We start from the raw sequence: 144,179 nt of genomic DNA, 5'->3' as shown, positions 1-144,179 counted from the left end.
TTTATCCTTATTTTTTTTCCTCAAAGGAGAAACATAGGATTTGTGATTTACAGATCATTAACTGTTAACAGCTGAACGCGTGAGCTGCTGCAGTACAGTTTATATCTAAGTATTTTCAGTCAGACTTTCACACTGAGCTCTGCTTTTGGAGTCAACACGTGCGTTGTAGTGATAAAATCTATCTCTGGAAACGTTTCACAGCTCTTCTTCAGCAGCACATGGAAGATGTTTTCTCACCTTGTTGCACTCAGAATAGACTCGCTGCTCTCACCTGCTGAAATAACCTCAGACTGAGTTTAAAGCCACCATGTTGGCACTTTTTTAAATGTGTTTCAGCAGCTGTTGTTTCATCCCAGCTTCTACTTGAAGATGGTAAACTTTTAATTTGATGGTATTTCTGGGGAAACCATGCTGAATAGGGAAGTTGGTGAAAACTATAATGTTTGAGTAGCATGCTGACATTTGCTAATTATTCATTGACAAAATGAAAATCGGATTGTAGATAAATCTGGAAACAACACATTTCTTCTCTTTGTATGAGGTTAATGTTTTTCTTCTTCATGGTTCATGATGAATACATGTAGCCCAATAAACTAAATTAGCTAAAACACACAGAATAGTCCTACAGTTAATGAGTCAGTGTGCCATAAACTCACAATGACATTGCTAAAATGCTGCTGTTTAGCAGGTATAATGTTTACCATGTTCACCATTCTAGTTCAGTGTGTTGTCATGGTAACATTTGCTAATTAGCAGTAAACACAAAGTACAGCTGATAAGATAAGATGAACCTTTATTAATCCCCAGGGGGAAATTCAGGTGTCAAAGCAGCAAAGCGCAGATACAGAGGTACAGGTGTATGCAAAGATTATAAAGCAATAAATAGAAATACAGAATATACATAGTAAATGAACATAGTGAATGGACATAGCGTGTACCGTCCGTCAATAAAATAATGTAGTGTACAATAAATAGATGTAATATGTGCATTCTATAAAATGGTATATGGGATGTAGTTTAAAGAAAGTTTAAAGTGCACCAGTGGTTAGGAGAGGTGGCTGCATATAGTGCGTGTTTTAAGTTTAAGGTAGTGCAGGCTGATGGGAATGACGTTAGTTTTGCAGGTATTTGGTCATAAACCAAAGTAATGGACAACTTTAATTTTTAACCTAATAATGGTGTTAGATGAAAAGTTAAATGACAATGAAGTTATTATAATTCATCCTGAGGGGATATGAAGGTCTCAAACAATTTTTTCCAAAAAGTCAGAGGATCACCAACGTCGGTACAATTCATCCTCTGGAGATATGAATCTTACATTTTTTTTTAATTTCAGTTTATTTAATAAGTTATTTCAGTATGGACTAAAGTGGTCCTCCAATAGAGTGAACAGACCAACATTGCCATCCCTAAAAATGTAATCCACCATGTAGGGAGGATGTACTTTTCAGGTTGCACCGTCATTAACATTTATTTTAACATTGTCATTTTGAGCATTTAAGCACTCTGATGTTAGTATTAGCAGCAGCTTTATTTAGCAATTGGTGCCAGTTTAGTTTATTACATTTATTCATCAGGGACCATAACAAGAAAACATTAATCTCATACAAAGAGAAGAGATATACCAGATTTAAGCTACAAGGTAATTTCCATATGTCACTGGATAATCAGCAAATGTGAGCTATACACTAAATTAAGATGGTAACATTATAAACATTGCCATTCAGGTTAACTGGCGTTACCATTTAGCGAGCATGTCTGTCTGGGGTTTATTCTGAAATGGACGTATACTTCTAAAACGTTATCTCAGCACAGTGTTTACGCCTGCAGCTTCAAATGAAATTTCTCCTTGTTTTTATTACTCCTCTTTTATTGCCTTTTTTTCCCTTTTTCCATTGTTCTCCTCCTCTTCACCAGTTCCCTCATCTTTTCTTATGTTCAGTTCTCAATGTCTGTCTCTTTACTTTCATATTACCATCCCTCGCCCGGGCTGCAGGCTTATCTCTGCTTTTAGGACTGACAGGATCACAGTCGTCCTCTATCTCTGCAGCACAGACCTGCTGCTTTAACACAACATGCTGCTGCTGAAACAAGTGGTGGAAAGTAACCGAGTACATTTACTCAAATTCTGTGCTTAAGTACAATTTCAAGGTACTTGTGCTTTACTTGAGCATTTTCACTTTATATAACTTCTACTCCACTACATGTCAGATGCAAATATTGTACTTTTTACTTCACTACATTTATCTGTCAGCTATTTTTTCATCCCCTTCCTGTCCAGTGAAAACCAGGTGTCTCCAGATGTGCTGATGTTGAATATTTGTGATAAACTGAAGGATGAAGTGTTCCTTCAATCCTCCTCCTTCTGAAGCTACATTAAACTCTTTAAAAAGCCTCTTGGATCAGCTGGAAAATGCATCATCACAAAGCTGAAAACGGGCTGTTTTACTGACTTTTTAGAGATTCGTGGTTCTCACAGGACAGCATATGATGATCTTATAGACCATGATGCATTGCTGTAGATTAAACTAGCCAACAGGATATGAAGGAGTTAAAATGCAACATACACATTAATGCAGCAGTTATATTAATCCAGAAACATTCGGTGGAATAGTAAAACACTGACAGGGAACATTTTATTGCACATTGAATGCTTTTTACTTTAACTATTTTAAGTATATTTTGCTGATAATACTTAGATACTTTTACTTAAGTTTGAATGCAGGACTTTTACTTGAAGTGGAGTATTTTCACAGTGTGGTATTAGCACTTTTACTTAAGCAAAGGATCTGAATACTTCTTCCACCACTGAAGGAAACTGACAAACATTAAGATCTTTATTTAACTAGGAAGTGCAACATGCAAATAAGATGTAGTTTTCTGCTGTGAGCCGTGTTTTGATGCGTAATATAGAAAAAACATCAGCAGAACATAGAGAACAGGAAGAACATGCCATGTCTGGAGAACATTCAGTTCACGCTGTTGATCAAATTCTGCATCATGTTTGTAAGCTCACATAGATCATCATGATTTATGGCCTCGTGCTGTGTCGGCAGTAAAAATCGTTTTAACAGCACAACTCCAGAGTCAGTTTGCCAACATGTTATTATCAGTGGTGGAAGAAGTATTCAGATATTTTACTTGAGGAAACGTAGTACCACAGTGTAGAAATCCTCAAAAAAGTCCTGCATTCAAAATCGTAACAGAGTATTTTTACACTGTAGTATTACAACTGTTACTTAAGTCAAAGATCTGAGTCTTTCTTCCACCTCTGAACATCAGTCACAGAAACCAAGCAGATGAACATTCATTGTATTTACTCTTCCGTCTGCCTTCTTGCTGGTGGTGAATATGTAAACACGGTGGTGGGAGAAACACTGAGATCAGTGAGTGCAGCTGTAATTGCTATGCTGAACATGCAGTGATGCTCAGCTGCACTTAGCTGTTTTTCGCCCCTTTGGGTCCTTTATATCCGAGCAGACTTGAGTTTATTTTGTTGAACTGACACTGGAAGGACTAATTTCATCTTTCTCTTTCGTGTCTGTATATAAAAACACTGAGGTGTTATGTAATTCAGCTTCCAGTGAGGTTTTGGAGGCAGACGCTGCTCATTACAGCCGAGCTAGAAACATGCCCCTGTGGCTTTACAGCTTCGTGGGCCGTTGTGAGTTTATTAGAGCATAATTATGTGACCGACATACAGCAAACCTTGATCTAAAGCCCAAAATTATCAGAGTTTTAGTCTGTTTTCATTCTGTTTCAAATGAAGATGCTGAAGCAAGAATGTACATTTCTGAGTTTTGGCTTTAAATCTGCAGTTTGATCAATTAAAATTAGATGTTGGTATCGACTATAATGAGGAAAATGTGCTTAGATTATTGAAAGTAAAAGTACTCGATACAGAAAAATGTCCCTTGTAACTGTTATACTATTATTTATTATATCAATAGATTATTATTATTATTCATGCATTAATGTAAAAGCAGGATTTTACTCTACTACTGGTTGAGGTGGGGCTCATTTTGAACTATGCTGTTCGGTTATGAAATTGGCTACCATATTATGACTTTTTATGACCTTTTTTTATCACATAATATACAATGAATGTTTATGACATTATTTATAACATGCCAAACTATGACTTTTTAATGACATTTTTTATGATATACACTATGACTTTTTTATTTTTTCGACATAATATACTATGACTTTTATTTTCAACATATTGCAGTAAGTCTTTCTTAATTTTTTTTCGACATACTATACTATGACTTTTAAAAAAAATGTCAACATACTATACTGTGACCTTTTTAGACTAACTATACTATGACGTTTTTTATTTTTCGACTTATTATACTATGACATTGTCTTAATTTTTTTTCGACATACTATACTATGACTTTTAAAAAAAAATGTCAACATACTCTACTTTGAATTTTTTCGACATACTATACAATGACTTTTTAAAAATGTTTCGTCTTACTATACTTTGACTTTTTACTTTTTTTCGACATACTATAATATGAGTTGTTTTTTTTAAATACTCAACTATGACTTTTTTGCATTTTTTTCCAACATATTGTAGTATGCTTTTCTTCATTTTTTTACGACAATACAATGATTTTTTAAAATTTTTTCGACATAATATACTATGATTTTTTTTAGACAAACTATACTATGACTTTCTTAAAAAAAAAATGACATACTATAGTATGACTTTTTTTTTTTTCGACTAACTATACTATGACTTTTTTTTAAAACAAATTCAAAATACTGTACTATGACTTTTTTTATTTTTTCAACATTGTATACTATGACTTTGTTTATTTTTTTCATCATACTATGACTTTTTTTCAACATACTATACTATAACTTTTTTTCACTATAGTCATAGTATAGTATATTGGAAAAAAATGCAAAACAATCAGTCTTATTAATTGAAAAAAGTCATAGTATAGTATGTCGGAAAAATAAGTCATAGTATAATATATCGAAAAAAATCATAATATAGTATTTTGAAAAAAAGTCTATACAAATGCATAGTTTAGTGTGTGAAAAAAAAGTCATCCTAATGGATGTCGAAAAAAATGCATAGTATAGTCTGTTGAAAAAATTAAAAAAGTCAAAGCATAGTATTTCGAGAAAATTAAATAAGTCATAGTATAGTATGTCGAAAAAAGGTCATAGTACAGTATGTTGACATTTTTTTTTAAAAGGTCATAGTTTAGGGTGTCGAAAAAAAGTCATAGTACATTATGTCGAAAAAAAGTAAAAAAAGGTCATAGTATAATATGTCAAAAAAAAACATAGAATAGTATGTCAATTTAAAAAAAAAAAGTCAAAGTATGTCAAAGAAAAAGTCATATTACAGGATGTCGAAGAAAATTCATGATAAAGTATTTTGAAAAAAAGTCATAGTATAGTTTGTAAAAAAAAAAGTCATAGCATAGTATGTCAGAGAAGTCATAGTATAGTATGTTTAAAAAAAGTCATAGTATAGTATGTCAAAAAAGTCATAGTATAGTGTGTTTAAAAAGTCATAGTACAGTATGTCAAAAAAATAAAAAAGTGATAGTGTAGTATGTTGAAAAAGTGATAGTATAATATGTCGAAAAAAAAGTCAGTGTCGAAAAATAAAAAGTCATAGTACAGTATGTTGAGGAAAAAAGTCATAGTACAGCCGAATTTTTTTTTTAAAAAAAGTCTTAGTGAAGGATGTACAAAAAAAATGCAAAAAAGTTATAGTATAGTATGTCGAAAAAATAAATAAAAAGTCATAGTATAGAATGTCGAAAAAAAGTCATAGTACAATATGTCAAAGAAACTTCATAGAATAGTATGTTGAAAAAATTTGAAGTCATAGCATAGTATTTCGAAAAAAAGTCATAGTATAGTATGTCGAAAAAAATAAGTCATAGTTTATGTAAAAAAAATGTCAGTATTGTATGTTGACAAAAGTAATAAAAAAAAAGGTCATAGCTTAGTATGTCAAAGTAATGAAAGATGTCATCGTATAGTATGTCGAAAAGATTCTTGAAAAAGTCATAGTACAGTATGTCAAAAGTCTTGTACGTCATAGTATAGGAAGTCGAAAAATGTCATGCAATAAGTCATATAATAGTGTCATAACAGTTGTAAAAAAAGTGATTTAAAAAAAAAAAGTTATTGTATATGCAATCTAAGCGGCAGCTAGCTGTAGCTTCATATTAACGGTTAAGACATGAGTAATATCAAATCTTCCAGAAATGTCAAACTATTCCTTTATTTTAAAAAAGAACAGGGTCCACTTTTAATTCTCGAGATGTTTATTCCAACAAATGTTCACCACAGTAACAACTTCATGCAATACTTCTGAAAAACACAAAAGAGATTTCTGAAACATTTTAATCCTGAAATGTTTAAAACATTCGTCCATCTTGTCTCACATTTTCAGGGTTTAACTACCTTATTAAACAGCAAAACACTGGAATAAAAAGTTGAGGGCAGGTAGTATCCCCAAATACTTAATTTATTTAATTTAATTTTATTATCAATCAGCATATTCATTGTTAATATTTACCTGGATCCTGCCTACTTCTCAGAAAAAGGTCCAAATATATCACTTGTTAGATACAGTATGTTACCTGCTCAATGAAAGGTACAATTTGCATTTTCTTTATCAACCATGCAAATTGAAAAATGTAGATTATTCACAATACTTTTGTATTTGTTTCTGCCATTTGTCATGTTACCAAATAGGTGATTATTGTGTGATTTTTACTTAAAGGAAATGGGCTGCAGCCGTATTCAGGGTAAGAAGATACCCAATTAACAGTTGATTGTGAGGTGAGTTTTCAGCCGCTCATATTGTTGGTTGCTACTGTACAAGTGGGTTTAGGCATCACAGGCGAGAAAAAACAGTCTTTACATTTTTATGGGAGATCACAACAACATGATGAATATATAAAGAAAAATTAAAGTTTGTGAAAGCCACCTGCTTCTATTCAAATTTCTCTGATAAAACAAATCATAAATATATGCATCTGATATAAATAAATAATTTAACGCCAAATAACAAAAAGAATATACTAAGAAGAAACACTTTACGGAAACATATCTACCAAACATGAAAATGGTACACTACAATAAACACACAATAGTACCATCAACAAATCATCTTGAACGCCGATCACATCTTTTTCCTCAGATTATTTTTTGCAGCGACTGGATCATTCCAGACATCTGAACATATTGCTTGTGGATTATTCATGTTTATGTTTGATTTTTCTTCACAGGTCGTCCAGTGAGTTCATTTCAGTATCTGAAGTATAAACCACACACACAGGAGGTTTGTGATCTTCTCGCTGCTCATTTCCTCAGAGCTCGTCTTCATCGGAAATGAGTAAATCCGCAGTGAAGCTACAACGTATATCAGACTGTTGATCCTGACGCTAAGCACCAGTCGCCACACTTTTCTCCTTCTTCCTCTGGGAAATCTTCATCTTCAGCTCACGCCGGCCTCACGTGTGTGAGCAGGCAGCCTGAAACGCAGCGTCAGCCACCTCTACACGCATATCTCGATGGGGGTCGCCACCAGCATGCGTCCTCTTTCGTTGTTTTCTCTGTTGACCCGCTCGTAGCTGCCGGTGGAGGACGGCGAGCTGTTTGTTGACATGGAGGAGTAGTGGGTGTCCATCATGATGCCCCCCTTCGCCACCACGCAAGCAGGCGACAAGCTCTGCTGCTTCAGTCTGTCCACTAATACGTCCTCTTCAGATGAAGACGAGCTGATGTCCAGAGGAGGCGCGCTGCTCGCCAAACTGCTGCTGTTCCCGTTCTCCGTGTCCAACATCCAGCACTGGTTGAAGTAGCTGAAGACTTCTTTGACGGAGCAGCGGCGCTCCTGCTCGATGGAGAGGAGCCTACGGAACATTCGCAGAGCCTCGTCGGTGAAGCGGCGCCACTGTGACGGCACCGTGCCCGTACGGCGACGCTGCCAGCGCACAAACTCCTCATAAAAGGCGTCGTTAGGCATGGCCTTCTCCCAGGGGAAGTTTCCCGTCAGCATGCAGAAGAGCAGCACGCCAAACGCCCACACATCCGTGCTGTAGTCCACGCAGAAGCCCTCGTGCCGCGAGGTGTCGCACAGCTCTGGCGCCGTATATGGGATTGTGCCGCTCACACGCTTCACCGGAGAGCCGGAGCGCCGCGTCATGCCAAAGTCTGACAGCTTGACTTTCCGGCACTCTTTGTCAAAAATAAGGATGTTCTCGGGTTTGATGTCTCTGTGGACCAGCTTTTTACAGTGCAGGTAGTCCAGGGCGATGGCCACCTGGTGGACGCAGCGCTTGGCCACCGTCTCTGGTAGTCCAACCTGAACAGAGAAGAAGCACTCATCAGTTCAAGAGTAAGTCCAACACTGCACTATTTTGTCTTAAATTCTAATTAGATTTTGTTGGATTAATGATTTTTTTGTATATATATATATATATATGTATATGTATATATATATGTATATGTATTTGTTTGAAGATAAGATACAGTAGCATAAAAATAACAAAAACTGATCAGTCATAGAGATAATGGATTTTGTCTTTCATTATTGTTGTCTTGTCTTTCTTCCATCATGCTCCACGTTTTGCTGCATGTATTGTTATAATATTGCATTACATACAAAGTCACAGTATAGTATGTTACAAAAAGTCATAAAAAGTCATAGTATGTATGTTTTAAAAAGTCATAGTATGTTATAGAAAGTCATAAAAAGTCATAGTATAGTATGTCATAAAAAGTCAGTCACCTAAATGTTTCCTCACCTGTGGAGGGATGATGTCGAACAGATCTCCTGCCAGAGCGTACTCCTGAGCGAAGATGTAGTACTCGTCCGTTTCGAAGGCGATGCCGTACATGTTGATGATGAAGGGGCAGGGCGACAGGTAAAGGGAGATGCTGTACTCTCTCAGGAAGCTCTTCAGCTTGGTGGTCTTCTTCCTCAGAAACTTCAGGGCCATTTTTGTGCCTGAAAAAAAAAAAAGGACAGAAATGTTACATAACTTCATAAATCACATTCCTCACTTCTTGTTCTTTTTCCAGCATATTAAAACTGTTTGGGGGATTTATTTTACGGTCGCCCAGTTGCGTGACTGAAACTTAATTAAAATGATCAAAATTTGATGAATAATTAAAATCTCAAATGTCACTGAATTGTGATTTTTTTCCCTCCAAGAGCTTTGTACTGGGAGTATTTCAAATCCTCTGCCAGACTAATTATGTTCCCACAGTGTGACCAGGATGTTAAGCTGCTTTCAGATCCTTTACTAATACCATAAGTACTAATACTACATTGTAAAAAATACTCCATTACAAATAGAAGTCCTGCATTCAAAACCTACATACTATGTATGTAAAAGTATCAGGCCTGTCAAAGTTAACCCAATAATAACGCATTAACGCAAATTCGTTTTAGCGCCACTAATTTCTTTTAGGCATTAACGCAATTTGGGATTTTTAGGTTCTACAAAAGCTGGAGTGAAGATACTGGCATCATATGAAACTAAAATTTGCATAAAGCAGTATATTTGCCCACCCCCATGTTGATAGGAGTGTTAAATACTTGACAAATCTCCCTTTAAGGTACATTTTGAACAGATAAAATTAAATATTTGAATTGATTGACAGCCCTAAAAAGTAAGTATTATCAGCTAAAGGTACTTAAAGTAAAAGTATTGATGTTGCAGTAAAATGTTCCCGGTCAGTGTTTTACTATTGTATCTGATGTTTCTGGATTAATAATTAATATTAATGCTGCATTAATGTGTATTTTGCATTTTAACTCCTTTATATTCTGTTGGCTTGTTTAATCTACAGCAATGCATCATGGTCTATAAGATCATCATGTTTGTAGCGTCGCTGTCCTGTGAGAACCACGTATCTGTCAGAAAAACAGCCCAGTTTTCAGCTTTGTGACGACGCATTTTCTAGCTGATCCAAGAGGCTTTTTAAAGAGTATAGTTAGCTGGAAAAGGAGGAGGATTTTCTCAACACATAAAGGAACACTTCATCCTTCAGTTTATCACAAGCATTCAACATCAACACATCTGGAGATACCTGGTTTTCACTGGACAGGACAGGGATGAAAAACTGTAATCTGAAAAGTAACTAAAGCTGTTAGATAAATGTAGTGGAGTCAAAAGAACAATGTCTCCCTCTGAGATGTAGTGGAGTAGAGGTATAAAGTTACATAAAATGGAAAAACTCAAGTAAAGTACACATTAAATCTGTAGTTGAGTAAATGTACTTAGTTACAATCCACCACTGCTTTCATGTCAGCTGCAAACATGTCAAACATAAGATTGGAAAGCCTGTTTTACTTGATATAATAATGTAAAGGATGCACAGAAACCCATTTAGTCGTCTGGAGGGAACACAGGAATGTAATTTGCGAGGTTCAGAGGCTCAGCTCACCTCGGCAGACACTTTACTGCAACAAGAGGAGCAGCGAGGGGAGAGAAATTACCAGAGCTAATCTGAAATACCCCAGACAATATAAACCTGGAGAGCTGCCACGTCTGCCTCTCTCTGCACCAACAGTCAGTGTGTCAGCGGAGATGAGAGGGGACACTTCTCCAATACCACCGGATCAGCTCTGCAAAGTGCTTTGTGCAGTTTTACAGAGTGCAGACACTTTAGGAAAGGTCAAGAGACACTACATTTTGGCAAAGAAAAACTGACAGGGACATTTTCAAAGGGGTCCCTTGACCTTTGACCTGAATAAATCCTCTTTACAGACATGCCCACTTTATGATAATCACATGCAGTTTGGGGCAAGTCATAGTCAAGTCAGCACACTGACACACTGACAGCTGTTGTTGCCTGTTGGGCTGCAGTTTGCCATGTTATGATTTGAGCATATGTTTTATGCTAAATGCAGTACCTGTGAGGGTTTCTGGACAATATTTCTCATTGTTTTGTGTTGTTAATTGATTTCAAATAATACATATATACATACATTTGCATAAAGCAAGCATATTTACCCACTCCCATGTTGATAAGAGCATTAAATACTTGACAAATCTCCTTTTAAGGTACATTTTGAACAGATCAAAAATGTGCGATTAGTTTGCGATTGATCACGATTAACTATGGACAATCATGTGATTAAATCGCGATTAAATATTTTAATAGATTGACCGCCCTGAAATAAATATTCATAGTGCAACTAAAGCTTCTTATTATTCTTTGTCTTACTTCTATCATGCCGTTTCCATACTACTTTGGAGGAATATACTGTATAATATAGCTTTAGCCTGTATTTGTTTACCTTTTGCACCGTTAAAAGTGTGCCGAATTATCTATTAGTAGTTCATGTTTGCAGTGTACCACTGGATGTACAGACAACCATCACTGGATTACTTTGATACTTTAGAAACTTTAAAACCTGCTGATTCCCAGGCAACTTCTGAAGCTATGACGACCGTCTTATTTCTACGATTTGGCGGACGATTTGGCGGACGTTTATTCACAATGGACATCAGAGATAATATCCTCGGAAAGTGTAAGTCTCACTGAATCTAAACTTGTACTTTATGTATTTCCATTTTAGGCTTCTTTAGACTTCAAAAGGGAAATATTGTACTTTTTACACCACTACACATATTTTAAAGCTTTAGGTACTTTTCAGATTTAGATTATTAAATTGTCAATTATTCTGATAATTGTTGAAGTAATTTTCCATGCATAAATGACATTTTATGGTTCTTGCTCCTCAAATATTTTCCTTTCAATTTTCCAAGATAATTTTGAGGTTTTTGTCGAGGTTTTTCTGCATCTTGTACTTTTAATATTTTAAGTACCACTAGTAAATACTTGTACTTGTAACAGAGTATTTTTGCAGTGTGGTTTTAGTACTTTTACTTTGGTAAGGATATAGATACTTCCACACTGACACTTTCTGCACAGATATTATATTAAATACTACAGCACACAGAACAACACATTACAGGAAACTATACAAAATATTATTTTATATTGTATTTTAATGAAATGTTACTGTAGCTTCAGCTCTGCAGCTGTAATATGAAGGAAAATATCTACAAAATGAAATACTGGATTGGATATTTTTGGCAAATACTGATTATTAAAAGATTCCATCAAAAACACCATCAGGACTACTACTTCTAACTGAGATCTGTCACTGATTTACACTTGAGTTTCGTTCTTCACTAAAATGTATTTGCGCACAATTATGATTCAAAAGGTCAGAAACGACGTCGCCTTCAGCCCATTTGATCTCATAGTTAACAAGACATTTATAGTGAGCAGAATCATCAGGTCGATCAAAGCTAACCTGGTTCTCTGATGGTTCTGAGAGAAGATGTCGGTGATAAAGCAGCAGATAATGAAACTACAAGTGGGTTTTATGCATTCATTATGCATGCTTCTACTGCGCACTTTACAGGCTGGAAAAGGTCAGAATTCATCTCAGTGGCAGACTGCAGCCACTCTAAAATGGGCTCCGTTCTCCATAAAAGAGACGATTAAGAAGCGTGTGGCAGATGGTCAACATTTTGGGCTTTTACTGTGAAAAGGTTGAACAGATTTTCTATTAGTTAAGTAGTGAATTTAGGCTGTCTGGACTCTGAATAAAGAGGTGGCCTACATTACCTGGAATTAGGTTTTCAAAAGTAAAAAGTTCAGAGACGAATAAGAGAGCTTTACCTGAGTGAAAACAGGATTCTTTTTTTATTCTCTCAGTGTTTGTTGCTGCTGCAATACCAAAGTAAGTAAGTAAGTAAAATGACCCCGTCTTATCACTCTGGATCACAAAGTAAGGCCACAAAAGAGAATAACATCCCATTTCCTCAAACGGCAGCTCCTTCTGAACAAATACATTTCTCTTCTCCTCACAAGAGGAGATGAATTCAAACGGTCTCCCGTTCCATCCAAAAGAAAGATGGACGCATTAAATGTTCGATCTTTTGGTTTCCTTTTGGAATAAAGCATCAAACACCAGGTCAGGTCGGTGAACATTAACTGTGTGCCGTTACCATGATCTGAACGGAAAACAGCAGGAGGCAAATTAGTGCCGTACTTGAGATTTCAGTTTTAAAGCTAGAGTGAAGATACTGGTATCATATGAAACTATAAAAACCTAAAGAATCCATTGGTACCAACCATGTCATACTAGTTTGTCGCAAAGGAGGCTAATTAACGCTCCAAACTTAAACTAAATTTGGCGAGGAAAAACTGCTATGGCCATTTTCAAAGGGGTCCTTTGACGTCTGACCTCAAAATATGTGATGAAAATGGGTTCTATGGGTACCTACGAGTCTCCCCTTTACAGACATGCCCACTTTATGATGACCACATGCAGGTTTGAGCAAAAACCATGCAATTTTTTTAATGCAGTATAAATGTTTTAACTCACCTATTCTAAAAATTGTTTATTTCTGGTGTGTTCTTTATATTGTGACAGTTTTCCTAAAATTTGATTTTAAAAAATCGCAGCATTTCACCTTGCTTACAGTATTGCAATATATTGAATTGTTACCCCTGTATCATGATACGTATCGTATCGGCAGATTCTTGCCAATACACAGCCCTAGTTACTACTGACTTTGCAGATTCAGATTATTAAGACAAAATATAGTTCAACTAATAAACCATGATGTATTATTATAGATTAAACTACCCAGCAGTGTATACAGTAGTTAAAATAAGCTGCAACATGAAAGTGATGAACACATTAATGCATCAATATGATGCCAATACTTCTGTACTTTTACTCAAGTACAAATTTTGAATGCAGGACTTTTACTTGTAACAGAGTGTTTCTGCACTGTAGTATTGTTACTTTTATAGAAGTAAAAGATCAGAGTACTTCTTCCATCACTGGCTAATTTAAGTCCTCCCAACCATTAATTAATTAGTTCATTCATTCATTCATTCTTATCCCCTATTCTGTCACTATCCACTACCTCTGAGAAAATGAGGGTCACATACAGTAATTATTCGTCGATGTTTCGATGAATTCTGGGTGACCGTTAGATGATACATCGAGGCACGTCTAAAAGCTTAGCAGGGGTTCGAATGCATTTTGTATGTGTTCAAGGTTAAAATAGGGTGTCAAGTTGCTCTTTAAACACCAAGTATTGCAACATGTGGAGAAATCCAAAGCTTGGCGGACTCGCCTGCTCAAACACACAGCAGTTACCTCTGATTTTGTGGATGACCAGGTCCACTTTCCCGTAGGTGCCCTTCCCCAGCTCACAGACGACCTCGTAGTATTTGTTGATGTCCAGTTTTTCAAGGTTCTGAGAAGCAATCAGCTGGAGTTCCTCCAGGATGTCGATGGAGGCGCGGGAGCCGTGCGGCGAGGAGTTCATTGTTGTGGAGGGACGGGCCGGAGCCGAGGGTCTGGTCTGGATATGGATGTTCCTGTAGGAACGGGAGGAGCAGGAAGGAAAAGAAAGGTTCACTATGTGACCAGTATCCACCCATGTTGACCCCGCACTGTAAACAGAGCACAGCTACTGTATTGTATGGACACATACAGTATATGAACAGCATGCTTTGTGTTCAGGCCAAATGAACTGTTATCATACAACCTTTGTATCGTCACTTTGTGCTCATGAGAAAGTTATTTTTGTAAAGATCTCAAGGAGAGAGACCACCAGAGACTGATGTTTAAAACAGAAATGTCAATTTATGTCACATTTTTATCAATTAATTAATTGCTACATTTATTTTTAATATTATTTTTGCTTCATTTAATGACATATTTATTTATTTATTTTTTATTTTGGCAGGTTCCGTCCTCAAAACTCCTCGCCCAGAGACACTAAACGGCCCTCACAGAAGATATAAATGTAAGTCAATGATATAACCCCTCATCACAGTGTTTATTTGTCTTTCAAGCAACGCATGCTGTCATACACTGAACTCTGAAGCCGGTAAATAGAATAAATCAAAGAGCGAACAAGACAAACTGGATCTGAGAGGAGAAAAGTTTTGCTATTGGTGGAGCTGATCCTCTGCAGCTGATTAATGATCCTCCTGCATTAATGAACGTCTAATTCGAATCCGACGTGCTTCTACTCTGTCACGCCTGCTGGCTTCCGATCTCAGTAAATCTGTCTCACCTTCCTCCTTCTGCTACCACAAGAAGCCAAGCAACACTCGTCTGCTGTATCCTCCATCACTCATCACCCACAGCGGGCCAAGATATCCCAATGACTGGAGAGACTTTGCAGCCCTGATGGCGCAGCACAATTGTACCATCTCTCATTAACAGGGATGAGAAAGTGTTGAAGGAGACAGGATGCTAGTCTCATCCTGTGCATCAAGTCCATCTGTGTTCCCGTCTACAGTGTGAGTGTGCATAATGTGTGCACAAAATTCAAGTAAAACGTGTGAAAACAATAAAACCAAACACAAAAAAATACAGTATGTTCCACTAGAAAGAGTTGCAGTGACAGTAAAACTGTGTTTTGTGTTATTCACTGGCGGAAGAAGGACTCAGGTCTTTTAATTAAATAAAAGAAGTAATACCAGAAGAGGAGCCGCTCCCTATGTAGATATAAACGGCTCTTTCTACGTTAACGAAAACACAATGATTCTTATTTTTGGGTGATTATACACTAAAGAAAACATACTTAATAATATTATATTCATTTCAACCAATAGGTCCCCCTAAATGCTAGACACTGTTTCTTTAAGTAAATGGACACAAGTATTAGCATCAAAACATACTCATACCAAATTAAGTTAATTTCATTATGCGGAATGGTCCATTTCAGAATAGATAGATAGATAGATGGAGAAGTAAAAAGTACAATATTTGTGTAGCATCCCTGCCTGACAGTCTAACTCTCCAACTGATGGCTCACAATTATGGAGGACAGAACCTGCCATAATCAAAAATAATATATAATAAATTTAGCCATTAATTGATTCATTAAATGTGACATAACATATTTGTTTTAATTTACTTCTTAATTTATCTTTGTATTCACACCCGTATTTATTTACTTTACTAATTTACTTTATTACTCTTGTTTAATTTTCACTTTTCTTTATTTATGAATCTATTTTTATTAATTTTTCAAATGTATTTCGTTATTTTTGCATTCATCATTCATTTCATATTTATTTTTAAATGTATGTATTTATTTTTCTTTATTTCCGTACGATATGACAATTTGACAGCCCCCTCTTTTGCATAATGAGGCAGAAATAAATAAGTTTGGGGGAATAAATAAGGGGTGACATGCAAAGGGAAAATCATGCAGAAATAAATACATAAATACATAAATACGTAAGTGAATACAAATGTTTATAAATAAATAATAAATCGATGCAAAAATAGATAAATACTAAATGCAAAAAAATAAATACAAAAATAAATAAATAAATCAGAAAATTAACAAAAATAAATATATACATAAATAAAAGGGAAAATTAAACAGAAGAGTAAATAAATAAGGGAGTTAATACAAAGATAAATAAATAGAGAAGCAAATTCAAAACAAATATCAATTTATATCACATTTTATCAATCAATTAATGGCTACATTTATTTTTAATATTATTTTTGCTATATTTAACGATATATTTATTGATCAAGTCATATATTCATTAACTAATGTATTTACTTTTGACTTAATCATATATTTGTATTTAATTAAATACATAAAAATAAATAAATAAATATAAATAAATAAATTAAAAATAATTTAATTAATATATTATTTATTTATTTGTAATAATGTATAGCTCCAAACTGAACACGAAATGAAGAAAAACAAACCAAACAAAAAATATTACCATTTTTAAGTTTACAAAATAACAAACTGTGATAGGGTGCTACAGACAAGCATATTTAACCTATAATGAAATTATGAATCCCCTTTTAAACTAAATCACACATGACAACAAAAACAGTCAGTGAAAATTACCCATAATGCAGCTCCAACCACCTCACACTTACAGTAACCATAGTAACGTTAGCATCTCATGCTACAAAGGAAAGCTAATTGCTTGTTAGCACGAGCGCTAGCTAAATTACGGCAGTTTGAGCCAAAATGGCGTCTTTGCGCTCTTACACTCTCTAACTAAAGCAAAAACTACGAAATGACATCATAAAGTCACTTTCTATCAACTACAGTAGGAAGAGAAGTATTGACAAACCTTGTTCCATTACCATCCAGGTGCTAAACAAACAAAAAGGTGTAATAATACGCTGCTTCTGTCGGAAGACACACCTGACGGTTTACCGATTACCGTCTGTTTCCTCTAACCGGCATCACCCTATCAAAATAAAAGCACCCAGTTTAACAATGTAACCGGAAACACCTAGGAAATGAACAAACATGAAAACAACACACTATACAGATACTGTTTACTAGACCAGGGGTCAGCAACCTTTAATATCAAGAGACATTTTAGCCAAGAAAAAATAATAATAAATCTGTCTGGAGCCGCAAAATATTTAATCATTGTGATGAAGGTAACACAGTTTATAGTCTAAATATATAGTATATAAGTCTAAAGCAGTGAGGGCCCAAGTGCAAATGTACTACGGAGTATTAGGGTCACATTGAGGGAAAAAACATCTGAGATTTCACGAATAAAGTCATAATATTACGGGAAAAAAGTCGTAATATTACGAGAATAAAGTCATAACTTTAAGGAAAAATATTATGACTTTATTACGAAAATAAAGTCATAATATTACAAGAAAAAAAGTTGGAATATTACGAGAATAAAGTCATAATATTACGAGAAAAAAAGTCGTAATGTTACGAGAAGAGTCATGACTTTACGAGAAAAAAAGTCTTAATATGAGAAGAAAGTCATAACTTTAGATCATTATTCATTGATCCTACTTGTCAACTTCATACCAATTTTTACTATTTAAACTGAGATTACAGATTATGTGCAATGATCATTTTAGTGGAACTGCTCTAACAAACAGACAGCTGTCTCAGTCACAGTGTTATAAGTAAGAGCTTGCAAAAAAAAAAAAGGACAAACAGGTTTTATTCTAATATCTTTCAATTCTGATGCGTACCTAATTAATGTGCTACGACACGCGCTTTGATGCGGACTGAATGAATGAGGAAATAAAGCAGCGTGTCTGGCTCTGTAAAACGAAAGAGACAGAGAGAAACTCAAGGTTTGTTTGAAGAAAACCTGCCAGCGAGCAGGTTCGGTTCACAGACTTCTAACTTAAACCTCATCTCAGGCTTAACTAACTCAGAGTTTTTACTAATCCCGCTTTCTGAAACAGGGCTCAGTTGTATTTCTGACAAAGCTGCTCTGCTGTAGCATTACACCACACTTGCTGTTACCATTTAAACCACAGGTGCCACCACATCAACCCGTTACTGAAATCTTAAGGTTTACAACACATTGCTTAAACTGTCCTCACATGTGTCGAAAATTGGATCGTCTTGCAGTGACAACGGAGGGTGAAAATGGCTCCGGATACAAACAGTATATGTGCTGAGCATAAAAGTACGACAAGCAGATAAAAATGGAGAGTCAGCTGAACCCAAAGGAGCCAACTCTGTCCGTCGCCGGTCCACTCAGCATCAGTCTGACAAGGTCAATAAAACAAACACACAGTGGACGAGGCAGCCAGAGTGTGTTTGGAGCTGCACACAGAAAAAAAACTACCTGAACACACAAATTCATTCTCTGGTTCTGTTTTTAGATTCTAATTAAAATTCAAGCTCTTTTCTACATAATGACTTTGTTGTCCAGTTTATCTGCACCACAGTTATGGTGTCAAAGTGGCCACATTATCAACACAATATGAAAATGGGTTTTGTGTCCGCAGGCATAAAGAGTTGCTTTGACAAAAGCGCCGGGCATCACCTCTGCATTCAGCACTTTCAAATATTAACAGGTCCAAGAGGAGCCACTTTATAGCTGGTTTCTTTGTTCATGTATCACACATCATCGTTTACCAGTACTCGCAGGAAATAAAGGAGCAGATTGGTTTAAACTGATTTTCTCACAGATTTACTGTTCCTACGCATTCAAGTTGTACAGACTGTAAACAAGGACACTTGTGCTACAGCTTAGAACAGTGGTTCCCAACCTGGGGTCATGTGAGATGGATAGACATTTTGGAAAATACACTTATTTCTTTTCTATTTCTTTCTTGCGAAGAGTTAGATGAGAAGATTTACATCTTGAGACAGGCATTTGTTGGCATTTGTTCGCATTTTCTTTTGCAGATTTTCAGGAAATTCATCTACATTTGGATGGAAACTTGACTTATGAGAAGAACAAGTATGAATTATCTAAATCTTTACCTCTTTTTGAATGATCAATATCAACACAATTCAATTTTGAGTTTCTTGAAAATATTAAACCTAACAGTAATGAATGAGTCCGTCATCAAGTATATTTGATGTACTGTACTGCACTACATATGCACTCACATACCCATACATACACTGGTTATATCTGACCTATAGTGTATTCATATTTATACTACTGCTGCTGTATTACTGTTTATTCTGTAAATTGCTCTGCACTTTACTGCTTTTTGCACTTCTGGTTAGATGCTAAACTACATTTCATTGTCTCAGTACTGGTAAAATGACAATAAATTTGAATTTAATCTAATGCTGCTCAAATTTAGCGATATGATTCATTTTAACCACTTTATTCTGAATATTTTCTGAGCGCTGCATCATCTGAGAGGGACATCATGTTTACTTGCTGCCTTGTTTTATTATTAGCTACACTTAACCATAACAACCTTGACATGTATGCGTGCAGAATGCACAGTTTCACGCTCAATTTCTTTCTCTCAACCATATAACATCCTGAGCGTAAGCATACGCTCATATGTGCTCTCACACTGCCGTCATATCAAAGAGCCTGCAGATGAAAGAAGTCACAACCAGCACTAATTAGGAGCATCTTCTGTTCGTGGAAGCTCTCGGCAGCCCCGGCGCTCCTTCTCAGGGTAACGGTGCCACGGCGGCTCCCCAGAGGGCCTCAAGGAACGCCAAGCTCTGTTTGTCTCCTGGACGAAGGGGGAATGAGACCGCCTTGCTGTCTTTCTTCTCAGGGAAATGCTCGTCTGTAATCAAAGCTGAACTCAGCCTGCTTTGTGTCAGTGCTGCTTTTCTCTGCATCTGTACCTCCCGGCTAATGTTACCAGCCTATTGCACCAAATAGGAGGGGAGGTGAACGGCTCGGTCTCACACCTGATGGAGGAACAGGCTGCAGGATGGCACAGAGGTGAAAAGCTCACAGCGTTAAAGACCTTTTATTCATCTTCCTGCACCAACAGCTGCAATTTGTCATGCCTGATTTGTGTCGCCTTGTAGACTAAATGCTTCCCATGGATTGTCGAAACACCTGATGTTCTTCAACGATTTCTCTACTGTAAAATGACCCACTTAGTAGTATCTTGGTCAAAATTTACTTTACTTTACTAAAGGGATCAGAATAAAGTGTTTATTTGTTTAGTTATGTGTTTATATATATTAAAAAAAAATAGACATTACTACAATTAAATGTCCAACTTATGCATCTTGGTCACAATTAAATTAGGACTGTCAAAGTTAAAGCTAATTCGATAACGCTTAACGATAATAACGCGTTAGCTGACAGCTGTTGTTGCCTGTTGGGCTTGAGTTTGCCATGTTATGATTTGAGCATATTTTTTATGCTAAATGCAGTACCTATGAGGGTTTCTGGACAATATTTGTCATTGTTTTGTGCTGTTAACTGATTTCCAATAATAAATATTCACATACATTTGAATAAAGCAGCATATTTGTCCTCTCCATGTTGATAAGAGTATTAAATACTTGACAAATCTCCCTTTAAGGTACATTTTTAACAGATAAAACAAATTTATGATTCATTTGCGATAAAATATTTTAATCGATTGACATCCCTAAAACAAATATAGGTTGAATAAAAAAACAGGCAAAGTTGTAGCCCACAGCGTAACTCACTGAGTCTATGGCAACATTATACTTTTAGCTTACTCCCTCATAACATTATGGGAGCAGTTCCAAAAGTATGAATTAAGACAAAGAATAATAACAATCAAAGTGTAAAAAAACATAAATTAATGTGATCTTTCTTTATGTTAAACTATAAATATATTTGTTTACATTGATTTGGCTCATAATGTCCCATCGACATGGTTCTTATATTCCTGTAACACTGACTCTATCCCTTCATATACAGATATTTACCCTGTGTTGAACACCTTTGGACATACGGACAAAAACTCAAACAATGTATGTATAGTACAACTCACTTCCAAAGTGATAGCATTTGTGAGTAGACCAACTGTAAATAAAGAGAGAGGGAAAAGCTTAGACATTACACCGTAGGCAAGAACTGTATGCGTGACTGACTCTGGTCTAATTTTCAAGTCACAGAAAATGAACATAACTAAAAAGGTCAGTAGGTTTCTTTTTTCCCCATCGACACAGAAGCTTGTGCAAGCTTTTATTTCAAGCAAACTTCAACTGCTGCAATGCAATGCTCTCAAGTCTCCCCAAAAAGTCAGTAAATCAATGCCCGCTTGTACAGAACGATACTGCAGGAGTTTTAACTGGAACAGAAAAAGGAGATCACATTGCTCCTGTTCTAAAGACCTTGAACTGACATCCAGTTAGTATCAGGATAGATTTTAAAATCATAGTTCTTGTTTATAAATCTATTCATGACCCTGGACGATGTGGTCCGTCAAATCCAAAGACTCTCTGCGCCTCACTGGACCAAAAACACAACCGAACACCAACAGAAGAGCCTTCTGCATGTTCACAGCATCCAAAACATCAACAGAGACCTGATCATTTACGACTACATATTATTATTACTACATAATTGTACGCAAAACCTGAAAAAAGTGTTGAGTATTGGTCTTTCTTTTATGGTACACACACATTAAGCGCTGCAGAAAAACTGCCCCTGCCACCTCATTTGTGTTCATGCCAACATCGACTTGTAAAACATCAGCACCTAATTAATCATTTGTAATGTATAATCAATATGTCAGCCAGCTAAAAAATACTTAAGGAACAAATGCTACCATCTTCAGTTATATTTGGCTCCCTATAAATGTCTGTTACACCTCTAGAGGGTTCAAGGAAGAAGAGAAAACAACACCTGGTAAATTATACTGTATTTCAGAAGTAATTTGGTCTTTGGTCCAGACTGAAATATCTCAACAACTACTGGATGGATTGCCATGAAGGTTTGGACGGACATTCATGATCCCCAGAGGATGAATCTCACTGACTTTGGTGATCCTCTGACTTTACCTCTAATGCCACCATGAGGTTATATTTGTGGTTTTGAGCATAGACTGTATATAAGAAGTGGGCGTAGTCACCATGACGTCACCCATTGGGTTGTTGACTGCTGTTTTGAAGCTTTGAGTTCGGGATCTTGGTTTTCATGAACTGAAAACACACTGTGAAAGGGTTAAAGTTCTAAGACGAAAACATGGACAAGTCCCAGACCGGACAACGCCATGGTAGTGACCTGTCAATCACAAGGTAGCCACGCCCTAAAGCATCCCCTGCATAATTTACTAAATGAACATCATGCTGTATTGAAGAAGACGTGAAACTAGCAATTGAGACCATAAACTCATGTTTACAATGTTTACAGAGGTAATAAATCAAGTGAGAAGTAGGCTCATTTTCTCATAGACTTCTATACAATCAGACTTCTTTTTGCAACCAGAGGAGTCGCCCCCTGCTGGGTGTTAGAAAGAATGCAAGTTTAAGGCACTTCAGCATTGGCTTCACTTTTCAGACACGGAGGTTGTCCACTTGTTTCAAGTGAAATATCTCGTCAACTGTTGGATGGATTGCCATGAAATTTGGCACAAGCGTTCTTGTTCCCCTCAGGATGAATTGTAATAACTTTAATGATGCCTTTAAATTTTTATCTAGCGCCACCATTAGGTCAAAATCTCACATTGTCCAATACTTTGGTTTATGACATTCCCAATGGACTAAACTAAGATGATTAACATGGTAAACATAATACCTTTTTAGTATCAGCATGTTAGCATTGTCATTATTAGCATGTAGAGATTTAGTAGATTTGTTTTTCTTTTCTGTAATTCATGAGAAACAGCAAAAATGCTCAACAAAGACTTGTAAGATTGAGGAATTCTTAATCCACACCTGAATTTCCACAAAAAATAGTCTTTATCTCATGACATTACTTTCATCCACTGATTAAATACATCAACAAAAGGCAAACTAAACTAGGAACACAAACCTCCTTAGTGGAAGTAATAATCATGTCCAACAATCAGCATCCATTTTTCTTTGGCCAAAACCATTTACCCATGCCTGAACTATTTTATGAGATTGATGTACAAATTTCACCCACAATCTGTCAGAGTTAACTGAAGCTAACAATCGAGAGAGCCCACTTTGGTACAATGGACTAATTAAATCCTCCACCATAATAGGATGGACTGCATCAGCTTCAATTAGTTAGAAAAATAACGAAGCAGTTTGATTTCTGATCTAAAGGATAAACTGCTCTTCATTGTATTAAATGAAGAAAGTGGGACTCACATTCTTTCAGTATCTTAAATGAAATCCTAAAACTGTCCTGCAGGTTTAGCAACAGAAAAGCTTTCCTTTCAAAATCAATTTATAATGAATGTTGACCCCAGTATAATATCAGAGGCAATTGTGGGTCACTGATTCAACATAATTGGAGTTTGAGTTTTGCCAGTCTGGCATGTTTTTCCATTACCTGTTGACCTGCTGGGCCAGTGGAGCTTTCTATTGTGCGTTTCCACTCTGGTGTTTTTTATGCTCTAGAAATAAATTGAGATGGCCGAACTGTTACGTACATACAACGAAGACTATAGTTTGCACAATCAAACCTGAAGGTCTTGATATTTTACAGGCTTCCCCTCCTGTCCCAGTCTCTGTGGACCATTTGGTCTCATCCTTTTGTCATTCTTACCTCTTCAAGTCAGAGCCAGTGAACTAACGTGTGTAAAATTGTATTCCCTTGAATCTGCCCGTTAAGATAACAAAACCAGGGAGATTACTTCTGCACCATGAGCAGCTCTTTCCTCCAGAAATGTTTGCAGAGATTAAAACCGTCACAGCCACAGCTTTGGCCTTCACATTCCCAGTCCCAGTCCCAGTCCCAGTGTGGTGGCCGGCCTGCAGCTCGGCCATCCGGCGTGGCCCGGCGGTCGGCGCCCACAGTGCTCATGGAGCTGTGGAGCACATCAAAGCAGCGAGGCTCCAACCGGCTCGGCCTACAGCAGCTGTGAACACTGGGGCTTTGTGCCTGCACGCTCGGCGGCACATCACTGGGCGCTCTCCTTTAATGCCAACCCATTTCTGCTGCTGTGAACCCCACGCTACAGTAGGTAACGCTACCCCCTTTGTCTGCTTTAATCTCTGCCTCTCTTTCTTCTTCTTCTCTGAATTTCTTTCTCCGCACTGAATGTGTGATCGTCTGTCTGCTGGGTGACTGAGTGAACACATGCATCAACGTGCAAAGAAAACCAGACACACAATCTCAGTGTCAGCTGGAGGGCTGCAACTAGGGCGACCCGACGTTACGAAAAATTCAGGACAGTCCCGAATTACGAGCAGTTGTTCCAAATCCCGAATCCTGTCATGTTTGTTACGAAAATTAGACTAAACCAGAGTTTTGATTAGTTATAGCCTAATAAAACATTAAATACTGATTGTTGTGAAACATTATTTTGGTGTTGCCCACAGACGAGCCCAGTTATGTCCGTAGCCAATGAGAATTATGGCCGTGCACAGTAGAGCCGCAAATTGATAAACAACTACGCACAGCGGCGACGCATAGCTATGAATAGGGCTGTGTATTGGCAAGAATCTGGCGATACGATACGTATCATGACATACGTGTTACGTTTCAATATATTGCGAAAACTGTAAGCAAGGTAATATATTGCAATTTTTAAAATCTAATTTTAGGAAAACTGTCATAGAGAATTGCGTCTCTGCTCTTTGCAGATGATGTGGTTCTGTTGAATTCATTGAACTGTGACATTCAGCACGCACTGGAGCAGTTTGCAGCCGAGTGTGAAGCAGTCAGGTTGAGAGTCAGTACCTCCAAGTCTGAGGCCATGGTTCTCTGCCGGAAAACTGAGCTGAGTCGGAAGGCGAAGCTCTCGATTTACCAGTCCATCTAGGTTCCAACCTTCACCTATGGTCATGAGCTTTGGGTAGTGACCAAAAGAATGAGATTGCGGATACAAGCGGCCAAAATGAGTTTCTTTGGTAGGGTGGCTGGGCACAGCCTTAGAGATAGGGTAAGGAGCTCAGACATCCGGAAGGAGCTCGGAGTAGAGCCGCTGCTCCTTGGCGTCGAAAGTGGCCAGCTGAGGTGGTTTGGGCATCTGATCAGGATGCCTCCTGGTCGCCTCCCATTGGAGGTTTTCCGGGCACGGACAAAAGGTAAGAGGCTCCGGGGTAGACCCAGAACATGCTGGAGAGATTATATATCTCGTCTGGCCTGGGAACGCTGGTAAATGTCTCTCGAAATACTCGTAATTTTTGAAGCAATGGGTCCCTGATTTCAGACCAGTAGTAGAGAAAACTAAGTACTGTAGACCAAGTAGAGTAAAGCAGCTTCTAATTTCCAGTCTGCAAACATCTGAAACGACAACCGTCACTGGCACGTTGATTAGCTGCAGCTAGCTAATGAAAACGTCATCTCCAGCTGATTCGTGGCTGCATAGCCTACACAACATCACGCTGCCAAAGCTGCATGTCCCTGCAGGTAAATAGGGCTGCAACATTTTTTTTTCGAACATTATTAATTAACCATATAGTCTGTGAAATGTTAAAAAATTGTGATTAAAAAAAAACTTCCCAGAGTCTAATGTGACGTCTTCAAGCGTCTTCTTTTGTTTAAACAGATATAAAATTTTCTGGGGCTGTCCCCTCTTAAGACAATTACTAATCGTTTCGTTTTGGTCTTTGATAGTTTATTAGTAATTTTGTATGCTTTTTTTATGCTGAATGACTTATTTCCAAGAAACGTACGAGAACATCTCTGGTAAACACAAGATTTAAAGTGTTGCTTTTGTGTGAGTATTTGTAGAGAAACTCAGTTTTACAGATCTGACCATTAAATCAAAATATATACAAAATCGTACGAATGTTAGTCGACTAAATATTTCTTTGGTCGTGGACAGCCCTGCAGTTTTCAGTGATTTACGACAATGAAAACCAGCATCTCATTTGAGGAGCAGGAACCAGAGAATTTGGGACAATTTGTTTTCTCTTTGTACTTGGAAAATGCCTAAAACGATTAATCAAGTATCAAAATAGATGCAGGTTATTTTTATGCCAATCAACTAATCGATTAATCTACTAATCATTTCAGATATGAGAGCCCTGATGTCTAATCTCTGCAGCCCAATTTGAGAGTCCAGATGGCTTTTTGATGATTTCCCCCATAATAAACAGAAACAAAAAAATGTTTTTAATTACAAATCAAGGTTTTAAGCATCCACAGTGTCTCATCCCTCACAAGACTCATGCAGAGCTCATGTAAGTATCATTGTTTACTGTCTGGGAGTCATAAAAACCTGCCACAAACTGCAGCACAAAGACACCAAGAGCAGACACAAAGCATTATAATCAATACAACGTGGACCCAGGTATAGTGCAGGAATGTGTGCATGTGAGCATATTTCAAGAAATCATGAAAAAAAATGTAAAAACAGGCCTGTGTGATCAATAATCACAGATCCATCCAGTGATGTACAGATGTGCAGCTGCATGGGACACAATAGATAACAGACAGCGGCTCCATTGTTCTGCTCAGTCTCTGTTTGGTCACATGGTGTGTCTAACTTTTGTATTATAAAGAATTTAAAATATGATTTATAATTTAAAAAGCAGCAGTTTAAATGAGAATAATTAACAAAGCCAGCTTGTAAACACATTATAATGCAGTGTAATGCTTTATGCAACAGAGCAACACACACAGACATGAGATGAGACAATCTGAGCTGGGAATGATTAAAGAAAACACATTTAAAGACACAAAACGAGCATTTTTAATTGGCAGTTAATTGCTTTAAACCTGGTCATCGGATCTGATCTTACCTTTCAAGATGTGCAGCATGCAACCTGTCAGTCCATCCAGACACCTGACTGTGTAGATAAAAGAGGAATCCTCGAGTTGTTTGTTTTTTTCTTCTTCTTGGTGTTTGAATGAAGCAGGAAGCTCCGGTTGTCTGCACCGCTGCTGTCTCTCTCTCTCTCTCTCTGTCTCTCTGTCTCTCTGTCTCTCTTCTCTCTCTCTCTCCCTGTCTCTATTGTCTTAGCTCTCCTGCAGACAGGCCCCGCCCACCGCCGCTAACTGGCCAATCAGAGCGCAGAGCGGCGGTGCGCTCCTCTGCGACGATGCTGCATTCAGGCGAAGTAGGAATTTACAGAGTGAACTATTTTTTTTTTCTTTTTTTTTCTTCACATATATAAAACTGCACAAATCCAGTCAATGAAAAAACAAACAAGAAATGTGTCAGGAGAGGTCAAGAAGCCACAGGCTTATACAAAGGACCTCCCCCCACCAACCCAAGGAGAAAAAAAAAAACGATAACAAAAAAGGAAGAAAGATCTAAACATAATTTTAAATAATAATTTTAAAAATACAACAAAAGTTAAACAACAACAAGAAGAAGTACACAAAATGTGCAGAAAAACCTAACCAAACAGTGGAAAACAATCCAATAAAAACAATGAAATACATACAAAAAAACAGTAGAGAAGAAAAGAAAATATATCTAAACATATCAAAAGACAATTAGACATTAGAACTACAACCGGTGACAACTGTGGTGTTGTGATCGGCCCACCAGTTAGGTTGGTTTTTAGGCATGGTTAAAAATGTCTGAAGGTTTAGATTAGATAAAATAAGATACTACATTTATCCTGTACATTTCAAGAAATATTTTTATTTGATTCATATTTATACCATTCTTGCATTTATATTTAAAGCTGAAGTAAGATAAGATAATATATAATTTTATTGTCCCCGTGGGGAAATTTTTCCTGGACTCCGTCCAACTGCAGTTACAAACACTAAATTAAAACAACATCAATGTAGGAATTTACAGACTATGGCAAATGGCTGTGAAAGGACTTGGTTGTTTTCTTCCTGTCTGTGAAATCTTGCAGATGCCATTAGGAGCACCGGAGGACACCGGAGGACACCGGAGGACACCGGAGGACACCGAAGGACACCGGAGGACAGAGGCACATGATTTTTATCAGATTACCTGTCTCATATTATTACCTGTTTCTGTTATTTAACCTCCTTCGCTCCTCCCACTACAACCTAAAAATTGCAAATAACGTTAATGCGTTAAAGAAATTAGTAGCGTTAAAACAAATTTGTGTTAAGTTTAGGCTATACGTTTATTTCTGTGAGAACATGTGGGATAATATATCAAATAAATATTAGATGCAGTGATTTCTGCCACACCATGGTGTTTACTGGTTTCTTGCAAAATATAGTAGTTTGCACAACCCAACAGTGGACTGCAGATATGTCCTTTAAAATTATGTTTAGAAAATGAATCCAGAAGTGTTTAGATATTATTTTTCTTTTTCCTTGCAGCCAAATTTCTTTTTTTCTTCTTACATTTCATTTATTAACTCCCTTAAACCAAACATGTACTCTGTTCTCCAAGATACAATCATTACAATCATAAATCCAAAAGTAATATTTTTAAGTGAGGGGAAAGAATGAATTAATAAATAATATATTAAGGAAAAAAAAAAAGTAAAATAAAAATAAAAGCAAGGAGTAGCAACCAAACACACAGCCAAAATAATACAAATACAAATAATAATAATAATAATAATATAAATAATAATAATAATAATAATAATAATAATAATAATAATAATAATAATAATAATAATAATAAATAAATAAAAAATAATAATACTGGTAAGTAAGTAAGTGAGTGGAAAATAAATCGAAATTTGATTAAATAATAATAATCGTGATCATAAAAAAAGGGAATGTATAGTATCATAAGAAAACAGCAGAAAATAAAGCAAAACATGATCGGTACATGGGTCATCCTAGTGGAAAATAAAAAAAAAACAAAAAAAAAACATGGTAAATACATGGGCCTTTAAAATTTATTCTAGTTTTATAGCTTAAAAAAATAGGAAAAGTCATATTTTCCCCCCATAATTCCCACATCCACGAATGCAGCACGAGGACAGTCAGAAAGCAAAGCACAACATGTTCTGGATGAAATGTGAAGCTGTGGAGTTGCTCACATTGAAATCAGTGGTTTATAATGACCGTCTGTCTGCAGGGAATGAAAAGGTGTGAGTGACATCAGACACTCGATCCTCTCATGTGGTGAATAAAATGTGGTGAAAGCTGATTCTAAAAGACTGAAGTGTGCTTTTTTTTTTTAAAGGCGCTGCTGTTTGGTGTATTGATTTATGTCTGTGATGGGAAGCCTAATGATCATGAGGATTAAATAGTAGTTTATCAGGTGGAAGGCTTCAGGCTGTGATGTTAGTTTAAAATGCAAGATGATGAAGGATTGTAAATAAAGGACATTGTTGTGATTATTGTTTATTTCTATCCATTCAAAGCAGTGATAAATCTAAGGGGTCAATTCAATATGTTTATACACTATATATTTGATACTGGAATTTTTTATTTCTGTTTAAGTTTTGATCAAATTTATTGCTGCATTAAAAAGGTTTACACTTGATTTGTTGTTAAGTTCATCTTTTTGAGAGTTTCGTGACAATCCAAGCCGTTATAAGAGCTCCAACTGTGAGTCACGTTGTCTATAGGGAGAATGAACGGGGCACCAGAACCACCTCAACCCACTTCACAACTCTTTGGTTGGAGCTGTGGATGCTACAAACCAAACAACAGAATACAGCAGCAGCCACAGAGAACTGGGTTAATCACCTCCACTCAATATCACAGCATCATCTGCAAGTCTAGCTGAGGCGGGCGCACCCACTCAGGCCAGCTGCTGTGAAAACATATTATATTATTCATCCGTACGCTGTGTGCTGCTGTCAGAGCTCGGCCTTCCTCTATGAATCAGAGCGAATGCACGATGTGTTGCGAGGGGACACTAAACTTTAATGCAAGGTTTATGCAAAAGTAGCTGAGAAAAAGACAAGATGCAAGACATAGGAACATTAAACATTGAGCAGAAAAGGGTTTTAAAGGGCGGGTCCATCTGCGTTCTTGGAAATGGAAACGCCCGCTCAGCCGTTATAGCTAAAAGCAGTGCTATAGGTTACCACAGTAAGCTAATCACTATGGTTATATGAATAATATGAACGCTAGCACTAGCTGAATCAACGGAAATAACTGAAGGGGTTAGTTCAGATTTTTTGAAGGTTGTATGTATACTCCCATTTTCTGCGAGGTAAAATTACTGTTTTTGTGAATGTAGTCTGGTGGCTTTGGAGATATAACAGCTTCAGTTCCCCGTCAGAAAGGGCTGTCTGACGGCGAGGTAAAGCAGCTGCAGCTAAACTTATTTTAGCCCTATAATATCAGTTTAAGTGTACGCTATATTTAGAATATTTTCATTTCTTTACTACGCCATCAGAAAGTCCTTTCCGACGGGGAACTGAAGCTGTTATATCGCCGTCTTCAAAACCACCAGACCAGATTCCATTCACAAAAACAGTTGCTGGTCTACCACTGCTTCGATCGGTTAGTTTGTTTGTGTTATTATGTGACTTTCAGATCTGAACTAACGTGGCGTCCACAGCAGTTCACTGCTTAGCTTCTGTGCCGGTACTGTACAGTAAGTATTAATCACTGAAGGAATATAAAGATATATGTATATATGTTGCAGCGTCATCATGCAGAAACCTACGTCAGCTCATGTGGGGTAAAGTTTTTAGAAGGGCTTGAAGGGAAAATAGCATTTTGACGCTAAAACATACATACATAATGATATAAAAACCTAAATAATGATAATAATAATAATGGATCCACACTTTAAAAAGTCTCAAATAAAAGAGATTTAGAAACAGAATAAATTAAGAGTAAATAGGCCAAATGACAGTTTCTAATATGGATGAGGAAAAATATAGTTAAGTCATCCTAAACTACAGTATGAACGATAAAGAGTTTATTCCCCTATAAAAAGCTACCTGAACAAAAACTGAAGTGTGATCGGGTTAAAGGTCAGAGATTTAGCTTCCCGTGTAGCGTGAAGGAAATAATAAATACTCGATAATGAGTCCGGCCGCTCCATGTGAGCGGAGTAAAGAGCAGCAACATCGACCTGCAGTGATTTGATTATTCAGCGAGCATCCTCACCTCACCGTGACAGAGACATGATGTCAGAGGATCATTTTAATTCATGGCGTCCTGAGTCATCGGCTGCGTCACCGGAGCTGATTGTTATTCTGCAGGCGAAAGAATTAAGTCTCAGGAGAGATGAAGAGAAACAGTGAGAAGGGAAAAGACATTGATTTATTCATTTATTTATTTTTTTACTATGAAATCTGAACTAAAGCTGAAGTAGGCGAGATTGGGGCAAATATGATTAAAAAAAGTTATTTTTATAAAACGGTCGCTATATCGGGACAGTATGTACATGAAACAGGTAACCTGACAAAATCATGTGCCTCTGTGTCCTCCGGTGCTCCTAACGGCATCTGCAAGATTTCACTTACCGGAGGAAAACAAGCAGTAAGAGCTGATCTGAGGTCTGCTGTCCATCTGCTGTCTATGAGAGCCGTCTGTCAATCACTTGCGAACTCCGACCAAACGGTCAAACTAGGCAGCGCTGATCAAATATGAATCAATATTATGTTACTGTAATGTCTATTTCTCTCCTCAAATGTTTTCAGAATCATCTTGTAGTGCACGGCTTAGCTGTAAAATGAGAAAGTTTGTGAAATCTGTTGAAGGAACGCTCTCTCTCTCTGAAATGACCTGTGATTGGTCAAAGTCTCCCGTCACGGGCTAGATTTTTTAAAGCCTGAAAACAGAGCCATGAGGAGGAACAGAAGTCTAGTTATCTCTCAGAACACTTGAATTACAATATGCTGAAAGGTTATTGTGGAATTTTTGCCCAATGATGCCAAAAATATACTGCCTACTGCCACTTTAATCCAGAGTTGATTATTTAGTTTTCAGCTCACATTGTAAATGTTCGAAGCAGATAAAGTGGCGTCCTCTCACTGTCTGGGATGAGAGCTCCTTTAAAAATTGACTAGCTGACAACACTTTAAATCAGACTGAAGGAGGCAAATCCCAGAAGGAGAGAAAGAGGAGAGAAAGATGTGACTCTGGCATTTGTGTATTTCTCCAGGGACAGTGTTTCCTCACTTTGTAATTATGTGAGAGTTAATGTGTGAGGGCAGAGACAGAGGACGTAGTCATACAGACTAAACATCACAGCTGTAGTAGGCGAGATTGGAGCAAATATGATTAAAAAAAGTTATTTTTATACACTATATCGTGACAGTAGTACATGAAACAGGTAACCTGAACATTTCACAGACTGTATATATTGTATACTGTATATATATATGATTCTGAAATGGTTCATTCTGCATAACGAGTACTTTAAGTATATTTTGAGTTTGATACTTTTGCAGTTTTACTACAGAAACAGTTTGAATGCAGGACTTTTACATGTAACAGATTATTTCTACACTGCGGTATTTTTGCTCAAATAAAAGATCGGAATATTTCTTCCACCTCTGGATACTTGTCTGTCTCGTATCTACTGTTGTGGTAAACATAAACCATGCGTCCTCCTCAGCTTGAAGGTTGGTGGTGTCAGAGAGTACTCTCGTTGGAGGTCGATGGCTGACAGTGAAACACAAACTGTGCTGGAGGCCAGCGATGATATAGTTTTCCTATAGGAGGTCTATGAGCAGATAATTACTCGGCGGTTGGCTCATTATCATGGCGCCATGTTTGACTGCATCGTTTGATCAATTCTCCTCAGGCAGGAATAATGAGATCCCAGGGTTGAGAGAAAACACTGGGAGGAGGCTACTATACCTGCTACTAAACACACACATATCTGTCAGCAGGCGAAACAAACCTGAGTGCACTGGAGTATGTTTTTCATTTTAAAGTGGAGCATTAATGCCTCACATTTGTCCTCACTCACCCGTTGTTTACCACCAGACAGAAACCAGACAACCAGACAAAATAAACGGAACAGCTGGGACTCCTTCAATCAAGGTTATGGCAGCAATGTCCCAGAATGCCACGCAACGCCATGAATCCCCCCCCTGGGCTGATGTCCAGTGTTTTTAATCTGGCCAGGAGTCAGACGCAGGGAGTCAGTTACTGTCCCGTTTGTTTTGAGCTTCGCTTCAGATAACCAGACTCAATTTCCAGCCTGATAACAATCTCTGTGAGGCTGAAGCGGAGGGAAAGATCAGGTGAAAGATTGCCGGTGTGATTACGTTTAATGTTTGCATAGCGAGAGGAACAACAAGGAGGCCATCTCAAGCTGCAGCGGTGATTCGTCATCTGCCAACATTGTTCATGACTGTCACTAATTCAAACTCCTGATATTGTCCTGGTAATTGGTCTGCTTTTATATACTGTACATAACAGGTTATTCTCATACACCGTTCGTAGCTGTACACTTCTAAAAGTAATGCACTGTAATTCATATATATCCCACGAAATCAATTCATTTGTAATCCACGTAATCATGAACCAAGAGGTTTCAAGAGCGAGAAACACCACGTAGGCAGGAGGTCGGGGTGGATGGCTCGGTCAAAAAACACAAGAGGTCGCTGTTCAAGTCCCGTGTGAAACCAGAAGTCAACGTTGACTTATTTGTCACGCAACTTCTGTACATAAGTTACGCCTCTACCGTAGTTATTGTAACACAAACCACGATTTTCTCTGTGTTTTGTTGCCTAAACCTAACCAAGCACGGCATGGAGGAAGATCCCACTGTAACGTACTGGGTGCTGGGTCACCCCTCGTTGGACCGACAGGCTTCTAGTGACACAAACACACACATGACGTTCGTTCCCATCCAGACCGCAGTGATTTGGTCATTTTAAGAAATCTTGTAAGCCATTATTTTACTGCTTAATTTGTCATTGAACATAACAACGTTCTTGACGCTGATCTTTCTCCGAGCGAGTGTAATACTCCGATATTGCCGATTTTTTCTGTCACTTTTATTTGTAAACAAACCACACATGGGCTAACGGCATGGATGGCTTCTTCTGTAAATCAGCAGCTGGTTACTGTTGTCACAAATAACCAACACAACATTTAGCTGGAGCCAAACTGATGCAACAGATAAACATCGGCCACTGCCATCGGTGAATGTCATCTTATTCACCAATAGGCCGATGGCAGTCAACAAGGCAAATATCGGCTGATAAATCAGTGCGTCCCTAGTTTATTTAATGTGTCTCCGTGACTTCAGACATATTTTTTTTCTATTTCTTCATGAATTTTCAGTACAAAGTAGTGCAAAAACTAACATCGCTAATTCTTTCTGCCCGTCGTCCGCCATGTTTGTTTACACTAAAGTCACGTTTGATCGCGAGAGATTTTGCGAGATTTACGGTTTTGAGAGTCGGAACAAAACTGTTATTTGTTGTTGTTTTCAACCTCTGTTAAGATTTGAGGGCCAGCCTTAAGGTCCTGCAGTATGTCAGTAATGTCAGTAATGTCAGTAAATCCAGAGGGATTTTACGACAAAGCTGATGAGAACTCTCCAACCTGGTCTTTTCTTTCGTCTCTCAGCCTCCTGGGGTCAAATCATCCCTTCTACAAATCCTCCTGCTGTTGTTGCACATGTACAGAGGACAGAAACTAAATCAGGTGAAGGGTGATTGGATCGGCCACACTGAACATCTGCCGGGTGGCATGTGTGCTTTTTTGTCAGCAGAGAAAAAGCATCCGCCCCCACACAAGACCTCAGCACTCCCACAAATGAGAGCTCCACGTGTAGCAGACACAACACCGCGTGGACACGTGCACAGCAGGAAAATAAATTGCACCCTGACATTGCTCTCGCCTGCTTGGTTCACAGCTCTTCCTTGACAACAGCGCTGTAGAGAGAATATTTATTTTCATCCCAGGCTTGCCTCTGTTTGTCTTCGACCAAAACCAGCGGATGGTTTATAATAATCATTAAATTTTAAAAGGACAATAGCATAAATATTCACGCTTGTTCTCGTGTTACAATTTCAAGATGAGAACAGTTAAGATGATTAAAAACGTCTCTTGGCTGCAGTTTAAATCACAAGGACAGCTGGTTATCCGGCATCCTCTGGCTGGAAACAGTAAATTAGAGCAGCATCAGCTTGTAGCAGGGAAGTGATCGATTGAAGTTAATCTGCATCAAGTAATTTGTAACCAAAACATTATGAGCTTTTAGAGAATATAAACCAGTGGTTCTTAAACGTTTTTAATCCATGGCATCATGATTTATATGGACCACTTTGGTGCAGGCTGAAATATCTCAACAACTATTGGATGGATCGCCATGAAAATGTGTGCAGACGTTCATGTTCCCCAGAGGATGAATCCTACTGACTTTGGTGATCCTCTGACTTTTCCTCTAGCGCCACCATGCGATTGACATTTGTAGTTTGGAGTGAAATATTTCAAAAACTATCAGATGGATTATTATGAAATGTTGTAGGGCTGTCAAAGTTAACGTGATAATAACGCTTTAACGCAAATCGGTTTTGATTCCACTAATTTCTTTAACGCTTTAACATAACTTGCTTGTAACTTGGCTGTAGCGGGCTCAGTTTTAAAGCTAGAGTGAAGGTACTGATATCATATGAAACTAGAAAACCATCCATTGGTACCAACCATGTCATAGTAGCTTGTCGTGAAGGAGGTTAAATAACGATTTGTCGGCTTTTCTTTGAGCAATGATGACAATAGATGATTATTTTTCTGTTTTGGTACATTTGACAACGTAATATGAACATGTAGTTAATGTAAACACTACCTTGTTTTGTTATGAGATTAAATAATATCTGAAATGTTCAGTAAAAAACGCACAGAAATTAGAAATATCACATTAATCTCTCTAAAAGCAGCAGAAGTCGTTTCGGTTTGAGACTGTGATGCACATGGCTGATAACTACTGTGTTCCTCATGTCACACATGAGTATAATTCACCGTGTCCAACATGCCGTCTTTGTGTTGCAGAGTGTGTAATTAATGAATGCGTGTGCATGAGACGCGCTCGTGTGATTTTCCTCTTAAAACACAAAGAATCTGTGTGAGGTTTGTTTCCCGTGTGCAGGATATTCAGGATGTTCACAGCAGCAATGTCAGCTCCTCACTGCTCTGAATATTAACTGAATATTAACTCTGTCTGATTATCAGCAGACTACAGATGCACAGACCTCCACACAGAAAGACACACCATCACCACACTGTAATAAACGTTTCACAGCTCCATGTTAGCTGTTATGAAGTTCACATTTTGAATGTGAAACACCAACCCCTGTAAAAGGTTCCCAAACACCATCCGTTAATGAACAATAATAACACTTACATTCCCAAAAACTTTCACTAACTCCACGTGGGACTTAGAGATTAAACAACTCAACACACTGTCGTCTACCTTAAAGGGACAGCGCGTAGGATTTGGTGACATCCAGTGATGTGGTTGCAGATTGCAACCAACTGAGTACCCTTCTGCTTACTTCCTCCCTTTCCAAGACTGCAGTAACATGAGTTGCCGAGTGCAAAAGTGTGGTAACGGCCGTTCGCCTCGCTCAGAGGCCGTCCATACCATAATAACACTACTTTAGGAGAAACGGAAGTCAGACTGCGGCTCACATTACCACAGTTTCACAGGTAAAACCGTGAAAGGCTCTCTATAGAGCCAGTGTTTGGTTTGTCCATTCTGGGCTACTGTAGAAACATGGCGGACTCCGTGAAGAGGACCTGCTCCCTATCTAGATAGGAAGGACTCATTCTAAGCTAACGAAAACACAACGATTCTTAGTTTCAGGTGATTATACACCAAACAAAACATAGTCTTGAATATTATATTACATTTCTGCCAACAGATCCCCCGAAATGTTACGCACTGCTTCTTTAAAACAGTCCAAATCAATTTAAACCGATACCACTTCCCAAGTAACAAAGTACAGCAGGATGGTTGATGCTTTAAGCACGTTAACATTACCTTTCTATGCAACTGAGAACATACGGGTCGACAGCTTGCACCAAAATTCCAGGACATCAACGCCCGCAGCGCCTAAAACAAACCATCCAGTTAAAAAATTATGATTATTTGCACATGATTTTTCTAACCAATGGAAAGCACAGGATGTGGGTAAACCAGCAATCCTGCTCGTCAGCTTGACAGGAAGCTCTGTATTTAACCGTTGTTGTTCGTTTGTTAGTCGGGCTGTAACAACTCCAACCAGAATCACTATTTCATTACATGAGTTTCTCAGTTATGATGAAAGTTAATAACCTTTTTCCCTAAATAAAGGTAATAAATTAAGTTCTGTTCCTCTTTCCCAGTTATGACCTTCCAAATAGAAACCATTCAAGTAGAGAAATTGAATTAAATGTACTTCTGAAGGTGATTACTGTATTACCCCTTATTGATAGAATAACTTCAGGACATATTTACATGTACATGAATATGTATATTTTCTTATGTCAAATAAAAACATGTATCTGTTTGGATGACACAAACATGACACAAGTGGGTACATCTATTTTCCTCTGCTGAGAAAAGACTTCACGTATAACAAACTCATCTCTGTTCCTCAAGGACGGCTTCAAAGTTTCAGGTAGCCGACAAGTGAACCCAGAAGTTGAGTTCAGGTACAGATGATCGTCACTGTTTTTTATTCAAACACGATGTGATTAGTCAGCTTCTTTGTGCTGCAGCCGGTGAGTCAGAAGGAGTGAAAGGCCACTCGCAATATTTGACAAATAAGAAAGTACAGCAGCTCTAAAAAACTAATATGTGCTGCAACGGAGACATGAGTCAGATCTTTAGAAATGTTAACATTAACAGATACAGCTGTCATGGGTTTTAAAATTATTCTGTTAGTAGTAGGAGGACACTGCGTTCTGGTAAAACTGAGCATATCATTTATTAACCTACACCATATAAAACACTAACATTTTCATTCCTCTTCACCACTTTACAATATAGTACACAAATTGATTAAGTCGTTCCTGATCTCTGAATCGAGGACTATAGAAGATAATAATGAGCTACTGGATTTGGAGATTCTATGGTCCATTATGTAATGATTAGTTAAAGATACAGTATGTGAATCTACATACATCAGACCGGCACATACGGGTACGTCGCAAAAAAGTCAAGGCCGCGCCTCTTTTAGGGGAAAGAAAACTGAAGATCCCATAGACTACAATGCAATTTGACGTATGTTTGGATTGTAATTTTGAGAAGTTCGTATGCATTCACCTCTTGTTATACAGACATTTGTTTTAAACACATGTCTAATAATTATTTTGCTGTCTTGCCTGAACCTGAGCGTTTGCGATACCTTAATAAATCATGGTTGATCGCCGTCATGTCCCTTCAGTCTTCCCCCGTCCAACACAGTGGCCGGATATTGATTATCCAGACTTCTCTCTATATTTGATTGAATCACATCACAAGTGTTGTCTGTAAATAACCAGCCTGTTGACAGCCAACTGTTTGATCTACAGGCTGAGATGACAAAGCCTCGGTATTTGATGCCCTGGGAATGAGGATTTCTAGAACGTGAAACTTCCCACACAGCGACCTCTCCCTGACATTTGAGGCTGCCAACGTGCGCGGCTGCTTCAGGCTTTTGACATTTCCCTCCAGTGAAGTTTAGAAAGTCAATTTATTTATTTATCTAACTTCATCACCTCTCCACAGGATGCTACAGTTAAAGGCTCAGTAAGTAAACAGCTAATCCATCAGAGTAAGTGAATTTAGTTAAATTGGATTTATAAGGGAAGAAAAGTACTGTCATTAGTCTCACTGTCAGGAATAATGCAGCCTTTTGTCTCGGTCCTGCTGCTCTACAGCTGCAGGCTGTTATTTATGCAGAAACATAATGGCCTCATGAAACACACCGGATGCTCCCTGAGCACCTCAACAACACGGGGAGCAAATCTGCATCAATTTACATCACTGGCAAAAAGAACCAAAGATATTCTGACAAGCAGCTTCATTTTCTTTTTTTATCATGAATTATTCTGGATAGCAAACGAAGAATTAATTTATTCAGCATGCATCACCTGGATCTATTAATCACCCAAATTAAATACATAAATGGAAATATCTTTAGTCAATTACATCTTTCTGCAACTGATAATAAACTAAAATGTGATTAAATATCCCCTCTATTAACATTTACTGTGTTGAACAAAAGCTTTTGTTAGTATTTGTTTAAAAAATATACAACTTTTATTACGCTTTTGACAGAAATGATTTATTTCCATTCTGAAAAGCTGTTGGCTCGGTTTTTAGCGATGCTATAGGGGCGTTTCCATTACTATGGTCCAAACTGAATTATCTCAACAACTATCAGAAGGATTTGCCAATAAATTTGGTACAGATATCCAGATGATGAATCCGGATTACTTTTGAGACCTCCAGCGCCACCATGAGGTTAACATTTGTGGTTCTGCGTGAAACGTCTTGACAAATGTTGGATGGTTTGCCATGAAATCATTTGCTCATTTTCATTTAGTGCCATCATCTGGTCAAAATTAAAATTTGTATTAAACAATGTATCCTCATACAACGGTTCGTATGATATCTTACGAACAGCAACATGTGAAAAATAAAAATGAAAAATGTAAAATGGGTCGCCAAATATACTTAATATATGCCCATTAATATATGGATTGCCTGCCAAGGTAAAGTCAGTGAGTGCGAAACAATGCTAATGTTTCTAATCGCTTTTACATTTACATTTAATTCATGTTTCACAAAACAAATATTTTTGTTGTTTTGTTTGTAAGTACTGAAACATTCTTCTCATTGAGTAGGTCGTTGTATGGCAGCTGAAAAGGCTTTTAAAGCAGTTATTTAAAAAAATATATATATTTTTCATGTGAGAGAAGGTTATATTAAAGGTTGTTTCATATAATTGTATGATTGAATTTGTGCTCATTCAAAGAATGAAATGTTGAATGATTTTAAAATAATTTTTTTAATGATGGGGAATAAACGGGGAATAAATAACAGCAAAAACAAATTAAACAAAGACATCGGTATCGGCTATCAGCTAAATTGTTATTTTAAACATTGGTTTCAGTATCGGCCCAGAATTTCACAGTTGGTGCATCCGTAAGGCAGCCGGTATCGTGAACATCGCTTAACCGCTGAGTTATCATCCTGATATATTGTGTTTTTGTTGAGCTCACAAATCATAAAGGGAAAAAAAATCAAAAAGAAAAAAAGTAGATGTTGGTGAAACTTGGAGCTCAGAGTGGAGGGACTGTGTCGTCGTCTGACTGGTGATAAGGAGTCCATTTTGGCTCCAGTTTGCACTGGGAGGCCAGGGAATGACAAAGGCCCTGACTGGCCTGCTCACTGGTCCGACCACGCAGGGACCAGAACGCCACCGAGGCCCCGAACAACAACGCTTTACTGAAGATGCAGCAGAAAAGCGTGAAAAACGAACACAGGAAGGGAATACAAACGATGTTGATCTTAAAAAGCCATTTCAGTATTTTGGCATGTTTTGGTCCACAAATTATTTACTGCAATTAATATTTGTGTGTTTCACCACTTCTCAGGACAGTACTGGTTTCCATTTCACATGCAGAGAACTTGAATATTTAAATAATCCATCAAAGAGAGGAGGAAAGTGTGTCATCGCAGCATAAAATCATCATAATTAATAGCGGAGAAAATAGCAAAGGAGTAAACTATTTTATGTGAAATGTAATGCATTCGTGGGAGTTATGTAAGGAGAAAGTAGGCTAATGGATTACAATGTCATTAGGCTGCACAGAAGAAACTACTGCATAATATTATTATCTGTAATTACACCAGAATAAGGAAAAAGAGAGATGACATAGAAATGAAATAATGCATACTGAACATGCTGTATGTAGGGCGAGGGAGACGTCTCACACAACACACTGATGTGTAAATACAATGCTAACAGTGTGTAGAAGGATGTGGATATGATTACCATGTGTTGTGCAATACCACCTGTTTTATAAAGATTATATAATGTAAAGCTTGTTATAAACTCCAAAAAGACAAAAACAAGTCCTGTGATATTCCTAAGGAAATCTAATAGATAGTATTTAAGTACTTTACTTTAGTACAATTTTGAGGTACCTCTACTTTACTTGAGTATTTCAATTCTATGATACTTTATACTTCTACCCTACTACAGTTTAGAGGGAAATGTTGTACTTTTTACTCCACAACATTTGTCTGACGGCTGGAGTTACTTTTAGATTAAGATTTTGCACAAATAGTTTTCACCATATTCAGCTGATTAAAAAATTAAAGGTTAAACTTGATTTTTATTAGAATTAATTGATTGAAAGGGTAATAATTGAATACCGTCTCAATTTTCTCTTTAATTACTATGCACTATTAAACGTCTCCCCTCGGTAGAGAAACAGACTCACATTAGTCTGGGTGTCTCTGATGTAACACTGGTTTTCATATGTTGTGGCATCAGGTCGAGTCTGTCACCTCGTCTGGTGTCACATCCTGGCAGAGATCGGACCGATGATCACAGATGGAGAATATCTCCAGAAGAATGTTAACGACACAGATCGTGATTGTAGAAATTAAAAAGCTGAGAAATCAATAATCAATGCATGCAGATTTCTTTTAAGCACTTTTAGGATGCTTGTGATTTGTATACTTTCTTGTCTAAGCTGGGTTATGAATGTTGTTTTTGAATATTTGTAATGAAACTCTGTTAAGAAACAACAATATATAACTCCCATCAGTTTGAACCTGACTTTTACAAACAATTTAAAATGTACGTAGGTTGTCTTATACACTCGTTGAGAACAAAATGGAAAACGAAAGCAGAAATTATTAATTTTAAAGATATTAACTGGATATTTAGATCAATATTTAGCATTTCATGTTTCATTGTGACATAAAACATCACCAAATTCTACAGGAAAGTATTGAAAACAGATGAAAAATAGAAGTTACAACACTTTTTTGAGCCACGGTCAATGGTCAATGAGCTTAACTACATTTAAGTACATTTTGACTGTATTTTTTTAAATTAAGTAGGGTTTTGAATGAAGGACTTATTTTTTTATTGTTCACTGTTGTATTAGTACCTCCACGTACCATAAAGAGATAAAACTAATGTTCCATTTACTGTATATTACTAGATCAGCTGATGGCTGCAGGAACTAATCATCAGCCTGTGAACACTGACCCCTAGTGGACAGAAGAAGTAACACGTTTATATATTTTCTGCAGATCCTGAACTAAGACAACTTGGTTTTGTTTTATTGTTGATGAGCTATAAAACAAAAAGAACAAGCATCTGTACTGAACATTTCCTAAAAGCACATAATTGAGATGTTTCTACTCTGGAAATATAATAAATACAGTATTTTAAGTACTTGTACTTAAGTACAATTTTGAAGTCCTTTACTTGAGTATTTCAGTTTTAAGCTACTTTATACTTCTACTACATTTTAGAGGGAAATGTTGTACTTTTTACTCCCCAACATATCTGACAGCTGGAGTTACTGTTAGATTAAGATTTTGCACAAATATTTTTAACATATTTAGCTGATTAAAAAACGAAATGATGATTTTAATTGAAATTAATTGATTGAAAGGGTAAAAATTAAATAGTCTAAATTTTCTCTATAATTAGTAACAAATTATGTAGTACTTTCCAGGAATTATTATTATTATTATTATTATTATTATTATTATTATTATTATTATTATTAATTTAAAGATACATACCTGTTTTTTTTCTAGAAAATTATAAGAGTAAGTATGGTATTTATAAAAACAAATTGTAATAATTAGTATCCCATATTATGACGTAGTATTTCATACTTTTGTATTGTAGTATTCAGATTTAACTGAAAAAAGATTCAGATTTCAGAGCTTCCGTATTGTATCGTGTACTTTTTACTTATTATCTCATAATTTTTCATAATATCATGGTGTCTTATTATCTCATTAAGTTTTAGTATCTAATAGTTTTGGTAATTTTGTATTCAGGAAGGGAAAGCAGAAATGATTAATTCTAAAGCAAATAACTAAATATTTAGATCAATATTTAGCTTTTCGTGTGAAACATTAAACATAATCAAAATCTACAAGAAGATCTCAAATCAGCCTGTGAACACTGAACCCTTAGTGGACAGAAGAGTTAACATGTTAATTTATTATCTGCAGATCCTCAACTAAGACATCTTGGTTTTGTTTTGTTGTTGATGAGCTATAAAACAAAAAGAACAACCATCTGCACTGAATCTTCTCCAAAGACTTGCTTTTCATCTTATTTTGTGGGTCAACCTTCACATGAATCACTGTGTGTGTGTGTGTGTGTGTGTGTGTGTGTGTGTGTGTGTGTGTGTGTGTGTGGAGGTCACGTTCCCATGGCGACCGGTCAACACAGCGAGGCAAACAGAAACTTATCAAAAGATGTAACTTTAAGAAGAAGCCTGATGAGAGGACCAGCTCTGTCTGAATGCTGATTCAATGTGAGTCATATTATATATATATACTGATGACACATCTACTCACTGATATCAAACATGATGTCATGCTGCTGATTGATTATTATCAGTGGTGGAAGAAGTACTCAGATCTTTTAAGTTCCAGTGTGGAAATACTCTGTCATAAGTCCTGCATTCAGTAAAAAGTACAAAAGTATTAGCATCAAAATATACTTAAAGTACCAAAAATAGCTGCAACAATTAACCGATTAATACTATTAAATTAATCTCCAACTATTTTAATAATCGATAAATCGGTTGGAGTATTTTTTTCAAGAAAAATAAAAGTCAAGTTCTCTGATTCCAGCTTCTTAAATGTGAATATTTTCTGGTTTCTTTACTCCTCTATGATAGTAAACTGAATATCTTTGAGTCGTGGATAAAACAAGACATTTGAGGACGTCATCTTTGGGAAACACTGATCAACATTTTTCATAATTTTCTGACATTTTATAGACCAAATAACTAATCAAGAAAATAATCAACAATAAAATGAATCATTAGTTGCAGCCCTAAATGGGTCATTTCAGAATAATGTATTGGATTATAATTATTGATGCATTAATGTGTTCATCACCTTAATGTTGCAGCAAGTAAAAGTGGAGTTAATTTGAATTACTTTATATACTGCTGGGGGGCTTAATCTATAATAATACATCATAATTCATTAGTTGATCTATATTTTGTAGTAACATCTATATATAAATCTGCAACATAACTAGTAACTTCAGGTATCAGATAAATGTAGTGGAGTAAAAAGTACAATACTTCTCTCTGAGATATGGAGTAGAAGTACAAAGTAACAGAAAATGGTACCTCAAAATTGTACAATAGAGTACATGAGAGTAGATTTACAGCAGTAGAGGCTGATTCTAATCAGAAATTTGATTAGTTTCCCACAGGTCTGCGTCGACATGTTTAAATTCTTCTTTTCTTCTTCTTCTTCTTCTTCTTCTTATTATTATTATTTTATATACATTATATTATTATGGTGTTTAAGTGAAGAGTTTTAGCGTCCTGATGGTGGTCTAAATGACAGAAATACTCAAATTTGGGAGAATAAATATGGGAAGATATTGTATTTAATGATACATGCTGTTTATTAAGCTTAGCCTACATCCTAAATTTGACTTTTTTAATTTGTAATATAATTTTACATCTGGAGCAATAATAAATTACATCTTTTATTTCCAGTATTTTATTTAAAAGGAGCTGAGCCTTCATCACATCCTCTTTAGTTCTTGTTTTCAGCCAGCAGAGGAAGCTGTAACCAAACATTACGTTCTCTACTGCTGCACTGATCTGAGGAGATACTGACTTTTCTATGTGACTGAAAGCTTTACTTATGTAGCGTTGGGGGAAGTATTCAGATCCTTTACTTCAGTAAAAGTACAAATACCACACTGTAAAAACAGTCTGTTACAAGTAAAAGTCCTGTATTGGACATGTCTCATTAGTAAAAGCATATAAGTATAATCAGGAAAATGTACTTAATGTACTAAAAGTAAAAAAAGTCCCCTGTGATTGTTGTACTATTATATAAACTATCATTAGATTATCATTACTCATGCATTAATGTAAAAGCAGGATTTTACTGTATGATTATTTTCATTATGGATTAATCTGATGATTATTTTCTCAATTAATTGATTGATTTGTAAAATTTGTTGGGTAGTTTAATTTACAACAAAACATCAGATTTTATAAGCTCTTTGTGTTTTGTGTGCAATTTGTAAAGTAACTAGTAGCTGTCAGATAAATGTAGTGGAGTAAAAAGTAAAATATTACCCTCTGAGATGTAGTGGAGTAGAAGTAAGTGGCATGAAAAAAACTCCATGTACTTAAAAAATGTACTTAGTTTCATTCCACCACTGCACTTTACTGAAAGGGACCATAAATGTGAAATATATACAAGTATAAATATATAAATACAGATACTGTTGAGGAACTGCAGCTGATTCATTATTCTGACACTGGCGAGGGATTGGGAACACTCAGAGGAGCTCTCCATACTGCAGATTTGACCTTTCTGTTACAGCTCAACATAATCAGGGATTACAGGTCACTGTGGAGGAAACACGGTGCTTTGAGGTACTTGAGTATTTCCATTTCATGACTCATTGTACTATGGTGGCACCTGCGGTTTTCAACAGCAAGCTCACTTTCGTAGTTTCAACATTTATTTGTACTTTAAATCTGGTTGGGTGGAATAATCTATAACAAAGCAAAGGCATCATAATTACTATAAAATGATCATATTTTTATGCACAATCTTACTCTGCAAAGTAAATATAGCTGTCAAATTAGTAGATGTAGTGGAGTAAAAGTACAAAGTAACTCCAGTAAATACTCCAGTAAGGTACAAGTACCACAAAACTGTACTTAAGTACAATACTTGAGTACTTGCACTACTGGATACAAAGTTTTTATCTGACAAGACTGATACATTTGAGTTTATCTACAATATCTACATGTGTGAATAAGTAAAATAAGGGCTGTCAAAGTTGAAGCGATAACCCGTGAACGGAAAATTCACTTTACGCCACTAATTTGTTTAGCGCATTTAAACAACTTGGTTTTTTTTAGGTTGTAGCGGGATCAGTTTTAAAGCTAGAGTGAAGATACTGGTATCATATGAAACTAAAAAACCTAATGAATCCATTGGCCATGTCATACTAGCTTGTCGCCAAGGAGGTGAAATAACGTTCCAAACTTACGCTAAATCTTGGCGAGGAAAAACTGTCATGGCCATTTTCAAAGTTGTCCCTTGACCTCTGACCTCAAGATATGTGAATGAAAATGGGTTCTATGGGTACCCACGAGTCTCCCCTTTACAGACATGCCCACTTTATGATAATCACATGCAGTTTGGGGCAAGTCATAGTCAAGTCAGCACACTGACACACTGACAACTGTTGTTGCCTGTTGGGCTGCAGTTTGCCATGTTATGATTTGAGCATATATTCTATGCTAAATGCAGTACCTGTGAGGGTTTCTGGACAATATTTGTCATTGTTTTGTGTTGTTAATTGATTTCCAATAATAAATATATACATACATTTGCATAAAGCAGCATATTTGCCCACTCCCATGTTGATAAGAGTATTAAATCATTTTGAACAGATAAAAAATGTGTGATTAATCGTGAATAACTATGAACAATCATGCGATTAATCGCGATTAAATATTCTAATCGATTGACAGTCCTACTAATAATATATTTACTTGAGCATTATTTTCAATGCAGGATTTTCATTTTTAATGGAGTATATTTACTGAATACTTCTTCTAATACTCCCTCTGGAGCTTTGTTAAGTTTGTTTGGAGCCTAAAATACATCAAGTCCTGCATGAGCGACTGTTCTTACATTTCATGTTGCATGAGTGCACAGAGTAAAAAAAGTCTCCCTGACCTCCCACTCTGTTCTCTACATACCAGGGGCACACCTGTGGTTCTCCGTTTTGTCAGTAGAACCTGAAATCCACTTTGAAGTGATCTGCTTGTTGTTGAGATATAAATATGCATGAGAGGAATTTTATAAGAGCAAAAGATGAAAGACAAACTTTTTCCTAAGAAGAAGTGTGTTGTGTTTTCTGTCTGAAACATGAAAAAGATCTTTTTTTTCACAGTTGACCTCATTCAGTTGTTTCAGAAGTTTCAATTTTGATCCTCAGTGGGATTTCAGCATATTACAGAGACTGGGAACAGTAATACTATCAGTGCATAAGTACAAACTGTACCACCAGCTCAGTGTTATTGCTAGAACTAATACTTCCAGTTCTCAGAAGTGGGAATTAGCAAAGTAAATTAAGGTACTTTATTTGAAAATGTTCATTTTTGGAGACTACAAGGCTACTAATACGTTTTATAAACCACATTTCTGAGGGAAATATTGTACATTATAATCATTAACCCATGTAGATATAGTAGATAAACTTATAAAGTAATAAGAAAAAAAATAATCTTAAACTTAAACTTAAAAAAATAATAAGAAAAAAAAACAAATAAATAAATAATAATAATAATAATAATAATAATAATAATAATAATAATAATAATAATAATAATAATAATAATACAAAAAAATCAGTCTTGTCACGTAAAAACTTTGTATGCAGTAGTGCAAGTACACAAGTATTGTACTTAAGTACAGTTTTGTGGTACTTGTACCTTACTGGAGTATTTACTAGTTACTTTGTACTTTTACTCCACTACATCTACCAGTTGGACCGCTATACTTACTTTGTAGCTTAAGTTTGTACATAAAAATATGATAGTTTTATAAATTAAGGTGCATTGTTTTGCTATAGATTATTCCACCCAAAAAGATATAAAGTACATATGAATGTTAAAACTACAAAGTTGTGCTCGCTGTTGAAAAGTGCAGGTGCAAACAGTGTAAAACAGTTAAAATGTCTTAAAAACATGTTAATGTTTCCAAGTGAGATGTTGTTGGGGTTAGAGTTTAAATTAAAGCACTTAAAGCTGTTGAAATTTTAAATTAGAAGAGTATTTTTCCATTGAGGTGTCACTACTTTCACTTAAAGATATGAGTTCATCTTTCACAGTAAATCAAACTCACTCAGACTAAGAGGCATCCTGACTGGCTCTCCTCCAGGTCAGTCTTTCCTCGTACACCTTCGTCTCCAGACAGGATTTCCTGTCTGTGTCTGAGGGAGGGGTTGGATGTCAGGAGCCCCCACAGCTCCCAGCACTGGTACTGGGACATGGACTGGGAATGGGACTGGGACTGGGACTGGGACTGGGACTGGGACCTGAGGAAGCCAGAGACAGTAGTGAGCACACTCACTCTCATCATGTTTAACTGGTCACGGCTTTGTTTCCTGCCTCCATTGTTTAAGATGAGCAGGAAGGATGAGCAATGGTTAAACCATCACGTCTATTCTTCCCTTATTTTGTCACTCTGTTGCTGTAATGTGTGTGTATCTATCTGCTGGGGTTGAGCAGGATTAATCACTCACTGTAAAACAGGGTGGCTGCAGATCCTACAGTTGTTTGTTGTGGAGCATGTCCAGTCATAGGTCAACACAGAACAGGTTTAGTAACACAATACATCCAGTCTGCTAAAAAAGACCTTTTACAATTCCCACCCAGGAGTTACTTCTGTAGCTGCTTGAGGGTACGGAGACTGCGGAGTAGGCCTAGCTCATCTAATCTGAAAAAAACAAAAACAAGATATAAAGATATAAATGATACAGAACAGTTTAGTTAGCCAATGTTAAAAGTAATGGATTAACAGTTGAAATAGTAGATAAACGTCATGGATAAACAGTTGAAATAGTGAGCTAAAAATGATGGATAAAGACTTGTTTTGCCAAATTTGTTTCCTTGTTTAAAACCTTTGATTTTTATCCTCACATTCAAGTAAAAAAATCCTAAATTCCTAAATAAAAAACCCTCTGTTATTGATGCCGTAAATCTGATTCTTTGAAATGCAGGTTAATGGAAAAATACAATTTCCAGTGATTCTACCACCAGTATAAACAACAAGTATTTTTATCTGTTCTTCCACAGTGATTACTGAGTGACATCAACCTCGTATCTACTGTAAACACAGAGCTGAGTGCTGCTTCCTTCCTTGTCCTGGAGGAGACATTTCACATTCAGGACAACATGAAGAAGAAGAAAAAGCAGCGGGCCCGAAAACTCACCAAAAAACAGCATAAAAATGTAAAGTATAAAGCAAAAAAAAAGAGAAAGAGTGTTTAGTGTTTCTGGTTAGAGAGTGGTATCAATGTTTCCCATCTAACTCTCAGCAAGAAAGCGAATAAGCCAGTGGGAAACCTCTGGGTCTGAAAAGTGAAACCAAAGCTGAAGTGCCTTAAACTTGCATTCTTTCTAACAGCCAGCAGGGGGCGACTCCTCTGGTTGCAAAAAGAAGTCTGATTGTATAGAAGTCTATGAGAAAATGACCAAACTTCTAAAACTTATCACCGCTACATAAATGCACCTTTGCTGATAGAAGTACAGTTAGTGTATATTATCAGATATGATTTGTCTGAAACATGGTTTTCAAAGGTTTCCATGGACAAAACCGTGCAGCCCTTCAGATCCAACCAGCCGGAGTTTAAGGGCTTCCTGTCTGAGATGACTCGGTGGTTTTCGGACCATCAGCTGCAGGTGGACGTACTGTTCAGCCACAGTGACGCAGACAGAAGTGGATCAGTCAACCTGAAGGATTTCTACCTGGGTAATCCATCTTCTCTCTGCAGCTTCATCCACAAAGTCTGAACAAGTTTCCTCTTTCAGAAACAATGACAGTAGTTTCTGTGATTTTATACGCTAACATCCATGGGGGCTCAGACTGAAAACTCTTCTACAACAGACTTCAGTGTCTGTTCCAGCTCCTGTGAATGTCAGATAATCTTGAAGGAAAAAGAGATTAGAAAGAGATATGTGGGTCAGTATTAACCCAAATGCCACAGTGTAGTTGTACTGAAGTATTCACGGAGGACGCTGTGAGTCATTTCCTTTCATCCGCCTCGCAGATAAGAGCAGCTCTGGGAAACAAAACCGGGACAATGTTCCTTTTGTACTGAAGGGTGTTTGAGGAGCTCAAAGACCGGCAGGATAATGACTCTGTGGTGCAGACTGAGATTCACCTCTTTTCAGAAAGCAAGAAAACCGATAGATAAATTTCCCCACAAACAAAAAAACTCACAAAGCAGCCACAGTTTTCAGCTCCAGGATACAAAAAGACCAGTATACATAAACCGATCAGTCACAACATTAGGTCACCATGGGCACCCTGACCGGTCTGCGGAGATGCTCTGACCCAGTCGTCTAGCCATCACAATTTAGCCCTTGTCAAAATCGCTCACATCCTTACGCTTGCCCATTTTTTCTGCTTCCAACACAAAGTTCAAATTTGAAAATGTTCACTTGCTGTCTAATATATCCCACCCACTGCTAGGTGCCATTGTAACGAGATAATCAATGTTATTCGCTTCACCTGTCAGTGGTCTTAATGTTATGGCTGATCTGTGAACATCTGGCTCACTTCTTAACACAATTCTTGATCGGTCCAGCAACGCTCGGATCCTTTTTTAAAAAAAATAAACTAGGAACAATAAGTAACAATAACAAGCAAAACCATGAAGGGTAAAACTTTATCAGGTTGCCACATGAAGAGCACAAACTGATTCTGCATGCTCGGACAAAATCTGCAAAACAATTCAGCATCCCCTAAAATTCAGATAAATCTACAAATTCTCACAACCATTTTTCCAAATATGAAATGTCTGGTGATTCATTTTCTAAGTCTGATCTAAATAGTTTTCTCTCCTGTGTTTATGGAGAGAAAAGTTTTTGCCAGGGTAATCTTTATAATGGCGCATTCACATCAAGAGCGAAGTAAAGTTTTCGCGTGGCGCAATTACATACAAAGTCAATGCAAAGAGGCAAATAGACACGATGCAAACACGCACAATTTGCCTCATTCGCATGTGGTCGACTGTTGCAACATTTCATGAACAGTTGATTAAACTATTGATATGGATATAAACTCATTATTATTGATCCATGCAGGTCTGATGAACTTGAACGTCCCTTGTCAGCCGTTTCAGCTCCACATGCTGACTCAGCAGCTGAAGACCGCCAACGACATGATCAGTTATCGAGACTTGAGCAGACAAGTGCAGAGACTGAGGTAAAATAATCTGTTTCCTTTTTGTTTGAGTATATTTTATTGTTTTTATTAACTGTGTTTTCTGTCTTTTTGACATCAAAGACTGAGTGACAGCACAGAGATCGACACCCAGATATCCAGGTGTGATCAACATCAGCTCTTAAACCCTGAACAGGACAGGAGGTACCTCATGCACATTAACACATCAAAAAATACAAAGAACATCCCAGAACAGTTTCAACACTCTCTTTTCTTTCTCATGTCGAGTTGACATTCAGACCTCCATGTGTGAGGTGAACAAGTCAGAGTTATTTCTTAGCCGTCAGCAGTAAATCATTTCCTGTTACTAAAGCACACGTCGCCTCAACAGCTCCGTAAACAAAGACGACCTCAACACGACCTTCAGACAAGTGTTGTTGCCTTTTATGACCTGTTGCCATAATAATAGCGATGCACCGATACTGGATCGGGTTTCGGTGACAATGGGGCTGATCTATTCAATTCAATTCTATGTTTATATACTTTATACATTATATACTGGAATTTTAATTCTTGTTTAAGTTTTGACCATTTTTTTGCTGCATTAAAAAGGTTTACACTTGAATTGTTATTCCTGTTGATTTTGAAGACTTTTTCAACTAAGTTGCTGGTGTACAATTTATTATTTTGATCAAAAAGAACAATTAAACAGATTTAGATTATTAATTACAGCCACTCTCTGAAAGAGCTTCACATGACTCTAGATCACATTACATCATCAAATTCACATTTTTTTGCTCTTAATTAAAAGTCAGATTTTAACCATCAACAGGTTCATCTGTCTGAGTGTCAGACTGATCCCCTTCGACTCTGCTGCAGCTCATCCAGGAAACTTTGAGGTGGTTTTGTTGAGCAGCAGCAGAGTCTTCAGTCTGATCAGGATGATCAAGGACCGGGTCGGGATCCAGACCTCCAGGCTGGAGGTTTACCGGAGCAGAGTGCCCACAGAGGAGGCTCGCCTTCCCCCAGAGGGCCTCCTGGAGGATGTTGGCTTCAGAGGAGGGCCAGAGGGAAGTCCTCCAGAGGACACGGTGTACTACGACTATAGATTGATGTTTACAGACTGTCCCATCCTCAACTGTGACCACTACTTCAGGTCAATGCTGGACGCTGCCGCGCCACGAGGAGCGGCCACTGTCTTTAACGGCTTGTTCTTTTAGTGTTAGCTGAGAGAAATAAAAGACACACACCTTAGTGTCGTCAAAGATAGAAGTTGTTCGTCTCTACTTTCCTGTAACTTCTACAACAACACCTTGTGGAACTGGTTCAATATTGAGGGACAACGCTGTAAACAGCGAGGTTAAGTGTAACGTTATGTTCACTAAAAGTGCTTGTTTTTGCCACTGACAGGCTCAGATTGTTATTTTAAGTGTCTGATAACTTTATGGAAGGGACCCTACCGTGAAATAAAACCTTTTTCTTGCCTTTCTCTTGATCCAGTCTGTTTGTTATTGTGTCTATGTCCCGCTCAAGGAGAAGTCTCCTCGTGAAATCTGAATATCTGTATACTCTGGTTCTAATAAATACGGGCGGCCATCGAATTCAAAGACCTCATCCACACTGTTGAAATCATCTAAATATTCAGCTAAGACATTGAAACTCTTTTAGATAACACTAAGTTACTCTTTCTGTATTCCAACACAACAAACTGCCCGGCTGGCACTCTCGGGGTCGTGTCTAGAAGGGAACCCGCAAATTGCAAAATCTGAAAGCTGAAAGCTGATCTGAGATCTGCAAAAACTTGCAAAACCTCTCGCAAGACTCGCTGCCCGACGACCTATCCTTTCCTTAACTATTCGAGTTAAATGACTAACTTTAACTATTCACGATCAATGCCTAAAGCCTAAAAGGAGTGTTTTTCATTGCCACTGTCGCATAAAAATACACGCCCTTGTTGGGTCTCCAAATTTTACAGTCTAGACCTGCTCTATAACTTCTGATATGATTTGACACTATATAAAAATAATTGAGAAGAAAAGAATTGAATAACCATCAATAATCATCTCGCGAGAGTTTCCCCAATTTACTGGTTCCCTTCTAGACACCCCCTTGTGTTTGTTGGACCCATCCCTCCCACCCACGGATCCGTCTTTTTTCGCTCTTAAAACTATGTCACCACAATCACTCCCGGCGCACTTCCTCTGAGCGTTTACTGTTGCTGTGGATGAGTTTACAATGTAGTTAATGGAAAGCTTGGTGCGTCTCATACCGGCGCTAGTCTCAAATGCAGACAGCCATGACAAAACCCAGGTATTTGACGCCCTGGGAATGAGAACGGACTGTGTCGTCTACAGCGTTCTCCCTTAATGCCGGACCAATTTAAAAAATTGTGGTCCCCATTATTCACTTAGACACAGATGGAAAATAGAATCCAGGTTGAAAACTACCAACGTTGCCCTTTAAAAGAGGTTTAATGTCAGAAAGTTGCAGGGGAGCCGCTCACTCAGCACCTTGTTTACACATTAATTACTCTCTGATGTGTTCACATTTAAGTGACAACATGTCAAAACCTTTATACCGATATAAAGCAGTGTTTTTAATCGTGGCCTCAGGGGGCCACAGAGGCTGAACTGTGCTGAGCTGGAGTCAGTGGAAAGTGCTTGGCTAGTGGAAACCACAGAGCAGCTATAAACAGCTGGTGGCGGCCACTAAAGCGTGCCGACACACCCAGCAGCTTCCCTGCTGCTGCTGCAGCTCCACCCCGCAGTTAGATTCCTGCTGCAGATGTAGTTCACTCCAAAACACCAACAAACACACAGTATAGGAGTGTTTTAAAACACAAAGACAGAACAACCAGAAAGGTTTTCAAAGTCAAAATAATGTTTATTACATAGTTTCAAAAATACTGCGCAATATAAATATTACAAAATACTGTGAATAATACTGTGTCAATATACTTTACTTAAAAACAATTGGGATGAAAACACGGACAGACTTCCGATGAGGGCTGCAGCAGTTTGTCGTTCTACAGTGTTAAACATAATAAAACATGTCTGCTGATATAAACTGATCTCAGATCAGTAACTCTGAGATGTTTTATGTTTGGGCCCAAACCTTCGACAGTAAAGGAAAAGTTCAACACTATTCACTTTCTTGCAGACCGGGGAGTGTCAATCTAGCAAGAAAGTAAATAAACGTGTTTCCCAAAATGTTGAACTATTCCTTTATTTCAATATATATACTGTACATATTAGTGTGTTTACATGTGAATGTCGCTCCACTAAAAGATCCCAAAACATATGAACAACTGACACAGAGGAAGTTGAACATTATGACAGACAAGTGTGCATTTCCTTTAGCTTTCTGTGCATTTTAAAATGTAGAATACCATTTTATCTCCATAACTTAAAACTTTTTGTAAACTCAGATAAACTTTTTTTTTTTTATTCCTATGACAGAATACTTTTCCAGAGGATTTTATGAGGGTTTTTGAGGCTGATCTTGTGAGCAAACAGTTGCTTAATCATCCATCAGTTACGGAGCAACATGATGATTCATCAGGAGTCTTTGTATTTGTGTCACCTGATGAATGTGAGTCCATTAGTCTCTCTCTTTTTTCTCTGTTTTTGGTCTCCACCAACTCCTAAGGGAAATATCTTTGTCTTTAGCTGTTAAATGCTCCATCAGCTCGTCTTTAACTTGGTCTGTCTGCTGTTTGAGGCTGAGCAGGTAGTGGACAGTAGGTTTTTACAGCTTTCTCTCTGAAAACAACGCAATGACAGCGGTGAGAGTGAACAAGAACAGTAAAGTTGTGGGTCGGATAGATAAACAATGAGCTGAAACTATAAAGCTCTGTAAAGCCGAGAGGAGCTGCAGTTTCAGCTGATAATTCTCTGTAGGTTCATCACTTCGAGTCATTTGATCCACTGTTATGATTAAAAATATAGATTATAGCTGAGCCGGTAATCCTTGAGTTTGTTTAAAAGCATGAAAAACGGCAGTTTAAAGATTTTTATCCAACTGTCTAATACGCTCCGCACTCCACCATTTTTCCGAGTTTTTTTCTCGTAAATTTACTGACTTTATAATCTCGCAAATTTGTGATATTTTCTCGTAAATTTGCCACTTTAATCTCAGATATATCCAAATTTTTTCCTCATAAATTTCCAAATTTAGAATCGCGCAATTTGTGAGTTTTTTCTCTAAATTTGCCACTTTAATTTCAGAGAATAACAATTTATTTATTTTTTTTCGTAAATTTATGACTTTAATCTGGTAAATCTGGAGTTTTTTCTCGGAATATTAACCCCCTCCTCCGGCTCTGTTACTATTTTTTTTTACCTACAATGGCCCTAATACGCCGTCATAGTCTAAAGATTGTCGTTTAACCTGGACATTTATTGTTACCCATCACTGTAACAGATCAATACTTTACATGAACAGTCATTTATGCTCTGAAGGCCACAATGAAAATGACCAGCTGCTAAAATGCAAAGAAAGAAAATCATTGTTTTTCCTTAAAACAAGAAAACAAAATCTCCCAGTAAGTTAAGATGAATCTGCTTGATCCCAGTGTGGTTTTCCTCGTTTTGGGACTTTTCCAGAAATGTGTTCAAAAGACAGAATACCAACAAATATATTTGCCCAAATATGATGACAGATCTTTTACTTGTGCAGAGAAGGATGAATCTGTGACTCCCTAGCAGATGACTGGGTAAGATGGAGGTTCTTGTACTGTTTTTAAAACAGCCATAATTTAAAAATGAATAATTCCAGTATTTGCCAGACATGAATCCTGATCCCGCAGCAGCTCGATGACGCTCTTCAGACAGACTACTGTGTACTCAGACATTCAAATAGATCTTTCACAATTGCAAATTGCCACAGGCAGCTACTCTCCTCACCACTAAACCCTCATGGTTTATGAGTGTGGTTTGAGTTTGTTTATAGGCCAGAAAGAAGCTGTGGCAGCAGAATTTGCTTTTAATAACTTGACCATGCCCTCAGTCTTCTGGAATCAGTCCTGCTGCTTTGGATTGATTGTCTCAACGCACAAAAAACAGCTCTATTTTATAACCAGTCTGAAATGAGAAGCTGGAAGTGGGTTTTTCCTTCATCCTGTGAGAAATAATGACTTTGGATGTAGCAGGAAGGATGAACCAAACATCCCAATATTCCCAATTGCACTTGATTGTCTACACACAGCTCTCCCTTCAGCATTTAGTCGTAGCCGAGCTCTTGTTGCTCGGCTTTGATTCGATTTTGGCCACCAGCAATCTGAGAGAGTCTCCTGATGATCGGATCAGTTCTCTACCACTGAAATCAAAACAGAGACACAACAAGCTATAAACACCACAAAGTGACAGGAAGAAGAGATCAGACTAATATCTGTAGTGTTTATTTGAATACTTACATGTTGTACTCCATACCGACCACGCTGATGCCGTTGACAGCCAGGATGCGATCGCCCATTCTCAGTTTCTGACACTGAGCGGCAGGAGAGTCGGGAACCACCGACTTCACATAAATGCCGGTCATGCTCAGCTGTGTTTTCTATATAAACATAAAACAGGAAAAGTCAAATATTGTTGATGGTTTTGGACGCATTTAGAAAGACAAACAGCACAGAAGCAATTCATTTGCACTCAATATATATTTTCATGAGTACTTTCACACAGAACGTAAATATTACGCGACAAAAAAATGCGTAATTTTTTTCCGGAATGAGGTCAAAATAAATATAAAATAAATAAAAATAAATGCAAAAAAGTATAAAAGTTGTACTGTGTGGTACCATAATTAAGCTGTTTTTAATGATAACTAATGAGCTGCAGCCCTGCACCATATCAGCTCCATGAGGTTGGACTGCAGAGCTCCCTGTCCAATCAGTAAAAACATTTAGTGAGATTAGATTTGTAGTAGAAATCCCTTCAGTTTACTGATCTGATTAGCCTCCATCAGATCTGAGCGGCTACACAAGGTTTTTCTGTGTCCGGATTAAACTGTGTTAAAACATGAAAGCCCACGTGGCTGCTGATCTGAAACAATCCAGATAAGAGTTGGCCTTTCAAATGAATTCTACACTACTGTAACTGTATATACGTGTTATTAAATAAATGATATGACGGAGAGAAGAAGAAGAGGATGTATGCTGGATAAAGAAGAAGAGGTCGTACCGTCCCGTCCACGAGCGCCAGGCCGAGACCGTGAGGTCCTCTGTGGATCTCCACTGTGAACACTTCCTCTCTGTCTTCTTCTTCTTCTACATTCTCCGTCTTCCTGTCAGCACATCCACTGGCTGAACAAACAAACAGAGAAAGCATGTTAGCATGGTTACATTCGCATTTAGCCTCACAGAGCTGCTAGCGTGGCTGTGGACTCTTGTGCGAAATTTACACCAGACAGCGGCGAAGTGTGGTTTGCCGCACTAATTTCCTTTTTCCTGTGGCCGGGAGGCGTGTTCATGTTGCTTTTCGTGGACAATGCATGGCAGCTTGCCACAGGCTGCTCTTTGCCGCTGCCCTGGTGTGAATTAAGCGTTTGGGTGTGTTCAAAATCACATACTAACATACTGCATACTACATACTCAATCAGTATGTACTGCGTACTGAATTAACGATTAAGTATGCCATTACCAGCAGACTGTTCACACTGAAGTTTACTCAAACAATACGTCTTCTCTGCATCACATGACTGTAGCAATCATGACGATACCGGTCCAAGCTACCGTTGAATGAAAATTGTTTTATCCTAAATGTAAATGGCTCTGCTCCAACTGGCTCTACAGAGGGACATTTGCATTTTCGCGTCGGCCACCGTAGCTCTCCAACACGCTTGGCACACGGGAGAAGCTTCGGTTGGCTGCAATCTGCAACCTCACTGCTAGATATCGCCAGATCCTACACACGACTGGACATTTAACGTCACTCGCCATCGATCATCGATCGTTATCATTTTATCCAACGGTTAATTATTTAAACCGTCTACCTCGCAGTCCGCCATTGGACAGTGTGAAGAGCCGCAATGCATTTTGGGGCAGTTAAGTATTTCCAGTAGGCTCACGTCTCATATTCACAAACTCTTGCTAATATAGTATACAACTCAAAACAGCCTAATCTTGTTTAAAACAATTGTACCAGTGGTGACAGAGCAGCGCATTAAACATTATTTTTGATAACCTTGTTTTCCAAACAGTAAACACAGCTTCAGTTCACAGTGGATGAAGTCTTTAAACTTTTAAATAATCTGCTTGAAATCAGACCTGCAGACAGGTTAGCACACTGTGGCGCTGTAACAGGGACTTCCTGTCTTCCTCATGTGTTTTGTCCTGTCACAACAACAACACAGCAACAGTAGCATTCCCCAAAAAACCCTGTTCCCACCCCTGCAGCTCCTGCTCTACCACCCCCCCACCTCCCTCCGCCTTTTCCCAACATGCAGCCTGTCTGCCCCCCACGCAGGACCTGCCCCGAACAATGCCGCGACCGATTAAGATTCCACGCACCAACCCAACTGTAAATTCCCATGACGGATCGGCCACTGCTCTTTTCTCTCCTGACATCACCACCTCTCTGTAATTCTTGGGGCCAGATTAAAGGATTACCAAACTTTCAAAATAACATTAGCCGAGAGCCAAAACCACAGAGGTAGATACACTGGAGGCCAAGATACGGCTCCGCGTGGTGGGACGATGTCCAGGGTTCCCATCAGGGTGTAAAACAACTCAACTTCATCTCAACATTATTTTCATTACAGATTAATTTACGGAAATTAATTTGGTTTCCACAATAACTGAAAACTTGGACAAAACTACCTTAAAAAATATATTTTAATACATTTGAGATATTCCATTATGTCTCTATTTTATCTTTAAATCGATTTAATTAACAGATCTATAGAGCTGAGTTTCTCCACAAAGAATCACACAAAAGCACCACTTTAAATCTTGTGTTAACCAGAGATGTGCTAATAAGTTTCTTGGAAATAAGTCAGTCATAATTCAGCTGGAAAAAACATAAAAAATGAATAATCAACTAAAGACATCTTAGTCGACTAAGAGACCAAAATGACTAATTGACTAAGAGGGGGCAGCCCTAGAATAAATACGATTTAAACAAGGAACATTTAAGAAGCTGTGACCTTTAAATGTTTGACATTTATACTTGAAAAATGGCTTAAATGATTAATAGATTATCTAAATAGTTGCAGATTATTATTAATCGTTGCACCTCTACCTGACAGAATTAGTGTGCAGATTGCATTTAACTAATAAATATACCCCTAACTAGGACAGATGTACATACAGAGAGGGTGCCAGATGGCTTTGTTTCAATCCTCAAACCTTTTAAACAAATTACTTTTATAAAAAGGCACTAACAGAGAAAACATAATACAACCAGTGACCAATGAGAGTAAAGACATCTGATTAAGATCAACCAAATCCTTCAGTTTTAAAGCCTTTGTGCCACAGTGGGGGGTCTGTGAGGGAGCGCATTAACACAGGTTGAACCTCTTAAACACAAAACAATCACATGTGATGAAAAGTGTTTCTGAAGGTCTGGTTCAGATCTGAGGAGAGCTGCTGGACCGACCAGCCTCGTTAGACAGAGCCTCCTCTCTCCTTAATACACCCCACAACGATTAAGATGAATTCATTAAACTGTATATCTTTAATGTTTGCTTTGAGTCCTGTACTTGTTTGGTCAAAACTGTCATTAACAAACAGAAGAAATTTAAATTTTCCTTATTTTTCCTGCGATAACGCAGATGTCGGTAAGACACCGGAGGACACAGAGGCACATGATTTTTTTCCGACTACCTGTTTCATGCACTACTGTCAGGATATAGTGACCGTTTTATAAAATATCTTTTTTTTAATATTTGCTCCAATGTCGCCTACTGCTGCTTTAAGTAAAAGATCTGAATTCTTTCTTTTTTTGCCACTGTTTCCACAGATACGTCTGAAATGCAGCAGCATCATTTTACACGAAAAGTGAAGTAGTGGACTTTCACTCTGACTCGCTCTCACTCCTCCAGATGACCTCATGACGGAGGCGTCCAAAGACAATAGGGGTGGGAGAGGAAGCACTCTTTCCTCTGCAGAGCGAGCCCACCCTGCACAGCCTTCCACTTGAAATTCCTGACCTCCAGAGTCAGCCAAAAGATGAAGGGAAGACTGAGGAGGCGCTCCACCTCTTTTATGTCGGGAGTTACCTTTATGTGGACCTGGAACAAATATGCAGCGGGTCCTCGAGGTCAAGCCACTAAATACTTTCCTTAATAGATTCAGTCAGGGGAGGTGAGCGAGGTTTCAGAAGGTGACCTCATTCCAGACGTTAGTAACAGGGGACATAAAGCGGCCGTACTCTCAGTGACAGAGCTGTGTGTCATCTGAATTAAAACCTGCTGTGCGGAAGTGAAGCCATGAATGGACCTTTTGAGATGCTGTCGGTTTCTCATCTTGTGTGATTTAATCTTTGTTTCATGGTTTCTTTATACGTGGACACACACTCAATCATCTTTCAGCTTTCAGCTGATGTTTTCCAGCTGTTAGTGGCTTTAAAAGAACACTTTAAAGGTATAATATGTACAGCAACATTTACGCATTAAAAGACCTATGTTATATATTTTGTTGAGTTGTGTATCTACATTTTCCCAAATGTTTCCAACAATTTTCAAACCTGAGAAATCTGTAATTTTGCGTTTCATTCGGTCGCCTGTCAATGGCGTCATGTCATCTTTGCTCATAGGTTAGCATATGGTTGTCTGCCAGAAGCTGTCTTTAATTTACTTTGTATACATAATTTATTTCCTAATAATTTGAATTGTGTGTTTAATTCAAATAGCCTTTATAGATGACAGTAACAAATTTAAGGGACAACATTTATAATTGTTGACGGAGTGCAACCTCCCAAAGCACCTTGGATAAAAGGATGAAAAGTGCCACGGCTGGCGTTTTCCACGCGTATTTAGATGCAACATGTAAACGGCCCCTAACTCTTCTTTTACAGATTTGAATATGAATATATTTTGATCATCTTCTTGGAGTTAATACAAGAAGATTTCTCTTCTTTCTTTTGAGTATGTCCCTGTAGGTATTAAACCAAACATTGGCTTAATATTAAAATATTAGTCTTTTGTTTTCTATTTTCTCTGTATATTTTTTCTATATTCTTTCCTCTTAAGATAATTATTTAATTTATTAGGTTTTATTAAATCTTTGTGGTATATTAAACTTAATATGTTCTTATATAATATATATATTTTTTCATTTTATTTTCCACAGAGGCATGCTATGTCCCTTATATAGGAGCATCAGACAGTGTTTTTCAGCTCTGCTCTGATTGGTCCAGTGTAGAGCAACGATTAATCGATTAGTTGTCAACCATTAAATTATAATGATAATCGATTAATCGTTTTGAGTATTTCTTTAAGAAAAAAAAAAGTAAAAATTCTTTGATTCCAGCTTCTTAAATTTGAATATTTTCTGGTTTCTTTTCTCCTCTATGACGGTAAACTGAATATCTTTGAGTTGTGTTCTGTCCTGTGGTGTTTCTCTGTATTAGATTGAAACGTTTCACTGTTAAATGCTTTCAGTAAAGTGTGCAGATCTTTTGTCTTTACCTTTCTTTAGCTGGCGGGCGCCCTCCTGCAGATCGGCCTCCAGCTCGGCCAGCTCCATACCCTGCGGGGTATTGGGTGGCGTCAGCAAGCAGGACGGGTCCAGTGCCATGCTCTTGTTGTAGCCCATGTCGGCGTGACCTGGGAGGGTGTTCTGCAGCTCCAAGCTCTTCAGCTTCTGGGTCAGGACCGCCTCACAGCTGCTCAGGTCACCGTGAGATCCTCGGGCCTGAGCTGGCTCTGCGGGGGAGGTAGGGTCCAGGTCTGCCTCGGCGGAGGGGCAGGTAACCGGGTCAGAGACCACCTGATGGGCAGGATCCTGGAAGACTCTGACGGAGGGTGAGGTCGTAGACTGGCTGTCTGTGGTCGTCCCACTGAGACCCTGAGGAACATAACGCCAATCAATAACAGATGTAGAAACATCAAGGTGTCTCACTTCCTGCTCTGGGGTCAGAGGGCTCGTTACCTGTTCCTCCACATCGGGCTCGGCTTGGGTTTCACTGCGAGGAAGTCGGCGAATGAACTCCTGCAGACGGCCAAGCTGTTGGAACAGAGCGGGCTCCACGACGGGTTTACCCAGCTCCAGGTGAAACGTGCTGGCGGGCAGGATGAGCGGCGGGTGGCTGTCGAAGCTCTCCAGGATGTCTTCTGCAGGAGGAGAGAAAGGTCGTCCATCACAAATGACCTGAGCTTCATTACAGCTTCCTAATGAAACTCAATCCTGCTGGATTTGGGTTAACACCTAATTAAACGTAAATAAAGTACAGGACTGATGCAACTGTTGCTGGGTCAGTTCTTTTCTACGCAGCAGGGTGGAGTTGATAAGCGTGAGAGCGTGGCGGCGACTGTCCTGCTCGGAGACGTGAGAGGAAACTGTAGACTGAAGCTGATTGGTGGAGACGGACTGGCAGGACAGTATTACTCACACAAACTGAGACCAAGGCTGCTGCTTGTAAATGCATGTGACTGATAGTGTGAAGGTGCTTTTAATATAATTAACAACATACAGTATGATTGATCATATTCATTTTTTCAATTTTTTTCTAATAATTTTTAAACGAGTAAATTGTGAATGAAAGTAAAAAGTGATTTTCATTCTCTATGGAGTCCCAAAATGTTCAATATTAAATAAATAAATAATTAATTAAGCATGAACAAATTGTCTTAGATATTAAAATGAATCAATAAATTGGGGAAATTATTTAAGATATTATCTTCATAAAAATAGTTCTTTATTTATTTTCTCTTTAGATATTTATTTATTTTTTATAGACATGTTTATTTCAAAATTTGATGATATTTTATTTCACGTTAGGGCTGGGCAATATATCGGTATTATATCAATATCTTTATATGAGACTAGATATCCTCTTATATTTTGGATATCATGATATGGCATAAGTGTCTTTTTCTGGTTTTAAAGGCTGCATTACAGTAAAGTCGTGTAATCTTCTGAACTTACCAAACTGTTATAGCTGTTTTATTATTTGCCTTTACCCACTTCGTCATTATATCCATATTACTGATGATTATTCATCAAAAATCTCATTGTGTGAATATTTTGTGAAAGCACCAATAGTCACCCTACAATATCGTCGCAATATCGATATCAAGGTATTTGGCCAAAAACATTGTGATATTTGATTTTCTCCATATAGCCAGCCCTATTTTACATCACATTTTATATCACAATGTCGTGTCATGAAATAAAAAGTGACATTATGAAGAAAGAAATTTAATAAAATAAAAGTCTTTGGGAAAAATGCTAAAACAAACAAACTATATTATATATAACATTTCACATTACTTAATATATTTTAAACAATTTATGAAACAACATAATAAGTTGATAGAAAGTAGGAGCACGTTAAATTATGATTGACGTATCATTGCTTTCTTCAGAGCCTCTGAGCAGAGTTCAGCTCAGTTATTACATTTTGTTATTTATCATGAAGTCTTGAGCAGTGAAGCACGTCTACACTCAAGTTTGGACACGCAAGCTGCACAATAGATTCCTGCTGAATGAGGTGTTTGGTTACTGCAGTTTACAGTAAACAGAGTCGTCATTTGGCATTCTTCATTTTTTTAAATCTCATTTCCATCTATATTTTAATATCTATAATACATCAAAGTAAATTCACAAACTTCTATCTATGAAAACTAAAACTAAAAAACCCTGATGATGCCTAATAATTTATTTTCTATATATTTCTTATGTTATTCAAGACAGACAGAATGGTCTCAAGCGGCAATTATTAATCCTATTTATTACTGATTCATTTGACGACTATTTTTTCACTTAATCGTTTACACCATGAAATGTAAAAAAAATTGTGAAAACAAATCCCAGTTCCAGTTTACCAGAGACCAAGGTGATGTCTTTAAATGGCTTTTTTTGTCGGACCAAAAGTTCAAAAACCTAAAGATATTAAATCTAAAACAAAGAAAAGCTAAAAATCCTCGCCCTTGAGAAGCTGAAACCAGTTTGAAAAATGACTAAAATAATTAACAGTCTATGAAAATATTGGCGAATTATGTTTTTTGTTGATTAACTTATTGATTGAACGTGTATCTTTAGGATGGTCTGGATGTGGTCGACGTCACTCACCCGTCCTGACGGAGTCCTCTGCATCGTCCGGTGACGGGGTCCATCCGGTGGGACAGGATTTACCAGAGTTGTATTCCCTCAGCATGTGGTGAAGCTGGGCAGCGTTCAAGGCGGCAAACTCAGTCCTGAGAGAAGCCCAGGATGCCTGGAAAAACATAGAACAACAAAAGAAAAACATTGAAAGCTACATCTGAAGGGGACTTTTTCCTCCTTCCAAGAGCTGCGGGAGAAATGCAATTTGAATACTAAGAATTTTTTGCAGCTATTTCAGGTTAGGGACTATTTGAAAACATACATACTAGATTACAACACTGGAAGTCCAGATAAACTCAATGAATGTTTGAATAGGCAGAGAAGAAGATATTTACAATGTTCAACAAAACATTACGACCCTTCATCTGACGTTTACAAGCGTGCATGGGACGAATATGAAAGGATGATATACGCGATGAAGGCTTATAATATATTTATACTTGCTCGGCTGACTTTACTGTCTTTCAGAGTATGTAGCAGGCTCAGTTTTATACCCATGTGTTCCCCTTTATAGACATATCCACTACAGGTCTATAGTAAAGAGGAGTGGAGTGGAAAAGGTTTACGTGCAGAACAGGTTATACTATTAAAAATCTAAATAGAATAAAATATTCCCCAAAGTTTCCCCTCTCTGCGATAGATGTCTGGTTAACCCACCGTTTTGTACTCTGCCAAAAAATAGAAAACCTTTGGACCAAAATATTCAGCATCTTTTCTGATATAATAAAAATCCCTCTAGAGCCAGATTCAAAACTGAGTATAAATTGAACACAAACTCAAAGATTACAAGTAGTGCTGGATTGTGCGAAGGGTTTATTTATCCCCCCTTTTCTTTTTTCTTTCTCTCTTGCTTTTTTATTTTATGTCCTTTTTGGGAAATAGTATAAACATTTAAACAGTTCCCTATTCTGTATAAATGTCAAGATTTTTGCACAAATGCTTCTAATAAAAATATATGAAACAGAAAAACGCAGGATTGTAAAAGTTTAATCTTAAAGAACGAGCCACAAAAGCTCTTTGTAGTCATTGTGAGAACGACTGGGAGGGAGAAACAAGTATTTTCCCACAATGCTTGTTTCCATATAAGGAAACAAAGTCATTGCTACTCTCTCATTTGCATGCAGAGTATTTTAAACCAATTATACTGTATGATCTGGTAAATCGTTTTTGTCCCTGCGGTAACAAAGCCTCTTGGGAAAATATTTCTCACTTCAAGTAGTTTGTTATCAACGCAGCTCCGTACCTGTGTTTACTCTGCACTCCAATAAAAGGTGCAGTATTATAATTAACACGTCATTCTTGTTCTGTGCAGCGTGAGAAGTGTAAACTCTTCATTATCTCTGCGCTCAGCGTCTCAGGTTTCTTATCATGAAATGTGACACACTGGAGAAAGATATGTGATGACTACAGAAAGTAGCTGGAGGATAAGGAAGCAGGTGAGTCATGTGATTGTTACGAACATTACATCGTTCATTCAGTCTGTTTCCAGTTGAATTGGTGGAAGTGGGACTTTGCCCAGACTTGCCGGGGCCACAATAGAAACCATAAGTTAAATGTTGTTGTGTCCCTGCCCTTCTCTTATAACACAGACGCCACACTGAAGATGAAGTTTAAATGCTGCTTATAAACTGCAGAAATGTAAAAATGTCTCTGTTTGTTATGTCTGACATTAAATGTTCGGCAGCTAAAAATAACTCCTCAAGAGTTTGTGCTCTCCAGAACTGCTGGCAAAACCAGCGATGCCACATCCCTCCTAGTGTAATTTACAACTGAGCCACTTCAATTCTTAAAAGCCCAGAACTCCAGATGGAAAACTCTGTGCAGGGTGTGTGCTCTGCTGCAGCAGCCACAAAGTGACCTCATGCCAGGGCAGGGATACATTAAACCACCAGCTTCATAGCAACCGTCCAATCCCACGAACAGACGAGACGCAGCCTTCAACAGCTGTGTCGTAAGGGGGGATGGGGGGGGTGGGGGCTGGTGGTGTGTTGTGCCCCGGAGATGTTTCATTCAGGCTGGTATCAAGACTGCCTGCGAGTCATACGGTGAATGCAGGTGTGTAAAACTAGGCCTCATACTTAACCCAGTTCCTCCTCCTATAGTAGGTAGATCCCACTGACACACAACTTAAATTATGTGGTCTGAAATTATATCACATTAAAGGGAATGAATGTAAGTTTTTCGCATATTAACATTTTTTAATCGTTTTTTATTGCCAATGTGTGAACAGGCTGTAAACTAAAAAATGAGCCCTTCTGCGACTTTCTGGGTTTCTCTATCAGCCTGCAGACTGTTTTCAATGTGAAGAACCCGGGCCCGCTTTTCTGGGAAAACCCAACGAATGTGACATCATGCATGCTCACGAGTGCCTACAGGGCTAAACAGTGTGCAACCATAGCTAAGATTCATGGAGTCCATTAACGCCAACAAACGACCAGCCCCCTTCACAGACTCCAATACAAACTCCACAGAAGCACAAAAAAAAACAAAGTTATATCTGGTGAAACCCGTCTAGCAAAACAGGAATGTGACCGATGTCGGGGGGAAAACTAGAGTTGTGGGAGTGTGTGCAAATGAGTGGTGAAGCAAGAGAGAGAGGGAGCGGCGGCGAGTGTGTGAGAAAATGAGCGAGCAGCGGAGCAGAAGATTGATAGTTTAACTTTAAGAATATCAATAGAATGTTCAGTGGAAGTTGCAGCTAGTGCAGAAATGTGTCTCGTTTCTCGGCGGCTGAGTAGAGTGACAGCTGGGGTTAACTCTGGGGCGAGAAACGTTATCGACTCCGGCCCAGGAGACCAAAACTACAGTGTCTCTCCTGTTCCTTCTGACCACGGTCGGGAGGCTGAAGCAGGAAAAGTTAACACTAGAATCAACATCGATTCATGGAGGGACCTTCGTTTGGTACACTAACATTACTGCCAAGCATGAGAAATATAGAGTGATACTGTGCTTTTAGCTGCTAATGTTGCTAACGTTCCCTTTAACTTTCTTCTATATTATTTTATTTTATTAGTTTATTTGACAGGATACATGTAAGCATTGTTACATTTAGATAAAATTAAACTGATGCACTGTATATAAGACTTCTAGTGGTAGCTAGTTTACAGTCCTTGATCACTGATTCCCAACCAGGGCTACTTGTACTGTACCTCAGGGAGTACACATGCAGTTGTCAGGAGGTACGTGGACTGGCAAGCTCCAATTATTAACTCAACAAAGAATTGTGAATTCATTTTTGATTTGAATACTGTTGTGTTTTGGTTTGTACTGTTGTTCGACCTTTGTTCCTCATCGGTCACCTGGCTAGTTTTATGTGTCTGTTTCTCTTTACGTGTTTTGTAACCAGCCAAGTCAGAGCTCAGCTTACTTCTGCGGTCCACAGTGTAAACAAGATTTGAAAGGGTAACCAAGAGAACGGTGTGATTAAGGAGGGATTAAATGTTAAATTGGCCAGCTACCACTGCTCAGCAAAGACTAAACACGTGTGAAAGCAGATATACAGTTGTTGTTCTAGTGATGTTTGAGTGATACAGTGTGTTATTCCTCCTGAGCATGCACTGAAACAGAGGCTTTAAAATGCCTTTAATCTTTGAACATTAAAATGCCTTTCGGGCTCTTGGCCACATGTTTCCACTTGTCTTACGTCAGAACGAACAGGATTTCATTTCTCTGATAATATATCATGCTGTATACAGGGCTGTTAAAGTTAACGCGATAATAACACGTTAACGCAATTGATCTTCCAGAGGTTGTAGCGGGCTCAGTTTTAAAGCTAGAGTGAAGATACTGGCATGCTATGAAACTAGAAAACCTAAGGAATCCACAACCGTGTCATACTAGCTTGTCAAGAAGTTCAGTCATATCATTTAGTTTATAGCTTAAAAAAGAGGTTTAACTGTGCAGTTACACTTAAAGTGAGATAAGGGATAAACCTTCACTGGCACCATGACATCAGGAGTTGGTCATTTTAGTGTATTTACTTTGTTCCTGGAGGTCATTTCCTCATATCGGATCAATGTGAATGGCACTGTGGCAGTTTAAGTGCTACTATAACTATTAATCAATAACATGCTTCCACAGACTTTATGGCATTATTAGTCACAGTCATAATGGAAAAATCCCACTGGCTTTTTATTGAGGGAACCAGGGCGATGCTAACTTCCTGGTTGGACTACAAAAACCCATCATCCCTGCCGCACTCTATTGCATCTTCTCTCATTGTTGTTCTTTTGTTTTCCTTTTCTTTGTTTTGTAATTGACTTGAAGTCATTGTAAATGATGATCAACGATCTCTCGAGTATAAATAAGTGTATATAAATAAGTGTATTTTAAAGTAAGTGTATGCTAGATGATATGGTTGTTGTACAGTGTTCCTGCTTTGGTTAACTCACAGACATGGTTGTTATTTATGTCGTTGTTGTTGTATATCTTCTTATATATTACATATCCTTGTAGCCCATATGAATGTGGTTTCAGGCTGGTGCTGTAAAAGAGCTTAATGCTCAGTCAATTTTCCCTGAGTATATAATGGTTGATGATGATAAATAAAGGTTGAATTGAATGAATAAGAAGCTGCAGAAAATAGTAGGAGTTACATTTCTGCAGAGGGAGGCGTTAACTGAAACATTTTGCACCTAATACATAAACACACATAACTAATGTCGTACTGACACCTTCAAGACAATGAAAACATTCATGCTGACGCAAACATGACTCGACTCCCGAGGCTTCAGCCGCCCACGGAGAGACAAACAGGAAAGGATAAAACGGATGTCCTCTGACCTGCAGGAGGGTTTCTCTGGGTGTGGCCAGCAGATTGACAGCAGCAGAAAGCTTCTGGAAGAACTCGTTGGCCAGATCGCCCAGACCGATGCTCTGGATCCAGTCCATCAGCAGGTCCAGGTTGGCCCGGATCTGAACACCTCGGGACCACTGGTAGAACCCGGCGTCAGATCCTGAAGAACAAATTGGTCAAAATTAGCAATGATACTGAAGTGTAACTTTAACTAATGCTCAACCAACACAGTTTTTACATTCAGTAGCAGTACTGACATGTAATAGAAGAAGTTATTATAGCAATAGTATGACGCAAATAGTGTGACGCAAAGCGGTGGCTAAAACAAAAGTTAAAAAAGGTCAAACAGGTTTCTTAAAGCAGTAAAGTGAGTCTCACCTCTCTCCATGAGGGCGTTGAACAGCGACGCGTTGATGAAGAAGAACAGGTAGGCACAGAGTTGTAACGAGATGTCTGGATGGACCTGGAAGGCTGTGAGAAGCTTCAGCGCCTCCTTCAGCACCTCCAGGATGCCGCTGAGTCCTTCAGGCACTCGTAGCTGACCGCTCTCTGAGAACGGGTTCCCGTCCAGCAGACCGGACAGGGCTGAATACATGCTCTGTGGAGAGGGACGGTGACAGTTTACTTCTCTGCTGTAAAGACCAGCTCGGTGTTGCACACTGTACATACTGCTAACGCACCATGAGAGTCACGCAGTGATAAGGCTGATAAACAACAACATATAGTCACAACTTTCCTTCTTCTTCAGGTGATTCCTGATTATATAAAGTGCAGTGCAATAAAGTTAGTGTTCTTTTTCTGTCTTTTCTTGTTTAGTAGAGAACATAATGACTCAAAGAGAGGAAGGCATTCACAGAGCGTTCAGGAAACTTAGCAGGAAAGCTTGTGTTTCACAACACAAAAGACCAAATGACAATTTATTTTTAAATGTGTGTATTTTCTTATGTATTTATGCATTTATTTATTTCCCCAAACTTTTTTATTTCTGTATTCTTTTCTTTTTACATTTCTTTAATTTCATTTCTCAACTCAACTCAAGGTTTTATATCATATTTAATTGAATATTTTTGAGTTGTGGACAAAACAAGATATTTAAAGACATCACCTTGGACTTTAAGAAACTGGGATGGACATTTTTCTCTATTTTCTGTCATTTTATAGACCAAACGATGTATTTAGAAAATAATTGCCAGTTGCAGCCCTACACTCAAATATAAATAAATAACAGCAGGAATAAGACAGTAAACTGCAAACACTGCAGAATTGTCTTGCAAGCTGTTTTAGTGAACCTCATTGTCAGTTGTCACACAGATCCGGCTCTTATCACTACTCCTTCTTCTGACACAGTTCTGCCATTGTTTTACACGGCATGACATCACCTGCTATGTACACACACACGCACACACAACACACACACACACACACACACACACACACCATGACTTAATATAATGACCTCAGACCAACTGAAAGAGGCCATAAAGACGACAATGACCCTGCATGCCTGAGGCAACAGGTCAGCTGATAGTTTACAGCAAGGCTCAGCAAATATTCAGCTGCTTATCAGTTATCATGGAAAAAGTAGATTATTAAGGATTTTTACAGACTGTTGATAGTGTTTAAAACACATATGTATGCCTACACATTTTCTGTACGTCTTTATGGCCTTTTATGAAACCAGTAATGTAAAAAATAGCACAAAAATATACATTTTCCCCACATTTTTCCTTTGTTTTATTCCACTCAGCACTCAACTTGTCTTGTATTTAACAGCTACATTAAGGCCCCTTTGGTTTAATTCATACTCTATTTTTAAAAAGACTTAAGAAAAAGAAGAAGCGAGGAAATTATGTCTGTAAATTACGAACGTTGAGTCATATTTCACAGGAAATCAACAGAAAAACTGCTTTCCCCTGTTGGGTGTTTCCTGTGAGGACAGTTTGTCTTCCTCTGCAGGAAACAGACCCTCTTTTTCTCTCCACCGCAAAAATAGTTACCAGCAAACACCTACATAAAGGATACACTCTCTAATTAAGAGAAAAATTACAGTGTATGTTGCTGCTATGTTAAGCCTCCAATAAACATGATGGCAAACTGAAGAATCAGAAGATTTTTTTTTAGCCTGAGGAGCATAAACTGTACAGTAAAAGGTCTCTTTTTCCAGTACAGGCTGTTGAAATATGTCTGAGTAATCAAAACAACAGCACAGACTGTTCCTGCTTCCTTCCCTCCCTTCCTCAAACAGTCTCTGTGCGGGGTGGTGGTGTTTCTACAGGCTCCACTGCTGGGTTGTCGACTGGATTCTGCATGAACCAGACAGCCTTTAATAAGCATCTTTAACCAGTCACATAAATCTAGTCTGGGAGTGTCCTGTCGGGTTATAAACAGGAGAGTTGACTGCTGACTGTCACAAATCCAGTCACACACTGAGATTTCCAGACCATGAAACGTCTACACTGAATGGACATAAACTATCTCCGTCTCCGTGGTGTACCCCAAGGCTATTCGAGGGAGTTGAAATATTTCAACTCGAGCAAGAAATTAGCGCAACGCTGTGTCGTGAAAGCCTATCAGCGTTGAGATTCTCCTCCTGCCGTCACTGACGTCCTGTATCGGTCTGTGGTCACTCAGGGCTACGATAGTACATCAAATCTGTACAGAGACCAGACCAAACTCTGTGTATAAATGTATGTGTATAAACCACAGACTGTCTATGGTATAAACAACAACGTCGCTGCCGTATTTATGTCCAGATGACTTTATGTGTTTATGAGTATTGATGGAGCAGCTGCATAGCCTGGCACTGACCGATCCGAACCCCGTTCAGAAAACAAGCATTTTAAAAGTTGTTTGCTTTTCGTCTTGCGGACAGACCTGACAAAGCATGAATTCATACTTTTTACTAATCAACATCATTATGTAGTTATTTTTGGCATACTTTGGATCTGTTTATTGCAATTAAATCACAGCACAATCTGTTTATTTTCAGGTTCATACCGCAGTAGCGTCGTGTGACTTGCTAGATACAGTCAGTGCAATGGCACTATATGTGAAGACAGCTCGCCACCGGGTGATGTTATGAACCCAGACACGACGGCGTTTGGTTTTCTGACATATCTGGGACTTCCACAACATGTACAAAGCAGCAGCAGTGGTTATTTCTTCCATGGTTGATGGAGGAAATGGTGGAAAGGAAAGTTGTTGGTATATATGGAGACAAGCTCCTTCTACTCTCCAGAGATAATAATAATCACTCCGGAATAAACACAAATGAGACCAGCGGACCAACTCGTGTAAATAAAGTGAGGTGAAAATTTGCTCTTGGTCTGAACACAGCATTATGCCCCATTTCATTGTCCTCATATATGCTTCTAGTTTTTTTCTTTTGTTGTTGAGAAAATTCAACGTCTCTTATCACTGTTAAGATGATGATATGGAGCTGTACTTCCCCTTGAAACCAAGTGAAACACATAATCTTCAGTTTCTTTAGTTGTTTTGAAGATGTGCTGTATGCTGAACTGCTGTATGGCCAATGATTTGCTCTAACTGAATGAGAGTTAAGACAGAGGTCCTTATTATTGGTCCTGAAAATGTCTCCAAATCTCTGTACAAATTGTAGAAGTCTTCGTGTCATTTTTGTCTCTTTGCATTTAAATTTGCCAGGACGTCCCAGAGGGGCTGCGAGCCGAGCCGCCGCTAAGGGTTGCTCAGCTTGTTTCTCTGATAACTTCAGATCCAGGCGTTCGATGAATAAAATCCTTCATCTGGTTAAAATATAAAGTTAAAAAAAACACCAACATCTATAAAGTGTATCGTAAAATTGTGGCTTAAAACTGGATAAAAAGTCAATTTATGACAGCTTCTGGCAGACAACCACAACGCTTGATTATCAGTATAACAATAACACTTTTTTAATTTTGTCTGTTACAATTATTCACCTATTTAGTTTTGTTTTAATTACTTCAATTTCTCTGTAAAGCCCTTTTGGTCATCGCCTGTTGTTTTTGAATGTGCTCTATAAATAAATTTGACTTAACTTTCATTATTAATGCAATTGTTCATACAGTGGTTCTCACCAAATCAGGCATTCTGGTTTTGTTATTCAACAAACCAGTGAAACCAGTGTAACCTTTGGAGACAAGATTGTCTCTTTGTTTATATTCCAGTCAGTGGAAAAGTCTCCCTGCTCACTATCTCACAGGCCTTTCCTGACTGACAACGCTGGTGTTTCCATTCTGTTATTGTGTTTCTATCTGGAATATACTCAATGAAAACAGAATATGGTGTTTACACAGTCCAATTTCCTGCTTCACATGTGACCGATTCAGATCAGGTCAAACAGGTCAAAAGGATGTGAAACCTGCTGAGGTTACTATATGAGTGTGTGTGTGTGTGTGTGTGTGTGTGGACTGTGTGTTAAAGAAGAGAAGCCAACCTTTGTTAGATAGTAGACAGACTGCTGGAAGGTGAACATGATGATTTCCTCCAGGACCGTCATGGCTTCCTCACAGGCTGTCCGAGTGGAGGACATCTCAGATTCCAACAGACCTGACAACACACACAAACACGTTTTAAACACACACTCCAACAGCTGTGGCAGATGATAATGAAGTTAAAGGCCACGTTGTGTTGTTGTTGTTGCGTACCTTCGTCCTCCTGGTCCTGCCTCCAGGGCAGCAGCTGAGGGACTTCATGCTGGATGAAGTGCAGCAGTTCGATGGAGTTGGCCATCCAAAGCACCAGAGGCTGCAGACCTGGGATCAGCTCCTCCATGCTGAGCAGCTGGAGAGGCTCGGGCTGCTGCCCGTCACTGGAGCTCCTGACATACAAACAAAGAGATTAATGCTACTTTGATAACGAGTAACTTCAATTCTGTTATTGTTGTATGAACTTTCTAGATTTCCAAACCTCAATCCTGTTTATTAAAATCCTTACCTGTATGTTTGGTATTTGTATTTTTACATAGCTGTGTGTTGAATGTTATATTTCAACCTGTAAATTGTGCAGAAACTCTTTGGGCGATATACCGTACACTAAAACTGAAGTTTAAGTTAATGATGAGGCATACGGGAGATTAAAAAAGACCTGGAATCCTAAATTACTAAATATTTTTGTCCTGTTTAAATTGATCAAAAATATAAAACGTAATAGCTAGAGGGCATTCGTTCTTTTTACAGCAGAAAACTAAGATACTCCAAGAAACAACATCACAATAAGCAAAAATACCAATGTAGGCACTGGTGGACCATTTCCATTGCAGAGTTCAGAGGGTTAATGAAATGTTCTGGCATGACAGACAGCTGCTTAGCTGTCATCACGTCAATGTAACATCCCAACGTGTTGTTTGTTGTGACAACAGAATTGTCTGACTTCAGAGTTGGTCAGTAAAATCTGTATAATTTGTTGTATAAGTGACATAATCCAAACCTACGGGAAGACAGTAAGATGAACATTTCATAGTAACAAAAATGTTTATCCTTCAGTTAACCTAGTTTGAACTTCCCTCTAATATTTGCAAATCAGCTAAACTTGTATGAGCAGTCAAACCGAGTTACAGCTACAACTCCTCCTCATGAGGTCATTGTTAATGTTACTGTTCCAGGTCAAAATGTCTCTCTTTCCCAACTGCTGAAATGATTAGTTGATGAATCGACTGAAAGTTAATCAACCATGTCATACTAGCTTGTTGGGAAGGAGGCTAAATAACACTTCAAACTGGCATGGCCATTTTCAACGGGGTCCCTTTAAATGAAAATGGGTTCTATTGATTTCCAATAATAAATATATACATACATTTGCATAAAGCAGCATATTTGCCCACTCCCATGTTGATAAGAGTATTAAATACTTAACAAATCTCCCTTTAAGATACATTTTGAACAGATACAAAAATGTGCAATCAATTTGCGATTAATCAAGGTTAACTATGGACAATCATGTCATTAAATATTTTAATATTTTGACAACACTAACTTATATTCTTCTAAAGGTTCGGTCACATTACACTGCTGTCCTTTGAATATTCGCTCCGTCTCCCATTCACTTCTATTGAGTCAAAGTTTGATAACTTTGCTCCAGAGACAGACAAAGTGTAATCTGGTGACGATAAAGCGAGTCGTCACTGTGCTCATGAGAAAACTCTCTTCTTCTTTCTTAGAAAGAGAGACTGTGGGAAAAACTCTCTTTGCACAACCTGCATTTAAAAAAACCTCATTGTTTTCTGGAGGAGCAAATAGTAGTAAAATCAGACTTTAACTCCTCTTTTATTCCGACAGTAAAACTGGACGAGTCGTATATCATCGCAGGCAGCAGCTGCTGCTCTTCTCTCTCTGTATTGTCATTGTCACGTATTTCTGAAGACACTTTGTTTACTCACGTTTCTGGCTGGATCGCTGCAAGTTCTTTTGTCTTCTCCTACAAAGAAGAACACATAAAGAAAATATACATTTCATACATGCCTTACCAGCAAACATCAACCATCTTATGTACATTAAATACAACCCTGATGGCACATTTGATTACTTTACATTCTTCGCCAAAAGGGGATTATAATGCTGAATACACACTCGGGGCTCTGACTTAACTTTTTCACCACCGACCCAAGATAAACGCCGTCCGTCTAAGGCATAAAATGGTTTTGATAATTGAAATGGATGCGTGGCCTAAATAAAACAACATGGAAATCTTTGTCTCCATCTCTTCCGCAGTACGTTTTGCCAGTAAAGCTGCCGAAGACACCAGAAACTCAAAATCCCACCACCGCTTTGGGACGCCGTTGTCACTGCTTTCAGATGTCACTGCGTTTGTGTGTGTGTGAGATTGTGTACTCTTTAAGAGATTAATGTAGGGCTAGACTTGATTATTCAACTATTTAGATATTCGTTCGTTGGGTAGGTATTTTGTTTTAAATTTTCATATTCGCATACTGTATTTGATTTGTTTTTTCAAGCCCTCTGGATTACAAACATACATGAAACACACCAAACCTTTTAGAAAATACAAACAACACTGTAGAATAACAGAATCGTTAAAATTGAATGTAATGTCTTTAATTAAACCGAAAGACGTGTTGCTGCGCAATGCTGTCCATCTCAGCCAAGAACAGACAAATGTGTGTAGTCCTTCCGGAGTTATGTCATGGAGACGAGCCAGAGCCCTCGTCGCCATTGCTTGTGTCAGAGTGCAACCCACGGAGGGCTTGGGCTGAGAGGCAGCCGCCGCAGGCTGCATTAATCACAGGCTTGCAGCTGGGCACTGCCAGAGAGGTGCATAATGCAGGGAGACAAAGGCCTAAAAACACCACTGGGCCCGCAAACGTGACTTTGAGGTACGTCTGAGTACAGACTGAGGCGTGTGTGCACCGTCCACACAAGGCGTAAAACAGCACTCGTGGACTCGTCATGAAGATTGTGGTGCTTTTTAAAGACACAAATCCGTGCTGCCTACTACTAACTGAAAAGCGCTCCACTTGTCTCCGGTGTTGATTACTGCCAAAGCTCAGGGGCTAGGTCTACCTTCCGTCCTGCAACCGTCCCAAAAATAATTTCTTTCTCGTTCCCGAAAATCTGGGAAAATACGTTATCGCCCCCACATTCACGACGAATGTTAATTTTTACCGTTCACAATAAAAGCCCTAGACGTATACGTTGCATCACTGCTTACCAAGGGGATCTTAAATGTATTTATTATGGACTGTCTACCAGCAGGTGTTGGTTTGGCACGTTTTAATTGTGCCAGTCTTTAAGAGTGAGCTCATTATATAGTCCTCTATAGAACTCCTTGGATAGTGAGTAGGGAGTAGTGAATGAGTGAATGATTTTAGATACAGCATTAGTTAATTTGTGATTCTCTGACACAAAAGGTAAATGATCTGAAGTCAGGGTTTCATCCTTACCCACATAACGAGCTGGATCTGGCCGGCTATCCGGAGCAGCAGCTGTCTGAAGTGTGTCAGCTCGAACGTGGAGGCTGAGTGCTGGATGCACAGGCTCAGAAGGAAAGCAGGTGTCAGCTTGGGTTCATTCCCACTGGGGTCCAACATATCCAAAACCTCCTGCAGGACTCGTTCCTCCTGCTCCAGCTCATAGATCACCAAAGCCTCTGTGCCCTCCAGGTCCCTCCAACGAGGCGGTAAAGGCTTCCTCTGGAACCTTTTGATGGCGATAGAGGAGCCACATGACAAACAAGAGGATGATGTCTTGGTGTCAGAGTTCGGGCAGAGTGTGGTCATCCACGGAGGGGTCTGGAGGGATCCTGATGTGCTGGTAGGATCCTTAAACATGAACAGGTAGTGTTTCCCCAAGCCCACCAAGTCCCCTGGGTTCAGTTCCACCTCCTCTTTAAGGAGGAAACCATTTCTGGTGACGGGGGCACCGTGGAGGGGCTTCAGCATTGTCAAAGTCTTTCTGTGCTCCCCTGTGGAGGTCTGGATGTTAGAGTCCAGGCGTCTTACGCAGCAGTGTTGAGGCAACACATCAGGGGCAAAGAGAAGGATGTCGACCTTTAACCTCTCCTCGTCTTCTCCGTTACAGTGCTCCCTGCAGCAGCCAAAGATGGTGGTGGTCCCACTCATCAGGTAGATGACAAAATCCTGCAAAATAAAGGGTTCTGTTTAATTTGGGGCTGCAACTAACAATGACTTTTGGTATTGTTTAATCTCCCATTTATATTCTCCATTAATGTTATTTGATGTTATTTATACTCTCTTCAAAGCTACCAGGCTCCATTGATAAAAATACAATTTTTTACTTTACCTTGGTCTACCGCTGCCTTGATCGGTTAGTTTGTTTGTGTTATTGTTAGGGCTATCAATCGATTAAAATATTTAATTGTGATTAATCGCATGATTGTCTATAGTTAATCGCGATTAATCGCAAATGAATCACTCGTTGCTGGTTTATTTTCTGTTCACGTTTCAGCTCTTTATTTAATCCCACACTCGTGATTCTACACCTGTTTCCCAGTGACAGTCAACGTGTAGGGCGGGATTTGATTTTCTTGTGTAACATTTTGGAAATGAACCAGCAGTGTGCGTGTCAACAGCAGCGTGATTAGGCTGCACTGGCAGCGTGAGGTGAGACAGGAAAAGAAGGGCTTATGGGTGAGACGTTGGTGATGTCCGTGACCTCGGGGTCACCACATTAAGACTATTACTCGTGAGATGATACAGTATCGTCTGTGCTGGTAAAGGGCCTGTGGCGAGCAGTGTGGAGGGTAGAGCTGCTACATCGGGAGTTATCTCCTACATACAGGAGAAGGTTGGAAAAGTTTGAAAACAGACATTAAGTCCAGTTTACACACTTAGTGTCCACTTTATTAGATACACCTGCACAATGTAATGCAATTCTATACAACTAACTACTAACTGTCTGCATTTATGATGCATATAATGTTTGTTTTTTGTTATAATTATATGTTTTAGCATTGAGGTCATAGTATAGTGCATTATATTCAGTTTCTAATATTCTGCCCCGCTCATGTATGTATTTCATGTATTGGAAAAAAACAGCCTATAGTATTTCATCTCCTCTGCGTGTCAACGAAAATAAGGAGAGTTGCGGTGCCGTCTCGTCATCGTCTCGTCATCGAGTCATGGATGTTTCATGGAAATAAAGGTCGTTGACGAAAATATTTAGTCACAGTTCTCGTTAACTAAATGAACACTGGTTGTGAAGACACAGTCTCAATAACAATCTTTAAATGTCTCTAAATCTACGCTCCTTAAAAGCTCTCAGTTCCTGTTATCTGACCACTGATAGACCACAGAACCCCCTCGCTCCTTTGCTGTGGGTTGACCTATTGTTGCAGAGTAAGATTAGTCCTGCTGTGGTGCTACCAATACCAGCATCCTGCACAGTCAGCACATCTCCACCAGCAGGGATAAACAACATAGTGACAAAAGAGCTTCATGTTCCTGGAAACAACCAACAGCATGACTCTGTGGTTTACTTGGAAAAAATGATTCAAACAGGGACGTGCGTTGGAGATGATCTGTATAATGGTGTGTAGATTGCAGCACACACTCCCTCTGAGTTTGTTTATATACTCTCAGAGTAGTATAAAGTGTAGTTTATCCTCCTCTACAGTGTCTTTAATGAGCTTATCTCCTGGTTTTGAACGTCCCGAGCAGGTTTCCTTCTGACTGAATGTCCTTTCATTAGGACATGATGACAGACAGCTCGTCCTGTCTGTGTGAAGGTCACTTCTGTTTCCCTCTGAGCCAACAAAACACCACACCTCTGTAGTCCACTTCATGAGCCAAATCCACCGTGTTTCCTTCCTCTCTGGCCTCCACATGACTCTGTGACTCTGGGATTTTCTCCTTGTGGTTCTTAACGTAAGACGTTCAATCCAACACTCTCATGTACCTGTTTACACCCTGTTGTCTCTTCTAAGCTTGTGTTTGTCCTCCGCCTGCCAACACATTGCCAGAAGGCTCTCAGGGACCTTGTGATGCCTTCAATGACCTTATTACACCACACCATTACACAACAACGATTTAATCTATAGATAGATCAGAGGAACCGTTCATTTAAACCTGCTGTGTATCATGATATCAAACTTTATTATTACATTAATTGTTAGGGCTGTACTTAGTAGACAGTGACAGTACTTCTTCAACTCACTCATTAGTATCTGTCAACACATTTCTCCTGTGTAATGGATATTATGGATATTATTTTGATTAAAGTGATATCTCAATCATTTTCAGTAACACCAATACCAACAAAGACTATTTAAACTAGGGCTGTCAATTGAATATGAAAATATGTAATCGCGTTTATTCGCATGATTGTCCATAGTTAATTAACCGTGATTAATCGCAAATTAATCGCAACATTTTTTATCTGTTCAAAATGTACCTTAAAGGGAGATTTGTCAAGTATTTAATACTCGTATCAACGTGGGAGAGGACAAATATGCTGCTTTATGCAAATATATGTATATATTTATTATTGGAAATCAATTAACAACACAAAACAATGACAAATATTGTACAGAAGCCCTCACAGGTACTGCATTTAGCATAAACAATATGCTCAAATCATAACATGGCAAACTCAAGCCCAACGGGCAACAACAGCTGTCAGTGTGTCAGTGTGCTGACTTGACTATGACTTGACCCAAACTGCATGTGATTATCATAAAGTGGGCATGTCTGCAAAGGGGAGACTCGTGGGTACCGATAGGACCCATTTCAAGTCAATGTCAAGGGACCCCTTTGAAAATGGCCATGCCAGTTTTTCCTCGCCAAAATTTGGCGCAAGTTTGGAGCGTTAATTTAGCCTCCTTCACAACAACATAGTAAGACATGGTTGGTACCAATGGATTCTTTAGTTTTTTTTCTAGTTTCATGATGCCAGTATCTTCACTCTAGCTTTAAAACTGAGCCCGTTACAACCTCCGAAAGATCAAGTGTGTTAATGCGTTAAAGAAATTAGTGACGTTAAAACGGATTTGCGTTAACGTGTTAATTGTGTCAGCCCTACAGTTTAGCTATCAGTATTTATCCCCAACCGGAGTAACTGTGGAAAACAAAATGCAGTGTGTCCTCTGTTGTTGGTAGTAGTAGGCTCTGAGGAAAACAGAAAGCGTTCCGGTTGTCTTTGCAACAGCGGCGGAAACAATAATACCACTAGGAAACACTAGGGGAGGAAAAGTTTCCATTTTACCAGGGTAGGGTATCGCGATACCCTTCGAGTATCTGTATACCGTGCAACACTAGCAGCACTTTTGAATTTGAAAATGATACATCAATGTTAAAATGTTTAATTATCACATTGGCTAGTAAATAATCGGCACCACTTCCCTCCCTCTGTCGCTCACCTGTCTGTGGCTGTAGCCCTGCAGCAGGAGGAAGTAGGGGAAGTCGAAGGGTGGATGAATGGAGTACTGTGTGGTGTTGTCGTCGCTGCTCTCCGTCTCCTCCTTCTCCATGCCGAGCCGCAGGACCTCCTTGTCGGCCTCGGCCTCTGGATCCTCTCTGAGCGAGCTCTGCTGGGCCCGGCTGGCCTCCTTCCCCATCGCAGACAGATCCATCTCACTCAGACTCCTCCAGATCCCGAGTCCATCCACATCCTCCGCGCTGCCGTCCACAAACAACGAGGTCACTCTGGAGCGGCTCTTCTGCAGCTTACGAGCCTGAGCGTTGATGCCTGGATCGACAAGATGTACGGATGAACATGTTCCGATTTACAATATGAGAAACACACTGTTGCATGTTCAAGATAATACTGTGCAAAACAGAGTCATAAATAGACAGGAAAGACCACTCATAGTCAAAGATGTAGACAAAATATACAATAAAAAAGATTTCTGTGGATTCCCACTTTAATTACTGGCCAGATTATGTTTTTCTATTAGGTCACACCTCATCCTTCACGTCAAGAGAAACAAAATCAAAGAAAAAACATAAAACAATGTACCCTAGAACCGAATCAAACAATTCAGCCTCACACATTTAGATCAAAATATAACTTTAAATTTTGCATTTAGAGTAAATGGTTGATTGATGGTGATTTTCTAATGGTAAAAATTGTGATAATTGATATAGTAGTAGTAATTATTAATCAAAATTAGTAGTATCTTGTATTTTCTGTTACTAAAAAGATCAGGCATGAACATTGATTGAAAACATGAATAGCTTTCCAAAAATGACACATTGCCAAAAAAGATGTACAAATATTCCTTCTTTGCTTTTGCATCTAGGACAGTTTGGAGAATTATCTTACTGGAGTAAGATGAAAAATTAAGATAAGATATAAGCTAAGGACCATGTATCATCATCTAAAGCAATGCCTACTGTAGGTCATTTTCAGTCCCAATTAGCCAAAGTATAACCTATTTAGCTTAACACATACAGTAAGCAAAGCACTAACAATGACCAAAATCCCCCTGAAATCACTCTGGCCAATCAAACTCCAACACCACGTTTCTCTCCACTGGCACCAGTTCAAATGAAACAGAACCAGAAGGAAAGAGGGGAAATGTGCGGGGAAAGTGAGATGTGACCACCTCCTCCTATCTGATGTACCAGCAGCCACTCTGTCGGCCTGACGTAACACAAACACTATTCAGCTCGTTTGGAGCCATTAAGCAGCGAGGAATGTCCACCGAGCCCCGGCTTCACACCCGGCAGCCCGCCGCTCTTATCAGCTGTGGAAGTGGGTGTTTTCCACATTGTTCAGCACCAATGTGACAGACTGGGCTCAGAGCCTAAAACACTCACGGAGGTAAAGGGCAGGGAGAGAACTACGGTTGGACTCATATTCACCAATATTGATATTTATGACATAAAATGTAGGTTGTCAATGTTTGCCCTTGAATTTTATTCTTCTGATGGTGGGAAATCCTTTCAAACAGCATTAAGACCATTATAGGACACTAAAACTCACACGTGAAAATCCAGACTAATGAAATTCATTTAAAGGAACAGTTAAGGGAAATATTTACTTTTTTCAATTTCAATATATTTTTTCAAATTGTTGTTTTTGTCATGAATACTTTCACGCAGAACGTGACAATAACGTAGCAAAAAAGCGGCGTCCTTTTTTTTCTGAACAGAGTCGATTTTCAGAGCTTTCGCACCGCGAATTAAGGCATCAACCAATCGCGTTGCACCAGCAAGTCCTGGACCATCTGTGTTTATACCCGGTGTTATCAGCACAGAAATGAACCTCAATTTAAGCCAAGAATCCCTCTAACCCTAGTTTAAATGCAGAATTAACTCACAAAAAAAGTAATTTAACAAAGCAAAACAGTACCAAGAACAATACTGATTAAAAAGCCCAAATATTGGTCTAACACAGAGAGAGGTAAACAGGTCTGTTCAGTCCCAAGTGAAAAGGAAGTGAGCTCTGATAGGAAGAATAACAGACCAGTGAGTGGTTCGTTTCTGGTGTCTCCAGGCCCAGTGGGAAGAGCTGCCTCGATGTTTAACAGGGCCCTGATGGGCCCTCGCAATAAAACAAAGATAAGAGTGGGGCCGCGCTGACCTCCTCTATCCCTCACGGCAGCTTTTGTTTCCTCCTGACCTCTCTCACATGTCGACCATCTCCCCTGTTCTAGCTGGTGATAAGCTGGACAATGAAGGCTGTTAGCCTGCAATAAGAGACAAGGATAAAGGCTCCCCATGCCACCACAACAGAGACTGAGTGATTGATTACCCAGGCGTAAGGATGTTAGGGTCGCTGAGTTGGTTAGATGTTTAAGGAGGCTCAATCTTTGGTCTCTGAAGAAGACGAGGGACATAAGCTATGAAGGTGTTAAGCGAGGGTACACACTAAACGAGAATCAAGCTGAATGTGGGCCCGATTCCTCCCTCCAAACAACCGTCAGCAAAGCCCAGATGTTTTGGGAGATTTCTGTTTTATTTAGTGGGGACTCTTGTTGTTCATGAATGAATCTGTTAGTGTGTGATGTGCTGTTTTTGCCAAATCGTTGCTCTCAACACACTATAGGAACAAAACTGTTAAATGTATCATAACATGTCGTTATGTGTGGGGTCTCTCACATTTTCAATATCTGCTAAGATTTGAAAAATCTTTTAGCGTGTGCCAGCCTTTAGCCGATGTGTATACCTGCTGTGACGGTGTCTCTGTCCTTTAAACTTTGCTCTTCGACACTCGCTCTCAGCTGGATTTCAAAACGCCTGGAGAAACCTTCCTTGGGTTTCCAAAGCGACTGTAGCATGAGTGGTTTCTCGTTGTCTCCCACCACCCGGAAACACTCCCTCTTCCACTGGTTGTCTGCGCCCGTCTGGCCGATCACGTCGCAGAGCACGTAGTTGTTGGCGTCTTCTTTTTCCAGGGAGTACCTGAACAACAAAAGTGGACATTATTTAGACAAGAGGATGTGGTGGATGTTAAACCCTCTGGAACTGAGTTAACCAACTGTTTTTAGGCCAGTTTAACGGTAGATATAACAACCTGGATGTCGTAATTTTATTTTTTTTAGCCATGCTAGCAGCTTTAGGGAAGAAAATGTACTTCCACCACTTTGGTCCAGACTGAAATATCTCAACAACTATTAAATTGATTGGTATGAAATTTGGTACAAGCATTCATGTTATCCTCAGGATGAATCTAACTATAAAGCGAGGAATCTCTGTCTGTCTGTTTGTTATTCACATATCTCCAGAAGCACTCATCGGATCAACTTCACACTTGCCGGTGCATTGCTCAAGACCCAAGGGAGTTCAGAGTCAAATGTGGTGCAATTTGACCAGTTGATGGCGCTACAATGACAATGACGTTTACATTTTGGCATGTAACCATAAGTCTCAGAAACAAAAATCTTTACTCCCATGTTGATAAGAGTATTAACTACTTGACAAATCTCCCTTTAAGGTACATTTTGAACAGATACAAAATGTATGATTAATTTGCAATTAATCTCGATTCAATATTTGTATCGTTTGCCAGCCCTAATCTCTACATATCTCACCTCTCCAAGGCCTCCTTCACCAGTTCCTTTGCACTGGACTGTGTGGTGGCCAGCACGCTCTTATAATTGGTCCCCTGACAGATGTCGCTGCCAAAGATCTTCAGGATGCCAGGGACAGACATTTGACTGGACAGCTCTGCCGGGTCGTCTGCAGCCTGGGGGTCACCGGCCAGGCACCCACTGCCCAGCCCCTGCTGGCTGCGGCGTCCACTGTTGGGGCTGTGGTTGAAAACAGTGGAAAGCCTGTTGTTGTGGCGGCGGATTTTGCTCTTGGCCGGCTGCCGGACACCAACGCTCTCTGTGGAGCGGACGGTGGTGTCAGAGTTATTGGATCTGAGAGGGAACAGGGAGGAAAACAAACACTGTTAAGTGGCAAGCCTTAAATATGTACAACGGAGTAATCAGCCACAGAAATTAGTTACTTTTTCCCTGTATTTTTTCATTCATATGTAATAATCTTTCCAAATAACATTGTAATATATCTCACATGGGTTTTATACTACTCAAAATATTCATTTAAGCAGTAAATATTTATGTCAAAGGTGGTGAATGTTTTCTTGTTGAGTGAACTGGGTTTATCTCAACAACATGTGACACACCAAAAAACAAAAAGGAAGTGGTTTATAAAAGCTGCCAGTACTGTAATGACATATTGATATAAAACCAGTAAAGATAAAGATAGAAAAGTTTTCAAAAGTTATCAAATTATACTTATGGTACCAAAAGTAAAACTAGTAATTATGCAGAATGGCCTATTTCAGAATAATATATATTATATTACATGGAGTTTGCAGAATTATAAAGTAGCATCAAATGGAAATACTCAAGTAAAGTACAAGTACCTCAAAATTTTACTTAAGTACAGTAATTGAGTCAATGTACTTACATTCCACCATTGCATTTTGCACTGAGGTAACTAAAGCTGTCAGATAAATGTAGTGGAGTAGAAGTAGAAAGTAATGGAAATATTCAGGTAAAGTACCTCAAAATTGCACTTGAAGTACTTTACATTACATCACTTACATGAGGAGTTACACAGTGGTAATAATGTAAAATATGTCTTCAAGGGAGAAGTTATGACAAATGATGTACCTTAATTAACACTTTAGTCCATTTGTTAATGTTTATATAAACATTATATACAGTATTAAGACTTACTTACTTGTATTTTGTACTGAGGTAACTAAAGCTGTCAGATAAATGTAGTGGAGTATAAGTAGAAAGTAGCACTAATAGTAGTAAATTGGTTATGACATATTATGTACCTTAATTAACACTTTAATCCATTTCTTAATGTTTATATAAACATTATATACAGTATTAAGACTTACTGGACAGATCCATTAATGTTTATATAAACATTATAATATACAGTATTAATAAGACTTACTGGACAGATCCATTAATGTTTGTATAACATTATATTCAGTATTAATAAGACTTACTGGACAGATCCATTGCTGGGTTTCCTTCCCAGTTTGGCCAGTCTCTTCTTAGGAGAGCGGATGAGTAAACCCACTGGGAAGTTCAGGGCTTGTTTGTTTACGTGACTGCTTCTCTCCTCTGAAATCATTGTTGTTGTAAAGTCACGTAAACACAATAACAGAACTACTGGAACAGTTGAGATGAGCAGAACACAGCATGCTTCTCCTTCTCCTCAAAAGAAATCACAAAAAGCCGTGTAAATACTCCAACAGTATCTCTGTATCCATCAGACAACACACATGTAGAAGGACATCAAAAGAGCGCCAGTTGGTTCAAACTTCCATCAAAAAAAACTGTTTTCTTGAAGATAAAATCCCAACTGAAGTGAATATTCAGCAGCAGAGGAAGAAGTAGAGACATTTCCCGCAGCGTGTGTCCGGTACCGACTGGAAGCAGCTCGAGAAACAGCCCCGCGGTCCGTAGTAAACCGTGAGATCCGTTAACTGTCCGTTGACTGACCGCCCGGCAGCCTGGACCGTTACTGACTGACTGAAGAGACAGGAGCTGCTGCTGCTGGAGGACCGAGCTACTGCTGGTGACGTCACCTACACGTCACCCTAGCGGGAGGCGGGACAAGTCACACACGCATTCTCACCCATGCACAGACAAGGGGACCAGGGCTGACCATTAGGGACTGACCGAAGTCCTTGTAGAGTCCTATAAGTTTCCTCAATAAAATATGAAATTAGGTGAAATATGAAAATAATATAAAGTTTAAGGGTGTTTCTGCAACTATGGTCACTTTTGACTCTCCCAAAAAAAAAAAAATCAACTTCTATGAATTGTATTATGTAACAAAATGACACATAATGGTTAAAGCGACTGTTTGTAAGAATCAGAAAGGCTTGTTAACAGCGACACCTGTGGGCGTTAAGTCAATGAAAGTCAGCGTCTGGCTCGCGCTTGTGCTCGCTCTAATAGACATGAACGAACATCGCTCAAAACAGTGAGGCGACACACGTCAGCTAAAACCACAATATCACTCTATATTTCACCTGCTTGGCAGTAATGTTAGTTGAACAGACGAAGGTCTCTTCATGTATCACTGCTGATCCTAGTGTTGGCTTTCCATGCTGCAGCCTCCCAACTGCGGCCGGAGGGAGACACCGGCACCCGGTCGTAGACGATAAAGTAACTTGCAGCGGAGCCCCGTCACTTCACAAGACACGGGAAACCTCTGTTGGCCTGAAGGAGCTGCAGCATTTATTTCTGCACAAACGTCCACTGTACATTTACTAGATATTCTCAGAGCTAAACTAACTCTCCTGCAGTGTGTAGTGTGCGTGCATGCACGTGAGGTGGAGCGAGAACGAGCGCGGTGCGTGAGTGAAGGCAGGCAGGCAGAGGAGCAGAGTACAGCAGAGACTTTGGCCCTGGAGACCAATGCTACGGTCTCCCCCGCGTCCTCCGACCACGGCCAACACTGTTTTGCAAGACGGGCTTCACTAGATAGAACTTTGCGGTTTTGATGCTTCCGTGTAGTTTGTGTTGCAGTCTTGTCTGAACAGCGTAGCCACATGCGAACGCGCATGGGACACCAACCCGGTAGATTTAGACGTGTAAGAAGTTACAAACATTCCCTTTAATTATATTTTGATGCTAATACTTTACTCAAGTAACATTTTGAATGCTGGACATATTTTTTATATATACTGTATATTTCTACTCTGTGGTATTGCTGAATACTTCTGTGTCGTACTACACAAGATTATTTTGCAAATTTTATATTGGAATTTCACTTAAACATGAAATTTTTTGGCCACTTTGGGGCAGTTGTTGACATGATCAAGTTAATATGGTGAACTTGTTAGCAAACAGTACAAATCCAGCAGTTACGGAGCAACATGATGATTCATTAGGAGTCTTTGTGTTTGTGTCACCTGATGAATGCAAGTCCAATGTTCTCTCTTTTAGCTCTGTTTTTGGTCTCCACCAACTCCTGAGGGAAAAATCTGTCTCTTTAGCTGCTAAATGCTCCACTATGTTCACCAGCTAGTCTCCAACTGTGTCTGTCTGCTGTTTGCAGGTAGTGGACAGTGGCTTTTTACAGACTCACGATGAGTCAACACATTGTTAGGTAATATAAAACAATGTTGCTTTAATTTTTTTATTTATGTTTTTTTTTGGTTTTTTTTTACAAAATTATAATGTTTTCATGTTTAGATATACCATGCAGGGTTAACACCTGACGCTGCATATCACATTGTCAGCTCCTGTCATCTTGGCCTGTACTGGAGGATGAGTGAGAAGGCTTAGGTGAGGATTAGTTGTGTGTTAACCAAAATTCCTATAATAAATCCTGGTGATCACTGGATGCACACAGACCGAAACAAAACAAAACAGGAAAACAAATCAAGAAAAAGTAGTACAGATGCAGTAATAGTAGTTGGGTAGAAGTAGTATTAGCAGTTGTGTGTTAGTATGCAGCAGAAACATGAAGCTATAATGTTAATTCTGCACCAAAAAGAAAAATGGTGTTTTCTCCTGTTGCGCAACGTTAACGTTTTTTTACACTTAAATTGTCCTTTAAACAGCTCCAACTGGCTGCTTCACACATTTTAGAAATATAACAAACAGGATGGCTTTATTTATTTTGTATTTGATTTAATCTTTATTTAATCAGGCAGTCTCATTGAGATTAACATCTCTTTTCCAAGGTGGAAGTGCATGGTGTTTTGTATTCATTTGCATTATACTTCTAGAATAGGAAAATTGGATATTTGACTGTTAATTCCACCAAAGAGGTATTATTTTGCTTGTATATATCCTATATGTTGATACACATTATTGTTTAATATATCACACTGTTCATGTATAAACAACCTCATACAACTGTACAATCCTGTAATAGACAATAAACCCTGAAGCTTCAGTCCTCCAGTTGAGGTTCATTTGTGCATCAAGAGTTCCATCTAGTGACAGGATGGTTGAACAGTCACACAGCTGCAGCACCTCATTACTTTAGTAGAACATACACTTACATGCACACTAACACTAGATGTGACCTGCTAACAGTTTTAATGACAGTTATCATATTATAATGTACTAAATAAACAACACTGTACTGATGTTTATCATACCAAACAAAACCAAATTTGTAAAAGATGCATTGCACCATCATAACAAAGTGTTTAATATTAATTGATATATTTATTCTATTATTTCAAAAGGAAATATTGTACTTTTTGCTCCAGAATATTTATCTAACGGCTGTTGTCACTGATTATGTTGCAGAATTTTGTATAATTTATTTATTTAGAAGATTTTCTCACAAAATTATAGTGTCAATCAAATGCAGATATTCCAGGCAGTCGGTGAGAGTTCAGTTATTGATCAATTGAAGGTACATAAGCTTACAGGCAGACACAGGTACAGGGTTAAGGGTTAAGGGTGCGGCAGTGCTGGAGGAAGTATATAGGCCCTTTTCACAGGAGCTATTTTGACATGTCATTGCAGGATGAACACATGTGTAATTAATAACATTAATTATAACCCTGTTCCATTTAGGTGGGATGACTGTGACACACTAAATAGAACGTAATTTATTTTATCAATTACATCCGTGTTTACCCTGCCATGACCCGTCAAAATGGCTGCTGTGAGAAGAGCATATTCCAGCCCAGTCAGTATACTAATATCAATGTACTATTAGTATACTTGTTAGTGTACTACTTCAATACTTATTGGGACTAAACTGGCCCACTTTATAGTTTATAAAAGTATACTTTTAAGAATAGTTTAAGTGTAAGAATAGTACATTTTGAGTACACAACTAGTTTACATCTGAGTTGTATTTTGCACTGCAACTATACTATGAACTATACTACAAATGAATATGTATACTGTTTAATAGTTTAATAGTAATATACTTGTAGCCCACTTTTTAGTTTATGAAAGTACACTTTAAAGTACTCTCAGTAAACTAGTTTAATAGTTGTTATACTGCAAGTATACTTGAATATACTTGTAGCCCACTTTTTAGTTTATAAAAGTATACTTTGTGTACTTTAATTTATAGTACTTAGCCAATGATTTATGTATTACATCACGGCTGTCTCGCACTGACCACCCAGCTCTCTCTTTTGGGCTAATTTCAACAATTTTCCAAGTAATAATTTAACCTGTAGTATTTTTTTCCTTCAATCTAAAAGATGTTTAGTGAGGAAAAAATGTAACAATTTTATAAGTATAATAAATGATTTGGAGTGACTTTTTTCAATGTTGCAATACCGCAACACTGGGTTTCAATGGGCGTCACTTTTTCACACAAAAGGCCCCCATCAATGAGTCATTTGTATATATGGGTTACAGGGTTAATGTTAGGGGTTAGGGATAAAGGTTAACCCTATATACACTGATCAGCCATAACATCAGGACCACTGACAGGTGAAGTGAATAACATTGATTATCTTGTACTAAATCTATGTTGATGAAGAAGGTGGATCAGCCCTCTTTTAGATGTTCCTCGTGTGAACGAAGAGGACACCTATAAAAAACCAGAGGAGTCCTGAAAGTTTGGACGAGGAGGACGAGGACTGCTTCTGGAACCAGGTGCATGTTGACGGCCAGACGGCTGCCTTTGCATGTGAGGCAGACAGAGACGGGAACCCAACTAGTTCTGAACTATTTTTCTGATAAAATGCTTATCTTAGATACATTTTATTATAACGAGGAAAATGCGTTTAATTTTTAGACACCACTACTAATACATTTTTGACAGTGAATTTCATGTGAAAATGTGAATTAAATGAAATTGGTACTTGTTATTCTCTGTTAGGGGAATAGCTTCCTTTCGGTATGATATCCCAAATATATAATACTGTGAAGCATGATAAAATACATAAAAATGTGTATACTACAATACTGAAGAGTGGTAATTCCCTCCATTCCTGACTGAATATCTAAACAAAGTCAATGCTGCATGTCTGCACTAGAGGGAGCCAATGATCTGCTCTCCCTGAAACTCATCTTGTCCAATCATCAACATGCAATGCACACACAATATTATGTATGAGGTCATTTTATCATTTGCATCTATGCCATTCTTTTATTTTCAGCTGTCATTATTTATCAAAAACAGATGATTGCACATAACATCTTCAGTTTGGCTTAAAAAAATATATCTGTAGCCTACTAGTACCTGCACACCCACAGAAATGCTTTCAGTTGTTACATGATGTTTAATTGCCAAAATATGAAGTAGTGCATTCTATGTTAATAATGCATAGTTTTTATTATGTTAAATTCACAGTTGGAGAAACAGACTTCAAATAATCATCTAACAATTTACAGTACAACATTTCTGTCAGCATAGTGATGTACTAACTTGTGTGAGTCATTGTACAATATCTACAATGCCTCTGCAATATCTAGTTTGGCAATTTCCTTCATCTAGTTTCAACATAGAGTTACTAGTCTGGTCATGGTTGCATTTTTGCTCATGAGGAAGACTGTACAGCTGTTTTTGGTACCCCTAGTCCCAAAACTCTGTCTCCAACAAGTTTCTATGCCTACAAACCAAAATAAGTAATTTGTCAGTACCTTGCAAAACAACCCATATGACGCAAAAAGGCTAGAAAGGTTGTGGTCATGGTTAAAAAATTATTACGGCAGGTAGGTGACAGACTGTGGTAAAGGTTAAAAGTCGCACAGCAGTTTAAATTTTTCAATTCAATTTTTGTGACTATTTCACAATCTGCCGTGAGATTGTGTTGCATATTCAGATCTTTTACTTAAGTAAAATTAGCAATATCACAGTGTAGAAATACTCTGTTACTAGTCATGCATTCAAACTCTTATTTAAGTTCAAAAGTATTGGCCACCAAGGTGCTCCGAGTTTGAGTATTTTCTTTCACATAGATGTCATAGCATGGTGTGCATGATATGCTACCACTAACACACTTGCAGTACTTCTTTACAAATATACTCTCACACGCACACACTCTGAGCCTGTGTAGTTTTGTTGTGGTATTGAGTAACAGACTGAGAGGCGGATGTTACTGAGCTCCACCTGCAGCTGCACAGCGAGCGGTTTGGAAACGGCGAAGATTCAGGTCAGAGATGTATATTTTCACTTTTCTGCAAACGCCCTGTTTCTGCTGTCTGGCTCTGACACTGACTGCACTTCACTATCCATCCATCCATCCATCCAGTCAGTCAGTCAGTCAGTTATTTAACTGTGCTGGTCATCTATCAGACATGTTAGAATCTGTTTTCTCTGTGTGAGGATGTTCACTCATGTTACAGCCTTTTTAGGAGAGAATAGATCTTGCTTATTGGAAAAAAAAATGGAGAAAAACATAATGAGGAAAAAAGGGACATGCATGCAATGACGAGACAATGTATAGTGTCATTTGATTAAGTTTAACAACAGCACAGAAATACACCACATATTTTACATCAGGACATAAAGGTATGCTGGTGTGTTTATGGGATCAAAAGGCTGTTATTGGGTACGGCTGCACCATATTCTTCAAATTAATTAATTAAGTTCTGAAATTCGTGCAGAGAAAAACTCAATTTCTATGTGAAATTAATTAACTTGATCCTGCTCAGACCAAACAAGATGATTTGAGAGTTTTATTAGCTACTATCAAAATAATTTACAACCCAACTGTGCTTGTTTACAGTATTAACAAAGGACATTTTGTCATTAAACATTTTCTTTTTTCACTTATTCACATTCACATGTCGACAAGTTGATTATCGCTGAGTGACGCAATAGCAACTGCCATTTCCATAAAGCACTCAGGGTAATCAGATTTTCTGTCATCTCCAATAACACTCCGTCAAGATAATGTTCATCGATGGCAACATGTCAACCATGTTTTATGATAACACTGCTGTAATCTAACAGTTTAGAAGATATAAAAGCAATATAAATCATATTATATCTTCAAGAAATTAATATATAATCACAATACAGACATTTGTTTACACATGCAATGAATGAACATTAAATTGTTCCCTTTGTCTTTGCAGCATGATGAAAAACTTCTCTACAAACGAGACTTCCTCAGAAATTAATCAAATTGAACTTCACTGACTCAATATGTCACAGAGTCGGGCTCGTAATACAGATAAATATGCATAGACATCGCCACAAGATAGGGCCTTAAGATTAGGTTGAAATGCAGAAGCCGAATGTCTTAATGTCTTAATGTTGTGGTGAATATTACAAACAAACAAATACATGCAATTAATCAAATTACAACAAAAATGTGCAACATAGTGAGCCTGGCAGGAACTGCGAAGCGTCTAGGTTACTGGAACAGTTGCTCACTTTGCTCAGTTGGTAAATCAGCCATGCATTAGGTGTTGCAAGTCTGCATAGCAAGTGTGAAACCAAAGCAGTAGCCTTCTGGCACATACTGTAGGCATCGAAAACATTTGACATTTATAAAATTAACTGTTTTTATGTTGAAAATAAAACTGTATTTTATTATGTTGGAGGTGGAAAATCTCTGGCATATTAATCAAACATTGTACAGGATCATTATAATAGAATAGTAATAAAGTGAAAATAACTTCATCATAACTACATCATCATCTCTGTGAACACTTGTATGTTAATATAATACTAAGGCCTAATTATGTGTGTATGTGTGTGTGTGTGTGTGTGTGTGTGTGTGTGTGTGTGTGTGTGTGTGTGTGTCTGTGTGTGTGTGTGTGTGTGTGTGTGTGTGTGTGTGTGTGTGTGTGTGTGTGTGTGTGTGTGTGTGCGCGTGTGACTAAACCACAGTGCAGAAGTGCTGAGTAGTGACCTACCACTGATGAAGCCTTCACAGATGAGGAAGGTTTGTGGTGAAAATATGGGGCAAGAAAGGGGAAGTTAACCAGAGAAAGGCCGGAAACTGTCTGGATTTTCTGCAAAATGACAGGAAAACAGTTAAGAATTAGGCTTTTGGCATAGTTCACCATGTATTTTGATAAATTAAATGCTTTGTAATCTGAATGGCTAGAGCGAGGCTAAGTGAGAAAATAATTTACTGAACCCAAAAATGAAAAAGAAATCACACATAACGGGTCTATTTTATGGGATATTTTTAGGATCCACCCACAGAGAAAGAGTTTAGAACCTTCAAAAAGTTTAAATTGAATGTTTTCATTCTTCCAGATGTGTTTAAGACATAGGCTGAATTAAGGGTTATTGGGACAGTTTTTGAATATCCGTCTTGTGTAAGCTTTCATGCCATAAATAAAAAACAAATGCCCAACACAGGATACATTTCTGTAACACTGAAGATGTTACCCATGTATATGAGGAGGAAAGAATCATATTCCAAGGAGGCATACAGGCATACCCTTTTGTGTAAACTGACCCAAAACCACTTTTTTTGCTAACATTTGGGTGACTGAGACGGCACATCTTATCATTGATTTAGGCTAGTGTGAGCATATTAATTGCACAATTTAATTCATACTTTGATATAATTTCACATGAACATTTGACTTTTCCTGTTCATCATTAAGAATTAAGACTCCATGTTCATTTCTGTTAAACTTTATTACTGAAGGTTTAAAAATCCGTCCACAATTCATGCAGTATAAAGCTGCCTTTCCTCACTGACACAACCCCATCCCTCCCTCCCACTCCCTCCCTTAATTCCCTTAATTAATTAATTTTGGCAAGTTCCAGGCCAGGACCCTCCACCTGGGTGTGTTCCCTGCTTTAGTCAGGACTAGTTAAGGATGGGTTATGAGGTCAAGTTAGTGCTAGGTTTGGCTTGGTTAGTGAATTAGGGTAAACTTGGTGCAAAATCCAGCCTGCATAAACTGCATAAACAGTCGTTCACTATTGCAAGGTTGATCATTTTCGTCATTAATAAAGCTAGCACTGTTAAAGCTAGCACTTTTAGCACTGTCCCAATCACCCAAAACCATGCTGTAAACCGTGTTTGGGTGAATGGGACAAAATAAAAACAACCTAAATCCAAAAATAGAAACATTATATTAACAACTTTTATAATAGTTTTGTTTTGTTGCAGTAGTACATCGTATTCATGTTTCCATCAAAGGTTTGTGCAATATATTATCAATGACAATTTCATGACCTTCATGACCACATTTCCTCACCTCATGCTTTGCAGGGCCAACTTCCTGTTTGATGTTTGCCTACCTGATGTCACACGAGGACATGCAATTTTGATCATGTGGTTTCATAGCTAGGGCTCAGCAAAAAAAATAAAAATACATATATTTTCACTCATCAGGTGAGGAAATAAACCCTGTATAGTAATACTGTCCCATTCAACCATACAGTATGTCCCAATCACCTTCCATATATTTCACCTAAAAAATACTCTGCTTGTAATAATAATCTAATTCTAATGATTTGTTTTTTCCAACCAAAAAGTTGGATTAGTGCCTATCCACAGCTGTGGAACTCTCTTTCGGAGGATCTCAGGCTAGTAAACTCTGTTTCTTCTTTTAAATCACGCCTCAAAACCTACCTTTAGAGGAAGGCTTTTTTATAGCATCCTTTGTTTTAAATTTCATTATTGTTGACTTTTTTTACAAAAGTCTTATGTTCAAAATTTTATTTTGGCCTATGTTTTTAAGTTTTTATTCTGTATTGTTTTTATCTTGATGTTTGCACTCTTTTAACTTATGTAAAGCACTTTGTAACTATGTTTGGAAAGGTGCTATACAAATAAAGTTTATTATTATTATTATCTTTAATTTCTTTAATTAGCTCAGGCTAATTTTTAAATTTGAAAATCCAGAATATATGAAATTATTTTTTTTAAGTCCATTATCCTACTTCTAAAGCTCACCAATTAACACTTTATATCTGTTTTATTTAATTAAAAACCTAAGTCTATAAACAACAATTATACATCAAATTTTGTGGCTGGAAGCAGTTGCCAGGCAACCAATTCAAATAGTCCAGCACATTAGCATTAATATTACATTAATAAAAGAGTAAATTTACTTAAAAAAAATGTTTAATCTCGGCGAGAAAGTGAATAATTCCCCAATTAAATGCCGAACTATAGACTACTTTAAAATATTAATTCAGACTTGGAAACTTTCTCAAACCTCAACAACTAACAGGTGGAATTTTATTCTGAAAATGAGGACGGAAGTGACGTATAACCCGCTCCGTGGCTCCATGGCTGTTTCTTCTTCTTCTTCTTCTCAGAGCGACAACCGCACCGACCAGAGACACACGGAGCTCATAAATCATCCGTCTTTACTGCACCTCATCCCGCCAACAGACAAGTAAATCATCCCTCAGCGCAAACCGGGGCTTTTATTTGATTATGCAAACCTAGTGTGAGCCTATAAATATGCTGCTGTGTTCACATTTCGGCAGGAGAAGAGGTCAGCCTTAGAATAAACTAGAATAAACTCCACACAACTTCAGCTCCACTCCGGAGAGGAGGAAAGGTAAGAAGAACAATGTTGATTAAATATCAGAAAACTTTATTATTAAAAAAAAATCAACCATATACTTCATTGTAAAAAAAATGTGAATTTAAGTATTTCAGTTCTCTTCCTCTTTCTCTTTCTCTTTATTTCTCACTTCTCTAACGTACATCTCCACGTACATAGACTATAACAAAAATATTGACAGCAATTTTTACAATTTATGTAATTTTTTAAAACTGAATGAAACCCTTTTGGAAATCTCTGCTGCATCTGCAACAGCCAACACACATCTGGCTTTTATACTCTGTTATATGGACACCTGCAGCAGTCTGCACTCCAGTTATACTTGTGTACATGTAAACAGAGGTTAAAACTTAAATTTCTGATCTAATTTCTTTGTTATTTATGTGTTCATTAACTGGATCCTATGTGTTTGTTATGGCTGGTTTGTTCCTCAGCTGCATGTTTTGACTCCCCTCACTTTGGGGAAGTGGTTTTTGAAGGGTATCGTTGGTGTACACGAGAGGGTTTAAGGAGGCCATAACTCATAATCATTTTATTCATTCAGATGTTTTTTTTGTTTTTGTTTTTGTGTTACCAGAGAGGTCAGACATCAGGGTTAGAGGTCAATGTTGGACTCTGTGAGCGACCTCATGTCAAGACATCCTCCTGGTGCATGGTACACACCCTGCTGCACCCTGTGGTGGAAGAAAACTATAACTATTACCGTCATTAGTGATTAATGAGTGCTACAGGAATGAGTCCTAAAACACAGAAATAAGTTAGCATTTTAGCACTTCAGGCTTCCTCGTCTGGAAATCAATGTTGGTTTTTTTTACGTTTTTTTAGTTAGATGTCTGAAATAAGGTCTGTGGTTAAAACAAGCTGAAGAGATTTTAACGTTTTGTTCTACGACATAAAATACATCAGTAAATATCCCACTTGTGAATTTTGAAGCCTTTACGAGTCTTAAAAAAGTCGATTGCTAACAAGTGGCTAAATCACGCCGACTCATCCGCCTTTACAGCCTCGTTAACTCACATTCACGCAACCGTGGTGTAGTTCATCTATAGCCTAACATTAGCGTTTTACATCTGGCGATTGCATTCACACTTCAAAAATCATGAAGTGGTGTTCATTTGTGGAGATTGTCTTGCTCAACAAAACATGTACGTATCATAAACGTTTGTTTTTTCTTGTATCTTGTATTTCCTTTTCTTATTCGTGAAGCTCAGCATGACTTTCAAAAACGTATTTAGTACGTTTTTAGTAACGCGTGATGCACGTGTCAGTTTACGCTCCAGTCTTTTAAAAATAAAACTACTTAGTTAGGTTTAGGAAAATATCGACTTTGTTAGGTTTAGGCAACAAAACTACTTAGTTAGGTTTAGGAAAAGATCGACTTTGTTAGGTTTAGGCAACAAAACTACTTAGTTAGGTTTAGGAAAAGATCGCGGTTTGGGTTAAAATAACGCCGTAACTTAAGTAAGGAAGTTCCGTGACAAATAAATCAACGTTCTGGTTTCACACGGGACACAAACTCCTGGGCGAAAGTCCGGTGTTTTTTGACCCACCCATCCGCCCCGACCTCCTCCCTATGTGGCGTTCGTCACTCTCCATACATGGTGCACAATTAAGTGGATTACATGCAAATTGATTACGTGCTGACCATCACGAAAAAAATGTGAAATTCGTGTCACGTGTTGCTGGACATTTTGTAGGAAAACGCATGAAAAATGTGGAATAACTTTTTGCAAGATATCATACAAACCGGAGGATATGTTGATTATTGTGGATGCTCACGTCGTTATTCTATAGATATCGTTCTTCTAAAAAGGTCCCAAAAGCTTGTTACATTTTAATCTACTGAGATAGACTCATAAAATCCCATCAGTGACACTGTGTTTACCCAATTTTTCAAATCTGGAACTTTAGCTATTTCTCAAAAATAATCCCAGAGATTGTAATCATACCCATCATAATAACTGGAAATGCACATTAGTATATATTTGTAAGATCTGTCCTTTAATAAACATAAAGAAGGATTCAAAGGGATTACTGAGACAAACTACACAGAACTTCCATTACTTTGACCCAGAATGGTTTCATTAATGTACATTCCTCATTTTTGTACTTCCAGCACATAACACAGATAAATACAAACATTAATGTGATGGACTCATGGTAGAACGATTACTGTCAGTGAATCCACAGTGGCGTCTACCGTCCAGCTTCTCTTGCTGCTGTTATCATGTGGAAGTTGATTATAACATCAATCATTAACTGTTGACTGAAACAGTAGAGGCGTGGTTACATATTGATGAGATAAGAGTTTAAAAAAAGTCCCTGAAGCTATGCAGGAAGAGCTTGCTGTACTAAAACTGTACTGGATTTCCTCTTTATATATTTCTGCATTTTACACAGTCAGCAGCGGAGACTGGACTGAGAACGAGGCTGTTTCATATGAAAGTGTGCAGGGAACAAAGTACATTCATTTCTACACCTTAAAATCCCCTTAAACTTTTCATATAAACATAAATGTGTTTTGAATAAGTGAAAATCTTAATCTCATTATGATCACACCTTTCTCAGGTTCAGGTTACTTTATTTGTACCCATAGGTAGATTTGGTCTATAACACTTTCTGGAGTGCAAGAACTTTGGAGTAGCCTAATTGTTACTTGCTTAATTGATCCTTCGCTAAGACATTTTGTTTTTTGGAAAAAACTAAAAGTGATTCAAGAGAGAAGAAGACAGAAGGGTCTACACTCTGTGTTTGGAGGATATTGCAAACTGACTCAGCAGCCAAAACAGGTTAAAAAGATAAAGATAGAAGCTAAAGCCTACAGACCACAGTGTAAAAGTGAACCACCATCACCTGGTAATAGACAGAAGGCAATGATATGAAGGAACAACAGTGTTCTTTATTCACTGTTACTATCATTACAAAGCAAAAGCAACATATATATCCATTCATACCTTTAGTAGATAGCATAGCATAGCATTGTAATGTACTCTGCTATGGTTAGCTCTACAGGTGTCTCCTTCCAACCTCTCCGGGTACAAGTATTACTATAGAGTGCTACAGGAATGAGTCCTAAAACCTAGTAATGGGTTATCATTTTAGCCCTTACCCTCATCTGGAAGTCAATGGGTTTTTAGTTAGATGCCTGAAATAAGGTCTGTGGTTAACACAAGCTGAAGAGATTTTAACGTTTTCTTCTACGACATAAAATATTCATTAAATATCCCACTTGTGAATTTTGAAGCTTTTATGTGTCTTAAAAAAGACGGTTAAATGAGACTACTAAACGTCATCACGCTGACTCGTCCGCCTTTACAGCCTCGTTGTGTATACTCACACTCGTGTGACCGTTAGCTTTTTACTTCTGGCGATTGCATTCACACTTCAAAAATCATTAAAGTGGTTTTCATTTGTGGAGATTATCTTGCTGAACAAAACGTGTAAGAATCATAAACGTGTATTTGTCACATAGGTTATTTTTTTGCAATAATCCAAAACTCAATAGAAAAATTCCATTGTCTTTTTGTGGAGGGATCCAGGGCGATGCTGACTACAAAAATATGTCATCCCTGCAGCACTCTATAGTCACGAAAAGTAATCTATTTGAATCGTGTACATTATGTATTTTTTTCGTGCTTTCTCCTACGAATGTCCAGCAACATGTAACGCTCAATTTCCGCTGCAGTCTTTTCAAAATAAATCTACTTAGGTTTAGGAACAGATCAACTTGGTTAGGTTTAAGTAACAAACTACTTATTTAGGTTTAGGAAAAGATCGCTCGGTTTGGGATTAAATAACACAGAAACTGTAACTTTAAGTATTGAAGTAACGTGACAAATAAATCAACTTTGATTTGTGGTTTCACACGGGACACGACCACCGGTCTCCCGTGTGAATGTCCTGTGTTTTTTAACCCACCCATCAAAACCCGAACACACGTGAGAAGTTGTAACCTGCAACCTCACCGCTAGGATACCGCCAGATACTACACACTGCTCCTTTAAAAGATGATTAATCTCTTAACCCCACGGAGTAAGGGAATATACTGTAGTGGGTATTTTACAGCACTATACAGTAGTAGGTACTTGAGTTCAAAGAATATAATTGTAAACCTGCAAAGTTGCACAGCTGCATGAGTGAAGTGAAGTCACGATAACTCACCACATCCTTCACTCCGTAACCACAAACAGAGTGAAGATTACACTCACGTCTGTGGGAAAATAACCAAAAGTTAACACCCAAGATACAGAAACTGTCATGGGACTCAAATCCTCACCGTAGTTTTAATACATTTTCACTAATGACGTGTTGACGTCTGCATTCCCGTCCTGTTTGTGTTTCTGTCGGTAAACAGTTAGCAAACGAGGAAGTGGCTATTGTGACTCTTCCTAATTTAAAAAAAGATTAGAAATGAATTTTTCCAGTTCCTTTACTGTCCACATGTAATTTTGTCCTTCATTCCTGTCAACCTGATAGCTGCGTCACACATATGTCCACATACTGTGTGATTACCAGGAACTCAAGTATTAAAAGGTTTAATGTTTATATTCACTCAACATCCTGTTCCCTTCCCATCATATCCCCTAAAAATACAAGATAAATTAAGACTTTTATGTAAGAAATGTTTAAAATCAACACTATGTCTACCTATGCATTGAGTCCATACAGTATGCACTTTGTTTACTTAGATTTAAATGATTATATGCATTTTATTTAACTTCTACCTTTTTTATTAACCTTAATGTAAACATACTGATTATGTATTTGTCTGTAAATCATGTTTTTGTATATCCCATGTAACATAAAACATGAAATATTTTCTAATTTGGTGTAGTATATAGAGTGAAGATAGCATCATATGGCATCATATGAAACTAGAAAAAAACTAAGGAATCCATTGGTACCAACCATGTCATACTAGCTTGTTAAATAACGCTCAAAAGTTGCGCAACATTTTGGCGAGGAAAAACTGTCATGGGCATTTTCAGGGGTCCCTTGACCTCTGACCTCAAGATATGTGAATGAAAATGGGTTCTATGGGTACCCACGAGTCTCCCCTTTACAGCCATGCCCACTTTATGATAATCACATGCAGTTTGGGGCAAGTCATAGTCAAGTCAGCACACTGACACACTGACAGCTGTTGTTGCCTGTTGGGCTGCAGTTTGCCATGTTATGATTTGAGCATATTTTTTATGCTAAATGCAGTACCTGTGAGGGTTTCTGGACAATATCTGTCATTGTTTTGTGTTGTTACTTGATTTCCAATAATAAACATATACACACATTTGCATAAAGTAAACATATTTGCCCACTCCCATGTTGATAAGAGTATTAAATACAAGACAAATCTCTCTTTAAGGTACATTTCGAACAGATAAATGTGTGATTAATTTGCGATTAATCGCGATTAACTATGGATAATCATGCGATTAATTGTGATTAAATATTTTAATCGATTGACAGCCCTACAAATAAGTTAACTTTGACTTCTGGCTTCACACGGGACACGAACAGCAGTCTCCTGGGTGAAAGTTTGGTGTTTTAAGACTATGTCACCTGTCCTGGTTCACGATTATTATGTTGCCATCTAACCATCCTTGATCTATTAATACTCTTCCATTGTAAGGCAACGAGGCGTGTTAGCCTGTAAAATACACATGTTAATAAAATAAAATAAATACATTTGTATTCCTTTTGTTTCAAACGTTTATTTAATTGTACTGATATAACTACAATATGAAATCACACTTTTCTCCCTGCATAGAAACACTTGCTGTGGACTCTCTGATCGTGTCTTTGCTGATTTTCTACGTTTGTTGAACACTTGAGCCAGTCCTGATGGAGGCCAGAGGAAAGTATGATTTTGTTGCGACAGCAGACGACGAGCTCAGCTTCAGAAAGGGCGATACACTGAAGGTCAGTAGATGAGGATTTTTTTCTCAATCTGGCTTCAAAATGTTTTATTGTGTGACATCTCGTTTCTTTACTTCTTCTGATCAGATTTTAAGCCCGCAAGACGAGTGGTATAAAGCAGAGTTGGACGGAAAGGAAGGATTCGTACCACAAAACTACATCGAGATGCAGACTCCGAGGTGAGAGACATTAAAAAAAAAACTATTACACAGCTTTGTTGAATACCCGATTCTGATTGGTCAATCACGGTGTTCTATTTTGCTATGGACGCAGTTCTGATGTTGGACTCTGGCGGACCGTTTTTGTGTCAAATTATTGATTTCTTAAGTAACATTATCCCTTACTTAAAAAGCAGCGGGCCTGGAAAGGATGGCCTCCAGTTCATAAACATTGTTTGAAAGCAGAAATGTACCTGTGCAAACCATTTTAAGATCCAAATATCGCAGCGGTTGCTAATATTGCGACAGGACTGCAGATAAAATACAGCAATAAGATGAGAAAAAACATGTATTTTGACTGTGTTTGTGCCTCGGTAGATTAGATTCAGTATCACTAAGACTAATTCCTACTATTTGATAATAAACTCCAAAATGTCCCCTTTCAGAAGAGACCAGGAACAGGACTGTAATAAAAAAAAAAAGCTGTCCTTGCTCAGGGGAAGTTGCAGCAGTATGTGGTTTACATCAGATAAGTGGCAGCATTATATCCTGTGTGTGTGTTCAGGTGGTTTCAGGAGAACGCCAGTCGCAGCACTGCAGAGGAAGTCCTCCGGCACAAAGGTTTGGGAGACTTTTTGATCCGAGGATGCCAGAGCTCCCCGGGAGACTTCTCCATCTCTGTCAAGTGAGTGAAAACCTCAGAAACACGAACAGAAACTTGGAAGTATTTGTTTTCACTTTAAATGAATGAGCACTCAAATTCATTAATACACTTTAAAGTGATAGTTCAGATTTGTCTCAGTGGGGTTGTATGAGGTACTTCTCCATTGTCAGTGTATTACCTACAGTAGATGGAGTTTGGAGAAACAGACAGGAGTACCAGCACGGGAGCAAAGCAATGTACTGCTGTGGACGCGGGGCAGCAGCAAGACACATTTTAGACACCTAAAAACAACAATATCAGTTTAAGTGTACGTTACATTTAGAATATTTTCACCACTTTTCTTTGCTGTCAGACAGCCCTTCTTGACGGGGAGCTGAAGCCTTTATATATGCTCTCTTCAAAGCCACCAGACTCCTTTGACAAAAACAGTAATTTTATCTTGCAGAACACGGGAGTTGCTGGTCTACCGCTGCCTTTATCGGTTAGTTTGTTTGTGTTATCGTATGGCTTTGGTGAATCCAAACTATCCATCCATCCATCCATTTTCTTCCGCTTATCCGGGGCCGGGTCCCAGGGGCAGCAGGCTTAGCAGGGAAATCCAGACGTCCCTCTCCCAAGCAACGTTTTCTTGCTCTTCCTGGGGGACCCCGAGGCGTTCCCAGGCCAGACGAGATATATAATCTCTCCAGTGTGTTCTGGGTCTACCCCGGGGCCTCTTACCAGTTGGACTTGGCCGGAAAACCTTCAAAGGGAGGCGTCCAGCAGGCATCCTGATCAGATGCCTGAACCACCTCAGCTGGCCCTTTTCGATGTGAACGAGCAGCGTCTATACGCCGAGCTCCCTCCGGATGTCTATGCTCCTCACCCTATCTCTAAGGCTGAGCCCAGCCACCCTACAAAGGAAACTCATTTCGGCCGCTTGTATCCACGATCTCATTCTTTTCGTCACTACCCAAAGCTCATGACCATAGGTGGAACGTAGATAGACTGGTAAATCGAGAGCTTTGCCTTCCGGCTCAGCTCCCTCTTCATCCACAACGGCTTGGGGCAGCCAAGGAGGGCGCAGTCCACCGTTTTCCTGCAGAGAACCACGGCCTCAGACTTGGAAGTACTGACTCTTATCTCAACCTCTTCACTCTCGACTGCAAATCGCCCCGGTCCGTGCTGAATCCGAACTAACCCAAAAATCACCAAAGTCACACAATAACACAAAAAAACTAACCGATCAAGACATTTCAGAGAGATTTGAAGGGTACTTCGGGGACGGTTTTGTCACTGACACCTTAAACTTCTGACACATAACCTGATATTGAAATGATTTGTGGTTTAGAGTATTATTACTAATCTAGTTGTTGATTTGAAGAATGTTTCCTTTCTACGCCCATCAAAGAGGTAAACTCTGACTCACTATCTCACCCTCTGAGCTTCTCTAATGTGCTGCAAACTCTGCAAGACTTCACATATTTACAACCAGGAGACAGCTGTAAGTAAACAAGACAGAGGCAGAGTTCAGTTAGTTTACCTCAGAGTGTGTTCAGTCATTCAGTCCACCAGTGAAAACATTCAAACTGCACAGCTTTCTTTAACTCTATTCTTAGTTGTTGTTGTTGTTATGTGCTGTTGACCTCCATTGTGGCCACCAGGATCTGACTCATTCCTTTCTAGTGAACCTTGATGCTGTAGTTTTGTAAAATGACCAGCCGAGGAGATCCATCTGGAATGATGGAGCACAATCAGTCAATCAGTCAATCAATCAATCAATCAATCAATCAATCAATCATCAATACATCAATCAAACTGTATTTGCGGTTAGTGCAGTTCAAAGTTCTTCACAGATGACTGACAAACCGAAAATAAGACAGAAGTGTGGACCGTGAAAACAGCAGAAAGGACAAAAGCAATGGCCAATGCACAGGAGACAATAAAAATGACAAAAATGTAATAAAATCAATTTAAAAGCTATAATAACATTAATAGTAGTAAAACAGCATTAAATAAAAACTAGATGAATAAAATAACAATAAAATAGAATTAAATGTTACAGCTAAATACAATAAAATAACAATACAATAGAATAACATTATACAGATAAAAATACAATAAAATAAGCCATCCATCCATCATCTGCAACCGATTATCCCGTTAGGGGTCGCTGGGGGGCTGGAGCCGATCCCAGCTGACATTGGGCGAAAGGTGGGGTACACCCTGGACAGGTCGCCAGACTATCACAGGGCTGACACATAGAGACAGACAACCATTCGCGCTCACTTTCACACCTACGGGCAATTTAAAACAATAAAATAAGCAATTAATGAAATTTGAATAAATAGAAAGTTTACAACTTAAATACAATAAAATAAGTGATTTATATAATAACAGTAAAAATAGAATAAAAGTTTACAGCTTAAATACCATAAAATACATGACTTCTAAAATAATAATAAAATAGAATAGAATTTACATCTTAAATACGTGATTAATAAAAAATAATAAATAGAGTATCAATATACTGCTTAAATACAATACAATAAGTGATTACTAAAATAATAATCAATAGAATAAAATTTGCAGCTTAAATACAATAGAGTGATTCATAAAATAATAACATTTTACAAATTAAATACAATAAAATTAGTGATTCATAAAATAACAATAAAATAAAATAAAAGTTTTCAACCGGCCGGTGCGAGAGCATGAAGTGCAGTAAAATATTAAAAGAATTTGTACGTTTTTAACTAAGCTAACCAATGTAAGGACTTTATAACAGGTGTAATGTGTTTTCTCCTTCTGGTCTTCATTGTTCAGTTAGTTGTTCAGGTCCAGCTTATTTAACAACACATGCTTTATCTTCCATCAGACACGAGAGTGACATTCAGCACTTCAAAGTGATGAGAGACAACAAAGGCCAGTACTTCCTGTGGTCTGAGAAGTTCACCTCCCTAAACAAGCTGGTGGACTTTTATAAGTCCACCTCCATCTCTAAAACCAGGGAGATCTACCTCAACGACGGCAGCTCGGACAGTAAGAGCCCCTCCGTGGTCCAGGCGGTAAGAAACATCTCTGTTCAGCACCGCTGCTTCGAGTTGCTATTCACCTCAAATAGTTCAGTAAACTCGACTTCTTAATAAGGCCTCACCACAGTGACCTACTTAGGTGGGTTACTTTACTAAAATGTGCTAAAAGACTTGTTAAAAAGACTTGATGTCTTAATGAGAGTGAATCAAAGTGAGATGAAGAGGAAGACATTATTATTAATTATGAATTGTCATATTTACATCTTTTACTTTAGTTTGAATTGTTACGCACCTGAAAGCTGTTAATATGATGTTTCAGCAGTCAAACATTTGGATATGATCATCAATATAGCTTGGTTTGTTTTATTCATTCATTTTATTTACTATTAAATAATTTATCCTGAATCTTTTTCAGTTTTTTTGACTAATCAAATGTTAAAAAAATATTGTAATGACAGCCAAAAGAGCCAAAGTTATTCACTTCACACTAGGGCTGCAACAATATATTTTCATTATTGATTAATCTGCCGATTATTTTCTAGATTAATTGATTTTGGTCAATAAAATGTCAGAAAATAGTGTAGTGATGTCTTCAAATGTCTTCTTTTGTTAGTCTAAAACCCAAAGATATTCAGTTTAATATGATATAAAACAGAGGAAAGCAGGAAATCTCTGCATTTTCTGCCATTTTTGCATGAAAAATTACTTTAAAGATTGATTAATCATTATCAAGATATCTGCCGATTATTTTTCTGTTGATCAACTAATCGATTAGTCGACTAATTGTTGCAGCTCTTTACTTCACGCGAATGTAAAAGAAGACGCTGTAACCATGAAATGTTGTTATAATAATGTTATTTTATGAATAACCTAAATGATTTTTGTCATCATTTAATTATCTATTTCTTCATTCTTCAACTTCTCACTTCAGCTCTAAATATTCAACATATTTTCGTCCTCAGCATTTTGCTTTTTGTAACGTTAATTTGAACTCTTGTCAGCTTTTTACACCAGTTTTTCTCAGTTCCAGTATATTTTTAGGAAGTTAAACAAATACTGTTGGTAATTATATTGTTTACTGTCATATGGGAAGTTAGAAAATAAATTATAGCCTCCATGTTTATGTTTTGAATATGTTTTTGCTTCCCCGTAGTCCACCGGGTGAACATGTCAGATGAAACACATTTGATATATGAACATATAAATAGAAATGTCAACTGTCTACTGTAGTTCGTGATGTGACGGTGTGATGTCATGTACTTCCTGTGTGTTTCCTTCGTTTAGGTGAAGAGGGGAAGTTTGCCTGAACAACGAAGCGCAGCTGCAGCCGTAGCTCCTTCACCGCGCAGATCTTCAGACCAGCCTCACAACCAGCTGGTACTCTCTCTGCTTCTCAACCTTTACCAGTCTGATATATCCTTCTCATTAACACCCGGCATGTCCCTAATGTGTTCATTTCAATTTATTTGGATGAACTTTTAACACTATCTGTTATATAAAAGCATATCTTCTCACAATATTTTTTTATACTGTGTCGATATTTAGGTCAGTTTGTCGAGTTCATAATACCAGTCAGACATTTCAACCATTTATCTATTATTTTAGCTTGTTTATTCGTTAATTTGAGTAACTATTTCAACTGTTTAGACTGCTCTGCTTCCTTACTAACTAGTTTTCACACACCAACACCTCTCATTCCCGACTCATTGTGGCGATGAAGGCCGACCATTGTGTCGCCTCACGTCGCCTTTGTCTTGTCCGACAAGTTGCATTTGAACACACTGCAAAGACGGCCAGTTAGCACGGACGTTCTGCGCCTGCGTGAGATGAAATAACTCTCCACACCAGCAGGCGGTGGTAGTCTGTATTTGTTATTCAAAAAGGGAAACCGGGAGACCTAGGACGGCGGATATACAAGCCGTTGTTATGATACATACATGAAACAAAGCAAAAACTAGGCCGACAGACGCTCACCGACGGCCCCAAACTGTCCGACAGACGATCGTCGGCTTGGTGTGTCAGGGCCAAAAGTAACCCCTGGGCTACGAGTGACCCTGGTGGTTCTCCAGCATATTATGACTCATATAATATTTGTCTGCAGAAACATAAAGTATTTTTCATTCTTTTCCAGGCTAAGAAAGTGGGTCTGGAGGAACGAGCTCACACCATCGGTCACACAGGAAGAAACAGCCCCGTCCCAGCTGCTAATCCTCCCCGTCGTACATCGGACACCATGCCTCTCCCTCAGGTCAGCCTGCCGTCCTCTCTACTTCTCTGCTTAATCTGGAAAAAGTCAAACAATTGTGAAGAATTTCCAAAGTCCTAAACACAAATGTATTCAATGTATTATAATATAAAACAAAGAACAAACTGATGACAGACTTGAAAAGCTGATTAATTTTAGTCCGAGTCTGTTGACTCGTTTCACCATTTCAGCAGTAGCCTAATACAATTTCTTTGGATACTTTTAGATCTTCAAATTAGTATTTCGTGCCCTTAAAATACCAATTTTGTTCCCTAAATTCTGTGATTTGTGTATTTACATTACTTTATCACTACTGTTTTTATCATCAGAAATAATGGTGAACGACACTTTAACAAAGCTCTTTAAAAAAAACAATGAACTCAACTTTAACACTGAAGATTTTGTATGTATTGAGCCGTCCCTGACTTCTTCTTCTTCTGTCCCACAGAGGGCATCCACGCTGCAGGTGAAGGCGCTGTACGCCTTCACCGCAGAAGAAGCCGATGAACTCGGTTTCGGCTCCGGTGACATCATTGAGGTGTTGGATCGCTCTGACGCGTCGTGGTGGAGAGGGAGGCTGCGGGGGAAAAGCGGGCTGTTTCCTGCTAACTACACAATACAGCTGTGAGAAACAAGCCGAGGCGATGCCATTACTCTGCCTGCACGTATTCACAGACTGCAGGTGCTTCGTGAACATAAAGACTGACTCATCTAATCTCTGCACCACATGTTCATCAACACGCCGCTGCCCAAAAGACTGAGAGTCACATATCATATTCACATACAGTATATACCGCAGACTGGAGCAGAGACAGGAACTTCCTAAAACCTGCTGCAGATGGCAGCGAGAAATGTTTCATTATCTGTATCACGACATGTCTGACGGCAGGTATTTATTTGTAAAATGCTCGCTGCTGATGAACTGTTTCTGCTTGTGTTGTAAGTGTAGTCATATTTTATACCACAAAAAGTTTTGTATGGAAAATTCAGTAGATTTCTCAAGAAGTCTGAATGCTTAACATAGACGTGTAACTTCCTCGCAATAAAATCTTTTTTTTTTCATCTCAGATTTGATGTTTAAATTTAATATTTTAATGAGTAATGAGGGCCACTTACGGTAAGTATTTTTTACAAGGACTTACTGTTATGGCAATATGACAATATATATCGGCAAAACGATATAAAAATGTCTATCGTATACATCAGACCGGCAAATATGCCATCCAGAGTAGGCTCTCGTGGCCACGCCCCCTTTTGGGGGAAACCAATCCCGTGTCCTCATAGACAGTAACATATAATATAATATATAATATAATATACGAAATATGTGCATTAAAGACATACAATATATGACATATAACCACGGTGCAAACAAGTAAATATAATATTCTGAGAGGTGGAATCTATTAAGTGTGTTCAATATAAATTCAATTATAGTATAAATATGAATTAAATAAGAATATTTCTTTATAAATGCAGTATTAATGACAGGGTATTGCACAGTTGAATTATTGCAGTTGAGTTAAGTCAGTACATGAGAATGATAATAACAATAATAATAATAAATTATAGGGTAGACATTGCTTCAAAGTTCACTGAGACATCCGTTTATAGTATGATAAATGTATCTTCTATTTATCTGTAAAACCTGTCATTAACGACATACCCAAGTGATTGATGGTAAATGGACTGTAATTATATAAAGTGCTTCTATGGTGCTTCACGGAGTGCCTTTCATTTATCTGCTACGCACACACAATTCAGTGTCATCTCGCTCAAGGACTCTGCATTAATGTGGTTTTCATCTTTACACGTTGAAGAAAAGCACCTAAACGCACCATTAAACTGACCCTCCAGATTCTCTGCTAAAATTTACATTTTTTTCTTGAATCAGAATCAGAATCAGCTGTTTTTGCTAAGTACATACTGTACATACAAGGAATTTGACTCCGGTGTTATGCATATCTCTTAATATACTTACACAGAAATAGAAGGAAAAAAAAACAGCTAGGGAAAAAAACAACTAAGCTGTAAATAAAGGTGAGGAATAAGCAGGACTGTTATGTGCACAAGTGGTGGCTTCTAGATGCCGACACTAGCCTTACGTTAATAACGCCGTTGCTCAGCAGCAACAATATGATCAAGAGGGTCAAAGTTCAAGGTGCAATGGTATGAAGAAGTAGCAAAGAGTATAGAAGCAAAGAGATGAAACTTCTGTGTTTTTTTGACAACAGCCGCTGCTGCCATTTTGGACTGAAGTCACTTATTATATTTATAATATAACACAGGTCATTTCGATAGAATATGACAATAGAATAGAAATATTCTGTTTTACTTTTGTACAGCACTTTTTAGGCGGATGTTTTACTGGGGTCCGGTTTCTGGCTTTTCATATATGTTCTTTGGAAGTAGTACATCCTAATTGTATGCATACTTCACGCAACAGTATGTACTTTGTAAGGGTAGCGGCAGTATGCACTAAAAGTAAAAAGTAAAAGTATGACATTTGAAATGCAATCCATTGTAATACTGCATGGAATCCATGTGGGCAATTGACAATGGGTCATTATGGAACCCACGGACAATCCCATATAGGGCCCATTTACTACCCACATGGGCCCCACATACAAATGTTGGCTGTGAAGTGGACCAGGTGACTTTATAACACCAAATGTTTCTTTTATTCTGAAAGTTTTACAACAGGAAGTTCTTGGCTTGGCTTTAAACTGCCAAACAGTAGCTTGGTCCCGCCTCCTAGCTTCTCACCTGAGAGACTCACCTGAGCACCTGCCGTACCTGTCATAGTCATATTAGGATTTGAGCGCATTTCTTATGCTAAATGCAATACCTGTGAGGGTTTCTGGACAATATTTGTCATTGTTTTGTGTTAATTGATTTCCAATAATAGATATATACATTTGCATAAAGCAGCATATTTGCCCATTAGATGTTAATAACAGTATCAAATACTTGACAAATGTCCCTTTAAAGGGACTGTTTGTAACTTTTTACACGTATAAATCACCCGGGTCGTTGTCCCATGCGCGCTCTCGTGTGGCTACGCTGTTCAGACTCACACTCCAACACAAACTACACGGAAGCACCAAAACCTCTTGGTTATATCTAGTGAAGCCCATCTTGCAAAACAGTAGTGGCAGCGGTCGTAGTACGCGGGGGAGACCGTAGCTTTGGCCTCCAACGCTGGAGTCTCTGCTCCTCTGAGTTATCCCGTGTCTTGTGAAGTGACAGGGCTCCGCAGAGAGAAACGTTATCGTCTCCAACCGGGTGCCGGTGTCTCCCTGCGGTCGCGGTCGGAGACGATAACGTTTCTCTTCCTGCTTCAGCCCCAGAGGCTGAGGCAGGAAAAGCCAACACTAGGATCAGCATTGATTCATGGAGAGACCTTCGTCTGGTCAGCTAACATTACTGCCAAGCAGGTGAAATATAGAGTGATATTGTGGTTTTAGCTGACGTGTGTCGCCTCACTGTTTTGAGCGATGCTCGTTCGTGTCTATTTAGAGCGAGAAAGCGCGAGCCCGACGCTGACTTTCGTTGACTTAACGGCCACAGGTGTCGCTGTTAACAGTCTCTTTAAGGTTAATTTTGAACAGACAAAAATGTGCGGTTAATTTATGAATAGTCGTGATTAACTACGAACAATCATGCGATTAATCACGATTAAATATTTTAATCGATTGACAGCCCTATGAGTTCAACCAGGTGAGACACAAACAAAGTGGAACAGGTGACCAAATGTTTCTTTTATTCTGAAAGTTTTACAACAGGAAGTTCGTGGGAGGCATACAGTAGCTTGGTCCCGCCTCCTCGCTTCTCACCTGAGAGACTCACCTGAGCACCTGCCGTACCTGTCCGCTCAGTGTTGTGGAGCAGCAGCGTATAGACCTGCTGCCATGGCGATGTCTCAGTTAGAGTGCCTGGACGAGGGGCACGTTAACGAGAAGATCCCGGAGAGCAGACCGGACTTCTACTACAGCGAGGAGCAGCGGGCGGCTCTGGAGCAGCTCCTGAGGAACGGAGACGGAGCCTTCAAGATGCGCCTCAAGGAGGACAACATCAAGGACTTCCTCTGCGCCCGGGAGGTCGGGATGATCCGGGATACGTTCCGGGAGTGCGACACGGACAGCGACTCCGAGTCCGGAGAGCAGGAGAAGAGTAAAGGCTCCTCTAGTGCGGACTCCGGAGTCCACTCCACATACTGGCCCCAGATGTCCGACACCGAGGTCCCGACTCTGGACATCGGCTGGCCGGGCAGCAGCGGGGTCTACAAGGGGGTGACCCGGGTCTCCGTGTTCTCACATCCTCCCAAAGAGCCAGGGCCACACATCAAGGAGGTGGTGAGGAGGCTCATACAGGAGGCACACAAGGTAATTTAGATTAGTATTATTATATTAATATATTATACTATATTATACTCTACTCTACTCTACTATACTATACTATACTATACTATACTATACTATACTATACTATACTATATTATATTAAATATATTATATTATACTATACTGTATTATACTATAATATACTATACTATATTATATTATATTATATTACATTACATTACATTACATTACACCACATTACACTACACTACATTCTATTATATTATGTTATATCATATAATGTTATATTACGTTACATTAATTACATCACATTATATTATGTTACGTTACATTACATTGTATTATATTGTATTATATTATATTTTTATATTTGATAGATCTACAGATTAACAACAGTTGGATCGACTAAATCTCAAAGCCTGAGTTTATATCTACAAAGAACACAATGTTGAAGTCTTGATGTTGGCCTTAACAAAGAAAAAGTAAAACTCATTTATGAACATGTGAAAATACCCGACCATGCAGTAAATCAGTGTCTTCTTCTACGTCATGTCCCTGAGTTACTGGAGCAGAACAGCAGAACAATACTTGTGAAATATTCAAAATGATTGGCTACAGGTGATCATGTGACCGCCTCCTACAGGTTAAAGAGACAAAAAAACCCAGGCTGAGATTAATCGCTGGCATTCCACATGTCTTCACGAATGCACGAGACAACCTTTTATGACAGTGTGAGGTTTAAAGGATTTTTAATCCACAGTAGACACACTGTGATTTTTAATCTCTAACAGGTAGCCTGAACATGAATGTTACGAATAAGATGTATTTATTTATGCCCAAAGACTGTATTTAGTATGATGAGGAAAAATGCCACTGCATTTGTTCTGATTGCTCAAAAAATCTTTAAATTTGGTACGGACATACTTTGGACGAGTATCTAACAGGACAACTTTTAAATTTTAAGATCACATGAAAAATCACACTTTTATTAATAGTCAAAGTCAGGATTTTTGAAAAATTAGGAAAAACTCTAACATCGTGTTTATTAAATGTTTTCCATGTGAAATCATTTTTTCATATGTGTACTTAATCTTTGATATTTAACTTGTTATGAGTTCATAGATTTCAAATACTTGATTGTGCTCCTTGTAGTTTCTGAGAAACCGCCATTTTATTATCATAATATATCTAGTATTTGGGCACATGGGACTACTGTTTAGTAGTTAACGTGATAATAACACGTTAACGCAAATTCGCCACTAATTTCTTTAACGCATTTTGTGATTTTTAGGTTGAAACAGGCTCAGTTTTAAAGCCAGAGTGGAGATACTGATATCATATGAAACTAGAAAAACCTAAAGAATCCATTGGTACCAACTACTATGTCATAGCAGTTTGTCGTGAAGGAGGCTAAATAATGCTCCACACTTCCACTAAAATTCCAACAAAGTCATGGCCATTTTCAAAGGGGTCCCTTGACCTCTGACCTCAAGATATGTGAATGAAAATGGGTTCTATGGGTACCCACGAGTCTCCCCTTTACAGACATGCCCACTTTATGATAATCACATGCAGTTTGGGGCAAGTCATAGTCAAGTCAGCACACTGACACACTGACAGATGTTGTTGCCTGTTGGGCTTCAGTTTGCTTGTTATGATTTGAGCATATTCTTTATGCTAAATGCAGTACCTGTGAGGGTTTCTGGACAATATTTGTCATTGTGTTGTTAATTGATTTCCAATAATAAATATATACAGACATTTGCATAAAGTAGCATATTTGCCCACTCCTATGTTGATAACAATATTAAATACTTGACAAATCTCCCTTTAAGGTACATTTTCAACAGATAGAAAAATGCGTGATTCATTTGCAATTAATCCTGATTAACTTTGGACAATTATGCAATTAATCACGATTAAATATTTCAATCGATTGACAGCCTTAATTTTTTCCTAAAATATAGTAGTCTATTGCAAAAACAGCACTCCCATGTGCCCAAAGACCACATATAGTATGATAAGAAAAAAACTCACTTTTCAGACAAACAGTTTGCCAGATTTTGAAAATTTCTTCACACCTGTGCTTAGTCAAACCCAGAGAACACCACCAAAGGAAAAGAAAAATTTCAGTTGCGGCCACAAATGGGTTAATCATAACTCAACCATTGACAGTTTTAATTGAGTAAAAATGTTGGTGTAGACGTCAACCTGAGTAAAAACATAAGATAAGATAAGATATTCCTTTATAAGTCCCGCAGTGGGGAAATTTGCAGTGTACAGCAGCAAAGGGGATAGTGCAAAAAACAAGATGCATCAGCTAACACTGTAAAAAAAGGAGCTAAACAAAGTGTAACAAAATATGAACCATTTAAATAGAAGGAAGTATAAAAATAGGAGCAGTATATACAGTGTTGACAATAAACAGACTAATTAAAAGGACTATTCAGGACTTTTTTTTAAAACTGAAATCACATTTATTCATCCCTTTTTGTTGTCAACAATAATGCTAACATGTTTATTTAAATGTATTGTTAATAGCTGTTATTATTTAAAGGAAAACAAAGTATATTTGTCTCAGCTGTCTTTATGCTAAGTGAGAGTATTAGTAGTAATCGAGTATTCAATTACATCATCAACAGTTGAACACAGTTCTGCATACATTTACCAGACAGTGATAAATCATTACAGGACAGATATTCTTTGTATAATACTGATTTAAACTCAGACAACATGACATGTGTGCCAATGGTAGTTAAGATAACAGTCGATTACTGTGCTCAGTATTGTTATGGAAATCATTTATCTAGGATTTATCTTTGGGAATGAATTATTTTCATTGCATTTGAATTATTCTAAATTGACGGGAAGTGATTTTTGCTTTTCCATTTTACATAACATGTTTTTCATACAACACATGCACTTTGAATAAATCTTACTAATCTTTAACTCAAAATATATTTTGCTCACGTAAAGTCAGTGTATCTTCTGGAGTGTTAATATAAGAAAAAGGTACTAAACACACAAACCGTCATCATTACGTATGGGTCCCAAGCCAAATTTTGAATGTGATGTGTCTTTTTAACTGTTGATAATTATATGACCTATAGAGTAAAAAGGCACAGAAATTTCCCCAGGCACTTAACCTTCCCTCCGAAACCTAAAGTATGCAGCATTATTATGTATGACTAATTTAAACTGCAGTAATCACATAACCGATTTACTGTAGAACACCTATAAAACCTAATGCCGGGTCCACACGACACGAGAATCAAGCGGATTTTGGGCCCAATTCCCCCCTCCTGACAACGGTCAGTAAAGCCCAGATTTTTTGATGGTTCTTAAGATTATCTTTCCAGATATTCCTGTGGTGTGAGGTCTGTTAAGAGTGTTTTTTACATCCCCGATCGGCTCGGAAGTCCATCCTGCCTGGCCACACCGATTTCAAATTGTAACATGTTCAATATTTACGATTGGATATCCTGTTGTGCGTGGGGAACCCCGAGGACAGACGATGACGCAATCACGTGGGAAAGAACGATAGTCAATTGAAAACAAAGCTGACTGAAGAAGGAAGGACAACAACCGCCGTCATGGCAGCTAATGCATGAGCTAATGCAAAAGTAGTAGTAAGATGGAGCTCAGAAATGAAGGACCGAGTTGTTGATTTGTGGCAACAAAACAAGTGTTTATTTAACGTGCCTCCATGACTTCATCCATCCATCCTTCGTCAATTTTCAGTACAAAGTAGTGCAAAAACTAACATCGCTAATTTACACACACTAAAGTCACGTTTGATCGCAAGAGATTTTGCGAGATTTATGTATTTTTTTAGTCGGGACTCGTGTTGTTCATGAATGAATCTGTTAGTGTGTGGTGTTGCTGTTTTGGCCAGATTGTTGCTCTCCACACACTATAGGAACTAAACTGTTGAATTTATCATAACATGTCTTTATGTGTGGGGTCTCTCACATTTTCAACATCTGTTAAGATTTGAAAAGTCTTTTAGTGTGGGCCAGCCTTTAGCTGTCCTTACAGAATCATATTTCGCATATCTATCTCTGTAAGAAGGGTTAACAAAGCCCACAGCAGAAATAAAAAAAAATGGGAGAGTCTAATGCAAGTTTAAACAAGCTGAGTCATACTTGGTGCAGACAGAAGCACGAGCAGCTCTAAATGTCAGCTTCACATCAGGACTTGCAGCAGAACGTTAAAGGCTTGTTCAGCCTCCCCCACCGTCCTGCAACCCAGGTTATAGGGTTGAACTTCTTTATTTTTCCCTCACCCACTCAGAGATTCCCATAACTCCCTCTGATTGGGTGACCTCCTTGGTATGCAAGCTTAAGCTAAAAAAGGGGAACATTGATTGATTTGTGTAGCACCGGAGGCTCCAGTCGCAGGGTTGGGTGAAAGGTTTGTTTTAACTGGCACAAGGTGCACTGTTCCTCTTTTTGAGGTGTGGAGGACAATAAACTTACCCGGACCAGACACGGTTGAACGGAGCATTTGAAGGCGTCCAAAAGTTGTTATTGGGCAATAATTGGACATACTTTGACATATGAAATAATCCTCTTTATTATCTGTTTATATTAGCCTACTGATGGCAATGACAGTTTAATAACAACATGCTGAGGTTGCTCCCCTTGAGGTGAAGTAAATCATCTACTCCTGAAAGCCTGTCAAATACTGGAGAGAGGACTTCTGCATTTCAGTATCCTGAAGTTCTTTATACTTACAGAAAGGCACACACACACCCTATGGAAACAGGAAAAAGGCTACAGGATATCTTTATCTCAAATCAAGAGATGAAGCACAGCTGTGTCATTTATGTAGCAATGACTTCAGGGTTGCAAGCAAAAATGGTTTTCAGGCCAGGTGTATCTACATGACAGGTCCTTTCAAGAATAAGTGCAGCGTTGCAGAAAATGTCTACATTGACAAGTCATTTAAATCCACATTCAGTCTTAAGGCTGTTACACACCGGCGGCGTTTTTTTTTCGTGCGATTAATTCAAACCTCAATGTATTTTTTGAACTGTTGTTTTTGTCAATACTTTCACACAAAACGTGAATATATTATGCGGCAAAAAAAAGCTATTTTTCAGGAACGAGGTTGATTTTCTGTGCTTTCAAACCATGAATAAAGACATCAACCAGACATCAACTTGTGCAGAACGGGTTGAGTTCTCCAGGGATGACGTATTTTTGTAGGCCAAACAGGAAGTTAGCATCGCCCCGGTTCCCTCGACAAAAAGCCAATGGGATTGTTCCATTGGGTTTTGGATTATTTCAGAAAATAAACTCTGTGGCAAACAAACGTTTATGATACTTACATGTTTTTGTTCAGCAAGATGATCTTCACAAATGAACACCACTTTTATGATTTTTGAAGTGTGAATGCAATCACCAGAAGTAAAAAGCTAACGTTAGGCCGTAAACGAACTACACCACGTTCACATGAACGTGAGTATATACAACAACGCTGTAAAGGTGGACGAGTTGGCGTGATGACGTTTAGTAGTCTCAGTTAGCCACTTGTTAACAACCGCCTTTTTTAAGACACATAAAGGCTTCAAAATTCCCGAGTGGGGTATTTATTGACGTATTTTATGTCATATAGAGCAAAACGTTAAAGTCTCTTCAGCTTGTGTTAACCACAGACCTTATTTCAGACATCTAACTAAAACCCCGTCAAAAAACTCATTGACTTCCAGACGAGGGAACCGGAAGTGTTAAAATGCTAACTCATTACTAGGTTTTAGGACTCTTTCCTGCACCACTCTATATTTATGAAACAGTAGTCCGAACCAGAACTGCAAACTTTATTATTCCTTTTAAAGGTAGCGGAGACCAGATCCACTCCTTCTGTTCTTAACTTTCACAATAAAAGCTCTAGACTATTCTCAGTATTCAATAGTTGTTGAGATATTTCAGTCTAAACCAAAGTCATGGTTGTGGACCGAAAACTAAAAATAATGTTTATTCCTGAATGGTCTTAAAACAGATGGATTTACACTGAAAGAAGTGTAACTGTCTCCTTTCCTGGACAAACGTTTTTCTCAATACACAGCCTAATAACCAGATAAGATGAGTAATTGTTGACATTTTACTTTTAAGGATTACTGTCAATCAAAATTTGACCGAGCTGCTGTTGCACGTAAAGCCGTCTGCCAGGAAAACTTGTTTGGAAGTTGTTGGATCAGGACTTATCATGCATGCGAGAGCCGCGATAAGGAAGTGGAAAAAGCCTCACATGATCACACTAAATTGCACTCACGGATATAAAAACACAGTGTGGCTGTAAAAGTCTTCACTGCAATAGTCAACATGTTTGTTTAATGAAATATACATAATATAAAGGTGCGCTGAAAATACCAAAATGGAAAGTACATTAGTTCTGTGGACTGTACTGTAGACCGATACCTGTACTGTATCTCGTGTCTTGTGACGGGATGATTTCCTCCTCAGCTCAGATCCTGTACGGTTATGTCATAGTCTTGAGCACAGGCACACTGGTGGAATAATTAGCAGTGATAATTAGCAAGTTAATCCTAGCCGTTGCTGGACTGTGTCATAATTATTTTTAATAACTTTTTAATCACCTGGAAAAACAAGTTCCACGGAAGCATCAACTGTCACTTCCTCCGTGAATTATACTTACATTTAGTATCACAACAGTAATTATCAGTTAGCGTCTGAGTGTCACAGTGTTTACCGACAGTGGGAGTGGTGAAAAATGTTCATGAGGCTTAATGTTGCAGCCGGCGGTTATAAAGGCAACGAGACGTAACTAATCAAACACCCAGAAATCATCGGTTGTGACATCAGTAACGTGCGCACACACACATCTTTACCAACCCGTCTGGTCAGGTATGTTTTACAGTGAAACCAAATGGATAAGAGGAAAAAGAATCAGAGAAACATGGGCTAGCTAAGAGGACACATATCTGTAGTCTCAGTGAAGGTGATGGGGACAAAAAATTCATGTCTCAATTCAAACAGGATCGAGAAAAAAATGTGTCTCTTGCCTTTGACTACCGTTCATATTTTTTCCGAAATAAGGTCCCGTGGTGGTCCACCGGAAGGGGCGGGACTTCACCTCTCTATAATAGTTTACACACACGACAGTTGACAAGTATAAATTGATGAAGGAGTACTTCATCTAACGGGACTGTGGTGGCATGTCTGGCAAAAAGGGTTGGGAACCACTGCATCATATTTTACAAGCTCATCATACTGTATGTGTTGGATGTAAAATCTTAATCTGTAAAGTAACTACATCTCTCAAAAACAAGAGTCCAATACTTCCATGTGAATTATAGTGAGTATGTAAAGAAGCATGAGATGGAAATACTCAAGTAAAGTTCAAGTATTTCAAATTGTACTTGAGTAAATGTACTTAGTTACATTCCACTACTGCTGCTGTCCCTCTGCTTGGCTGCATTTAAATCTCCCCCCCCTTCTGTGTTCCCCAGGTGGTGGCCATCGTCATGGACCTCCTGACTGACCTGCAGATCCTCCAGGACCTGCTGGATGCCTCGGTGCGGCGCGGCGTGGCTGTCTACGCTTTGCTGGAGGCCAGGGGCGTGCCCCACTTCCTGGATATGTGCACTCGGCTGCAGATTAATGCAGTGCATCTGCGGGTGAGGAGTGAGCTCAGCAAACACTGGAGAGCATGACAGAGTGCTGCACACAGACAGAGGAGGGAGGCTCGCTAATACAATACACAGGCAAATGGAAACACCTCAGTTGTTCACTGCTCTGCCTCCTTTAGGAGACAATGGCAGCGATAATTATCATGGTTTACAAAGCATCATGTGTCATATGTCACGCCAAGTAATGGCTTTACTTTTAATCCTTATAGTAGCTGCTGTAATCTGTTATTTTAAAGGGTTTTTCTGGTCTTTTATATTGTTGCTTTTTAAATGACAAAGATGACAGTTTTAAACCTAATTAAGTACTTGTTTATTGTTAGATGCAGAAAGCAGAAGGACAATGAGGCGCAGTGTTTTGGTTGCGTCTGGTTGCTATGATACGGAATATCCGCAAAAATAAGGCCGAAGCACAAACAGTAGGGAGAGAGGACAGACCTGCTGGTCTATGTCTATGTCATTTTACACAAAGTTGAACATTTTTTAACTCTCGTCGACCGGAAAAAAAAAAGTACAACGCTCGCCGTTTGTAGCAGAGTGTAAATTTGTGTCACTCCCATTGCAAAGAATTCAAAAAAGAAAAAATGTGAACATCGCAGTTGTGGCGGTTGTTTGCCATCCCCTGCAGGTGGCTTGTCCAAATCGCGGCATTGCAATATTGCGGTTATTGCGACAGCTGTAATGCATCCATGTAGTCTTTGACCCACTTATGGGAAATTGGGGTAATAATACAAAAACAAATTCTCTTAAAAAGTATAAGAGGTGAATAAAACATTTAAATGGATGGCATCAAGCATAAGATTTTTGAGGAATACTTGGAAAAAGGAAATGCTGAAATATTGATGCTCAAATCTATTTAAGGGTTAAATATAATCATCTTGCTTTCATGAATTAACATTTAATATCACATAATCTATGTGTTGCCGAACCTGAGAAATGACGGTTAGTGCTGTTGTAGATCGAGAGCGTGCAGCAGTTCACTGAGCCAGACTGTCATCCTATCTCCACGGGGACACAATACCCGGCCTTATCTGCTGTATGCAGAGTTTTGTAGCTCCAGTCTAGTTTGACTAGAGCGCTGGAATATACCTGCTTATAGTGGTGTCAGTTGATAAGGCAGTGAAAGGCCTTTTCAGAGCACTCGGCTCTGTTACTCTTACTTCTTACAAATGAACATTCATACATCCTGAGAACAAATCCAAAGACTGTAACTCGATGCTTCGGCAGAGGAAAGCCTCCTCCCAGTGTGTCCACTCAGTATCCACGTCTCCTTTTCTGTCTCTTTCCTTTCTCTTCCCTTTAAGTAAACATAAGTGGCTATTAAGGGTTTCAGTTTTGCCCTTTATGTCTTGAGAAAAGTTGACTTGAGGTTTCAAGGTGTGACAGCGCAGTTTGACTTGGCACGTCCTTCGATCAGTTATGCATGATATATCAGGGGACGTTTGATAGCTGCGGCTGAGTGAATTTACTCAGGCTCACCCGTGTGATGCTAAGCCAGCTGAAATGTGTAATCAAGCGGGTGTTTCTTTACAGAATATGCGTGTGCGGACGGTGGGAGGTTCAGGGCTGGCCCTGTCGTTTGGAAAGCTGCCCGGGTCCCTGTGCTCTAAATACATGCTGGTGGATGGAGAGAAAGTCATGTTTGGGTCGTACAGGTGAGCACGAATATCCAGCAATGTCTTAAACTGGCACATTCAGCCTGTGCAGTCGGGATAATACTGTATGTCTATCCATCTTGTGAATGAGGTATTTTATTTTATTATCTCAGGTAACTCATTTTGTGAAGAGTCGGAAAAAGTTTAGTAGGCAAAAGTGAAGAGAAACACATTTTTGTATGTAATAAATTATTATAAAAAGTATATATATTTAAGCTTTTTAAAAATTGTTATACCCATCCTTAGCATCTCATGCAAGATCTTTCATACGAACAGGTTTGTTCTTACAAGTTTCTGGAGTTGGTCTAACTGTCTACCAAATTACATTTAATTAAAATTTAAATGAAACCTCCTCGTCCAATTAAAAGTCAGACTCTTGATATTAATCAAATCATACATCAAGAAACGTGAAAGTTGTTGATACTCAGGGCTATAGACAGTGTTTAGTTGGTATTTAAAGCAACTCTAATCAATATTTTTATACTGATGCTAAATTTGGTCTGTTTTTGTCTGCTGATTCCTGACAGCAACGCTTGAAGCTCTGCTGTATGTAAATTATTCTCTTTTCAAATTTTTCTGAATGAATTTTGGTACAGTTTGTTAGCCATACGTGGCAAATGTAGCGGCATCGTTGATCAAATCTCACACACAGGTGGAGTTCATCAAGTTGAAACAAGTTTGTCCTGTTAGGAGATTTAATCTGACTTGGAGCACACGGAAGAGATTTACAGATAAGAATACAAGATGTTCTCTTTCCATTGATATGATAAACTCCATCTGATGAGGAAATTCATTCAATCAAAAGCTCCAGTTACTAAATGGATCTTGTGGTGCAATTGTTGTGTTAACAACAATGGTGTGGTTTTTCTTTTCTTTTAAAGCTTTGTCTACCTTTAAAAAAGTACAATAAATATAAATATTACTTCACTAATTCTTAAAAACATGATGTATCGCTCCATTTTATTAGCTAATATTCACTTTAAAATATAACTTATTCATCTTGCAAGTTCAGTTTATGACTTGTTCCATACATGTGAAACTAAAACTGCCTGTTTTCCACTCTCAGATCCAAATGTTTAGAGACTTAAAATATAAAAACAACTGCAGGCTACAACACAATAAAACCACTCAGATCAGCTCACTAATAACTCCTTAAGACTTCTTGAGCATATTAAACTGGTGGAATGACTGTAATGCTTTTTGCAGCACTCTCTTTATCTTCTTTATCACTAAATCTATCGTTGTAAATCAACTTCTCTGTTATGATTATTGATGTGTAAAACCAGTGTGACCTTATTATGAAGAGCCAAAAAGCTTTCTGTGTGTCACCTGAGTTCTCATTTAAAATGATTAAGCAGGTTCAGTGGAACGATTACGCCGCCTACATTTGTTAACCCCTTACACCCCCATCGAATGTATGGAGAGACCGAGGTTCTCACACCTCTTTAAATCAAATACAGTAAAACGTTTTTGTCAATCTGTGCTTGTTTGACATTCAATAATCATGTTTTAATACACACTGTTTAAAAAAAATATGTTTCTTCGCAAAATGTAAGGTAAAGTGATTCCAATATTTTTAGTGCCATTTTAAGAGTTTAAGCATATTTTGATGATTATCGGGATAATATCGTGAATTACAATTATTTTGGCATCATGACATGACATTTTCATATATATGTCTAGTCAATACACAAATGTTTAAGTTGTATATGTTTTTATACAATGTATATGTTGTTGCTTAGCTGAAAAAATCCTTAATTATAATTTATACATTCATTCTGAATCATACTGAAACGTTTATAAAAAATTCTTCTAACAGAAAACCCCATCCTCACTTGACACTGACAAATACCTGACCCGGACTCCCTGCAAAAATAAGCTGATTTACATGTTTTGGCTACAACATAAAGAGTTAAGCTCCTGTTTACAGTCGCCTGTCTGAATACAGATGACACATCTTTCCACATGTTCATGTGTCTTCTATCAGCCAGCTCTGGTAAACCACGTTAGAGACCACACCAGTTTCATTTTGAATTCTTTAGAATCAAAACTGGAATGACTGGTTCGTGCCAAGTGAAATGAGCGCGTCATGTTTTAAGTCATGTGTTTTACCTCGTTATTACTGGAAGTTTACGTCAAGGTCAAGTTTTCAAAGCTTTTAAAAACTGGAACAAACTCCTGCTGCTTCTGCATTCAAAGGCTAGATTTGCTCCGAAAAAAAAATTACAGTTTTTCATTTGACTCACTTCGCTTTTTTTTTTATATCACTTAGCTTAGCACAAAGACTGGGAACAGGGGGAAACTGCTAGCCTGGCTCTGTCCAAAGGTGACAAACTCCACCTACCAGCGCTTCTAAAGTTTACTAATTATAACACAATACATCTTGATTGATTAATCTGAACAAGAACGGAAGTGTAGAAAATGACAATTGACATTTTTAGGAAGGGTTATGAACCAGACTTATTGGAGAGGACCAGTAACTTTCTGTGGTTTCTGCTGGTTGCCTGGTCAAGAAATAGTCAGTTTTTGTCACTTTTACACTTTTTGTACAGTTGAAACTATCAAGATATAACATTTTAGTGAGCTTTGGAGATGCTGGTAGGTGGATTTTGTTACCTTTGGACAGAGCCAGTCAAGCTGTTCCCCCGTTTCCAGTCTTTGTACTAAGCTATTACCGGCTGGCATATTTACCAGACAGATACGGTATGCAAGTAGTGACAATCTTCTCTAACTCTCGACAAGAAAGCAAATAAGCGTATTTCCCAGATTAAATATTTCCTTAACTTTTACACCACAGTTTTGGTTTATATTAGAGCTGTCAATGGATTAAAATATTCAATCACGATTAATCGCATGATTGTCCATAGTTAATCCTGATTAATCGCAAATGAATCAAATTTTGTATCTGTTCAAAATGTACCTTAAAGAGAGATTTGTCAAGTATTTCATATTTTTATCAACATAGGAGTGGGCAAATATGCTACTTTATGCAAATGTATGTATATATTTATTATTGGAAATCAATTAACAACATAACAATGAGAAATATTGTCCAGAAACCCTCACAGGTACTGCATTTAGCATAAAAAATATGCAAGTTGTGGTGCCTTAAAGAAATTAGTGGCGTTCAAATTACAGCCCTAATTAAATCCCTCTTTTCTCCTCCAGCTTCACCTGGTGTTCCTCTCGGATGGACAGGAACACGATCACCGTGATGTCGGGACAGATCGTGGACTCCTTCGACAATGACTTCAGGGAATTGTACGCCGTGTCTGAAGAGGTGGACCTCTACAGGGAGTTCAACATCACCAAGCCGCCTATTGCTACGCCCATCAGGAAGCCAAAGGTGGAGAAAATCCAGCCTCTGCCCGTCTCCACATCTCGCTTTCAAGTATCTGCCGGGGACTGTAGACAGGTACCTGCACATAAATACCACAATCCTAAGTACTCTTTAGTTTTTGGGAACAGTACGGGCCTCACAGGTTCCCTACAAGACCTGTCGACCCACAACAACTCGCTGGTCGGTGGGCTGAACCACAGGAGCGGCCTACAGAACAACATCCTTCATGCCGGCAGGACCGGCACGGACAAGGTGGACCGAGTCCCCCCTCAGAGTCCTGGTTTACCCGCAGAGGAGGAGGATGATGATGGAAAGGGAGACGTGAAGAAGAACCAGGTCTTTGGAGCGAAAAAACAACGCAGCTCGTTCAAGCACTTCCTGAAAGGCAGAGGAGCCAATCAGAGCACAGAGACTATAGAGGAAGGCGTGGTCACTCCTCAGAAACCCTCCCCCACCTATAAGGTGTCAGAGACCAATGGCGTCGCAGGAATTGAGTTGGAGGACTCGTTTGAGATCATTGAGAAACCAGGTCTACTGAAATCCATAATCAAGAAGCCCTCAAAGGTCATTCAGAGAAGTATGTCTCTGCAGACCTTAAACACCGGAGACGACGACGGTACGTCCTCACATACTCTATTGTTTGTTTGTTTCATTATCGTCCAAACCAAAATTCTCAAAATGTTTTTTGTCTAACGAAATATTCTGCTACTGTCCATATTTGTTGCCGTTTAGCCTTTCAAAAACTGCGGTCAAAAACCCGATGCTCCCGCTTGCCGCACACAAAGGGAGGCACACACCGACGAGTTACATTCATTAAAGAAAGTTGATTTAATGCAAAAGACTAATATTTAAACCTCAGTAGAAGCTTTGAATGTAAAAAAAAGGGACCTAGTTGTTAACTAGTGTAGTTCCCGTTCAGAACGGGCCGATTGCTTGGCTCTTGGTAGTGCAGCTTGCAGCGTTATTGGCGGGCGAGTCTGTTCGGTAGGGATAGGCGATACCAAACTTTTTTAATTTGATACGATACCGATACTGCTGTGCTCAAGGTTCTGATGTCACATGGTCTCCACAGTCATGTGACACGGGCCAGCTAAATACGTCATTGCTGTTTTGGCACAAACATTATACAAAAAAGGTGAAAACGTTCAGAAGTAATGCAACCACCCACGTTTATATTTATATCATGTTATTATCAATATTTTTTAAAAAGAATCAATACTAAATTATTAGCTAGTATCGAAGTATTGATACCACAGTATCGATCTACCCATCTCTACCGTTCGAAGTGCATGGCCGCTAGGAACGGCTGATTGATGGCCCCCAGAAGTGCTGTTTGCAGCGTTCTTGAGAACCGCTCCTCGCTCATTGAACCCAGGGAAGTGAAGAAGAGTTTGGTTTAACATTATTATACTATTATATATTATATTATACTATATAAGATCTTCTCTTTTTTTTAAAGTCTCAAGGTTGACAAGTATGGTCGCGTGTGCAAATTGCACCATATTCAACACTACACATCGTTGGGTCCCCAGCAATACATCCGCCAAGTGTGAAGTTGTTCGGTTCTCGAGATGGACATACAGATCCTTTGCTTTATAGTTAAATTATTTATTTTTCCTCAACAGGATCTAAAGGCCGGCGGCGTCAAAAGAAGAACTGCATCCAGTCATGAGATCAGACACAACAGGACAGACTGAGGTTATAAAGAGTTACGTATAAAGAGCAGCGGCGGATCTCATGAGTCACAGTGTCACCTCACTGTAACCAGGTGACTTTAGCGTCTCTGGCCTGTTACACTGCTTCAGGTGAAAGTCCTCATGGGAGTGACCACCGATGAGATGTTTAACTAATCATGTGAGGGAAAAGCTCCTCCAGAGAATCTCAACACTGAAGCCAAAGTGCTGACGGAGGGAGGTTTCATCGCCATTGTTTTTCTACGTTATTTTTGTATTAAATTATTCCACAGTGTAATGTTTTTATACTTTATGCTCGAACCTGAACACCACAGAGCAGCCCAACGCTGTGTCACCCAGGTAGAGTGGGTGGATTACATCACTCCTGGTCTCTATGGAGACGGTAGAGGTGATGAGTAGTGCCGTTTGTCCCTGAGTGTCGCCTTACAGAGGACCGTTGGTAACAGAGTAAGTGTTCATCAGACTGTGTTGTACAGGCTGTGAATAATGTACACAGTCCTGCCGTGTTTCTGCACACCGTCCGAGGACTTTGTATGTTTACACTGCGGGTGATTCAGGTGAAACTGGCACAGATTAAAATGTGAATCCTTGAGAACCACTTGAGACGAATTAATCCTAATTTTGTAGCAGAAATTGAATAAAAGACATGAAATATCAGATTAGAAAACTGGTTTGTGTGATTAAAATGTCAGTTAAAATTCAGACTTTTACAACAAGCCAAATATCTTTTAATTCATTTTGTACAATGTGAAGCAGAAATTAACCAAAAGTCAACATTCGGGTACATTAGAAACAGGTTTACTGGTCTCCCTGAAGAGAAAAGACTGTGTTATTTGATTAAGACTGAAGACGAAGTCTAGTTCCTGTTTTATTGTTCATTGTATGATGATTTAAGTGCTATTCTTTTTAGTAAAATGTCCTTAATGTCTGTCTTCTGGATGAATTCTTTATTTGTTGTTGCCTGGTATGTCACATGTAACATTAACCCATTAACATTAATTTGTCCCTTTCAGTAGCTTTAAGGTTGAAAGAGATCATCAAGGAAGAGATTGAGCATATTTAGACCCTCTTTAACAGCTAAAAATACACATTTAACGTTACGTTATCAGCATGATCCTAATTTTACGAGAAGAAAAGACGTCTGTTACAGAAAATTATGCATAAAATCTTTTTGGGTCTGTAAAACCTGGTTAAATACAATGTATTTTCATCTGCTCCAAATCTGTGATTGGTGTTGACAAGCCTTTTTTTTACGTGGCACTAACGTTGCTCCTCCCAAATCCCAAATAAGAAAAAAAGGTTTCTGTTCTGTAACAGTTTCTTCATAAGCGCTCTAACAGGGAGGTCGACCTCTCTGTGATCAAATTGACCCCAAACATAAGTAATGTCACTCTGTATAGAGGACGAATCCTGCCAAAATTAATGAATCAATAAATAAATGACTCCACAAATAAATAAATGAATAAATATGTCATTAAATGTAGCAAAAATAATATAGATACACGATTAGACACACATTGAGTGACAGCAGAAATGCATAAAGACATGTAAAAAGAAATGTATATAGGAAAGTTTACAGTAATAAATACGTTTGGGGAAATAAATAAGGGGTGAAATGCAAAGGGAAAATCGCGCAGAAATAAATACATACATTGAAAAATAAATAAATTAAAAAAATAATAAAAAATTAATTACACAAATAAATAAAAGGGAAAATTAAACAGAAGAGTAAATAACTAAGGGAATTAATACAAAGGTAAATAAAGAAGCAGAAATATCAATTTATTTCACATTTTATCAATTAATTAATGGCTACATTTATTTTTTATATTATTTTTGCCACATTTAATTACATTTATTTAGTGAGTCATTCATTTATTTTTCATTTATTTTTTTATTTTGGCAGGTTCTCCAATATATACAGTATATATATATTTTTTTGTGTAATAATCATTTATTGTCATTTCTGTATTTAGTCACCTTCATCAATTGTGCAAGTCCAGTTTATGGCAACAGGAAGAGTTAACACTTTTATACTTTTATACTTTTATACATATTGTGTTTGAATAAGGAAAAATAATGTAAATTTAACAGTGAGGTTAAAGCTGATGTCAGCACAGCAGCAGGGTTAAGTGTCCTCTAAGCTTTTAAAAAGAAGCCTGAAGAAGTTTATTTTTCATAATCAATACGATCAAATTAAACCCTCCCATGTTTGACATCGTGAGGAAATGTATTTCGCAAAAAAAAAGCAAAGGTGTTTGTTTTTTTGCTCCCAGGAAACCACAACTCTTACAGCATCACGCTCACAACAGGAACTGCACAGGAAAAGCCTTCAGATAAACATCAGATACCTTCGTAATCTGATAACATTTCTCAGTAGCTTAACTGCTTTCTTCGTCATCATTAATAACAGTAATTATGTTGTAAAGATATTCAGTGTGCGTCATATAAAAGTTAATATTTGAACGACCTGGATGAAAGAAGAAGTAATGATGATGTAGCTCCATCTGCTGGACAAACAGCCACACAAACAGATTCACTATAAACCTGTTTAATGTACAACAAGTAGATTCTACCATCAATATAAAGTCATTAAATTATACATACAGTCATTAAAAAAACACTGTGATTATAGATATGTTCAAGCTAAATACAATATACTGTACAATTTCAAAGTATTCATAAGTTAATTTTAAAACTTGACAGGATCTTTTAGCTATATTTTACCCCTGCTTTATCACTTTATTTACAACAATTAAATAGGGAGGGGGGTTGGGGGGCATATTTGTAAAATGAGTCAAGATTTTGACTCATTTTATTAATTTTGAGTCTTGTTTTAGTTATTTTGCATCTCTGTTGTAATTTTGATTCTCATTTTAGTCGTTTTGAGTCTCGTTTTAGTCATTTTGAGTCTTGTTTTAGTCGTTTTGAGTCTCGTTTTAGTAATTTTGAGTCTCGTTTTAGTCGTTATGCATAACTTTTGTTTGTTTTGCATCTCTTTGTAGTCATTTTGAGTCTCATTTTGAGTCTTGCTTTAATAATTTTGAGTCTCATTTTAGTCGTTTTGAGTCTCGTTTTAGTCGTTTTGCATCTTTGTCATCATTTTGAGTCTCAATTTAGTCGTTTTGCATCTCTTTATAGTCATTTTGAGTCTCATTTCATTCATTTGAGTCTCATTTTAGTTGTTTTGCGTATCTGTGGAACTTTTAGTCTTATTTTAGTCATTTTGAGTCCCGCTGTTGTCGTTTTGCGTTTCTTTGTGGTCATTTTGCATCTCTTTTTAGTTGTGTTTTGTCTCTTCGTGGTTGATATACATGTTTTTTGTGCATTTCGTTCCCACAATAAATGTTATCAGGGGCCCTGGAACTGTACCCAGTAGGCCTGTTCAGTAATCCATCCAAGCCAACTTCCTTTCACCCTCTGACTCTGGTAGAGGGCAACAGAAGCAGCCAATCAGATTCCAGGGGTCCCATGCCCCCTGGGCCTTGCCCTGCAGCAGATGTTTGTCAGTACGACTGTCAGCCCCTGAAGTCGGTGCAGTAGTGTGTGCAGTTTGCAGAAGTAATGTGAAGACGAAGCCACAAATAGTTCCCTTTTTCTTTTTTTTACATTTTAAAAGGTATCAGTTCCTAATTTCTGTGAAATGCTTTGTGATTCTGTTTTGTTTTTCTTTTTCCTGAACAGTCTCCGTCATAAATTCATTCATATCTTGTGTTTCAGTCCTGTTAAGAAATGTTGTTAATGACTTTCCTCTTTCGTAGAGACACCAGGTCATAAAACGGGTCTTTGGTGATGCTCGCTCTGAAAGAGAAGATTAAGATTCAGTTAGAAACTGAGATCATCGAAAGTAGTAGTAGAATTTTCATATTTACTTTTTCATTTAATCATGTAATGCTGAGTCTATAACGTGTCTAAAAATACTGAAAAATATTTTTTCATCAGCCGTATCTGTACTGTGTTTACTTCACAAATATTAGCATGCCAACAAGCTAAACTAAGATGGTAAATATTGTACCTGCTTAGCATTGTCACTCTGAGCATGCTAGCGTTAGCATTTGGCTTAAAGCATCCCCTGTGCCTTAGTACAGCCTCACAGAGATCCATATCAATCTCATGTCTGTTTGTTCAATATAGCTGGGTTTCCACCAAAAGTTCCCAGGACTTTTAGTCCCTGGAACTACTTGTCAAGGAACTAAAGGGTTCTAACTTCACTTCAAATGTTATCAAACAAAGACAAATGTTCTCCCCTCGTCCTAAAATGGATCTAACATAATTTAGACCCTGGTCTTTGCGGTCAAAATGCAAAGAGTTCCTCAAAAGGTTCTTAGTTCCAGGGGAAAGTTACTGCGGTTGAAATGGGGTTTATGAAGCTACAGCCAGCAGGCAGTCAGCTTATCTTAGCATAAAGACTGGAAACAGGGGGAAACAGCAAGCCAGGCTCCGTCCAAAGGTAACCATATCGGCATATCAACACCTTTAATGCTCACCAATTAGCACGTTTTTATCAGGTTTGTTTAATATGGTCAAAACCTGACGTGTAAAAATGTAAATCAGACTATTTCTTGGCTCTGAGCTGTTGTCGGGCAACCAGCTCAAGCTCCAAGCCAAGAAAGAGTTCGGTACATAACCAGCCTGTAATGTGAAGGTTTGGAGATCAGACGCTTTCATCCTGATCATCTTTGTTGCTTGTTTTAACTTTTTTTGTGATCACATGTTTAACATCTCAAACACTGAAGACACATGGCCTCCCATGTGTTCTCCACAGCATCAACGGTTCTCACCTGATCGCATCTATCCAGGCGTCCCGTTCTTCTGCAGTGGCTGCACTGAGCTTATAGGACTGGTGTTTACCCTGCACCACTCTGCCTTTGTTCTCCGTCTTGCAGGCCTTGATCTTTTGTCCTTTCGAGTTATATAACTCCAGAGAATACTGTTCAAACACACATAGACACACATGTGGCACTGTTACTGTGTGCGTATGCTTTCTGTTTATTTCAGTCTGATAGCCTCGTGATTCACTGTTTGTGCTAGAAATTCATTTAGCAGCTGCTGTGTGATACATTAAGTTGTGTGGCAGCAGATAATGTGTGCGAGGAAACTCAACACAACAAAAGAAGAATATACCCTACCGATTTGCCTGAGTCTTGTAGATTCCTGACACACAGATTCTCCAGAGGAATAATCCCGATCGGGTCTTTATCCTGCAGGAGGAGGAGGAGGATATTAAAGACAGATGTAACCTTTCGACCACCAGTAGGATGACATTTACATATTGACTCCAATGTTTTTTAGCAGCAGAAAGATTCTTACTGTGGTGTATTCAAAGTAGTACAAGCAGCTGTCTGTCAAAATGAACCACCTCCTCTTCCAGGTTTTAACTCGACCACCTTCAACAAAGACAACAAACATTTAGGAAAACAAGGTTTCGTTTGGATTATTTTCTGTGTGCTACAAAACATCATCATCATCTCACCCATTTTAAGAAGCCAGCCTTCTCTGTCTGGATTAAAAAATGTCAGTGTGAGGTCGTTCCCATCATCCACTGGGATTTTGAACGGCTCACTGCGGATGCTCGCGTACAGTTTCTGGAAGAAAACGTCAACATCAAATTTAGAATATTTTAGTTTTCAAAAGTCTGATTTTCTTTAAAATTGATTTAGACAGTAGTGGAAGAAAAACAGGAAAAATACCACAATGGGAAAGCCCTGCATTGAAAGGTTATCTTAAACGTTACCAGATGGTAAAGGTTAAAAGATAAAAGAACCCATTGTGACGAACATTCATTGTCAGAATGAAAATCCAGAAGATTGGAGATAATGAAAGAATAAAAATCCCCCAAAACGGTCTTTCCTTAGATAATGTCTACAATGCATTGCATAATCAGGCTAAAATATTTTACAGAGCCTAGTAGTTATTTTCCTGTTCAATGTTAGGTGTCTATAAAAAGAGTAAAAAATGCAATCAAAATACAAATACTCAATTAAAGAACCTCTAAATTTTGCTTAACCCTCCTGTTGTCTTAAGGCTCAAAAACGACCTGTTCATGTGTACAACAACTAATAAACAGGCTTAATTAATTGTTTTCAGTATGAAATTTGATGATTTTTCCAGGGATAAATCTATTATTTTATTGTCAATTGAAAATGTTTAATTGTCAAATAATTAATCGCAATAATTTGCATGATTGTCCGTAGTTAATCACTATTTATCGCAAATTAATGGCACATTTTTTTATCTTTTCAAAATGTACCTTAAAGGAAGATTTGTCAAGTATCTAATACTCTTAATAACATGCGAGTGGGCAAATATGCTTGCTTTATGCAAATGTATGTATATATTTATTATTGGAAATCAATTAACAACACAAAACTATGACAAATATTGTCCAGAAACCCTCACAGGTACTGCATTTAGCATAAAAAATATGCTCAATCACAACATGGCAAACAGCTGTCAGTGTGTCAGTGTGCTGACTTGACTATGACTTGCCTCAAACTGCATGTGATTATCATAAAGTGGGCATGTGTGTAAAGGGGAGACTCGTGGGTACCCATAGAATCCATTTTCATTCACAAGTCTTGAGGTCAGAGGTCAAGGGACCCCTTTGAAAATGGCCATGACCGTTCTTCCTTGACAAAATTTAGCGCAAGTTTGGAGCGTTATCTAGCCCCCCGCTCGACAAGCTAGTATGACATGGTACCAATGGATTCCTTAGGTTTTATAGTTTCATATGATGCCAGTATCTTCACTCTAGCTTTAAAACTGAGCCCGCTACTTTCATCTTGCACCATCATCAGGTCAAAATGTTAATAAAATACTTTGGTTTATGACTAAAAACTAATGACATTCCCATCAGCCTGTACTTTGTGTTTAGTGCTAATTAGCAAATGATTGCAGTATTTTTGATACTGTATTTAGTTTAGTTTAGTGACAAACATGAGTTTATAATGATGTTGTTAAAAGGACATTATTAAGACACTGGTATTGGTATTAGCAGCAGACCGTGAGCAGCTCGGTAGGCAGGTCCTCCCCGTTGTTGATTCCTCTGTTCATGGTAACAAATCGCTGCAGATTGGGTTTTTCTTTCACGTTGGGGTTGTGGAGACTCGTGTTGAGCATGATGATGGCAAAAGACAGGATGTAGCAGGTGTCTGTTACACACAAAAATACACACACACACACACAGAATGCAGAAAACCACTGTTAGTTTTCTTCAGTTACGCATCGTTATCACTGCTTCTCGTACTACAACGGCGTAAAACTCTGAATTTCCAAAATTAAAGTCGTAAATTTATCAGAAAAAACTCAGATATTGTATACTCAGAAATTATGCAAAACCATGGTAATGCCAGCCGCCATCTGAATTTCACTGCGCCTTAAGTCATAAAAAAGTGACACTATGGTAAGAATGGCCTCTGAGCGAAGCACAGGTCCTGAAAAATACATAAACTGTATGTGTTTTCTTTCATGTTTGTTTCTGTGTTCTTTTATGAACATAAAGATGACATTGGTATGCATTGTAATTTATCCTCATGTTAGACCTGTTGTACCTTTTATTTTGCCAACAGGTTATCAGATAAATCCTAAAGATTGTTGTTTCCAATGTCCTCTCTGACGGACTGCCTCTGAGTTTGGTGAAGGCACTGAAAGATACACATTTCTTTCATGTTCTTTTTGTTTTCTTTTATGAACATGAATAAATAGTTAATATATAATATATTTTGCACTTGGCGGCTCACGTTACCACAGTGTTTAATGATAGCATCTGTAGTGTGATGAGGTTGATCCAACTGTGCAAAGCGATGTGATTCCTTAACAAAAAAAAAAAAAAAAATTCTGAGTTTTTTTTTTGTGTTTTTTTTTGTGTTTTTTCTTGTAGATTTGCAATTTTTTTTTTGTAAATTTACCAATTTAATCTTGTGAATTTATGATTTCATAATCTCAGAGAATATTCTAGTTATTTTCTCGTGAATTACCACTTTAATCTCACAGAATGTCAGAGTTTTTTTCTCATAAATTCTGAATTTCTTTCTCAGAAAAATACCCACCTCAACCCGGCTATGTATTTATTTATTTATTTTTAACCTACAATGGCCCTAATACGGCGTTGTACTACTTCAGCTCTATAAATTGCACCCATTAAAACTAATAGGTTTCTGTGAATGCGGCCAGAGTAAAACCACTTATACTGAACAATCTATTTACTGTGATCAGTGAGAGAGAGATGAGATGTAACTGTGGCTTCACTCGTGTGTTGTGGAAAGGAAAAAAAACACATTTACACTGGTAGACTTTTAGAGGGTTATTTTTTCAATCTATTAAATTAATGAAACAGAAATGAAACTTTTTAATTGGACTGTCTGAGCGGGTGAGTCAGGCGAGACAGAGCAGGGTCTTTGTTGTTAGTACCTGTGGATTGGAAGACCCCTGGGTTACAGTCGCAGTAGCGAGTTGCAAACGCCTCCATCATCCTGTCAATCTTCTGAGCTTCTCCCGGGAGACGAAAGCTCCACAGAAACTGCCTGCAAGACGGCAGGGGTGTCAAAAAACACACACGCAATGTCAAACAGATACTGGTAAGAAGTAGGAGGATTTCTACATCATCAGAAAAACAAGACTAAAGGTAGAAACTGCTGCAACGACTTTAGAAGCTATACAAACCTCAGCGCCTGCACCAGATTCAGGTCTGAGAATTCATGCAGGCCCACAAACGCTTTCAGTGTCTGCAGATGCATTTCCTCCCTGTGTGAAAGCCAAGAGAGTAACAACATTCGTGTGAGATACATTATAAAGCTAAAGATCAATATATGAACTCTTTCAGCACAGAAGTGTGGGAAAGAAAAAGAGAAAGAGAAAATGACATAAAGCTGTTGTGTAGCGTGTTAACCGAGGCTTATTTACAGACTAAACACTGAGCCTAACGTGATTCAATCAAATATGTATAGAAGTCTGGATAAGTAATATCCGGCCAATGTGTTGGGGAAAGACCGAAGGGTCCAAGTTACATCCACATGTTTCTCCCAGGTCACTTGTGTGCGTACTGTACCTTTCTCCCAAGAAGTTGCCGATGGCGGTCTTGTTCAGTCCCTCCTCTTTGTAAAGAAACTCAGCCACCGACTCTGCTCGCCATTCCAGCAGGTCATTTTCAACTAGGTAATGGACACCCTGAAGGAAGGAGGGGTGGGAAGTCAGGTTGTATGAAAAGTATTTAGAAGTAATGTCCATGTTTACACACAGACACATGTGTTTTTTGTGGTGTAGCGTGGTCGTTCAGGGCGCAATCTGCCACATTTGGCTTTGTTTAAATGTCCAGTCATCAGAGGGTTTTATATGTTTCATATTTTGTGTGTTTCGACTTCCAGTAAAGGAAATAAGTACCACGGCATGCAAGCTTTCACGTAAAACGTTGGCCAAAGTGTTTAAATTCTTATCAGTGCTGCTAACGCTGATAAGCAAGAAAGTTTTTCTTCTTCTTTTTTTGAGTCACTGTCGTCATTACTCGCCAGAGAAAGAAGATGAGAAAGGTTAAATGAATATTGCACACTTTAATCTCTAAATCTTACAGGATGTTCAGAGCCAAATCTTCACAGTATGATCCTTTCAATTGAGTGTGTACTCCTGCTGAATGCTTCTTCAAATCAATTACACTTAAAGACCCCTTTAACCCCAACCAGTCTGAAAACTTCTCATCCTCCCACTCGTACATGTCTTAAGGCCTGAGCTCAGAGCGGTCACAGGCCGAGGGACTGAGCTTTTCAACCGAGGAGACAGAGAGGAAGCAACGAAAAGACGTAGGTCGCTGTGGTGAAGTGGCGCTTCTGCACCACTTCAGGGAACAGGATGTGGTTTTTCTCGCTATTCAGTCATCCTCTGCGACTGTGCACAGTTTGCATTTCTGCACATCTCACACACACACACACATACACAGACACACAGACACATCACTCAAATCCACATCCGCTCTGTGTGGAGTTATATTCGCTGTCATTTGGTAGTTGACCTTCAGATCCAGAGAAAACTGAAGTGAGTGAAAGTATGCTTTCACCTACTGTATCTTTACTGAGACTTGAATGTTTCCACTTAGTGTTGAATGAAAGGGCATGGAGCATGGCATAACCAAAGATTATGCCATGATATCTCTTTGAAAGTACTCTGTTCAGGTACACAGGTGACCAAAGTGTTGAGTGTTGGTCAGGTTAGGCTGCATAAACACATATATACGAGTCATATTTACATACAGCTAAAATGTCAAATAACTAAAATGCCCTGCATGTTAAAGGTTTGCGACAACAACTTATATCTTCAGAGCAAGAAATCAACCGGATCTTTAACCATTAAATCCTCTTTTTCCTGTTTATATGTAAAAATACTATATAAACTCACCTTTTTGGGGTCCATGTTGAATTTCTTTTTCCCGCGTAAGAATCTCCTGTTTCTCACATCAGTTTTACTGCAATAGAAGACAACAATTTCCATTATAAATCAACATATATACTTTTCATATAATGAGTTGTTTTTTTCAATAAAAATTTAAATGAACAAATAAAAAATGTATCAAAAAGGAAGAGAAAAAGAGGAGGTCGATTTACTTGAATATAATATCTATATAGCTACTTTATCCCATATAAACTGTGTTTTTTGCTTAGTAATATATTTGTAAATGTGTACACTGCATTCTGGATCGGGAAAATACAGCATTAACTTATTACAGATTTGATATATTTATATTTATATATTTATATGCACGCAGAAACGTCAAATTCAAAACCTTCACAAGTTACTGAGGCCCAAAATGAGCTCAGAGTAATTATTTTACCTGGCCAACAGTTTAAAATCCAAATTATTCAATCACCAATGCTATGAAATAAAGAAAAACAGCAAATTCTCAAATTTAAGAGGTTTGAACCAGAAGTTATTTGGTATTTTGACTTAATAAAGATGACTTAATGTTTAATCAACTATCAAATATATCAAAATGGTCATCAATTCATTTTCTGTCAATCAATAAATTGCTAAAACAAACTCTTCAGAGCATTTTCACCATGATTCGTGAGCGTTTCACCTATTTTAATATGGTGGGTGTTGAGGGTGTTGGGGTGGGGAACTGAGAAACTGTGGCTGTCATGCCAATAACACCATGAAATGCAGTGTCATACCACTGACATGTTAATATCACCTTCTGAAAGCCGTGACAAAAGCAACAGGAAGTCCAAATGTGTCTATAATAGATAGCCACATGCACACATTCTCAAAATGTCACACGACTTTCTCTACAATTTCTGTCACAGTGCTCAGTAACTGGGTTTTATTACGCTCAGAACTGCAGTACGACTCCTTAATAAATCGAGACATCAGAGATGACCACCCAGGGGTTAATTGTGGAAAGTGTGTGCATAGCCCAACTAATTAAAAAAATATATATAATTACAATTTGATCACTCTGTGCAATAATTACATGATGCTGTGCAATGATTATATAATTATCTGACGGACACTTTGTGCAATAATCTGGCAAAACTGTCATCTCATCAATATACATATTGTATTTTTATATTTTATATTGTATTATCTTTTATATTTTTTATATTTATATTGCACTATCTCTTTTTTATTGTATTATCTTTTCATTAGCACCTATGGGATTGTCACAATCTAATTTCGTTGTACTACACAATGACAATAAAGGGCTTGAATCTTGAATCTTGAATGGATAAACAGTTGAACTAGTTACTGTAGCTGAAGATGTTAATGGGTAAACAGTTGAACTAGTTACTGTAGCTGAAGATGTTAATGGATAAACAGTTGAACTAGTTACTGTAGCTGAAGATGTTAATGGGTAAACAGTTGAAATAGTTACTGTAGCTGAAGATGTTAATGGGTAAACAGTTGAACTAGTTACTGTAGCTGAAGGTGTTAATGGGTAAACAGTTGAACTAGTTACTGTAGCTGAAGATGTTAATGGGTAAACAGTTGAACTAGTTACTGTAGCTGAAGATGTTAATGGGTAAACAGTTGAAATAGTTACTGTAGCTGAAGATGTTAAAGGGTAAACAGTTGAACTAGTTACTGTAGCTGAAGGTGTTAATGGGTAAACAGTTGAACTAGTTACTGTAGCTGAAGGTGTTAATGGGTAAACAGTTGCAATAGTTAGCTAAAGACACTGGTTAAACAGTTGAAGTAAATTAGTTAGCTGAAGGTATACTAATGGGTAAACAGTTGAAATAGTTAGTTATTTGGATAAACAGTTGAAAGGCTTAACTAAAAGAAATGGATTAACAGTTATAATGATAGTTAACTAATGGGTAAACAGTTGAAACAGTTTAAAATAATAGATAAACGGTTGAATTGGTGCCATGGACTTGAATTCATCTGACAGACTGTGGGTAGCCTACAAAAAAGGCTGAGAACCGCCGCTGTGAGGCATTTTCATCAAATGGTTTAAAAGCATCAGAGCATCAGGGTGAAAGGTTTGAGTAGCAGAGGCAGCATCTATTGGGAATTATTTTGACTTCTGACTCAAATAAAAATCACAATAAAGCTGCTCGTAGCCTATGACTTTGTCAAAGTGAGCATTACGTGGGGAGTGGGAGTCTGCTATAGTGTCACTTAAGAGGGGAAGATGCCGCGCTGACTCATAAGAGCTGCTTTAAAAAAAAATTGCTCAAACTCACTTCTGTTCCTTCATTTCAGGGCTGTGGATTTCTGGCATGACGTGATTGATCTCCAGCCTCAGCTTCTGAGAGAGGGAGGTGAGAAAGAGAGTGGTGATGTTAGCTTTGTACCAAGGTTTGTCATTACATCACAGAAACCTCTGGTATGGTGACTCAGGGCCTATTGGTCCCAACACAAAAAATAACCTTCAAATCCTTCACGTCAATTAAAAGTTGGTGAACTAAACGCCTTTGTGTGCTGTGAAAAGCTCTGCTGAGGAGCGAAGAGTGGGTGGAGAAAGAGAAATTTGTGATTTTATTGTAAGACCTTGGAGGGATGTATTATAGTACCTGAATGTCATCCAGCAGATCAAACTTGTGAATCTTGATGGTGTCGCCCTGCCTCCTGTCTCCTGGGGGGAGTTTTGGTGGAGCTGTGGGGCGACAACAGGCATCAGCACTAAGACAAGTACAGTTCAGGATGGTGGCATATATTGATGAAGCAGTCAGTAGACATGCAGCTCTGTGGACTGTCTTGACAACCTCCCTCACGCCTACGCTCTCTCTCACAGTGCAGCATGCATCACAACTTCATCCTCCACTAGTTAGAGAAGAGGTCAATGAATGAGAGAAGCAAAAGGGCTGAAAATAGCTGTTTCTCTTCCTCTTTTCAATGAATCAGGTTCATTTTGACTGCATTGTGTGCCATTAAAGTACAATTTGTCTGATTTGTAGAAGAAGTGGATGTACAGTCACTCATTGGTTTGTGGACTGCCGTTTTGAAGCCTCGAGTTTTGACCATCTTGGTTTTTGCAACCAGAAATGACACGAGAGGGTGGAGCTAAGTACAAACGAATGCTGAATAAAGCATTTCTAGGTGACCAAAAATGTTATAATTAACTTTCATGAACTGAAAACACACTGTGAAAAGAGTTAAAGTTGTAAGTTGTAACTCCCAGACCAGACAACGCCGTGGTAGCGACCTGTCAATCACGACCTAAAGCATACCCTGCTTTATGGTCTATTTGACTCTAAATGGGACCAGAATTTACTAAATGAACATCATGCTGTATTGAAGAAGACTTGAAACTAGCGATTGAAACCATAAACTCATGTTTACAATGTTTACTGAGGTAATAAATCAAGTGAGAAGTAGGCTCATTTTCTCATTGACTTCTATACAACCAGACTTCTTTTTGCAACCAGAGGAGTCGCCCCCTGCTGGCTGTTAGAAAGAATACAAGTTTAAGGCACTTCAGCATTGGCTTCACTTTTTAAACCCCGAAGTTGCCCACTACAGGAAGATTATCGTGTATCACAGGTCTCAAATGATACAAAAGTTGAATAACAGAACTATCAAATATGTGTAGTTTTTGAAAAAAACATTTCCACATAAAAGCAAAACATACAAGAACATACTTTAGTCAACATCACTGAAAAGTTTGTAACCCACAAAATGTAAATTAGCAGCAGTTTAAATGAGTTCTAGACAACACACCACAAATGATTTGATTAATACTTTAAATCATCTCACACAATTTGTTTTTGAGCAGCAGCTTTCCATAATAATATAAAGTATTGATTAAAAAGAATAATAATAGCGTACCTTTCCCCCAGAGGAAGCTGTCTTTTCTGCGTATAGCCATGTTGTTGATGGTGAAGAGACGACTGACAGCTGTACAGGAAACAAAACTGAGTGTCAGGGTGAAAAAAGGGCCGGCGCTGCCATTCTGTGACAAAGAAGAGACTCCGAGGTCTCAACATCTCTCTTACTAAATATCTTGTGACGTACACGACAAAATTTTGACATGTCTGTTTATGTGCGTGTGGACATTTCTTTAGAAAAGAGATTTCATTCATACCCTATACGCAACACCACCACTACTATTATTACACATACTAGCTCTACAAAAACAACTACTAGTACTGTACTACTATTACTATAAATAAAATTAAGTGCCTCGTAAAAAAAATATAAAATATTACAAATATGAACAAAAAAAAGGAGCCATATTTTATTTTCTACTTAAAATTAGGTAGTATGTGTAAAGTTTATTCACCATTTTCCCAATGTGATGCAATCACATTGTACTGTTTTACCACAGTGGTCTGATTATATTGTTACTACAGTGATGACACAGTACATCTGTACTGGTAAAATGTACCTTGTTCTGTATGGTAGGGACCAAATAACCATGTACTCTGTTTCTTAAGACGTGGTGTCAAACATGACTTCTTCAACAGGAAGGAAACGACTTGAACAGAGCGGGGCTTCGTTCATTTCTAAATATGAGGCCCCACCTAGTGGGCTTCACATTTCTGAACACCTCAGAGATGTGGTATGTACAAATCATGATGTATTATTACATTTATTTAATGTATTAGGAATGAAGGACAAGCACTGATAGCATTCAGGCACTTTCACTAAACTGCCATTCAGCATGTAGAATAGATACCTTTAAGAAAAAGGCTGGTCCGGCTGTGTTTTGTTGCTTTGTGTTGCTTGCATGGCTAAATGTACCAATGAGTGCATATTGTTGCTGTATTGTTGTGCTTATGTTTTGCTGTTTCCTGGCTTCAGAATGCTTTCTTGTCTCTGTCTTCATGGCATCTTGTTATCCTCTGTTTGTAAAGCTTACATTTAACCATGATCACCTCATTTTCAAAACATCTCGCCAAAGTGACCCTGATGAAGACCTATGTTGGTCGCAATGCATTGGTCATTTTAAACAATTATTGCCATGTAAAATAAAGGCATTTTAATTTTGTTCAAACACTACAGTGCGCCTTGGATTATTTTTGAAGGAGACTTGCATTTTGTACTTTTCTGAGACCATATTCCACCCATGCAATGAGCCCTTCACAAGACTGAATCTCGCCAAAGGACTTGAAAATTAGCCAGCTCGCTAACACTGGCACATTTACAGAAATGTTGATTAATGTGCGTTGTCTCCATACACTGTCCTTACACATAAAATAAATAAATAAAGGACATATTCAGTATTTCTGTTATTGTCAACAAATCCCATGAGAAGAAAACTGACCATCCCATAACCAAAAACCAACAATGTGTTAGTCCGTCTAATGTGTTGCTAATACAACTCTCTAAGCTAATTTACTGTAAATGTTACATTTATTTAAAGGTCACATATCATGCTCATTTTCAGGTTCATACTTGTAGTCTATGTTCCTACTAGAACATGTTTACATACTGTAATGTTCAAAATAAACTTTATTTTCCTCATACTGTCTGCCTGCCTGTATTTACCCTCTGAAATGTTTCAGTGCATTTCAATGGAACCGCAACAGAAATGTGTTGGCTTGGGTTCATGTTTACTTCCTGTCAGCTGATGTCATTCACATACACTGCAGCAGGAAATAAACTGGGACACATTTAGAATGTGTTTTAACATATTGTAGATTTGTGACATCACAAAGTTACAGAAATCCTGACGGCTCGTTTAAATTTACAACTTAAACAAATAATAAATAAAGCACTTCTTTTATGAATGTGCCATGGAATATACATTGAACTCTTTACATATATCACACCCTAAAATGAATAATTAACACCTCACTATGAATATTTATTCATCTCTAACTTGCTTTTGTGTTGCTGCAGCACAAAAATGGCACAAAATGTTCCAGACTATTTCAGTACAGACATGCATATGCCCACCAGAACGATTAAGCCTGACAATGCGTTTGCAGCTGGATTGTTCCAAGTTGACCCTTTTTAATTGGGCCCATTTCCCCTTCTGTCAATCATCTGGAGCATTTGTTATAAGACGAGGTAATCTACCAGCTGCCTGCTCTGTCTGCGATGCTTTAGTTCTCCCGTAATGGCTTCAATCATTATATTCCTTGATTCATAATGAGGAATGTATTGTTGCCAGAATTTCATATTTAAGAGGGTAGCTTGTGATAAGACAGGCTTGCTAGAACATCAACCATAAATGGATTATTGAACAGGCCTACAGGGAAGACGGCCAGGGGTCCAAAGGGTTAGATTTCCCTGCGCCAGAGCCTTTGTTTGAAGTGACTGTTAACATTTGGAAAGTCAATCAAACAGCTACAAAGAGACTAAAAACAACTACAAAGAGACGCAAAA

The 144,179-nt window shown here is 38.3% G+C and overlaps 6 protein-coding genes across 11 annotated transcripts; 3 read left to right on the top strand and 3 right to left on the bottom strand.

Moving 5' to 3' along the window:
* Positions 1–6,635: 6,635 nt before the first annotated feature.
* unm_sa1261 (un-named sa1261) lies at positions 6,636–27,274 on the bottom strand. Of its 2 annotated transcripts, none has more exons than XM_074655814.1 (4): positions 27,114–27,274; positions 14,192–14,415; positions 8,796–8,998; positions 6,636–8,353 (listed from the first exon to the last, which is right to left on the bottom strand). In XM_074655814.1, exons 2-4 carry the CDS (start codon positions 14,361–14,363, stop codon positions 7,544–7,546), a joined length of 1,185 nt encoding a protein of 394 aa, XP_074511915.1. In that variant the 5' UTR covers positions 14,364–14,415; positions 27,114–27,274; the 3' UTR covers positions 6,636–7,543. The 2 variants fall into 2 exon arrangements, with proteins under 2 accessions (XP_074511915.1, XP_074511916.1); XM_074655815.1 differs by lacking the exon at positions 27,114–27,274 and adding an exon at positions 17,167–17,323.
* Positions 27,275–43,550: 16,276 nt separating this feature from the next.
* On the top strand, positions 43,551–52,829 carry LOC141780544 (uncharacterized). 5 transcript variants are annotated; one of them, XM_074655810.1, is made up of 8 exons: positions 43,593–43,692; positions 45,746–45,798; positions 48,326–48,503; positions 49,243–49,398; positions 49,747–49,918; positions 51,256–51,376; positions 51,458–51,538; positions 52,167–52,829. In XM_074655810.1, the coding sequence occupies exons 4-8, from the start codon at positions 49,342–49,344 to the stop codon at positions 52,552–52,554; spliced, it is 819 nt and encodes a 272-aa protein (XP_074511911.1). In that variant the 5' UTR covers positions 43,593–43,692; positions 45,746–45,798; positions 48,326–48,503; positions 49,243–49,341; the 3' UTR covers positions 52,555–52,829. The 5 variants fall into 5 exon arrangements, with proteins under 5 accessions (XP_074511910.1, XP_074511914.1, XP_074511912.1 ...); XM_074655812.1 differs by having other exon boundaries at positions 43,594–43,692; positions 48,276–48,503; XM_074655809.1 differs by lacking the exon at positions 45,746–45,798 and having other exon boundaries at positions 43,551–43,692.
* A 1,367-nt stretch (positions 52,830–54,196) lies between these two features.
* radil2a (Ras association and DIL domains 2a) lies at positions 54,197–86,811 on the bottom strand. The gene is made up of 16 exons (XM_074655808.1): positions 86,280–86,811; positions 84,835–85,167; positions 83,970–84,205; positions 81,217–81,545; positions 77,285–77,980; positions 75,767–75,804; positions 74,037–74,209; positions 73,826–73,938; positions 69,769–69,988; positions 69,378–69,550; positions 64,563–64,707; positions 62,421–62,602; positions 61,958–62,336; positions 57,511–57,632; positions 56,748–56,887; positions 54,197–56,650 (listed from the first exon to the last, which is right to left on the bottom strand). Exons 1-16 carry the CDS (start codon positions 86,405–86,407, stop codon positions 56,548–56,550), a joined length of 3,510 nt encoding a protein of 1,169 aa, XP_074511909.1. The 5' UTR covers positions 86,408–86,811; the 3' UTR covers positions 54,197–56,547.
* A 9,602-nt stretch (positions 86,812–96,413) lies between these two features.
* grap2a (GRB2 related adaptor protein 2a) lies at positions 96,414–109,771 on the top strand. Its single transcript, XM_074655807.1, has 8 exons — positions 96,414–96,711; positions 102,485–102,636; positions 102,721–102,812; positions 103,357–103,476; positions 106,313–106,502; positions 107,754–107,846; positions 108,601–108,717; positions 109,163–109,771. Exons 2-8 carry the CDS (start codon positions 102,559–102,561, stop codon positions 109,340–109,342), a joined length of 870 nt encoding a protein of 289 aa, XP_074511908.1. The 5' UTR covers positions 96,414–96,711; positions 102,485–102,558; the 3' UTR covers positions 109,343–109,771.
* Positions 109,772–112,493: 2,722 nt separating this feature from the next.
* On the top strand, positions 112,494–128,077 carry fam83fa (family with sequence similarity 83 member Fa). The gene is made up of 5 exons (XM_074655805.1): positions 112,494–113,099; positions 120,553–120,720; positions 122,263–122,384; positions 125,553–126,340; positions 127,350–128,077. Exons 1-5 carry the CDS (start codon positions 112,626–112,628, stop codon positions 127,394–127,396), a joined length of 1,599 nt encoding a protein of 532 aa, XP_074511906.1. The 5' UTR covers positions 112,494–112,625; the 3' UTR covers positions 127,397–128,077.
* A 2,618-nt stretch (positions 128,078–130,695) lies between these two features.
* On the bottom strand, positions 130,696–141,824 carry LOC141780541 (cytohesin-2-like). The gene is made up of 13 exons (XM_074655806.1): positions 141,675–141,824; positions 140,420–140,502; positions 140,090–140,154; positions 137,802–137,868; positions 136,465–136,583; positions 136,080–136,160; positions 135,828–135,940; positions 134,421–134,569; positions 132,892–133,003; positions 132,729–132,805; positions 132,548–132,619; positions 132,200–132,348; positions 130,696–131,219 (listed from the first exon to the last, which is right to left on the bottom strand). Exons 1-13 carry the CDS (start codon positions 141,712–141,714, stop codon positions 131,144–131,146), a joined length of 1,203 nt encoding a protein of 400 aa, XP_074511907.1. The 5' UTR covers positions 141,715–141,824; the 3' UTR covers positions 130,696–131,143.
* Between the last annotated feature and the right edge of the window lie 2,355 nt (positions 141,825–144,179).

Source organism: Sebastes fasciatus, chromosome 13, assembly GCF_043250625.1.
Source record: "Sebastes fasciatus isolate fSebFas1 chromosome 13, fSebFas1.pri, whole genome shotgun sequence".
In the NCBI taxonomy this organism is placed as follows: domain Eukaryota; kingdom Metazoa; phylum Chordata; class Actinopteri; order Perciformes; family Sebastidae; genus Sebastes; species Sebastes fasciatus.
This window is presented reverse-complemented; position numbering and strand designations above follow the sequence as displayed.

Excerpts from the sequence above, each read along its gene's own strand:
- unm_sa1261 (XM_074655814.1), bottom strand. The coding sequence starts at position 14,363 with ATGAACTCCTCGCCGCACGGCTCCCGCGCCTCCATCGACATCCTGGAG. Across the intron at positions 8,999-14,191 it reads GGTCATCCACAAAATCAGAG|GCACAAAAATGGCCCTGAAG; the intron begins GTAACTGCTGTG and ends TTTTTTTTTCAG. Across the intron at positions 8,354-8,795 it reads TCGACATCATCCCTCCACAG|GTTGGACTACCAGAGACGGT; the intron begins GTGAGGAAACAT and ends TTCTCTGTTCAG.
- LOC141780544 (XM_074655809.1), top strand. The coding sequence starts at position 49,342 with ATGAAGAAGAAGAAAAAGCAGCGGGCCCGAAAACTCACCAAAAAACAG. Across the intron at positions 49,399-49,746 it reads CCAAAAAACAGCATAAAAAT|GTTTCCATGGACAAAACCGT; the intron begins GTAAAGTATAAA and ends TGGTTTTCAAAG. Across the intron at positions 51,377-51,457 it reads AGACAAGTGCAGAGACTGAG|ACTGAGTGACAGCACAGAGA; the intron begins GTAAAATAATCT and ends TTGACATCAAAG.
- radil2a (XM_074655808.1), bottom strand. The coding sequence starts at position 86,407 with ATGATTTCAGAGGAGAGAAGCAGTCACGTAAACAAACAAGCCCTGAAC. Across the intron at positions 77,981-81,216 it reads AGGGCTACAGCCACAGACAG|GATTTTGTCATCTACCTGAT; the intron begins GTGAGCGACAGA and ends TTTATTTTGCAG. Across the intron at positions 69,989-73,825 it reads CTGTCTACTATCTAACAAAG|AGCATGTATTCAGCCCTGTC; the intron begins GTTGGCTTCTCT and ends CCCTCTCCACAG.
- grap2a (XM_074655807.1), top strand. The coding sequence starts at position 102,559 with ATGGAGGCCAGAGGAAAGTATGATTTTGTTGCGACAGCAGACGACGAG. Across the intron at positions 106,503-107,753 it reads GCCCCTCCGTGGTCCAGGCG|GTGAAGAGGGGAAGTTTGCC; the intron begins GTAAGAAACATC and ends TCCTTCGTTTAG. Across the intron at positions 108,718-109,162 it reads ACACCATGCCTCTCCCTCAG|AGGGCATCCACGCTGCAGGT; the intron begins GTCAGCCTGCCG and ends TCTGTCCCACAG.
- fam83fa (XM_074655805.1), top strand. The coding sequence starts at position 112,626 with ATGGCGATGTCTCAGTTAGAGTGCCTGGACGAGGGGCACGTTAACGAG. Across the intron at positions 113,100-120,552 it reads TCATACAGGAGGCACACAAG|GTGGTGGCCATCGTCATGGA; the intron begins GTAATTTAGATT and ends TGTGTTCCCCAG. Across the intron at positions 122,385-125,552 it reads GTCATGTTTGGGTCGTACAG|CTTCACCTGGTGTTCCTCTC; the intron begins GTGAGCACGAAT and ends TTTCTCCTCCAG.
- LOC141780541 (XM_074655806.1), bottom strand. The coding sequence starts at position 141,714 with ATGGCTATACGCAGAAAAGACAGCTTCCTCTGGGGGAAAG. Across the intron at positions 134,570-135,827 it reads AGGGGTCTTCCAATCCACAG|ACACCTGCTACATCCTGTCT; the intron begins GTACTAACAACA and ends TGTGTGTAACAG. Across the intron at positions 132,620-132,728 it reads ACTACTTTGAATACACCACA|GATAAAGACCCGATCGGGAT; the intron begins GTAAGAATCTTT and ends CTCCTCCTGCAG.